The sequence below is a fragment of the Dicentrarchus labrax genome, unplaced genomic scaffold, assembly GCF_905237075.1.
Source record: "Dicentrarchus labrax unplaced genomic scaffold, dlabrax2021, whole genome shotgun sequence".
NCBI classification, from domain to species: Eukaryota; Metazoa; Chordata; class Actinopteri; family Moronidae; genus Dicentrarchus; species Dicentrarchus labrax.
The window spans coordinates 22,437,091-22,579,333 of record NW_026136719.1 but is presented as its reverse complement, the minus strand read 5'-3'; the positions used below and the strand labels follow the sequence as shown (position 1 = coordinate 22,579,333).

At 39.4% G+C, this 142,243-nt stretch overlaps 11 protein-coding genes and 1 long non-coding RNA gene across 30 annotated transcripts; 6 read left to right on the top strand and 6 right to left on the bottom strand.

Annotated features, from left to right (window-relative positions):
- Positions 1-23,655: 23,655 nt before the first annotated feature.
- LOC127351653 (AN1-type zinc finger protein 3) lies at positions 23,656-40,055 on the bottom strand. Of its 2 annotated transcripts, none has more exons than XM_051379398.1 (6): positions 39,685-40,055; positions 33,477-33,517; positions 32,600-32,788; positions 30,833-30,895; positions 28,494-28,706; positions 23,656-25,793 (listed from the first exon to the last, which is right to left on the bottom strand). In XM_051379398.1, the coding sequence occupies exons 1-6, from the start codon at positions 39,765-39,767 to the stop codon at positions 25,639-25,641; spliced, it is 744 nt and encodes a 247-aa protein (XP_051235358.1). In that variant the 5' UTR covers positions 39,768-40,055; the 3' UTR covers positions 23,656-25,638. The 2 variants fall into 2 exon arrangements, with proteins under 2 accessions (XP_051235358.1, XP_051235357.1); XM_051379397.1 differs by having other exon boundaries at positions 30,833-30,898; positions 39,685-40,052.
- Positions 40,056-49,799: 9,744 nt separating this feature from the next.
- On the bottom strand, positions 49,800-60,299 carry slc7a9 (solute carrier family 7 member 9). 3 transcript variants are annotated; one of them, XM_051380356.1, is made up of 13 exons: positions 60,200-60,299; positions 59,032-59,154; positions 57,228-57,375; positions 54,687-54,929; positions 53,712-53,837; positions 53,525-53,624; positions 52,739-52,783; positions 52,391-52,514; positions 52,071-52,174; positions 51,715-51,811; positions 51,353-51,502; positions 50,749-50,923; positions 49,800-50,634 (listed from the first exon to the last, which is right to left on the bottom strand). In XM_051380356.1, the coding sequence occupies exons 2-13, from the start codon at positions 59,146-59,148 to the stop codon at positions 50,573-50,575; spliced, it is 1,491 nt and encodes a 496-aa protein (XP_051236316.1). In that variant the 5' UTR covers positions 59,149-59,154; positions 60,200-60,299; the 3' UTR covers positions 49,800-50,572. The 3 variants fall into 3 exon arrangements, with proteins under 3 accessions (XP_051236316.1, XP_051236315.1, XP_051236317.1); XM_051380355.1 differs by having other exon boundaries at positions 59,032-59,157; positions 60,200-60,292; XM_051380357.1 differs by lacking the exons at positions 57,228-57,375; positions 60,200-60,299 and having other exon boundaries at positions 59,032-59,099.
- A 2,623-nt stretch (positions 60,300-62,922) lies between these two features.
- Positions 62,923-67,562, top strand: nudt19 (nudix (nucleoside diphosphate linked moiety X)-type motif 19). The gene is made up of 3 exons (XM_051379584.1): positions 62,923-63,806; positions 65,255-65,459; positions 66,115-67,562. The coding sequence occupies exons 1-3, from the start codon at positions 63,015-63,017 to the stop codon at positions 66,315-66,317; spliced, it is 1,200 nt and encodes a 399-aa protein (XP_051235544.1). The 5' UTR covers positions 62,923-63,014; the 3' UTR covers positions 66,318-67,562.
- Positions 67,563-69,791: 2,229 nt separating this feature from the next.
- On the bottom strand, positions 69,792-73,558 carry si:ch73-167i17.6 (regulator of G-protein signaling 9-binding protein). The gene has a single exon (XM_051379585.1). It carries the CDS (start codon positions 72,531-72,533, stop codon positions 71,790-71,792), a length of 744 nt encoding a protein of 247 aa, XP_051235545.1. The 5' UTR covers positions 72,534-73,558; the 3' UTR covers positions 69,792-71,789.
- Positions 73,559-83,051: 9,493 nt separating this feature from the next.
- On the top strand, positions 83,052-97,233 carry zdhhc7 (zinc finger DHHC-type palmitoyltransferase 7). Of its 2 annotated transcripts, none has more exons than XM_051379522.1 (8): positions 83,052-83,208; positions 84,535-84,633; positions 90,321-90,671; positions 91,682-91,806; positions 91,983-92,079; positions 92,741-92,822; positions 93,446-93,576; positions 93,844-97,233. In XM_051379522.1, exons 3-8 carry the CDS (start codon positions 90,327-90,329, stop codon positions 94,024-94,026), a joined length of 963 nt encoding a protein of 320 aa, XP_051235482.1. In that variant the 5' UTR covers positions 83,052-83,208; positions 84,535-84,633; positions 90,321-90,326; the 3' UTR covers positions 94,027-97,233. The 2 variants fall into 2 exon arrangements, with proteins under 2 accessions (XP_051235482.1, XP_051235481.1); XM_051379521.1 differs by having other exon boundaries at positions 93,823-97,233.
- A 596-nt stretch (positions 97,234-97,829) lies between these two features.
- terfa (telomeric repeat binding factor a) lies at positions 97,830-104,653 on the top strand. Its single transcript, XM_051380563.1, has 13 exons — positions 97,830-98,266; positions 98,678-98,776; positions 99,134-99,264; positions 99,532-99,618; positions 100,375-100,515; positions 100,843-100,955; positions 101,333-101,839; positions 102,312-102,431; positions 102,870-103,058; positions 103,148-103,291; positions 103,647-103,729; positions 103,814-103,860; positions 104,267-104,653. Exons 1-13 carry the CDS (start codon positions 98,116-98,118, stop codon positions 104,423-104,425), a joined length of 1,971 nt encoding a protein of 656 aa, XP_051236523.1. The 5' UTR covers positions 97,830-98,115; the 3' UTR covers positions 104,426-104,653.
- Positions 104,654-104,706: 53 nt separating this feature from the next.
- nip7 (NIP7 nucleolar pre-rRNA processing protein) lies at positions 104,707-106,827 on the bottom strand. The gene is made up of 5 exons (XM_051380583.1): positions 106,680-106,827; positions 106,475-106,561; positions 106,247-106,385; positions 105,473-105,613; positions 104,707-105,220 (listed from the first exon to the last, which is right to left on the bottom strand). Exons 1-5 carry the CDS (start codon positions 106,733-106,735, stop codon positions 105,101-105,103), a joined length of 543 nt encoding a protein of 180 aa, XP_051236543.1. The 5' UTR covers positions 106,736-106,827; the 3' UTR covers positions 104,707-105,100.
- Positions 106,828-106,837: 10 nt separating this feature from the next.
- Positions 106,838-113,505, top strand: cdc42se2 (CDC42 small effector 2). The gene is made up of 5 exons (XM_051380584.1): positions 106,838-106,943; positions 108,922-109,170; positions 109,802-109,903; positions 109,993-110,071; positions 111,134-113,505. Exons 2-4 carry the CDS (start codon positions 109,117-109,119, stop codon positions 110,065-110,067), a joined length of 231 nt encoding a protein of 76 aa, XP_051236544.1. The 5' UTR covers positions 106,838-106,943; positions 108,922-109,116; the 3' UTR covers positions 110,068-110,071; positions 111,134-113,505.
- Positions 113,506-114,831: 1,326 nt separating this feature from the next.
- irf1a (interferon regulatory factor 1a) lies at positions 114,832-121,870 on the bottom strand. Its single transcript, XM_051380577.1, has 7 exons — positions 120,729-121,870; positions 120,451-120,550; positions 117,578-117,757; positions 117,330-117,491; positions 117,194-117,246; positions 116,139-116,229; positions 114,832-115,533 (listed from the first exon to the last, which is right to left on the bottom strand). The coding sequence occupies exons 1-7, from the start codon at positions 120,816-120,818 to the stop codon at positions 115,415-115,417; spliced, it is 795 nt and encodes a 264-aa protein (XP_051236537.1). The 5' UTR covers positions 120,819-121,870; the 3' UTR covers positions 114,832-115,414.
- Positions 117,664-118,970, top strand: LOC127352303 (uncharacterized). Its single transcript, XR_007881068.1, has 2 exons — positions 117,664-117,881; positions 118,765-118,970. It is a non-coding gene; the product is annotated as an uncharacterized LOC127352303 (long non-coding RNA).
- A 403-nt stretch (positions 121,871-122,273) lies between the features above and the next one.
- Positions 122,274-135,932, bottom strand: LOC127352297 (uncharacterized). Of its 12 annotated transcripts, none has more exons than XM_051380571.1 (10): positions 135,530-135,932; positions 135,372-135,439; positions 135,151-135,277; positions 134,797-134,945; positions 127,465-127,607; positions 127,171-127,333; positions 126,153-126,243; positions 125,937-126,009; positions 124,712-124,785; positions 122,274-124,613 (listed from the first exon to the last, which is right to left on the bottom strand). In XM_051380571.1, the coding sequence occupies exons 1-10, from the start codon at positions 135,541-135,543 to the stop codon at positions 123,611-123,613; spliced, it is 1,905 nt and encodes a 634-aa protein (XP_051236531.1). In that variant the 5' UTR covers positions 135,544-135,932; the 3' UTR covers positions 122,274-123,610. The 12 variants fall into 12 exon arrangements, with proteins under 12 accessions (XP_051236531.1, XP_051236530.1, XP_051236526.1 ...); XM_051380570.1 differs by lacking the exon at positions 127,465-127,607 and adding an exon at positions 134,512-134,654 and having other exon boundaries at positions 135,530-135,930; XM_051380566.1 differs by lacking the exons at positions 127,171-127,333; positions 127,465-127,607 and adding exons at positions 134,218-134,380; positions 134,512-134,654 and having other exon boundaries at positions 135,530-135,921.
- Positions 129,914-141,945, top strand: si:zfos-1056e6.1 (uncharacterized protein LOC107988029 homolog). Of its 4 annotated transcripts, XM_051380578.1 has the most exons (10): positions 129,914-130,386; positions 136,364-136,533; positions 137,527-137,594; positions 137,898-137,945; positions 138,112-138,176; positions 138,274-138,311; positions 139,058-139,137; positions 139,477-139,539; positions 139,724-139,774; positions 140,027-141,945. In XM_051380578.1, exons 1-10 carry the CDS (start codon positions 130,334-130,336, stop codon positions 140,078-140,080), a joined length of 690 nt encoding a protein of 229 aa, XP_051236538.1. In that variant the 5' UTR covers positions 129,914-130,333; the 3' UTR covers positions 140,081-141,945. The 4 variants fall into 4 exon arrangements, with proteins under 4 accessions (XP_051236538.1, XP_051236540.1, XP_051236541.1 ...); XM_051380580.1 differs by lacking the exon at positions 136,364-136,533 and having other exon boundaries at positions 129,915-130,386; XM_051380581.1 differs by lacking the exon at positions 136,364-136,533 and having other exon boundaries at positions 129,919-131,707.
- Positions 141,946-142,243: the final 298 nt, after the last annotated feature.

The following is a 142,243-nucleotide window of genomic DNA, read 5'->3' as shown; positions in this document are numbered from 1 at the left end:
CGATATCGGATAGTGGGTAGAAATGGGCTGAGACAAGGGATGGTGTACGCAGAGGGTAGAGGAGGGGGAGGCGGCATCATTAGAGAGGAGAGGTAATGGCTCTTATTGATTCCGCCCCGCCGGGCCCCCTCACCATTTCATGTTTAAAACAACACTGATCCTCATTACCCAGGCAGCCGCCACCGCCCTGATAAGGAAGAGAGGAAAGAGACAGAACGATGACGTGAGAGGAGAGGGAAGGGGTAAAGACAGCATTAGGGGAAAACAGAGGAAGGGAAGGAAAGGAGAAAGGTGGGTACAGAGGAGTAAGAGTATGTAGGAAAGACAGGAACAGAAGGTGAAAAGTAGGAAATAATCAGGGGGAGGAAAGGAAAGAAAAAGGAAGAAAGTGGGAGCACAGCTTGTGTTTTGCTGTCTTAGTGCCTCAGTTTGAGTTGTATAAGTAATTACTGTCACCCTTTAATGCGTGTAATGCAGTATTACTTGTTTAAATCTCTATACCTCCTATACCCCCCCCTCCCCCCGCAGTGTGTAATAAGGCTAAAGAATTGACTCAAACACAGACTGCAAGTATCTGTCTAATAATTCTCTGTGCTATTATCCTCTCTTTGCTGCTAACACACAGCCCTCTCTCTGTGCCTTTGGCCACAGGCAAACACTATCATTACTGCAACAGTGGTATAAGCTCTAATGTGTCTCTCTCTCTCTCTCTCTCCCTCCCTCCCTCTCTCCTTACTCTCTCCTTGACTCTTTCCAAATTTTTGTTTTTATTAGAAGGAGGTAATTTGCCTTCTCAAATTGCTCCAAACTCACAACTGGGAGATTGAATATTTTATTTATTTCCTAGCCTATTTGCTGGTACTCAAGGACCAATTCCACTTTCCTCTCTCTTTTCCCCCCTCTTTTTCTTAGTAGTCAACCCTGTGTCCATGCTTTCTCATGAATCCAGTGGTCGTTTGTTTATGTGTGTGTCTGTGGTTGTTTAGTGGGAAGGGGGTCTGAAGTTGAAAGTCTTAATCAAATTTTAAGACAAAGTAATTTCCTTTCTTTTATATGTATCCTGTTCAAAAAGGCTTCTGGGCCAAGAATTAACATAGATATGAAGCTTTTCAGCCACATGAAGCTTAAAATAGCTAAGCGGAGGTGTTAGCTGCTTGCTACCAACATATCAGTCCTACTGTGTGTGAGATGGATAAGATAAAACGATATCAAAATGCTATTCATGCTCGTCATAGAACAGCTAGTACATTGTTAATATCATGCCACACTTATGAAATCTGGTGTGGCTGCATTGTTGGTACCTAGAAATGCACGTTTAGATTTGCATTAATTCATATACCAGAACTAACAGAGGTAATTTGCTTTATTTTGAATATGCAATAGGCATTGCAATAATATACCAAATATATGGTACATTTATTTACCATTTATTTTGACAGTGGTGTTGTTTTTTGTTCACAAAGTTGCATATTTTCAAGCCACCTGTAAAGCCCAGTTCAGACCAAAGATCTGAGACGAAAGCAGTTGCATTCGGAAAACCTGCTAGTTTACACCCAGGCAACTAGACAGTGTATCATCTCCATAGCAACAACACTCTTTACTTCTATTCTAACTGCCCACTTTTAAGGATTTCTTTGTAGCTGAAAATAATTCGTAGCATCTTAAAATATGTATGATGATAGTGATAGTGTAGTCATATAGTTCCATCCACACCTTCAGCTTGGTAAGAAAAAAGAGACAGGTTAGGTAAGTAGCCAAGCTGAGCTGTTGGATAGAGTGTGTTTGCGTTTCTGATTCAATTGTTGAGTACATGAGTTCAGTCTTTTATAGTTGGAATCAAATCTTATGTGCACCAAGACCATTGTTAGTGTGTAAGCAGAAGCCCTCAGTGCCAGTAGCCTCAACCAGCTACCACTGCCAAACCCTGTATAATCCCCTCTATTCTTGTTGAAATGTCAGTTGTTTTTTTTGTCTAATATGTGTTTACATTTTGGCAAATTAGCCATCATTTAAGGTAAGCCAAATAAGCTATTAGCCATTCAAGTTTGCAATGAACCCCCAAATGACAGCTATTACTGGAATACTTTGATACTCTTTGAAACTAAACCGAAATTCTTCAGAGATGAGGCTCCCCTAATTTATTGTCTATCTCGCTCTCACTGAAAGGTTGCTTGTAACACAGCACACTACTCTCATGCCCTGTGACAGTCTCCTACTACTAGGTAAGACCCACTTTCTTGAAGCTTGGCAACCAATCGAAAATGGCAAACCTGACACTTTGACAGTACGCTCTATGTGTATAAATGAACTATCTGGTCATATCAACATGTCAAAAATATCTGATCGTTTTTGTCAAGAGACCAAGAGATTTCATTGATTGTGTATCCATGTCTTTCTGTGTGCACTTTTCAAGATGAATGCATCCTTTCAGTGGAATCTGTACTAGGATCATGAGTGTCCTTCAGGCTTTTTTTTACATTTTCCTAACTCATCATCCACATAATACTTACTAGCATTTATTGTGGAAGGCTCCCTTTTTCCATGAGATCATTCATTCTACATTAGCTGTGTAACCATGACAAGCACACTGAACACACTCGCATCTCTTAGCAGCTGAATGTCGTAACTTCCATTGTGATTCTTAATGGCAGGTGAAAAGAGTGAATTAAAGCTATGCAATTAGATCACCTTTCCTGTAAGGGAGTAGTGCAACTGTTAAGTGCAGAATAGAGGATCTTTACATCTTTACTCTCACATATCAAGCATGTCCCCTTTTGTCTGGATAAAAGTCCATCCTAGAGAAAACCACATCAGCTTCAGCGCCACAAATCGCTTTTCTGCTTTTTCTCCCCACACTGACAGCAGAGGAGTCCGGGCTACCAAAACAGTCAGTTGTCTCCACACCCATGCCCTCAACCTGCCTTCGCTCTGATGCCCTTTCACTCTGCCCTTGTTCCCTGACAACAAACAAGCAGCCGACACTCTCCACTCCCTTTCAATTACGGGTCTTTTCTGACGCCCACTATCCCCATACAGGCCTGTTAGCAGGGCAGAGGAGGAGAAAAGGCAGTAAATTGGAGAGGTCGACCCCTGAGGGGATAATCCTTGTTCTGTGGCATGTTGAGGGTCAGCTCTTTGCATCCTGCATAGTAACGAGCAGAGCATAAGAAATAGAGAGAAGAGAGACTGATTATTCTGATTAGCTATGCATTCTTCCATCCGTCTAACACTGCCATACACACACACTCACACAAAGCCTGACCAGCCAGCCACCAGATCCTGAGATAAGCTAGCTAAAGGGCAAAGTGTCCACAAAGCAAAATGCACACAGAAAAAATCATCAGCAGACTGACATGTCGGTCCTCATCTTCTGACCTCACAGATAAACCACTAGCTGTATCAACTCAGCCACGGCCTGAAAAGCCATCATGGCCCCAAAGCGGCACGGCTGCTTCTACAGCAAGTGTGGTGTGTGAATCAAAGTCGGGCATTAATAAATAATGATTTACCACTAAGAGTCTGTCTAGGTCTCTGCATTCCCATCTCTTGGATGTGCAGTCGCCATTCTCTCTGTGTGCATGCATGTGTGTATGGTTACTAGTGGAGACATACTTTCCGCAAAATGCCTCTATTGATGGTAGTCAAGTCAATGGCATCCTTGCAATAGTCATCCACACAGTCAATTACCTCACAGAAAGGCGGGTTATCTCCCAGATAGTCTGTGCTGGAGCTGGCAGTGTGCCCAGAGTGTCTGTTAGGCATGAATGTCTTTCTTGAAACAGCTCCTTTTTTAGGAAATAATAGGAATTCAAGTGTTGGGCCTATCTGCAATTGACACTTGAATGTGCAGAGAAACTGAGGTCAAGGCAGGAGAACAGTTTTCATTTTGCAAGGACCAGATCGAATCCAAAACCTACCTTCTCAGTTTGGGTTATGTTTAGGTTTGTTTCCCATTAATTATCCCATTGGTGATGATTTTAAATATTGGTTAACTATATTTGGCCATACATGTAGTTGTGAGGCCGGTTAGAGACATTGGCTTTAATCTCACCACGTCCAGTTGATATTATAACCCAGGGGTTGCCGCACTTCTGCTGCTCCAAATGAGTTTTTTAATCTCTGGCTCATTGAGTATTCTAGTAGTCTTTTGATGAGGGAATGAGGCAGCAACTGGACTGCTATATTGCCTGAAGTTTCTACTTGTTCCTTTTATCACACACAATAGGGATTTTTATCTGCTACATTTTATGTGTTACTGAAGAATGTGTTACTTTAGTAATTACTCATCAGCAGATGAGATGCCCACATAGCAGACACATTGCATGTTCAGTAGGCATTATGGTTTGTAAGCAGCCAGCTCGGGGGTATTTACTGACCTTCAACATGTAGCTTAGCATTGGTGATTCAGTGCTCCAGAAGTCTTGTCCTCACAATGAAGCTGTAGCGCTTTCGAGCTAAAGGCTATAATGCTGACAATGCTAACATGCTAATGGCTGGTAACTATAATGTTCCATGTTCACCTTCTTAATTTAGCATTTTAGCATGCTAACATTTGCAAATTAACACAAATTACAGGTGAGGCTGATGGTAATGTGATTAGTTTTGGACAAATTGAAATTTTGACCTGATGATGGCACTAAATTAAAAGTTAAAGGATCACCACAGTGATTACAGTTAATCCTGAGGGGGACATACTTGTTTGTACCAAATTGCAATTTATCCAATAGTTGTTGAGGCATTTTGCAGGGGGCAAAGGGGGATCATCGAAGTCATTAGGACACATCATCTGGGAACTATAAAAGTCTGTCCAAAATGTATGCCAATCCATCCAGTAGATGCTGAGATATTTCACTGGATAAAATTAAAACTTTGCCCTGCTGGTGGCACAAGAGGAAAAGTCAGGAAGCAGACAGTATGATTTATCCTTTGAGTGACATGAATGTCTGTACAAAAATTCAGGGCAATCCATCAAATAGTTGCTGCAATATGGACCAACTGACCAACCTAGAGCCATGCTGCTAGCATGGGTAGACAGCCTGAGACAGCCTCAGAATTCATATTAATAAAAATGCTATTTATGACCTTTTAAAAAATCCAAAGATCACTGTTTAGTGTCTGGCATATGTTTGGCATGCTTAATAATCAGTTTTTCTTCATATGAGCTATTATCTCATTTGGTGATCCTGTGTTGTTAAGTGTGCTAGTGTGTGTGCAAAACCAAAAAAAGCAGTCCGCTAGGAGAATATAACACTGTGGATTAAAAACACTTTGACCAAATGTTGTTCCTTAAGAAATTATTTGAAACAAAACAAAACAGACATACCTCAAAGAGGGTAACTAGCTAGACAGAAGAGAGAGGTAAAGAGCAAATATGAATACAACTCATCTAAAACCACCCAGGAGTTTGTAGCTAGGGTGTGTTAATTGAGTGCTACAAGAAATAAGCACGCATCAGATGAGACCTTCCCATTCAGGCGTTGATCAGCTATGGGAGAGTGATGAGAATTGACTGAGAGTCTCAATTTCCAATAGCAATCACAGTGTGACATCTCTTTCTCTAATTAGGACTGGAGAGAAGGAGAGATGAATCCAGTGGGAGCTAGTGTTGCTTTGAATAAGTTGTTGTCTACTTTAATAGTCTCTCTCTTTCTCTCCCTGACCTGTAAATGATGTGGACCCTGTTGAGCCCACGAATATATTCTGCCAGCAACTGTTGTCTACTGCTGGGTGAATTACATACCACATATAGTGTTACTTTCAAACAACTCTTTCATTTGCCTCATTTGCACAGTAAACAATTTGGCTTCACGAGAAGTAAGTAAGCAAGTCATCCATGAAGACTCAATTTGTTCAGACAGGAAGCAGGTCTGTGTTTAAAAATGATCATGTGAAATATGCATTCATATGCAGCCCTGGCATCAGTGTGTGCAGTTAAATTTATTTTAGTTTATCTTGTTGACAATATTTTTAATGAAGGGCAACGCAGTTACAAGTGGTTAGTGGTCTCTAACTACATGAAAGCATGACAGACATAGTCCACAAACATATATGTTCATGGTGACCACAGAGACTGTATATGTCACCAAGACATATGAGAAAATCAGTGGCAAAACTGTCTCCTGTTTACACAAAGCACACCAATGCAAAAGGGAACAAAGTGTATAAATAAATCCATAAGAATGAATTTTGAGTCTTACATATTATTCCTGACAAAATTCATAGTGTTTGAAAAGTTATTTTTTATTTTGCTTGATACAAACATGAATGCAAGCAATTATTTATACTATAATAACTGTAAGCTGATCCACCAAAAGAGAAAAAGCTAAAATAATTGCTGAAAATAAATGTACCCAATTAGTAAGAATGAAAGCCTGGTGACAAAGCTGTATCAGCTGTCACCTGCTCTACCATGTCATCGTACCATATAACTAATTAGCACATAACAGCAAGTGTTTAAACACGCACTGTTAAGAGCCTTATGTGTCTTCGTGATTAAATAACATTTCCCATTGGACAGTTGTTATAGAAAATGTATGGCAAAGAAATACACCTGGGCATCCTGGTGGTCACAATGTTCTGCAGCCCCATACACAACAAACTGTGATGCACTGTGTGTTCTAACACCTTTCTATCAGAACCAGCATTACCTGTTTCAGCAGTTTGAGCTACAGTAGCTCGTCTGTTGGATTGGACCCCACGGGCCAGCCTTCGCTCCCCACTTGGATCTAGGAGCCATCACTTTTCCCTCCTTGGACCACTTTTGATAGGTACTGACCACTACAGACCGGGAACACCCCACAAGAGCTGCAGTTTTGGAGATGCTCTGACCCAGTCGTCTAGCCATCACAATTTGGTCCTTATCAAAATCCCTTAGATCAGATCCTCACGCATTATTCCTGCTTCTAACACATCAACTTGAGGACAAAATGTTCACTTGCTGCCTAATATATCCCACCCACTGACAGGTACCGTGATAACCACATAATCAGTGTTATCCACTTCACCTGTTAGTGGTCAGAATGTTATGGCTGTTATCGGTGTATGTAATTTTCTTATCTGCTTTATCTGCTTTTTCTGTGTGTTTAGCTGCACAGTTACGAAATGCAAAGCAATACTGTATGATAAAATTCATTTCAATGGATCACAATATGGTGGGAAAAAGATGCAGTAATGTCTTAATTCCTGGCAATACTATTTGGGTAAATAATGTCAGAAAGTAAGTGAGAAGTGTGTTTATGCATAATGTTTTTACAATTTTTTTGATTTTTTTGTAGTTATTTTGCCTCTAGGGATGGCAATATATCGTTCCACCACTTTGGTCCCGACTTGAATATGTCAACAATTATTAAATGGATTGTCATGAAATTTTGCACAAACATTAATTGTACAAAGAAGATAAATCCTACAGACGTTGGGAACCCCTGACTTCCCTCTATTGCCACCAAAGCTTGACATTTGTGGCTCAAAGTGAAATATGAGCCATGAAATCCCCAGAGGATGAATTCTAATGTCTTTGGTTAGCTTTTTCTCTAGCAACATCTCAGTATCTACTTGATGGATTGGCATCAAATCTTGGACAGACATTCAAGGTTTGCAGAGGATAAAAACTTTGATCCCCTGACCTTTCATTTAGCGCCATCATCAGGTCAAAATTTCAGTTTTACAATATTGGTTTATGACCAAATACCTGCAGAACAAATCGCATTCCAATCAGCTTCACACTAATGTAAGATGGCCAACAACATACTAGCTAAACATCAACATGCTTGCATTATCACTGTGACCAGCATATATCATATACATAGCACATATTTTATTGTTTTAAGAAAAATAATGACTGGTCCTCAGTGTGAGGCTGTATACAGCACACTGCACACTTTCTCTAATTATTCTATTCTGCAGTACTGTGAATTCAAGCACAGCATACAGCAACTTCTATTTCCCACTCTCCTGACTCCTACCTGAAAGATCTATTAAAAACGGACGAAGGCTAGACTGTCCACTCCACTCCTCTATCTGGTAAAAGGCAGCATAGAGGGTTGTCAGGTGTTCTCTATTAGTGGTTAAAAAGCAGCCTCTCACTCCCTGCTGACTGAACACTCACATAACAACATGGTGCCTCCATGTATAAGCGTGTGCAAGTGTGTGTGCGTGTGTGCACTGCTGAAAAAGACATACACTGTCTGAGAGGAGAGAACAGCTGTAACGGAGACAGAAATACAGGTCACAGCAGCAGGTAGAAATCCTGTTTTCCATTCTTGGGCAGTCATTTAGTTTCCAAGGTAACTTTAATAATGTTGTCTCTAAAAAGCTAGTAGACGTCACCCAACAGTGCCTCAGTGGGCAGTGAAGGTGACTAGTCCATCCAAATTGCATAACCAGCTTATGGGATCTACAGAAAATGTACCAAATGTGCAGCTCCTTAGACACAGGTTCATTTTTTTTATTGGTATGCAGCACTTCTCTATTAAACAATAAAGTGTGTCACAATTAAAACCTCCACAAGATGGAAAACAGGATATTCTGGAATTTAAATAAAGTCAGTTCATGTAGTTCAGTGTTGTCACTAATGTTGTCTAGGTGCTCAATTGTCTGTGAGGAGTTTTGGCAAAAACAAGGACAAAAGCAGTTTGTCTTGACCTCGGTGATGTGAGACAGATTTAAGTTAAGGCTTCCCAAAATGCAATATGCCACAAAGAAAATAATTTAAGCAATCCTATCTCTTGTGTTTATAAACAACTAATTTGTAACAGCGATTACGTGTGAGAGGAAATAATGTGTGGACCAGATTATGTTACATAATGAGGATAATGAGGAAATGGTATTAATTTACTTATCTAGCAAGTCAATGTAAGTTGATACTGAACACCTCAGTAAAATGTTCACTGACAAAATTGTTTTTGTCAGTTTGTTTTCCACCTAAATATATACGATACACTTGCAATACACTATCGCTAGTAACAATTACAGCATTGTTAAATCTTTTTAGGATTATTTAGGCACTGGCAGAACTTGGTTAACTACATTCCAGTTTTTTTTTTTAGATTTTTTAATTTTTTTTATTTTGATGGCCAATATTAATATTCCAGAATGCCTGCCACATAAAACTACCAGACATATTATTTTAAATAGCCATATAATAGCCTACATTTAAACAGCAATAAAACACAAACTCTAAATATATAGCTGTGACAACGACCTACACACATAACTGCTTGAAAGAAACAGGAGGAAAAGAGAGAGACGATGGAAACGGGGGATGGCACAATGCAGAGCGGCTGTTTTTTTGACTCTGGCGTTCTCAGCTCTGGTGTTTTACAGTAAATGCAGCAAAGTCGGTTAAGTCCTGTTTAAACAGACCTGTAACAACATCTCTACATCTCCTTTACCATGCTGCCTCATCAGCTCTTCAGCTGACAGTGCTATCAGCAGCCGGCAGGAGAGACTCTCCATGTTGCACTGAAACCCCTCCCCGCTGTAGCAGCACAGATCAATGTTTGCTTATTATTCAAAGCTTAATAATACTGAAGGTGTTGCGTGCCCAAATTGCACCAAATTGAACTCTGCACTTCTTTGGGTCCTCAGAAATACAACCAAATATAGTGTGACGTCAATGAGCGGAAGCAAGTTTCTTTTTAAGTTGTATTGGCAACATATATTATAGGTCACACAATGCTATATTCAACATGCTATTATTAAATATATGTTTTTTTTATTTATTTGGCATATTTCCCACCAGACACTTTGGTCGTTGCAGTTTTCATCTGACGGACAACAAAGGCATATACCGGCTAATGTAAACCCTGGACATATTACATATTAACATATTAATTAACATTTAACCAAAACCATACTCTAGACGGACAGTGCTCTAAATCTAACACATTGGACTCAGGACGCTAACCCCTGACTGTTCGGGACTGAACAGACAAACAGACAAGAAAAGAAGGGAACAGAAAGACAAACAAGACGAAAGACAAAGACATGTCAACAGTGGCCCGTCTTTAAAGGGGAATTTATGAAAGACACTGGTTTAGTTCAGCCAGCCAGAGCTCTAAAATGTTCTTTTGTTGCTGTTCAGGGATCAAAAGTTACACACAGACATCTGAGGGTTATTATGTGAGAGACACAACTGAGAACAAAAACTTCAGTCACTGTGGTAAAAGTAACTGTCAACCCAAAACCAGGAGCTAATACCTATTCAGTTCTAGCTGTAGTAAAGCCTAAGCAGTAATGTTACTTCCTTGTTCACACAGAATTCCTCCACTGCAAAATGATGTGAAAGTACCTGTAACAGCTGCATTATTTGAAAGCACCTTGTGGGTACTGCATCATCTCTTTGCCTGAAATTAGCTTTTAAATTGCTGTACCTTTTGGTGTAGTTTTGTGTCCCATGAGCGAAGACTATCGGAGGGTAGTGCTGCAGTGAAAAACAACAGAAACAGAAGGCTGTGGTTTGACTGAACACTTCCCAATTTTTTTTTTAAATGCATGGACTAGCAGGAATGTGTGTACAGTAATCAGTAGTGGTCTTTTCCCAGGATCGATAAAGCTTTATGAAACTTTGAAAGTGTATAGTTTATTTGATTACACACATAAACACTGTTTGGTTTCCTGATAATTTGGTTTTCACTGTGTTTTCAGTTCCAGAGTACTAAAAGTAAGGATATTTTTTAGACTGCAGTTTATGGTTTATTTTGGAAAAATGTCTCTCTATCTCTCTCACTCTCTCTCTCTCATGCACACGCACACACACACACACACACACACACACACACACACACACACACACACACACACACACACACACACACACACAGCTTCTTCTCTGAAATCCAACCTGGATTGGGTTGTCCAATATCATGGATCACTCTGGATAAATAAATTTGCTTGCCCACTTCCTCTCCACTCAATCCTATCTCTACACACACACCACAGGCCTCTGTAAATTGTTAGCACCCGCTGCCTGTAATGTGATATTACAACAATTAGCAATTAGACACTATACACTACTGGTACATTGAATTTATGTTTCTGTCTGCGTCTTTTGCAGATGTGATGGTGTTGGGTGTCATTGGGAAATTTTATCGCTGCTTGGGTAATGGAATTGGGGAGGGAGGTGGGAGGGGTCTGAGAGATTGTGTTGTCAGGGTTTCCTGACAGACGAGCTAAGCTTTTCTTTGCAGATCCTTCCCACCCTCATCCCGCCCCCATACTCGTGCTTCTTCAATTCACTTTCAATTTAATGAGCTTTATTAGTATGAACGTTCACAAACAATATTGCCAATGTAATTACATACAAATGACATATGATTTAGATAATGATTAGACCTTCTATGAGTTTGTGGGTTTCTGTGTGTGTGTGTGTGTGTGTGTGTGTGTGTGTGTGTGTGTGTGTGTGTGTGAGAGAGAGAGAGAGAGAGAGAGAGAGATTAAATAAAAGAATAATAAAGTAACTGCATTTAAGAAAACAGAACAATAAAAGAATTACAGCAATGCAACAACTCATGTATGAGAAAAACAAATGGGCAGATGATGAGGAAAGTAACAGTTTCATGTGTTGACCAGATGGTTTCATCTCTGGCTCTGGCATGAACTGAAATATCTTTCTTCCTCCAGGGCACTGGAAGTTTTTTTCTCTAAGGATGTTTTGAATTATGAATTGGTCAGAGGATGTATCACATTCTTTGCATTTATATATTATCTTAGTAAAGAACTGACATGTCTTTCACAGAAGCAGACATTTTCCTCTGTATCTAGAATCTATAATAAGGTTGTGGTATATGAGTCTACATAGTTCATATTTTTCTCAGTTTAAACTGATTTCACTGGTAAAGTAGTCTAGATTAGTGCTAGATTGTACTAATAGCAATGAAGTGTGTGTGAGTCACTGTTCATTGATAGTGTTTTTCTTTGGTTATAATTTAGTTGAGAAAGGTCGTCTGAGGGCTTTAAGTGGAGGGACTCTTCTCTATACTGTAATCTATAAGAGTGTCAACAACTGTCCAGTCAGTACAGGGAACTCAATAATGTCAATGGAAAACCAATACTTAAAAGCACAGAAAATTGACTTTTGTATTGTCTTTCAATCAAAGCATTTGTTGAAGGCCTGTACAGAAAATGATCTGACCTTAGTCTGACTAATAAATGATTCAAATTTGTATCTTCTTTTCCTTTTTTTCTTCCTGTAAAGCTAGGGTAGGCAGAATGAACATAGTGCAAAACATTCTGCTTCTCCCTGCCAGTGAAACCTCATGCCTAGTATTACTCGCTCTCCACAGTGTGAGCTTCACCAAGACCTTGACCCCAACCCCTCTGACTGCGACTTGTTTCTCAAAGGCTAGGCTTCTCTGTTGCCCCAGGGCAGAGCACCCCAGGTTTGAGAGGATGAGTGGATGGTCCAGACATTCTTTTCGACAGCCTCAGCAATATTCTGCTCCGGCGGTGAGGAAGACGGAACGTGTTCACACATGTTTTGTACTATATGCTGTTGTAGGCAAAGATGGTATTGGAAATTTGTCATAAGTTGCAGGATTTTTTGAATGGTTTTCCAACAATGATTCAGGCTTTCACTTTCATTCCTGGCACAGTGCTGAAACGAAGCCTGGAGATAGGTCTGCCTATGTGAGACTAGGCTTTCACCATCTGATAGGATGTGCACGAGCATCTGCTGGAACGCCTTTTCTCTGAAATAACCAGTGATTGACAAAAGTGTAAAGGCTGGAAACAGAGCCGAGAGGAAGTGTAAAACTCAAGTCTTCTCTCAGATCACTTGAATCATAATATTCTGAAAGGTTAAACTGCTTACCCCAGCTTTAAAGCAACATTATGTAAGATTTGGTTGTCTTGCATTTTGCCAGCAATTACAGCTAGTCTGAGATTTTCCTCTTGTCCGGCGGCCCTCCCTGTGTGCCTGGAAATGACAGAGCCATCATTCACCTTATTACAACTCAGTGTAGCATGAAAATGCTTTTGAAGCTCTAATTTTAAAAGTTACATAATGTACACAATATTTGTATAACAATGCATCAAATGTGAAAACAACATGAAAGAAGTTGCAGAGAATTATTACCTGAATCTGCAGCTCCATTTGGCCTTACAGAGCTGTATAGTGAGTTTCAGCTTTACTGAAATAACTCAAAATAATAATGTTTTAGTTCACTGTAACCACTCTTGTGGTGTTATTTTAGACAGCTATTTTCAGTGAAGAAGCTCTAAAAACTTACTTTACACTACCTGCTTAGCACCAAACAGACAGACACATTTAAAGACTAGCTGGTGAAATCATGGAGCCTTTAGCAGCTAAAGAGCCAGCTATTTCCCTCAGGAGTTGGTGGAGATCAAAAACAGAGAGTGAATTTTGGACTTACATTCAGTGGCGGAAAAAGGCAAATTTCATGGGTGCCTCTTAATTAGAAAATAAGGGGCTATTTCAGGCACCTACAACACATAACTTTACATTATTTAGAGTTCAGGCAGTGGTGGAATATATATAATATATCATATTGTTCTTATTCCATCAGATGAAGTAAGAAAGAAGCTTACTATACACTGTACAAAGTACAAAGTGCCCCAAGCTTTCCCAAACAAAACCAAATAAACTAGTAGACAATGTCATAGAAGGTAACAACGCTGTGTGTATGAGAGTTGGTATAGAGTTGGTATATAGAGTTGGTATACCTGGAGGTCCACTGGGGCCAGTGATCAGTAGGGGCTCCTCTCTCTCGCTGTCTGGGTCTGTTCACCTTGCTGGGGTCTTTTTGAAACACCTAAAAAAATAAAAAATCTGTGTCAGACTTTAAGGTGCTGACACTGTTTTCCAAAAGGTTTTAAAATGCATTTTCTACATTATCTGCTTAGCGTATATATACACAACACAATAGTGCACAATATGAGAGAAGCAGAGAAGCTAGCACTGGAAAGTGTATGTGTGAGAGAGTTGGTACTCCTGGAGGTCCACTTTGGCCAGAGCTCACTGGGGGCTGTCACTCTCGCTCTTTGAGTCTGTCTGTCACTCTCCTGTGCTTCAGCTGGCTTCTTCTTGCTACTCCTATTGAAGGATGCTATATCTGCTGTCTTTCTATTCATTTTTTATTCCACTGACAAAGCACACACCTTTGCAAAATGCAGACTACATCAAACTTACCAGCATTATAACAAAGCAAAGTTAACTTAATTATTTTGTTTATGAAATTGCCTGCACAATTTCTCAAGCAATGGCTGATGTCTCTCTGTAGTAAAAACAAGCTAATTGTGATTAAATTCAGTGTAGCTATTGGCTAATCTAATAAAGTTCATCTAAAATAGGTTAAATCTTTCAGAAAATGAATATATCTTTTAGCAGGGGATGTTGTGTGTTTAACCTTTTTATTATTATCTACAAACAAGGCCCTATTAGGAAGCCAGGGAGATAGGAAACTGGTGAATTAGCCTATAAAAAACTAAATGTACTTACATACACAGATGAGCAGTGAGTAAACGCTACACTAACACTTGCCTGTGCAAAAAATATTGTCTCCCATTTCCCTGAAAATAATTCAAAATATAATTTGACCTGAACTGGTATGACTCATCATATTTTATGTGTCCTCTTAAGGGTTTTACTTAAGGAGATAACTCCACGTTTGTTTTTTGTATGATGCAAAAAAAGGTAAAGGTTTGCCGTTTTTAAATGTCACTAAGTAGATACAATCACGGATGGAATAATTAAAAACGTGGAAAGGCAAGCTTCCCGTTGATGTTGTGTGATTTATCTAATCATTCCTTGGTTTACAAGTTAAGTCACCAAAGGCACTCATGGGTGCACACCTAAAATACATCAGATGTACATACATAGTTCCGTCTCATCTGCCCCTAAAAAAAAAAAAAAGGAAAATCCACAGCTTACATTTGCCAGGTGGCCAGAAACTCCAAATAAATGATAATGTTTGTGCATAACTGCTGAATTTCTCAGCAGAAACGTTGCTGAAAAATTCACCATTCACCCCTCTCTATCTCTCTTTCATTTTCCTCACTTGGGCCATGTCCACACCAGAAACAATAACCAAATGGGCTTCCATGCTGAAGTGTAATCTGCAGTGAAAACAATAGACGTATTACCAAAGCACATTATTGTGCTTTAATAATCAAGGGTTACCTGCTCAGTAAGGCTGAGTAATTCCTGGGATGATTACTGGGTTGTTGTTTTTTTATTTTTGACCCTCAATCATTCTTGAATACTTGTGCAAGCAGCTGATAAAAGAAAAATATGTCAGGGACAACACTGTGTCATCAATAGGGAAACAACAAAAACAACATCACAGAGTGTCAGAGGCTACAGAAAGATTGCTTCTTACCATCAGCAGTATGTGAGCCATGTCTGTTATTATTTCTGGAAATGGTGCATCATCTTTTCAAAAAGAGTCTACATAGGAGTTTTTGAAAAGGCTGATTTTTGGTGGTCAAAACAACTAACATAGTGTGGATGAAAAGCCAGAAAAATGTAGTTGTGTTGATCTTACACACACGCACACACATTAGCTGTCTCTCCAACCTATAAAGTTGCTTCATCAGCAGCAGATAAGGAAGGCAGTGTGTGAAAGAGATTATGGTGAATATTTAAGTCCAACAAGGGTAAAGAGAGAGGGAGGAAGACAGCAATAGAAACAGCAGAAGAGTGTGTGTGCATTTGTGAAAGCTTTGAGAAAATCAGTGAATTTGCAAGATAATTAGTGGCCAACTTTCCCTAAGCACTGGGTGTTGAGTTTTATAAGATGTGTTTGCATCAGAGAAATGGGATAGGCAAAGAGGTATAAGATGAGTGCTTCTGTCTGTGTGCATGAGTGTGGAAAACCTCTGAGGTGTAGTTTAAAGGCTATTTAACATTTAACAGCTAACACTATTAACTAATGCAGTACCTGCAGAGAAAAAGTTGAAGAAAACCTCACCCAGACTGACATTTACCACATCAATACACACTTTAGAGGCACACATATACAGACAAAGGGCAGCTGCACTTACATATATGGAGACATATAGGCACACATACAGTACATGAACACACACTCCTTGGGGTTTATCCTGGGTCATCTAAGATCCCATTTCAGGAGATGGGCCTTTGCTTGGATTGGTTTCCCACTTGGGACAGAGAGAAGGAAATGGATTGTAAGGCCTTCCTCTGATTGATGAACCATGTATTTGGTTTCCTTGGCTAACTCTGTGTGTGTGTGTGTGTGTGTGTGTGTGTGTGTGTGTGCGTGCGTGCGTGCGTGCGTGCGTGCATAAGGGTGATGGTGATGGTGGCAAATGGAAGTCTTTTAGATCGAGCTGATACTGAAGGACTCTTGACGGGATGTAGCAGTGTGTATGTATGTGTGTGTGTGCATAATTGTACGAGTTTATATGCTTCTTTCGTGCAGCTCTTGAGGAGCTTCTTCTGTCTAGAGAGGCAGTTAAAAGTAGGAATGCCACTTTACTGTGTCTTGCATGTCAAACAAGGACATCAAGTCACTTTAATGCTTGTGACTTCACATGAACCAATGAAATGCCAGTGGAGCAATAATTGGTACTGATCTCTTGGTGTTATTATTTTATTTTAAAATGTCTGCTGAAACGTAACCACGCACATTAAAGAAAACAGAAAGAAAGAAGTTGTGGCCTTGAGGGAACAGTGAGTTTTGGATCTTGATATTCTTGACATTTTTGGGAATGGATCACAAGCTCAGTCTCAGAAAGGACTATATAGACATGCCAAGATACAAAGGATTTTTTTTGGCATGGACACACTGATTGAAGCCAAGTGTATCCCCAAGGCAATACTCCCACATTCCTACATCAATCAAGAAATGTATTTTTTTTGTATAGCCACATTAGAATAGCAGGACATACAGTGCCTAAGCTGCAGGTATTTTGCAGCAAATGTTATAACACACACCAGTGAAAACAATGCATCAAACTCCAGTGTTTTCCTACTAGACAATACAACATCAGAGCTAGATTTAGAATGTGTAAATCCAGCAGGTACATTTTAGAAAGTGTCTATGTATTGTCTAAATCACAATCAGCATTTTTCCCAAGTGGGTCTTTATTATTATTAATTATGTTTTTATTTAACAGCTTATTGAGTACATTTAGCAGGTGAAACTTTCAACAGATCACATTGGGGTTTGCCTACAATCGCTATTCACGTTATTCATATCGAATGGGTCCGGGAAAACACTTTGAGAGATTTGAATGCGACTAAATATAAATTATTGTGTAACTAATTTCACTTAAATGGTTTAGCACATTCAAGTTCTTGCATTAACATCAAACCTCTATGGTCCTGCAAAAGGAACATTTTCCTTTAGTTGCATCACATTGGTGTCTCTGGCACAAAAAAGCAATGATCGTTTCAAGTGTTATTTACCAGCAGCATTCAATAACTGTGAACTGCAGTGAATTGCAGCATTTAGAAAGACATCACCTAAAGCATGCACTGTGTGTGTACCTGAGCATGTGGAGGGTGATACACACAAGTTAGAAGCAGCCCAGTGAGCCTTAGACATTAGCTTTGATTGTTTTGTTGAGTTTCTGACAATGAATCAACGGGAAGTTGAGGGGGACACGTGTAGACTGAATATGCAATATCAAATGACCCAAAACTGTCGCCCAGTGCTGATACCAGGACAAAATGGATGGCAGTTCAGAATAGCTTTAAGTATGTCTGTACCATCTTGAGTTGTGTTTTTAGCACATTTAAAGTTAAAAAATGTATGTAGCATCAAAGGCCATGGGATTGTACCCTCCACTGGGAATGTAACTGAGAAACACTATCTGTTCTTTCAGCATTCCCCAGCTACTGCACTCAGGTGCTAACAGTGGAGGATTGTGACTCAGCTGAATAGAAACAGCACCCATTTGTGAATGGGTGCAGGTTGGCATGGTAAAACAGCATGCATTCTTAAAAAAAAAAACTGACAAAAGGAATATGAGAAATATATCAAAATCTTTTTCTTGTCATATGTAACTGGCCACAGCAATTCTTTAATCATTGAATTATCCAAAAAGTAATGGTAAGAAATCATTATTTTAAGTTCACTGTTGCACTGGCACCTTTTGATTTTCCGTAAATCACAGATGGGAGCTCACACCCACTATGGAGTACCTCCATAAATAAATGAACTCGTTATTGGCAACTAATTAAATGTAAAAAATGCCTTCTATCAACAAAGTGCAATTTTAGTATTCATCTTCATTAACAAAGTACACGTTTGTAAGTCTCTTAATAGGAATGTAAAAACAGAATGTGTAGGTGTAGTTCACCGGATGGCAACACTTTCATTCTACTCACTACTTAAAGGAAGTGAAACTTAGTTTTATTATTAAGATTAAAAGCAAAAGTTGGCCAAATTTTCTATGAAGCACATATTATAATGTACTTCAGACACATGCATAATACATTATAATGCATGCATATATATCAAGAATTGATATAAAGCCAGCATGAAGTTATGATATCTGATTAAAAGCAGTCTTATAGAATTGCAAATATCATCATTAATAACAAATAATTGCCCTCTATTTGCTTTATTGTTTTCATAAAAGTTAGTCTACTTGATGTATTAAAAAACTGCTATGCAAGATTTGAGACGTATATACTTAACTCCATCAGTTAGTAGAGTGCTGCATTAATTTTGTATTTTACAGAGCCGTGCTTAAATGTCCAGTGTGTAGGATTTAGTGACATTTAGTGTTGTTGTTGCAGATTGCAACTCATTCGCTTCACCTTCCCTTTGCAAGTGCAAGTGGGAAACTACGGTGGCTTCGAAGTGCACAAAAAACCACAAGCCAGTGTTTTGTTTGTCCGTTCTAGGCTACAGTACAAACATGACCGCTCAGTGTGGCAGCCTCCACACACCCGTTTTGTCTGTAGATAAAAACTGCTCATTCTAAAGTAACGAAAACACAACAATTCTTATTTTCAGGTGGTTATACACTAATGAAAACATTCTTATGAATATTATATTCCATTTCTGCCAACAGATCCTCCTAAATGTTACACACTTGACCTTTAGGCACATGTACTATTTACTGGACAACAAAGTGTCATATTGCAGTACATACTAACAGCAGAGAAGCAGTATAATTACCAATCTTCTCATCAGATGTCAGAAAGTCAATAAAAGGGGGAATTTGCCAAACAAAAAATGCCAATGTGGTCTTTTAAATCCACTGAAGCATGAAGTGGGCAGTATGTTTTGCTGCTTATTATGCTGCAGCTGTCAAAACTGCTTCACCAGTCCAAACTTGATTTAACTTTTTTTTAACCTCTGGGTCTTGGAAACAGACCAAGCATACCAGCAGGCAGAAGTAGAGCAGAACATTACACCAATGAGTAAGAAAGAGGGGACAGCTAAGAGGGGACAGTTTAGAGATAAAGGTTAGGAAGACGAAGGATGGGTGAGAAAGACGGGGGGAGAGAAAGAAAGAGAGTACAGAGAGAGGAGAGATCCATACAAGCTGCCCAGTTTGGCTTCTGTTAAGAGAATTGAGAAACAGGAAATCAATAGTGGCGGCCACCCAGGCAGCCAAATAATGGGGGCTTTACAGAGGAACACAGTCGACGATGACTTCACATTAATCAGGAAAAAGTTGTTTGGTGGGAAAAATGAGACGTCATCGTATGCTGGTTGTGGAACGAGAAATGGACGGAAAATGGTCAATGCTCCTGTTAATGACGGTTACTTAGTGCCAGTAATTAAAACATGACAATGTGCTGTTTACCCTGTGGCGTTACCTCATAGAGGTCTAATGTGAAATCAATACTGCGATGTACAACACTGAACAGCAGGAAAAGGTTGCAAAGAAAGCAGGCTGGACTTAACGCTTTCAAAATATCTGCAACTAGTAAAGAGTTTTTCTCCAAAGTCCTGAACAGAGTTGGGCTAGTTACTCAAAAGAAGTAATTCATTACGCATTTCAAAAGTAATATTACTTTACTTAGAACTCACTGCCACCAGTAATTAGTAACACTACAAGTTAAATTACCTTTCTGCTACTTCGAACATTTTTTGGCTGACATCAAGTTAATGGGATATTTCCATCTGCTCTGTTTCCGTCTGCCAAGCCAGTTTCCTCCACGATTACAAAAATGAACCAGAGGAGATGTGATTGGATAATTGAATGTACAGGGAGTTGTTATGAATACATTAAGTGTTAAAATTGGCACATAATTAAAGCATAAAATTATACACACAGCAGGTAACTTTTAAGATTAATATATCTTTGTGAAACTGAGCTCGTCATTTTGAAATGTGAAACCTGAAACCCTCTCTCCATCGTCTTCATCCATCACAGGCCCTCTAAACTGTAATACAGACCTCCCAATTCAAATCACTAATTCTTCATTTAAGTCTCATCCTTTCCACTGGTTTATCTCACTCTGTTGAAGTCATCCAGCAACTGAAGAGAAGTGTGCAGTCAGCTCCTTCACTTAAAAGGTCACATGCAAAAAAAAAAAAAAAGAAAAAGGGGAAAAAATTGTCCAACTGACAGTAATGGCTACACTGAGATTGGATCTTCCACCGTCGCTGGTAATTTCCTCTTAAACCTGACCAAATGTCAGCAGCACGTCTGTTTGAGACTCAGGCACCATAGCGTCAGTTTGTGGTAGTTAATGATGGTTGGGATGGTAATGGCTGGTGCTGGAGTCATTAGCTATGGTCGGGGTGGAGGGGTTACACTCCAAGAATATTAAAGACTAGCACATATCTCAACTCATGATGCGTGCTAATAATACATTGTGTTAAATGCATTCAAATGTGACTATTTAATTATATAGTTTGAATATTTATTTTTTCTTCAAGACACTTGAACTTGAACACAATGAAAAGCACACAGGTCAAAAATAACCAATGAGCTAGGACAACGGTTTCCCCCAACTCGCTACCTTTGGAGGACGGATGGAGGATGTACAAACACGGTCTACCTATCTGATGACATTTTTGCATTTTGTGTTTTAGATGAGCTAAGACAAAACAGAAAATAACCAAAGTTTAATATGCTCTTTTTATGAAGCTTATTTATGTTTTGTAATGTTCAAAGCTACAATAACTGTTTGGGTTTTTTTTGCCACTTGAGGGCAGAAGAAACAAGCTGTGAACCTAACATTGATATATTATAAACCTTTTAGTTGATCTGGAGATACTCTGTTTTTGGTCTCTACAGAGTCTTGAGGGAAAATTTCTGGCACTTGAGCTGTTGCTATATGCTATACTACATATACCACTTAGTTGTTAACTATGTGTGGTGCTCGGCAGGTGTTGTACAGCAGGTTTTTAATCAGAGCTTAAAACAGCTGCCGCTTGCACCATGGGAACAATACTGATGAGAGCAGTGAGAGTGCACTGCTGGTTCTTGAACCAGAACGTAAAATATGTGGCTACGGGTTCATCACTATGCATGACCCCTTTCACATTACTCTCTAATCAGCCTCTGTAATGGTTGAGACAACTTTTGAGAGGTTTTCTGAAACTTCAGGTTGTGTCAAACTAAAGGGCAACTCACATCTAGGCGACGTATGGGAACTTATATGGTTTCACAACAGCTCATTATCTATTATAAAGAACAGAGGGAATGACTGCAAGAGACATTAACATAAGAACTTTTCAGTGTAACCTGGCGTTCCACCAAAGCTAGCTGGTTTTGATATAATTTAAGCAGGAATTTCAACCTGCATGTTTCCTTATAATTGCATGACTCATTTTCTCTGCAGCTGCATTATAACTGGAATTCTCTCTACTTCCCCAGTCTGCAATAATACACTTGAATAAATTCAATGAAATTCAACCAAAGTGATGCAGCCTTTTTTACGTATTCAGTATATTCATAGCTAAATTAATATTTTTGACAGGTCTGAAGCATATACTCTTATTAAAAATCTTTTACTGAAGTACATATGCTAGCCATCGTCTCCATGTCTGATGTAATGAATCCGACGTAATTACATACTTTCATTCTGATGTGCTCAACAGATTTAATAAGACTAATAAGTGACTCTCTCATAATAATGGGTAACACCAGAGCTGCCATGACAGTGAAACTGATCCTTGATTACTTTGGGCATTGGTACCTTGCATCGCATTTACTGTATATCTGAAATCATTCTTTCTCTAATGTCTGATTCAAACCGGTGCCTGGGCTTTCCTTACCTGTGCTCACTCACACTACAGTCCAAACTGATGGCTTTGAGAGTGGGTGTGAGGAGAGAAAGTAATAACAATGGAGACGTGAAAGCACATATAGGGTAGCAAGAGAGACAGAGTATTTAACAAAGCCAAATCCAATACAAGGATGGTGTATATAACTGATGTTAGCCAATCAAGACGTTGAGAATGGCAGGCTTCCTTGTTTGTTGAGCTGTAAGGAGATTACTTACCACCGGCCACAACATCTTATCCCCCAAATCCCTCTCTAACACTAGGCAGCCTCCAGCAAATACAGATCTCTTGTTGCCACCCAGTCCTGGCACTGTGCTTCATCCTGTGCGTCAGGATATAATCAAGACAACATAAAACACAATATACTACAGACACTGACAAACAAAACAAAGAGAGGGCTCTAAAAAGCCTGAGGGGGATTTAAAAGATTATTTATAAAAAATAAATAAATAAAAAAAATAAACCATTATAGATTGTACTCCAGCCAAATTCATAAGAAGGAAAAGCAGGAAGATTTGTACTGGTAAATGGGAGTCACTGTCAGAAATCTGTTATTATACTGTACGTCAACTTATGGCCTGCTTTTGTACAGATAAGAGCATAACATAGGGAACTCCAAATGGATTAAATAGAAATGATATATTCAAAGTATATATTTTTTTTAATCAAACAAATATCAATTTGTCTGTGTTGGAGATCTCCTACGATACAGTCTGCATGTCAGACGACCCATTGTGCTGTCCACCGTCAAAGCTGAGAAACTGAATCAAAGATCAACAAGGGATGTAAAATGAGAATTACACAAGGACAGATGGGACACGTTTTAAGAGAGCTGAACGCTGTCTGTAACCCAGCAGGGTTGTTCAAAGTTTCAACCACCTTGACAAAGGAGAAACTTCTATTACAACTACTTTACATTTAGGTGCTAACCTCCCTAGTTTTGGCTCAGTTCGGGTGAGGTAGATTACACTCAGGCTGGCGGCCGGCCAACTTCAACGTTTGAAGATGCCTTTTGATCATGGCTACATATGTTTTCTTTTTTCACAACATTAATTAGTGCAGCCAGCCCACAAGACTCTTCGCTGCCATCAGAAGGCTCTTTAGTTAAAATTCTCCATTAGCGAGCAAACATGTTCACACACAACCACGCACACATACAAACACACTCAGACAGATCTGTTAAGTAAATGAGAGTAGCTTTATAGCAGCCCTCTGTGAGCAGTAAACAGACAGTTATATCACCATAAAAAAAAATGGCAGGATGTTAGGACATGGCGGAGAGCCAGCAACATGTTGCAAGAAGGTACCGGCTCTTAACAAACCTCACACATGTATTCATTAAAAGAGACACATAATGCATAATATGTATACAAGTTCATCTCAATCAAACCAGACCGGGGGTAAACATAAAACAGCTAAACTTAGTCCTTCACCTTGTCATTCATCTTGTCAATAAGTACACTACAGTTGTTCACACTTTGTCTAATCCAGTTTATTCTTTCTCAGTAAAAGAAAAGGTTGGAGAGGGGAAGCAAAAAGTAAAGCAATGGAAACAGAAATATTGAATTTTCCATGACCATCTTCCCATTTTATAACCACATTACAACCAAAAAAAGCAGCTCTACACTAGAGTGTAAGTGAAACGCAAAAAGGGGTTAAATAAGGTTTTCTTAAAGATACTGAATATTCATTCATTATGCATGTTCACTTCATTCCTTCCACAGTACACCAGGAAAATGTTTGGAAAGCAATTATTTGCTGATTTTAAACTTTCAGCACCCTGCTCACCCCAACCCCCACCTCTCTCATCTACAGAAAGACAGAGGGAGGAGGGGAGGGGGGCAGAACGGGTGAAACGAGGAAAAAATAGAGCAATCAATAAGGGGAAAGATGAGAAAAGGAAAGTGAAAGGATGAAGGAGGAGAATGCATGTGCACTCATCATGCTAGCTGGAAAGGGAAACATGGGGCATTGATGGAAGGAGGGACATTAAAGTACTGGTTAAAAGGAGTGAAAACCAAACATTATGAAGTCTTATATCAAAGCTGGCACCAAAACATTTACCTTAAAAATGTAGATAGTTGAAATGAAGGCCTAAGACATTATGAGAAACCTGAACTATAACAACCACCACCAATCTTAAACAGGAACCCCCTCAGAGACAAGCTTCCATCCCAGCTTCAGTCCAAACTCAACGTGTACAGCAATGTTTGAGTTTTGCCCGCTTGTACTCAATGTAACCAACAGCTGAGCACATAAAACACAAAAGTGTGAGAGTCTGTGTATTTGCAAAAGCATAGTGAGTCCAGTCATAAATCCTATGCACACTTTAGTGTACGCCATGTCCCGTAAAATGTTGTCTTCCTGAAGTTTGTACACATTCAGCACATGTAATCCACCCGTTGCTGAAAGGAGATTTACGGGTGTGAAGAGGAGGACATATCCTCATGTGGGAGGGCTGTGGAGAATAAGGAGATAAAGACTGAGACTAGAAGAGGAAGACAGAGAAAATCCGCAAACAAATTAAGTCTTGATCAATCACATCCCAACATTGAGGACGTATCTGTGCGCAATCCAAGGACAACTAGCTCACTCCCACCAGCATAACCCCAGTTCCATCGTCCACAACGGCCTCATCGACACAGCAGAAACCCTTTTGGGACAATCTTAAAACAAATACAGGAGCAAAAAGGTGTCCTGTGGAGGAAAAGAGAAGGATGCAAGTTGGTGGGAGGAGGGGGTGAAGATTGGGCTTTGATGTCCTGATAACCTGAGGTGGATGATCAACAACAGGTGTTTATGTTTTTAGGATTAAGGGTAGTGGACGGCCAGGGGCTTAAGACACTGACTAAAACTGAGGCTGGCTCGCTTGGTTTGCTTCACAAAGTCCATGCTCGGCGCAGAGTACAAAGCAGTCTGTCTGATTTTGAGGTAAAGAGCACAGTCTATAAACAGCGCCAAAGCAGAAGTGTACACAACGGGTTACCAAATCCTTCCTCTTCCTTCTCGTCCTCCTCGTCATTCTTTGTTTTTTCTTTTTTTCTTTTTTGAGGTAAAGAGTATAGTCTTAAACTGGCTTCCGGGACAAACATTTGTATAAAGCGTTGTATTACTTCTCTTCATCCTTTTATTCGTTCTTACTCTGCTCACACGTGTGTACTCAGGAGCTTGCAAAAAAAGTGAACCAATTTTATATTTCCTTTGCTCTTTATTGTTCTGTCATTCCTGGGTTTGGATTTTTCCAAAAGGCATCTTAGCAGCAGGGATATGATCAAGCAGAAAACAATCGGGGACATGGTTAACAGTGGGATTTAAAAAAGAGAGCATAATTTAAAAGAGAAGGGTGGAGGTTTGTATCCAAAAACCTGCAAAAATCTTGAGAATCAAAATGAGAAGAGAAAAAACAAATCAAATCCCTGTTGGTGCTAAGACACCGAGATTCATCGGAGGGGAAAGCCGCTCAGGAGCACTCCTCACCGATGCGCTGGCATGAGCGGCCCACCTTGCGGTCGAGCTTGACCATCTTTAGGACAGCCTCCTGGCGACCACGGCCCAGGTGGTCAAACAGACACTCGTGTTGCTCTGGGAGCCGGTGGAGCATACAGAAGACATAACCTGGGGGGGGGGCAAGAGAGGGAGAGCGGTGAATCAGCCAAGTTCAGCAAATGTAGATATATAAACAATACATTAAGCCTGCATCTCTACATGCAGGCTAACATTAACATGAAACCACTACAGTTTTTACAAAAAGGGCAGATAAAAAGCCTTGGAAACCCCTTGCACGTCTTCTTTTTAAATGGCCACAGGCAGATAATATTTACTGCTGTGCAGGCATTCATTGTGAAAGGTCTTGTTACCAGAGAAGACATTCTAGTTGATAGCTTCCTCTTTTGACTCAATTCAGCAAAGGCAGACAACCCTCATCTCTCTCATTGACTCTCTGTCCCTACTGTAGCACTTTCAACAAAAGGCCCTGCCACTGTAGGAGGGACGATAAGCTCAGAGAAGCTCGTTAGCTCTCATCGTCTTCAATTCATTCATTAATACACATAATAACACTGCTGGCATTCAATGAGCGGTGATTAAAAGCCCAGTTTGACAGCTGGTTGCTATGCAATTAAAACCTATGTGATTACAGCACACAAGAATGGAGTGGAAGAGAGAACGATGTGTAACATTTAAATCTTAATAACCAAAAGGGGAGGGGCAACTACTTCCGGTTGCTTATTGGAATAAAAGCACAGGAAACTGTCTTGATGACACGGTACAAGTGTACAGGACTGAAGAAAGATAGTTTAAACCATGTACAACAGCATGTATACATCACTCTATCAAATAAAAATGATGATCCCTGCATTCATTTATTTGCTGAAAAGTAAAAGAATCTGTGTGGGTTACTACAGATTTCCATTCCACCATTTCTCCCAAATTTAACCGCACCCACTGATAATAAGGGAGTCTTTTGCTACACTAGTTTAAAAGGTTATGTATAACAAGCTGTGTTTTTGTTATGCCGCCATTAAAAACCCAAAATCAAACAATGTCCACTGCTGATGTTTTGTAACTTAACTTTGAAGCAGGTTTTAAAATATAAATGAGCTGGAAACACAGTTGGCTGTGTTTCCAAGTGATTTCCGAATGCAGTCCAGTATGTTACAAGTTTTCAAAGTTTTTAATGCATAAAATTCAAGCTGTCCTAAATATTTATTCTACCTATTTATTCTAAAAATGAATAATAAACATTTCATTAGAGCAGGGTGAGCTGAAATATTCACACACGCACAAATAGTGAGAGATCCTTTAAACAAAAGCAGTTATTATGGTGAGGACAGTAATTATTTAAGTGGTTTTCTCCATTCTTGCTGCTGCATGAAATGCAGCATGCTGGCAAGGCCGAATGGATTGCAGCCATTATGTGATTATAATGTCCATATGACTGAATAATTATTTACTCAACCTACAGTAATTTGTGAATACAACAGCTTATTTTCACATTCTGGAGCCTGATCAGCTCAGAGATGTCCAAAGCCGAAATCTCAAGAATCTTATCAATTTAACTTAGAAACCCTCAATTATAAACATTTACAATGTTACAGTTACGCTTCTAATGTACATGGCCTATGTGTCTATGGGCCTAAGTTAATTTGACCAAATTCTTAGCATTCAGTAAATATTGTAATACATCAATATTCAGATAATGCTGATTTATTTAGAGCAATTTGAATTTTGGTCTTATCCACTGGTTAATACTTCGGATTTGGAACAAACCACAATATAGCCACACAGGTAGGCTGATTTATTAAACAATAAATTACCTTTTTAAGTGAAAAGAAAGGGGAAGTGCCAGGCAAGAATAAAGTCCTGATTCTGTTGGATCTCCACATCAGAGCAGAACCTGTATGATTTAATTAGCTTTTTTAAGTTCCACTACTTTTACTCTGTCACTGACAACTAGTCAGATGAATATTATAGTCTCAGTGTAACAGCAGAAGTCTACTGAGTGTGACAACATTGGATCAGATACTCCGCTGGAGCTATCTTTTCTCCCCCATTTACAAACTGAAAAGCCTTCGTGCTTTCAGCTCATTATCAGACCTTCTTGGCTTACACTGCGAGACATTCTGCAGAACCATTAGCAAAGTAATCTGCAATTACTGCAATAGTCAGAAATCACTATAATTGCCACCATTTCCCCTTCAGTCTGTAAAAAGCATGTTTTCATAGTAAGCATTGGACTATTAAGGATGGATGGCCCATGCATTAAACGGCGCCTGGTGGAAAAAAAGGAAAGTCAATTTCCAATTTAGAAATGATTGCGTGGGTTTAAGCAGATGGTCTTTAAGCAGTGAAGAGCTGTGACTTTTTAAGTACTTTAATTTGTATGCAAACAAGTTGATTAGCAGGCCAAGTATTGGTTTAAACTGCATTAGTGTTCGTGGTAATTGGCTTATGTTTTATGTGCAATGTGAAACATTGAGGTTTTCTGTAATGGTCCCCTGAGGCTAGCAAAAGCACTCTGGTCATCGACATTTCCGTCAACACACAAACACATGCAAAGGTAGTAGATGCATTTCACTACACTGGATGTAAAATTCACAGAACTGTGGCCAAGTTAACCGACACGTATGTATGTATTTATAAAGCCAAAAAAAGTCATTTATCACCTCATGCACATGTGAGACACACAACTGACGTCTTTAATAATAGCTACCACTGCCTATTGCGTATGCTCTTGCGTGTGAGTGGGCCTGTGCATGTGTTAGAATAACACGTTCTAATGTTGCTTTATGCATATATAAAGTTGAATGGTCATACCACAGCGACAGGAACCCAGCTCTTGCTGTACCAGCTCCAGTTTGGTTTGGCAGCGATGGCAACGTTTGCGGCTCCGCTGTTTAGAGCCGCTGCGAGATGAGGATGATGATGATGCGGAGAAAGATGATGATGACGATGAAGACTCCTCGCCCTCTGGTACCTCACCCACTCTTGCTCGCTTCTCAGGGGAAACATCGCTTTCTGACTCTGAGGCTGGACACACAAATAAGCACACGCACACAGGAGAAAAAAAGGTTATTAGCTATGTTCACTATGCTCCAAAACGTAACTCTGTATAAACATTTATATTAAAATCTTTGGTCTTTTCACAAAAGTAAGAGTTCCTGGATGTGCTGTTAGCGGCTGACAAACAGTTGGTATTAGACATATTTGCCCTAAAACTTGTCAATACAATGTAATTACATACCTCTATCCTATCTGTCTATAATCTGCTGTTCAACAAAAGGTAATTTCTTGAAAATCAGTTGACCAATGGTATAATAGCAATGTGAAATTTTTATGCTAGGCAGAATGTCTGCTGTAGAGTATTCAAAAATGCCCCATGTGAGGTTGTATGATCCAAAATGTTCATTCTATAATACTATACTAATAATTGCAAAAAAGGCAAATACATAGCTGCGAAGAAATCTGTTTTCTGTTGTGGTCAGATACAAAAGCATGTGAAGGTTAATCGACCTGCTAGAAATGCTTTTAAATAATTAATCTACCAATATACTTGCAGCCAGACCTTCTCCACTTTTTATTACTCCCATACCCACATAATAATCCAAAAAGCATTACTTTTCCAGTGTGTCCAGGGCAGCAGCTTCAACTAGAATTTCAAGAGAAAACTTAGGACCTCCAATAATAAGCTCCATAACAACTTTCATTTAACACATAAAGACATCATCTCTGATTTAGTGTGGCCTGCAACTGGGAGAGAACAGATGATGGCACACTGGAACAAAATGCCTCTTAAATATAATAGGCGCTTTGGAGATTAATGGTTCTACTGCATTAGATTACAGTCAACCCAGCACCTGAGACAGGAAGAGCATGTAGTGAGTTCCACTGGTTGGCTGGAATTTCAACTCAGCTTTTCTCATCAATCCTGCAGGCTTTTTCTCTGGTCTGGCCGAATGCTGATCGGTGCTCAATAAATCTCTGAGAACTAGGCCAAGCTGAGCAGCCAGATCCCCCTAGCCTGCGACATCGATCCCTATATCTGCGAGAGTATGTGTGTCTGTACATGTGCAATAGCACACTGTGAAAAAGAAAAAAACTAAACGTTTCCTCCTTGTGTGCCTTTTGTTATCCTGGTAAAATCTCTGTGGCTGATTTACATCGGCTGATGCGTCAAATTTATATATATTTATATATGATTTAACAACAAAGAAAAAGACATTTTGAAGGCAAGACATCTGCACTATGAACTGATATGAGAGCTTGATAGGTTGCGTGAAAGACTACTCAAGCCAAAGTGTATCCAGGGTTTAAACTAGAATGCACAAGGCCCTATTAAGAGAGACTGTAAAAAGTGCAAACGTTAACTCAGACACAGCACAAGGTTTAAATGATGCTGTGTGTGTATGTGTGTGCTCACATGATCCTGCTGCATTAGACAAGAGATCAACATGTTCACACACCAGTGCTGAGCCTTGCCTACTCTGCAGTTGTCTCAAGTCATGTGCGAGTGTTCACATGTGTGAGTGCAGCAGGTTGTGGCACCTAAGGGTGAAAGCACAATGAGGCTAAATCTACACTAGAAGAAAGTCTGCAGCGTTTTAGACATCTGCCTTGATTAATTTATTTTAATAAATAAATCTAATAACGCTATAGTGAGCAACAGCTCCATGCATGCACATGTTTCAGCTCTGTAAGAAATGTTTCATTGTGACCCATTTCATCTTTAAGTAATTTAAGTCTATTTCTCTGACTCGTGGCAACACAAGACCTTATTGTTGTGATGTGACGGTGCTAACCCACTGAGCTACAACACTCCCTTCTGTGTGACCTTTACAATTTTTAATCTTTATCTAATGTCTAGTTTATTATTCTGTGTACCTACTTCATATGTATATATATTCGTATCCTGCATTCACTCTAGTAACCGCTTGATTGGCTTTATATTTGCACGCTCTGGCAGATACACTCTATTACCTCCCCAATATCCTTCCTTCTGTTGTTTCCACTGGAAGAACAATTAACCTGGCCATTTTGGAATCAATCCAGTGCCATTGATGCTACTGGGTTCTCCACTCCAATGCCTTAAGTGGACATGACAAGCACACAGTGCAAAATACAATAATGGACATTGTAATGGTAGAGCTGAGGCATACCTAACTCAAAGGAGCGTTTGGTGGGAGTGGAGAGAGAACTGAAGACTGCGTCTGTGCTGGATACTTCTGAAAGTAGAAAAAGAGAGAGAAGATGAAAAAGGTATATCCAATAACAGAGAGGAAATAAGGACATTAGTTACTCACTTGTAAGACTTTATTGTAATTGTAAAAAACAATAAAATGTCTCCTGGATATATTGATTTAGAATCGACCAATAAATGATTTAAGAAAGAGAATACAATTGCCATCAAACTAAAATAAATACTTAAACTCATACACATACACAATCATGCACAGGCACACCCCTTTACACGTACACACTATAAAAATAGGCAGAGCAAATATAGAAGCCAAACAACCGTGTAAAAAATTGGAAAAATGCAACTGATTGACAGATTAGGTCATGTGTTAGGTTGCCCTGAAAAGAACAGTTTATAATCGTAACAGCCTAAGGAGCTGAGAGAGAGTTGTCTGATGGTTGCCCGGATACCACGGTACTGTTTTCCCCACAGTAGCAGGATGAAAAGACAGTGACTGGGGCGTGTGGAATCCTTTATTATACTGTGAGCTTTATTTTATTTATTTATTTACAGAGACTATGATAGATATCTGTGAAGGAGAGACTGCGGTGTGCATGTGTGCAGACTGAAGCCAGCCAAGAGGCAGCTGACTGTGGGTGGAAAAAGAAAAAGACATATCACCTGATCCTGTTGTAAAAGTTGTTAAAAAAATGTAACACTCGAAGTGCAACAGAGTCAACTGTACAGACTTCACCTTGTGAACTATGTATAGCAACTACTATTGCACGTTAATTACAACTTAAATATCATGCCTGGGATTTCCCTACATTAAACATTTCCTTAGGTAATAAAGTGGTATTAATTACTCACTCTTAGTGCTATTAATGCATAGAAGTTCCAGATCGGAGTCCTGTAATGATTTTTAGCTCTAGTAATACGTTAGATGTAATATTTTAGCATCAGTCTCAAAGTACAGCTTATAGGTATTCAGTCTTTCATTTTATACTGTTCCTAACAGAGCTTAGATGTTGGACAAGTGGAACTGCATAAATGAGCCAACATGAAGAAATTAGTTTGTGGGTGAATTACAAGCCAGTTCTATAAGAGGCTTTTTTTTTTTTTTTTAAATCTAAAAATCCACAACAATAATCATGTACTACTTAAAACCTCCTGCTTTACCAGAGGACCAGGTTAGTGTGAGGAAATGTTTTCACAAGTTCCACACATTTATTTGGTAGCCACTTTATTGTCCTGTCCTGGATTGGCCTCCGCAAATAACCTTGTCACTGTATAGCGATGACCGATGCTTGCGCAATTGTCGGTGTCCTCTTAAAACCTTCACTTCTGAATGGATACCCTTTCCTATCATTCTCTCTATCTGTGCCATGAGGACAAATATAGCCAGGGCAGGGGCACTGCAGCTGCTGCTTCGGTTGGCAGAAAGAAGACTTTTACCAAAAGATGCCCTGGACTAAAATCTACAATACTCTGTAGTGGTTTTGACCACTAATATTAGCACTTGTGCATTAAAACTCATTACATAGCCTTTACGTTCTTCACCTTAGAGTGGGAGTGCTCCACTCTTTGAAGGCTCAAAGTAAAATGGGGCCATGGTTCATTTGCCAACAAACTATGGCTCAAAGCAAGTCACTAATCTAAAATAATAAAGTGGTCCTAACCCAATACCATTGGAGCTGAAAAGAAAACCTGATAATATTAGTTTCTGACTGATTAACTGCTGCCTTACCATCCTGAGCAGGTAGAGATGACACTCCCGTCTCCCCTGGCGAAGTGTCCTCTGATGTATTAGGCATCGAAATCAGTGACTGACTAATGCTGCTGTTTGTTTCATTACAGAAGATGTCTGCTTGGCTGCTGCTGGAGCTTGAGGAGGCCTTTGGGGCACAATCATCGTCTGGCTGTTTCTTCTGAATGTCTGTGAAGTCAAATGGTGAGAGGTATCATCTTTGGAGTAAGAACTGGTTGTTAACTTGGGCAACAGGCCAAGCATCTGTGGCATAGGGTGAAGTTGCATGCATCTGTGGATAATACTCCATTTCACTTAGAAACGGTGGAACCCTGACACAGTTCTGATGAAAGCTTACATAAACTGACATTTTTCTCATCATATCTCCGGCACTGATTTTCTCAGAGGATGAATTATAGCCTGAGTGAGAAGGGACAAAGTAGTCTGATGAGATGAGACTTAAACAAAAGTCCCACACTTGAAGGTTTCTAGTATTGAATTAGGAAGGACAAATGTCTCACCTTCCTGGTGACAAAAGGCAGCAAATATAGTTACTGCTTCGTGGTTGTCAAGCAAATGAGCAAATCTTTCATGGAAGCTGGCTGCCATGTTTCTACGGTAGACCAGAATGGACAAACCAAACACTGAGTCTAGACAGGGCCTTTCCACAGCCCACTATAGTTCCTCCTACATGCTTGGAACAGGTAGGTGGGACAAGAGGGTTGTTATCTGCAACTACACCACAACGTGCTGCTAAATCCTACTCATTGGACCTTTAAAACTATTTCAAAACAATGTGTAGAGTAAATTCACACAGTTCTATGTTATACACAATATCACTGGACCAAACACGCACACATAGAGGAAAAAAACGTACCTGCAAAACATTTTGAGCAGAGATTCATCGTTTTGCTCGACCTGAGGAAAAGGGCAGAGAGGGATGCAAATGTGTTAATCAAATAGCTTGTAAAGAGTTCAGAAAAAAATGCATGTGCCATTCACTGGTGGATATCCACACAGAGAGAGAGTAACACAATGTTTCCATGACGCCAAGTCCCAGGCTGAGACTTTATTTTTCATATGGGAAGCCTTGTAGAGAAAATATTGTGTAATCCAGGATACATTATAAAATGATTCATTGACTCCAAAGCTGCCATGCTATGAGGCCGTCAAGGTAGCAGCAGACTAGCTACTACATCATCAATTGACTATTGACTATTGTTAAGATTTGTCTGTACATCTTGCAACTCATACAGGAATATCAAATATTAAACTTCCAAGTAGAAATTACAAATTGTACACCTATTTTATGAATTTCAGACATCCAAGGTAACTGTGAAGCAATGAAAGTCATTATAAACCGGTGGAGCTAAACCCAGATATTGCTCACATCCATTTGGAGTTGTGTTGTCCTGATGAATATAAGTACAGTATTGACTTGCTTTTATTTCTACTATGGTCAACCAACTCCCTGGTTGTCATGACGTAATTCAAAAAATTAAGGACATGTTGAGCCATGTTCAACACACATTGTTCCCTTTTTCTTTTTGTAAATTTCTACATAGATCTGTCAGGAATTCTATTTTATTTTATTCTACAGTGTAATTATTGGTACCAGTGAATATATAACATGGTGGTCAATGGTGGCTAGGTATCTTTAACTAACAAACATTGATTCTGTACAATGTGCTAGCATTGGAGTAGAAAATGCCAGTATGGTGGAACAGGTTGTCTTGTCTTTGTATGTGTTGGCAGTGTACACAACTGACATGATAACCACTCAACTGGTCTGAGAGGCATGAATGGAGAAAATTACAAACCTCATTAATTTGCTGCCTTTACCAGTTACTTCTATTAGCTGAATCATTCATGTGTCTCAAAGGAAAAAAAAATGTTTCTGTTTCCTACAACTACAACTCTTCCCTTCCTAATCACAGATAAAGGTCTTTGATATAAAATAGCTGTTGTTACGGAGTTGATCGCTGAAGCCTTGCTGATTTCAGTGGCACAACTCTTTCACAACAGATGGCTCTGGCTTTCCTCTGAGAGGGCTCCTCTCATTTCCTCTCCAGTCCTCGTCCTTACTGTCTGCGCATTGAGCGTGACGGTCGCTGCTATCAGTCCCATTCTATTTATTTTGGGTGCTTCGTTGCACACCTTTGTCCTCATTTCTAAATGTAGGGTCAGTTGCAGTCAACCTGAGGGCTGTCTGTCAGTCTGCTGGTGTGTGCGGTCTTGGGTATAAAAGAGAGGAGGAGGAGGAGGAGGAGGAGGAGGAGGAGGAGGAGGAGGAAAACAAGAAGTAAGGATAGAGGAGAAACCTCATCATGGGACACCGGCAGGGAGAGGGAGGAAGCGGATGCAGAGTAAACAACAAGTCATATCCTGTTGTCAACCTTACAAATCAGAGGTAATCAAATCACAGATTAATTAAGGAACTAAAAGAGGTAAGAAAGGGTGAGAAAAAAAACAGGCAGGAAACAAGCCTTTGCATGCTTGTTAAGCTGGTGGAAGTTTGAATAGAGTGCACACAATCAGTCTGTTTCATAGTTGGCCCACTGCTGTTACTAATGAGAACATCTGATTGGAAGAGACAGGAAGATGGGCTCTGTCACCTTTGTGCTGCAGTTTGAGTGACATGAGCAGTCAAATTAAAAATGACTTCCTAAATACAGACCAAAGTCTGTTAATAGAGAGTATTCATAGACATTTTGTCACCCATGGGCTCACCTGTGTTTTAAGGATTTAAAATGGCAACTTGTGTGTTGAAAACCCACATAGCCAATTTTTAATTGAATATGCTTTGAAAGAGGCATTGGGTGGCACAATGCTGTTTTTACCATATTTTCCAACCTGTAAGAAAAATGCCTGACAACATTGATCTGAATAGTTTTATAGCAACTAGTTTATTGAGACTTCCTAATAGGCAACGCAGCATTAACTTTATGACTTATACAGCTGTGCAGTTTCCTGGAACATACACACATAAGTAGACAAGGGCCTCTTTTACACAGCAAGATCAATTAAACAGTAAACTACCTTTAGGGCTGAAATGTAGATATTTTTAGAACTGTCATTATTTTGCAGAACCAGACAATGACACATGGCTTGTGTCATGTGAAAAGCCAAACTACAGTAGCATGAATTATTTAAAGCCTTGAATTTAAATAACTGTGAGCCAAAAGTAGACCTCCATGTTATTTTGTCATCATTTTAGTTCTGCTATGTAACCTCTGACAGCCTTGCATTCAGTACTGCTATTGATCTAAAACACTTTTGTTATGAATAGCAATACGGGGCTAATTAGTAAACTAATGGATTAAGCAATTACTTGACTAATCCAGTTATTCTCTAAAGAAATCTTTAGTGCTTTTCAGCATTATACATCTTTTGTGCTAATACAATAAGTTGGTATTGTAATAGATTTGAAAAATCAATTTCTTTCCTCATGTATCCTACACAGTTTACCCAAAATAGGAAACACAGCTCATGATTTTATGATTTCCAGAAAACATAACTTTACCAACATAATACATACTGTGTGTACTAGAACAGATCATTTTACTTCCCTATCTGACACTGTAAATGAATCTTAAGATAGATTCACAATTGAACCTTATAACAAGGGGGTTACATTAACAGGAAACCTCCAACGAAAACCTATTAGAATATCAAAACCTAGCAGCCAACCATGGAAGCAAAAAAACAGAAGTTGTGTCTTACGCCATTTGTTTTTAGAAAACAGTGTTGTGAAATGATGGAGAAACAGGACTATGTTCAGATTACTATATGATATAAGTCCCAGTAATGCTGCACATGCCAACCTTGACAACATACAAACACAACTGATAAAAGGAAACTTGCACAAGCAGGTTGTAAATAAAAAGGCTTATATCTGTTAGGCAGAGACACCACTGACACCAGATTTGAGTAAAAAGTAAATCAAGCCTTCGGATCACAGGGGAAATAAAAGGAAGTGCAAGCATTAAACTCTTGCTAAAATGTCAGACGCAATTATGGGTTTATGAGCCACCGCGCACCAATCACAGGCAACCGTGTTGCACCTGAATGTGCATCTTCAAAAACTTGAAAAGAGACATGCGGAAGTTTAAACCGTATGAAAAAGACACACGAGAAGTGAGTGCCCTGATGTTATGCAGCAACTTGAAGGAACTTGTTTCAAATGCTGTCATACATCATGTTGACAAGTCTGCAGTGTACAAAACAACTTACAGGTTATTCCTACCAATTTCCATTTTTTCCTTTCAACACCCAGAGACATGGAACAGTTCTCCTATCCTGTGGGTGATCCAAGGACCCACACTTTTCTCAACAAAGTCTACCAGAAAGAGAATCTAATTCAGGAGTGATTCCTTCACCAAAACCACCATAACCAGGCAAAAAGCACAAATTCTGCAAGGACACTATTAGTGCAGCCTCAATATCCCAGGATGCATTGTGTTCGGGTCAATTGTGCAGTGAGGCTGGCAACCCTTGTCAACAAATAATGTAGGAAGATATCACACAGCATATTTATTAGGAATGTGTTCAGGTGCTCATTAATTACTGATTTTTCAGCCGATACGATAATCAATAATTTCACATTTTAAAAAAGTAAAGTTCATTCATTTACATAACCCGGTAATTTATGAAATTTAGAAATTTCCCATTATCAGCCGATAATTATTGTGCATCCCTCCTGGTAAATGTACCTTGTAAGGAGCATGCGCTTGTACCCTGGGGCATTACAGATGAATCAAAGTTTTCATTCAATCATTTCATTATCCTAGTACACTGTCTAGGAATTGTCCAATTTTGTGAAACATCAAAACTTGCACTGAACACTCTGGTGTCTTCAAACTTCCCCCCACACATTGACAGGCTGCTGGACTGCACCACTGGTTCTGGTCCCTTAAATTTGGGGAGACACCAGATAAAATGAGGATTAATGTGCTTAAAATAACTTAAAAAAAACACACTATGGCAATGTGTGCCCATTTTGGAGCAAGTCTGTGCATTAATTATCTGGTCTACAAAATGTCAGCAAATTGAAAAAAAAGCAAGTTATCTTATTAAATATCTTATTTTCTTATCTTATTGTCTGACCAAAAGATATTAATTTTACTATCATATAAAAGAAAGAAAACCAGAAAATGTTCACGTTTGAGAAGTTGGAACCAGTGAACTTCTGCTGCTGTAAGCCTAGCCTACAGTAGTAATAAAGCGGCTCATGTTTTGTGTTTTGTTGCTATAGAGGAAATAAATTCTTACTGACTGGAAAGCACCTCCAATTAACTTTTACCACAGACGCTGACCAGACATGGGAAGCAGCTAAGACGTATGATGTCACAGAATGCCATGTTAGAAGACGGCGAGCCCAAAAAGAAAGAAAAACATATTCAGGCAATACTGTAACTGACAGCAGTTCTGATTCATCTTAAAAAATAAAGATTTACAAAAAGACTTGGGTCACAATGTCTGAACATCAGCTAAAATGTCATGAGTGACAGGATAAATGCTGGGTAAAAGCATCACAATGGACAGGTAGTTGGATATTACAAAGAGAACAGTAGTGATAGGAAATTAAATAATCTGTGTCCATGTCACAGCTGCGACTCGGCCTAAAATGGGCTTACTCAAAAGAGTGGAAAAATTGGGGCAGATCCTCACAGTGTTATACTAGACGGTTGTAAATGTGAAGGACATTTAATGCGGAAAACAAAATCCCTATGTGAGCAAATGGGAAACTTTTACTGCTTAGTTTTGATACTGTGACAAAACTCAGAGAGGCCATGATTTTGGCACAAACTCCACAGATATCTGGAACCCCAGTGAACTCTGATCAAGTTTGTCATCACCTCCTTAAGAGTATTCAGAAATATGTTGCAAAACACTGCCTCTGGTATCTGGTGACTGACAATGCCATGGTTTTTGTTTCACATCATTTCCATGCTTATCCACTCAGGCAGTGGGTGAGCTGTCACCTCCAAACAGATCACTCCCTAAAATATGCAAATACTGAATTAGGTACTAGTTTACTAAGGCAGCTCTCATAGGTTATACGAATAATAACAGGAAAAGAAAAGAAACTTTAATACTCATAATCTCAAAAAATATAGCATGTAGTCTTCACTGGCCTGCATGGGTGTCACATAGCTTCCACTCATATACAGTATTTAATACGTAATTTACTATAGTCCAACAAAATCAACCACATTATGCCCCCAATGTTTAGAAACACAGTTTCACAAGTACAGCAAACCCTATATAAAGTGGGACCTTTGTACCAAACTTAACTCATGATAACCTAAGTTAGCCCACCAATGGAAAGTAGTACATTTATGTGTGTGTGTGTGTGTGTGTGTGTGTACATATACATACACAGATGTATACATATATACACATAAACATAAACATACACAGATGTATTACATACACAAATCTATATACATATACATATGTACATATACATCTACATCATGTGAAGTTAATGTTAAAAAAAGGTCATAAAACCTCACAGTATCTTAGGTTCATGACTGTGTTCACTTCACACGATAAGATGTACTCATGAGGATTAATGTGCTTAAGAAGACTCACACACAGTGTGTCAATGTGTGTCTATTTAGTAGCCAGTCTGTGTATCTGTGTGTCACTATAGTAGCACATATCCTGCTTTTCAGCTCATTTGAACTGACAAAAACAACCATCCGTGCTAGTTTCCACCCAAGTCCAGTTTATGGTCTACCAACTGCTCTGTGTGTTATCTCTAACCAACTGCTTCATTTATGAACTTAAATACTTTAAAACTAGCCAGTTTATTAGCACTGTCACACCTGTCACATTACCTGGAGGTGCTAATCCCATACTCCTACCCTGCTCTCTACCTCCACAGGAGAAGGTTACCGAGGCCAGCTGGTGTTAGCTAGCAGCTAATGCTACAAAACAATGGGGAGGGGGGGTAATAACAAGAAAAGCAGCTCATCTCTGTTTGAGCTGCTAACGCTAGTGGCTAGCGACTCTGCTAGCTGTTGGCAGAGAAGAATAACCATCTGCAAGCAAGACATTTGAGAGATATTTGGCCTTACCCCCAGAAACCACAGGGGCAGCGCGGGGGTACAACGTTAACGTTAGTCGGAGGCTTGCTGCCCTCGCTCCCCGTGTCCCCCATGTCGGTCTTCCGTGTGAGGCTCTCCGCGTAGCAGGTGAATCCGGGGATGGAGTAAGGGCCTCGTTATTTGCGTTCAGATCCCCTGGCTTTGACAAGTACAGAGTCAGTACCCCGGCCAGATTATCCTTCACAGTTTCACTAGACGAGGAACGACTTGCCGACACGAGCGGCCACTGACTCCGTAAACTTAAGACAGCTTAAATCGACGTGAGACAGCGGAGCCGTCAAAGCCAACGACAGACAGAGCCACCGGGGAATCCTGGGCCGATCAGCTGGAGTGAGGAGCAAACCACTGCCAGAGAGGGGAGCTGTGTGGGTAACTGGGTGGCCAAAAGTTAAACTGACGTGTTTGTGCTGAATAGAAAGTGACAAAAAAAAATACTGCTATGATTATTTTAAACGTTATGCAAGATGAGATGGTCTTTGAACTCGGTGAATGGTTCATTTTAAAGGTTTGATTTTGAGGAGTTAACATAGTATGATCCATACAAAACTATCCTCCTACAACTAAAAAGCTCCTAGCACCGTGGTACAGTGTTTTCAGGGCTGGTAGTAGGCATATTTTAAGTAGGAAAATATTGAATTGAATCTATATCTACACAGTAAAATCTGCTTTTGTTGAATTAGACCCACATTTAGTTATAATGATACACCGTCCTTGTCATTGTGGATGTCTGTTGCTATGAGAAACATGAATCTTTGAGAAGCATGTTTTTTTTCTGCTTCCAAACAGCATAATAATGGCGAAAATATGTCACCCCACTTGCATAACATTATTTCTTGATATGGTTTACCTAGCTAAAAGGTTATCAAGTCTATATGAATCCCAACAAGCAGGTTATCAAGTCTACATGTCTTGAAGAACTTATTTTGTAAGTGATGTATGGAATGCTGTTTTCACCTTAAATTATCATTAACTCAATCTATTTGTTTATCCTGGTTGGCTTTAGGATGTAGGCCAGTTGTGGCCAGCATGACCTGCAGTCTGTTTGTCGAACACTGTACTACACTGATAGTAAAATATCTTGACGACTATCACCCGAATGGCTATTCATCCATTCATCCAATGTTATCGTCCCAAGAGGATGAATCCCAACAAGCAGTGGTGACTCTTGAGATCTAACTGTGCACCACCATCAGCAGATCAGAATTTCCACTTGTCCAACACATTGCATGACAGGAAACATAATGATAAAATTCCTCTCAGCCTTGGGCCAAGTTGTGAGTTGAACAGTTGTATCAGAATTCATGTGGGTCAGTACAGGGCCATCACCTGTTCACACTGGAATCTGATGTGGGTCACATTTTAAAACTAATCTAAACAGCCAAACAAAAAAAAATCTTATCTGAGCAATAAAACAGAATTGAGTGCTGAGGCTTGCAGTGTGAATGTAGCCTTGATTGTAATCTGAGATTAATGCCAACAACCAAGATGTTAAACATTAACATGCAATGTCCATTAGGCGTCTCTCATCAAGCCAAGGTCTAACCAATAACTTCTGATAAACCTAAATAGAGCACAGCCATTATCGTTTTTATTAGCTACACCTGTGCTTTTTCTGTTTTGACAAGTCAAAATGCCTGCTGTTAGTTGTCGTCATAAATGTTAACATGCTAACTATAGGTATGTTAATCTGCATGCGGATGTAAGCAGCAAAATAAAATCACCTCAATAAAATGAATAGTTTATGCTCACGAGTGCTAGAGCTGGTGATACTATTTTTAGGTTATTGGAAGAGGATGCTTATTTTACTGTGGTTTACGCCTGTTACAGTCAGCCAGGCCCCGGATGCCCACCTCTATGGTATTTATTACCAGTTCCTCCACTTCTGTTGTAAAAACATTGCTACTTCCAGACATGTTAGTCTAGATAGATAGATAGATAGATACTTTATTTATCCCGAGGAAAATTCAAGTATCCAGTAGCATACAAAATACAAAAAACAAAACATACATTAAACATACATTAGACTAAAATTAAAATCCCTAACCTTAAGAATAGAGTTAAAAATAAAATAGAAGATAAAATATAAAGTATGTTAAACATACATTAGACTAAAATTAAAATCCCTAACCTTAAGAATATAATTAAAAATAAAATAGAAGATAAAATATAAAGTATACATTAAACATACATTAGACTAAAATTAAATCTGACACTTAACCTGCCTATAAGATACACTTTGTCATGTGTATCTCTATATTATGAATGAAATGTGTTTCCTTTGACAGACTAATTATTAACTGTCAGTTTTGCAAAGAGCAGTTTCCATACATTTTGTCACTGACCATATAGCTTGTTGTATAGCAATCATTTACTCCACAAAGCCAGTGTGCAGCTTGTTATGACTATTTACTATTTTGCTGACGTCATGTGATTACAGCTGTCTGGTTTCTACCTGGGGAATGGGGTTGTTTCATGTTCACAAATATTGATGATGCTGTCTACAACAACAGAAATAGCATCACTGGATTCTGTTTATCACCTCAAAATGACTTTCAGAAGAATGCAACACTTAACTTTGGAGCCAGGAGGTTTGGATTCCCTTCAGCAAGACCTGCCAAGAAGTAGCTTCTGTCTGCAGGGAAGGACAAGTGGGCCCTGGGTGGAATGAAGATAGATAGCTGATAGTTCATTAGCTAGTTAGGCACGGGGAGGGGTGTACCGCAGAGGATTGCCGAATCTCGTTTTTCAGTGTTGCTAAGAGCCCATATTCCAGAGCAGGGCCAAACAATGCTAGGATAAGCTTAGTTGTTATTTGCCTCTCAGTCTCAATCAAAGCAAGCTTCTGTGTTGACCTTAGGACATTATTTTTCTGATGGGATATATTGTTTCACACAAACAGATAACATAATTCAGTGGAGCTAACGTGGCAATGGCGAGCCCCAATTTTTGGCCCTGCAGTGGAAAAGTGGTTGTTGCTTCTCTCCCCACAGCCTCAGTCCAGCCTCAGGCTTGGTTGTCCTCTAGAGATTTGCAGAACAGGACTTCAAAGACAGATCCCCTCTCCTTACATACCGTATACCCTCTCTCCCCTCCCCTGCTATAAACACAAGAACTTAAGGAATTAATTAGACACTGGATCAAACACGGGTTAGTAAATTCAGCTCACTGAAGATACCAGGAATAGTGTAATCACATGTTGAGTGTTCATGTGCAGTATCTTTGATATGTATGTAGACACCCGTATTTAATTTCAGATACAGCAAGACAACTTACATTGGCGGTCTCTTGACCCCTCTCTTATTCACTGAGGGACATGGTTAGGGATATTTTGCAGTCTTTGCTCCTCACACTGAGGGACACCATCACAGCCCTGTAGGAAACGCAAAGAAGAATTTTCTTGATACAGCGAACTGCTCCTTGAAGGCTTGTTCTTTAAAGAGCGTTACTGTCACAAGGGCTGTTCCCAAATTCATTTCCCCATGGTTCACATCAAAGACGCAGAAGTTCTGATAATCTGTGAAATGTCACATAGTCCTGTTTATGTTATAGGTGAAAAGGTGGAGTAGTTTTGCAGTACATTTTATCTATGTTTGGGCTTATCAATATCCAAGGTGTTATTTCACCATCCTGCAATCTCACAGCCCCCGTGGAACCAATGTAATATCTTTATTTATAGGTACAGTAACAAATCACAGCCTGTACTGAACATGCTGATTACCCAGCTACACTTGCATTACTCCATGTGTCAATAAAGAGGGTTGATTCATGGCTGCTAATATGAGAGGTAAGCTCTCTACAACACACTATAGATGGATTGTATGGGAAATCTATATGAACACATTTGTCCATAAATGAGAGTCTTTCTTATCTTTTAATGCCATCCCCAGATAGGCAGGCTGGCTGTTATTGACTGGGCAACAGGCAACATGTCACAGCCAGTAGATTTGCTCTGAAGGGGTATATCAGAAAACAGGATTACCTAGTTTTGTCCGATAACTGTGAAAAAAGCATTATTGATTTGAATAACAAGGCTATTTGGACGGTATTTAAGGATATTTACTGATATTTATAAAATTACATAAGAATCCTGCTAGTTGGAGAAAAAAATCTGGAGTGGGAGACAGCTGATGCAGTCTGCCTTAAATTGTTATTTCATTTTCGGTGTCTCATGTCATTCGTCTCATTCATCTGCGTTTTTGCAAAACATTTGGCAACGCAGAGTAATATGTTGCACTTGCTGTGTGCTGTTTGAACTCAGTGAAATGATGCTAAGTGCAAGTGCTTTTTTTATCAATATGGTGTTTTCTGCTGCACAAATGCTCACTGACAGATGAGGAAAACCACCTTTGACAAGGAGGCTGAGAGATCATAACTTGGCTGTGAAGCAGCAGTGGCTGGTGGTAATGTTTAGAAGTACACACAGGCAGGATAAACATCAGAAAGGACCCTGCCAGGCAGCCAGTAAAAACTGTTTGCACTCCTTTGTTCAAGGCAAAACTAATTATTATGTCTCTCTCTTTCCCTTTGTCTCGCCTTTTCTCTCTTTCACCAAAAACTCTTTTTTTTACCAACATATTTCTGCCTATGTACTGCTATCCTCTTTTTATTTTTCTTACCACACACACCAACAGTCCAGCCTCCCACTGTGTACAGAATGTGTAGTGAAGCCACCCGTGCATCAGGCGGGGAAGCCAGCATAACCAGCCTCCCTACCATCTCACTATCTGCTGATCAAAGAGCTGCTAAACAGCCAGAAACTACAGCGGGTGGAAGAGCGGAGTATGCACAGCAACACAATTAGCAAGCACCACTTTTTTTACATTTTTTAAATTCCACTCCTGATCCCTGACATTTTCACACACAAACAAAGTTGTGCATTATGTCCATACAAATTTGGGAAGTATAAACATAAACATGCAAATATCTCAATTTATATTAACACAAACACACAGACATACACATACATACACATATCTATGCAAAGTAAGATGAGCTGTGGTTTCACCTGTGAGTGATTCTTCACGATGGCATCAGCCGCTGATCTCTAAGTTGCTCAATTGAAGTTAGTGAAGAGCCTCAACAGGGTGAGGAGCGGGGAGGAAGAGGAGGAGGAAGATCAAAGGGAATACAGAGAAAATCCTGGCAGGAGAAAGGGAGAGAGAGAGAGAGGGGAAAAGCGTGTGAGAGAGTGTACAGAGAGAGAGAGAGAGAGGGTGTGATTGAGAGAAAGGAAGGGAAGAGGTGAACAAGAGAAAGATAGTGAAAAAAAAAGAGAGACAGAATGCACACTAAAAGAGAAAGAGAAGGGATGGCAGTATAGCCAAAAAAAAAGTCACCCTGATATTCAGGTTGCTGTTGTAATTAACTGTCTCTCATTGCTCACATTGCTGAAGTCAAGAGTTTGTGAGAAAACAGGGGTCAACTCATGGGCAATTTGTCAGCAGCCGTATCCACCACCTTGGGTGCAGCTCATTTTTAAGATTAGTGAGCAACTCTGTTTTGTGTGTGGCAGAGAGAGAGAGAGAGAGAGAGAGAGAGAGAGAGAGAGAGAGAGAGAGAGAGAGAGAGAGAGAAGGCAACTCAAGATGCCAAATGGTTTGGATTTATGAATTGTGTGAATGAGTGTTTGGTGCCAAACAGTTTAGACAATCACAGAAAAGGTATTTCAAATCAAATCTAGTGCTTACCTTATTTTGCTACTAATGTCTTACTTTGTGTGTCATAACATCATAACATCATAATAGAAATAGTTTCAAACTTAGAATACAATGCTTGAGCATTAAAGTGAGACAATAAGTTTTGCAATAGGAAGGAACACTTTCACCTTCTCACAAACGAAAAGTTTAAATCATAAGCAATGAAACCGGCCATGCTTAATTCAATCCATTGCTACAGCCTGACTTGGTTTGGTAAGGCCAGTAGCTTATGGTGGCTAATGGTAGCTAACGTTAGCTAACTTTAACTAGGTATTGCTGCGTAATGAACATCACTGAGTCGATCCTCTGCCTTTAAGACTCATTTGTGTTTGGCTGGAAAATAGAATGACGAACAGCATTGAGAAAGGCTGTCAAACAAAGTTATTAATGAGTCATTTGTGAAGAACAGTCATTTGAAACATAATAGTTCATATAAAGAGCATTTTTTCATAATGTTCTTAACACTAAAGGCAATGCCAGGACATTTCTGGGAGCAGTGCCAGGTGGGGGTGAGCCACAAATCTGGGGAATGTGTCAGGGAAAAATTGATGTGGATCCCCTACTGTAAAAGGATCACAGTGTACATGAAATGGCTCTGGCTCACTTCACTGCCACTGCTTATTCAAGTGTGCCCTCCAATGGAGGAAAGCAGGTCATGTTGTCAAAATAGACCCTTCTGCTGGATATTATTAGTGATACTTGGTTCTTTTTCCCACCTGTGTTTGGGTTAATTTTCTCTGCCATCAGGTGCCAAAATCATTGCGCTTAGTGCATTTACAGACACTTCTAACCATAAAGTCTAATTTAAGATCAGTACTTGGTGGAGCAAACAGTGAATAAGTTAAGTCAAATGTCAAGGATGTTGGATACACCCTGTGCTAGCCCAGGAAATTACAAACCAAAACTTTTGCACATTTAAATCAGCACCAAATACTATTCCCTGTCTGAGGTCTAGAAGCATCTTTTCTGATAATCCAAAAACAATCAGAACAAGCACAGACTTCATTTGTAGCATATGTTCATTAGTGACACATTATAATACAGTTTTTGGAAAGGTCGCCGAATGATTGCGAGGTTCTAATCCAAATGCTAATTCAGTAACTGATTGAAAAAGTGCAGTAATGTGATAATAATCATATGCAGATGAGTTCTCATCAGAGCTGTCTATCCATTAATGAGATGATATTTGAGTGTACTGTACATGTGTATGCGCGCGTGTGTGTGTGTGTGTGTGTCACACACACACACACACACACACAAGGCAAGGCTGTATGCATATGTACAGAACGTGTGTGCATGTTAGAGCGTGCATTCACTTTCATCAGAATATTTAGCATATTAATGTTCAATCAATCTGCCACTGCACTAATGCAAAGTTTGATTAAGACATTTCGATAGTTGGTAATAAACAGACAGAAGCAACTGCACTTGATGATAGCAGAGCCAGCTTACATGACCAGCTTATCTCCTTTTAGGAAAGCTTTGAAATGAAGATACGGCCTGAAAAACAGCATGGGTATCAGACCTTTGTTTTTTTCTTCTTTCATCTCCCATTAATCATCTCATGACCCCTCAGATTTTCCTGGTGAACCTTAGAAGGGGCCTGACACCTAGGTTTGAATCCACTGGATAAGGCTGCATCTAAAGTAGATAAAACTACCTCCACCTTGACCAGCTACAACAGTAAAATGACGCTTACACATTGTTGCATCAGTATAAAATCTAATGTCATCTATAATATGGGTCAGTCACAGGGGACAATTTACTGCAGTAACATGTACTTTGACTTTTGATACTTTAAATAAATATTATATATTAAAATGCTAGACCTATGTTATATTTTATTGTGTCGTGTACAAAAATTATCCCAAATGTTTCCAACAATGTTCAAACCCAGAGAAATCAGTAATTTTATTCAGGTAATGGTGCATTTCAGTGGCGTCATATGCCCTTTGAGCATGCTTTAGCATTGTGGTTTAGGCCACATTGTCATTTTTAACTTTATATTTTAATGATGAAGGATTGATGATTGAAGTTGTCAGAGAAACAAGCCAAGCTTAGGTTAGGAGCAGCTCAGCCTCCGGGAGGTTTGTCGGCCATACAGCGTCAGAGAAACACTGATTTTTAAGGTGAAACTGGGACCATTTGTTTTGGAGAGATGATTGAAGATAATTTGGCTCCCGGTAAAAAGCTCTTGAACAATGAACACTCAAGAAATCCTAACCAAGAGAAGCTGTAATGTCAACAACAATTCCCATGATCCACGCTACATCGCTGCATCGCTACATCACCAAACTTTTGTACTGTTATAATTGTTTTGATGTGTGGGATCCCCTAGCGGCAGAAATGACATATTATACATTTAAGTACATTGCTGATTATACTTCTGTGCCGTCGCTTACAATTTAGAAGCCATGACAAAATGTCAAGAAAGGTCTGAGCGCTTTGAACAAGTGACAAAGTCAAAGCAGTAGGACACTATTTGTATGCAGCTGATCAGTTAGTTTAGCAGGCTTATTCATGACGTGGAACTGAACTGGAAGTATCAGCAGCAGAATAAATCATGCCTCATATTGTCAAGCACGTTGAGTCAGTCATGAAAACACACACACACATACAACAGAACCACACTTTCCATGTGATCTGAGGGAGTTTAGAGTGGATCTCTGAAGATCTATTATTACACTTTAAAAGTAGGCATTATTCACCGGTCTCATCCGGTAATGCCATCGGATCTCTGAATTCCACTGAAACTGAATGGAGAATTGTCTTGCATCATCTCTAAAGCACCAACACCACAGGAAGACAAAACTTTTTTTTTGAAAATTCAGAGTGGTTTTACTTTTTCTTCTCAGGACCCAAATGAAAAATGCTGGTCTTTCATCCTGGGACCCACTGCCCATTAAAGAGTGATGAAACAGAATGTAACTGCTAGTTTCTACTCTAAATTTCAAAAAGCCAAAAAATTTAGGAGGAGAAGATATGATGTAAGCCAGGGCATTTATGTTATGTGCGTTGAATCACAACTCCATCTTTGGACTGGCCATTGCCATTTTGTCAACATGTCTTTATGTGGGACCAGCTGAGTTGATTCTGCAGGACAACAACATCCTTTGACTAAAGTGCCATGCACATTTCAACAGAGAGAAAAGGGAAAGGCTACACAAGCAACACGCTGCTTCTCTGGACAGTTCCAACCTAATATGGCAGAAGTCACTAAGCAGCTTCTCTGCAAATGTCCTCTCATTCAGCACACCCAGTGCAAATTTACTGGCACGTCCTGTAGAAAATCCTTGCTTTTACGCCAGCAGATCACAAATGGTTTGACTCTGTGTGGAGAGACTGCCACTAGAGGGCAACAAAGACCAAATGTAGTTTCTACATAGGCCTTAGTTCTTTATATATACGTTAGTGTTGAATCACAATGCGTATTTGGCAAGAGACATATTCATTTTACTTAGATTTCCTCATACAAATATAATTATGACATAACAACTGTAACTATATATTTTAATGATGAAGGTGAAGGTGATGAATGATTTCAGAAAGTTGTCTTTTGTAATTGTATTGATGTGTGAGATCCCCTAGTGGCAGAAATGACATATTATACATTTAAGTACATTGCTGAAAAGACTTTTGTACTGGTGCTTATGATTTAGAATGCATGACCTTACTTAGAATGGAGTATTTTTTACATTGCTGTATTGGCGCTTCTGCCTCTGATCCAAAGTAACAAAATGTCAAGAAAGGACACATGATAAGGACAGCACAGATGATCCATGTCTTTACAGTTCTGTTTAACAGTGCAGTGCTGACATCTGGTGGACAATTGGGACTTTGAGAGTGTTATATCACTCATTTTATTGTTCTTACTAATAACTGTGGCTACAAACAATCACCCAGTCACCCGGACCTTTGAAACAAAGGTCTGGAAGTAAAGAACACACATAGCACACATTTGGTTTAGACTATTAGAGAGTCAAATCTTTTTAAGGCTGCAGTTTGTAGTGTTGTTAAAGACATGGTCTGTAAACAATTTGAGTTGAGACTGATGAATCAGTGTTTGTCAGATCTCTTTTGAATCTGACATAGACTGCAGATTGTGACTTACAGTCATTGCCTGAATTGGTGGCGCCATCAGATGAGAGTGCATGATGTGAAATGTGATCAGTTTGGCACGTACCTCCATCAGGGTGTGTTAAGTCATACAAATCACATGTAGGCCTACCTTTCCAGTCATCTCATATTATTTTGATAATCACACACCACTAGCCACACTTGATTGTATTGTTTGTGAGTTTACACCCTATAATAGACAGAATGCACACATTTATTTTACAAAAGATACCTAACTAAAGCAGCAGTCAGATCAGTGGGGACACATTTTGGAATCACAAATTGTTTATTTCTTATGACCACTTTATGCTCAACTAGATTGATACATTTAATAACCACCAGCTAATACAATACAGCACTGTTCCAGTAAATTCCAGCATTAAAGACAAGAGTGAGAGCATAATATTAAACAACGTGCAAACATCATTAAAGAAACTCTGATGTTTCAGTTCACATCCTCAGGAGCAACATAAATAAACACGTTTCTTGTTGCATGATCTGCTGAGCCTTCATGTTGTTTTCCACAATCCATTTGCGTTTGTGTAGTTCTATGCAAATCCTCCAGCAGCTCTACATCACATGGTCTTTGGCCCAGTAAAAACATTGTTGCACATTAACTACACAAAGAAAGGTTTAATATGATTGCCGGTTAAATTCATTTAAAAAAGTTGTGTATCTTAAAGTAATATCCTACCTAACATCAGGTTTTTGTAAGTAATTTATTTCTTCATGACAAAATGGTTAATCCAGCTCTCCTACGCCTTAATTTTAACATTACTGTAACTATTCTTATAGGACACACACCAAAAATGGATTCTCTTTTTTCATCCCTGAACCCAAATGACAAATGATTTCATCTTGTACACAGGTTTGTGAACACAGTGAATCCCCCTTTTACTTTTGTCATGCAGCTAAAACTGAGGTGAGCTCTGATGTTTGTCTCAGATTCACTCTGGCAACAAATTTCGAGCCCATTGTTTCCAAAACTGGGCTTGGTGTGTTTCACATCAAGTGGCAGGAGTGGACCTGACCAGATTTCTCTCCTCTCATTCAGTTTTCTCAGGAGGCACTACTTCCATCAGCAGCTGGAGATGCATGGTGATGGGTCCTACATGAAGGTCAAAGTTCACATCAACGCCATTCAAGTCGGATTTCCCATTTTATTCTAGACTGATGGGCAAGAAGCCTCCTGAATTTCAGTAAAAAATAAGTTTAAACTTACTCATGAGTTTGCGTGCCCAGTTGACCCTCCGGTAGATGAAAGGGTAGTAGAAGAGAAGTCCACTGAAGATGAAGATAGTACAGTAGAGGTACTCCAGATCTGGCTTATCAATGATGGGAGCCAGGACTAAGTAGCAGGACACCAGGACCATTAGGCCTGCTATGACAATCGGCACCTTTGAGTACCAAATCACACAATTACACAAGGTCCACTGTTTAGAATTTACTACTTATGCCCTATGACTACAACCCCAACTGAATTCCCTCATATGGTATCCTATATTATTGTTGGATAATCACAGGGTTATTTTATATGTAGGTATATTTCCTTCAAAACAAAATATAGCTTGAAATATGCACTTTCATACGCACTTGCTGTGAGTCAAACGTGATGTATATTTAATGTACAACCAATAAAAACTGAAGTGAAAATAAGACCAAAATATGCTCTACTGCATAGGGGTGAGACAAAAATATCAATATCTTTGTAGTTTGAATATATGTAAGTTATGTGTGCCAAGTTGACAAAGTATGAGATGCATTACTGTTGAGTCAAAACTCGACAGAAGAGGAGGCTGCCTCCAAAAAGACAACTGGAAACTCACCTTTACTGGTCTATGGAGCTCCTTCCTGGTGAAGCGCATGACTATGAGAGACAGCGCTGTCAGACCGTAAAACACCCACTGAGCAAAGCTAAAGTAGTTAATGAGGGTGTTGATGTCTGCTGGGATGATGTAGAAAATAGACAAAACACCCTAGAGAAACCAAACAGTGAGATAACTTTTTTTACTTGAAGGGAAACAACATAGTGGCTAGATTATATATTATATTATATTATATTTATATATTTAGGTTAATGTACTGTTGAAATTACGCAGGTTTTTTAATGGTCACAAACTGTATTCACAGTGAACGGACCATGCATGCAAAGCTTTAAACATTGAAACAAAAGTATAGAAGGACTCACATTGAATATGAGAGCAGGGGATGGAGTGTATCGCTTCAGACTAATATAGGAAAGGATTTTCACCATGTGACCCTCTCTACCTGACACGTAGGCCAATCTGTGAAAACAGAAAGATGGAAATGTATTTTGAGTATTCTACTACTGTACTTTCTTGAGTTCTTTCTATTTCTATCTCGTTCCTCTTGTCAGTAAGTCTCTCCACCTCTAACGCACATCAGTATTCTCACTTTCAGGCTTTTTTTGTGCCTCCCTTCTCAAACACACAAATATGCACACCATGCAGTTTAACACAGACAGAGAAGTGTATTCTATCGTTTTCTGTGTTTCATACATAATGTGACAGCTGCCTCTTTTACCTGCCAGCGGTGAAGCAGCTTCCATTGGCAGAGCCGAATGTAGAGAAGACAACAAAGAGGGGAACAATCCACGACAGAGGGTAAAGGACTCTGTCTCCAAATGTCTAAGGAGGCACAAACAAATTCTTCAGAAAAGACGAGGGAGCAGAGTAAATGAAAACCGAGCTGTTACTGATGCTTAATCTAAAATAATCTGGAATGAACAAAAAATACACACATACTGTATAAAATGATCTCATGGCTGTATATTCATCTTTAATTTAACACCACACTTACGAATTATTACATTCACTACTTCACTATAACCATAAACTTCTTACCACGGCAACAGCTGGAGACAGCAGCAGTTCAGTGGTGGTCATAACAGTGAAGTAAGCAACGTTGACCAACACATAGCACACAGATACCAAAGGGATCCCAATGAGGATGGCCAGTGGCAAGTTCCTGAGATTGACAGGAAAACACACTGTATATAGTCCACATTTTAACAGAATACTAGACAGAACTATATGCTCTGCTTCATATATAAATAATCTGTTCCAAGATTTAAAAAGTGCAGTGCTCTTGTTTGCTCAGTGTACCTGTATGAAGTGCACTTCAAGGGTGCACAGATTACCTAGTCGGACATGCTACTCTGATTTTGTAGAGGATCTATTAAAAATGATTACCTGAATGGGTCTTTCAGCTCTTCTGTGATGAAATTCAGTTGATTCCTGATGAAAACAATAGAATGAGAAAACAAGAAACATGTGTACTCTCTAAATGTGGCATACTTCCATAAAATAAGGCAAACAATCATCAATCACAGGCATTTGTCCTGTGAAGAATCTAAAAGCTTGATCACTCTCCTCAGCAGGACACTGTGACATGGTATTTTGTTATTTTATGTGATATTTTAATCTCTTTTCACTCTAATTGACCTTATTTTTTTTAACTAATACCTCATGCTTTGATCCTAGCATGACATAAAAATTCAATTGTATCAGTCACATGCTATCTTGAAGCTGTCTTTAGAAAAGGTGACTAGAAGGGAGAATTTACCCCTCCAAATTGACCTTACAAGTTACAAAGAAAGGGACCACAGTCAGGCGACAGTGCTCTGTCGCACCATTATTGTGGAAACCCAATGTTACAGTGCAGACACAGACAAAGGAAGAACCTGCAGAAATGGTCTGTCGCTGCCACAGAATCTGACTCTGTAAGGCACGAACACCATCTAAATCTTATAAAATCTCTTGTAATAGCGTGCTTTTACATTGTGATGTTGATACTTTTACTCAAGCGAAAGATCAAAATACTTCTTCCACCACTAACAAAAAGTGGGAAGACTGTGACCTGATGGCTGACCAATGTAGGAATGGTCAAATGCTGCCGATCATGTTTCACACAAACCACATCCACATGCACAAGATCATACACATCCTGTTAAAAATAAAGTGAAGTATAACTGTTACCATCCATCATAAGCCCAAAGCCCATTATAAAATGCAAGTCCGATTGCTCCAACAGACGATGGTGTGCCATCAAATGCATTTGACAAAGTCTCAGTTTTTCCTGGAAAACAAATACACAACAATACATGAGTAAATATTAATAGTTATTGATAGATGTTTCATCAAAGGACAGTGTCAGTAGGCCCACCTTGTGCCAGCATTACGATGCCAGCTCCCACTATGACAAGAATGATGAACAGTTTGGCTGCAGTGAAGAAGTTCTGCACGTAACTTGCCAGTTTGACACTCAAACAGTTGACACCTACGATCAACACTGAAAAGACACAAGAAATTCAACAACATTCTTACTTGAATTTAATTACATCTCTCAATGAAAAGTTGAATTCTTTTATTACCTTTTATCATAGCCTAAGCCGTCAGTGAACTAAGTGGCCTCTGGTGTCCCCGAGCAAGCAATTGTTCTGAACATAGTATAGTATAAAGTATATCACCAGGTTAACTCTCTTTCTTTTCATTTTAATTGGAGAAACATTTTTTTTCTCTGTTTTGTTTTGTTTTTTTGCTGCTGGAAATAAACTGTAAACACAACACTGACATATTATTACATCAAGTTGCTTCTTTATACATCGGGCAGATATGGAGCAACAGTAGAATTTATATGGAGTTGTGTTTCTGGCCACCTTACACAGTAAGTCCACCTTTCACTCTCCTTTTAGTTGTTTTGGTCTACACCATTTCCTGAGAGAAATATGGCTCCTTATCTGCAAAATTATCCACTGTCTTTGGCCCACTAACATAAAAAACATTCATTACAGTGGCTTTAAATGATTAACTGGCTTTAAAGCCATGTATCCTGTAGGTTCTTCTTCTTTTCAGAACAATATAGTCATAATGTCACTAGTTACGTTTTACTATTCTTTCAACAATCTCAGAGCTCACGCTTACTCTTAACCAGGTGATTCAGAAGCACGTTTTTTGATGATTAACAGAAACTTATTGTATTCCTGCTCACACGCACAGATGAAAAGGAAACAATTCAGCGGCCTGTCCAATTTAATGTAAGAGATGTGATCAATAACTTCTACCACAGCTACTATTATAGGCCCTGTATGTAATTTACTGCTCTTAAACATTAACTCACAAGGATTAAAGTAAAGCTTACATATAGCTGCTGCTGACAGACACTTGGTAACAACAATAGGAGGAGTACAGCCGGGGTAGAAAGGTGTAGAGGCATATTCTGCAAAGCTCAGTGTGATGATGGCAAAGGAGGAAGGCTTCAGCACCATGACAGTGGTCCAGGAATAAAGGTAGGCTACAAGGGAGCCAAAAGCCTCCATTAAATATGAATACTCTCCTCCAGATTTGGTGATCATGGTTCCAAGCTCAGCGTAGCACAGTGCTCCTGTGTAGCCACACATACAAACACATACACAGAGACAGAGACAAGAGAAGAGATAAAACAAAAAAATAATTGGATAATTGCTTCTGGTAGAAAATTCAAGGAAAGTTCAGTACTTTCTCCTACCAAGAAACAATGGGTCTAAACAAACCCTCTGACAAACACCCTCAAAGTTAAAGCCAGTCATGTTTTAAATCTTAAATCCGTTAATAACTTTATCCCAAAGCATAATAATGCAACCCCAATGACAGAGAGTAGACTATAGGACTACAGATTGCTAAAGGTAATCTGAAATATTATTCAACATATTCCATGCTATTCCATGTGTTGTGATTTTATGGAAAAGCAAATAATAAACATAATTAAAAATAATTAATTAAAAGGAAATCATTAAAAGGAAACCAATATAATAATGGACTACAGAATACTGTAGATCAAATTTTGTAGGAGAGACACTTTTTTAGGATGATATCAGCTCCAGTGTTTTCCCTGAGTTTTGACCTAAAAACTATGGCGACATAAAATTTCTCATAAAGTTTTATAGGACAAACTTTAGCTGATAATTCTGAATTACAAAGAACTTTTCAGTGCGTTAGAGATGATTACACTTGCAAGTGTGCCAACCAACCCTTTATGCTGCCGATAAACATTAACATTTACTCAAGCCAAAAGGACAAAATCCAGTGTATTTAAACATAATACACTAACCCAGAAGTTTGAACAAAGCCTTGAAAAAGCAGCATTCCTATGTGGAAACAACAACAGCATGACCAATACATCTATTGTTGTTCAATATGAAAACAAACTGACAACAGATCAACAGTTATTGCAGCAGCTATCACACTCTCCTTACCAAGCAATTCATTTTGCTGTTGACAGTTTATTGTATCACTTTCTCTCTGTGTACTTTCAGTGATGCAATTCTGCCCATTGGCACTTCAGTCAAAGCAATAAAAGGACAAACAGCTGCAACAATATTTTACAATGTCTCATCTTGAGTCCAGTTTCGTCCACCACCTTGAAAAGATTTGAATGAGCCGGTGTTTCCATCCAGTAACACAACAATCCTGCTAATATGGTTGATAAAGGCTATCCACATCTCATATGAATGACCTTGGATACCAGAGTGATACAGTACTCATGCTGCTTGTTACAGTTATTCCATTGGCTTCTCCAGGGTCAGGCTTCAGTCGTGACCTTTTTTGTTTGTAGCACAAAAAGATGCTAGATGTCAAGAGCCGCTAGCTCACTCACAGAGACACTAACAGAGGGTCCTCTTTGCCCTCCTGGACTTTTTGGTTAAAGCACAAGGGGAAATTTGCCCTTTCAGGCCTTCTGAGGGGTATTTTCTAATCTTGTCACCTCTGGGGCAGCTGGGGCCTCTTGGAGACACACTGATTTAGATCAAACATGTTTTGTATAATCAGTTCTTTGTGCCCTGTATGTCCACATCATTGAGTGAATCTCGACATCCTAATTAGCTAAGTTAGCTAATTAGCTGAGAGCCAAGGCTTACAACTAATTGACATTAACGACTAACTTAAGATTTAATTGATTCCAAACATCAACTGATTGAATGTTAAACAGGGATTTTAACTTTCTCAAGAACAATGCTTACATATCTAACAACAGTTCTACATGAGACTGACATACTGCAGTGCTGATCACCTCTCTACACAAAAACAAACCTCCCATGCTGTAGCAGCTTTTTCCAGCCAAGGCTTTATCCACGTGTTATAATTGCCCTGTATGTGCAGTGTGCACAACACAAACACCTAGTAAAAAAAAAAACTGGTTGAAAAAAAAGCTTGAAAGCTTGCTGGTGGTTTGAACCTGATAATGTGTGATGTGATCCATGTGCTTTCAAAACATGTAATGGGTTAAATAACCAGTGAAAACACCCATTATGTTGGGGTCTTTCACAGTGGAAAAAAATCATGTTCCTGGCCATGGTTTCTCCACCGTCACGTACATACACAAGGGGGAGGTTAACTTAACCTATTGTTGGTGTTATTTTTGGATTCCTGTATCAAAACAACCCTTCTGTTTGGGTGGTTTTCTACGCATTGGTAAAATCCTCCCTGAAATCCATTTGTGTTATATTGACCACACACTGGGTCAAACTTTAACCCAGTGTTTTTTCTAGTGTGCTGACCTCAAAGGATGCAAAGATTCATCATAAGACCGATTGTTATTTTTGTGTCCTTGTTCTCTGTGTTTTGTAGTATGTAAAGTGCTTTGTGAATCTCAGAGCCAGTCTGTGTACAGAGACAGATATCAAAGTTTGGATGCCATTCTCACCCAGAGTGGATAACACACCACAGGCAGCCCAGATGAGGAGACAGGGTCCCACAGCTCCAGAGTACAGCAGAACAGCCTTAGGGGAAATGAAGATGCCCGAGCCAATCATTGTCCCCACAATCAGACAGATGCCACTTAACAGACCAACCTGAGCACACACATGATGAAAAAAATGATATTGGATATTACTTTCTTGAATGCTATCTTCAGTGAAATTCAGCAAGAAATTGCTGAAAGGGGGTGCCCGGTTAGCTCAGTGGGTAGAGCTGGCAACCCATGTACCAAGGCCAAGTCCTTGCTGCAGCGGCCCAGGGTTCAAATCCGACCTACAGCCCTTTGCTGCATGTCATCCCCTCTCTCTGTCCCCCTTTCCTGTCTATCTTCAGCTGTTACTATAATAAAAGCAATAAAAGCCCCAAAAAATATACTTTAAAAAAAGAAATTGCTGAAAGAAATCTTTTATCTTTGCATATGCTTTTAGATGTCTATCATGTGTAGGATTTAGTGGCATCTAGCAGCGAAGTTGCAGATTGCAACTAACTGAACAGCACTCACATCAGTATTTGATGACCTGGGAATGAGAATGGGCTGTTGTAAGAGAAACAGTGGGCAAGAAACACGCGAAAAGCAGGAAAGGCCCTATCTACAGCCAGTGTTTGGTTATTCAATTCTGGGCTACTGTAGAAACATGGCAGTTCTACATGGTAGACTCCATGGAAGCCCCAGCGCCGGTAGATAAAAATGGCTTTTTTTAAAAAAACATAGCGATTCTTATATTCAGGTGATTTCAGGTGCCACCATACGTATCGAAACCACCATAGTTTCTCCTTCACACTTGCAAGGGAGGGTTAAGGGATGTAGTTGCAATCTGCAATAATACTGCCAGATGCCACTGAATCCACACTGGACCTTTAAATAAAATATAATAAAATGTAAATGTCCTAGGTTTGTTTCTTATTATTCTTACACAATTTATACACTCCACATGCTCAACTTTTTCATATTTAATTTTACAATTACTGACACTGGGTTTACTGTTTAGCCACGTTAGTATGGCTCTTAGGATGGGGATGTTAATCAGTATTTAATAAAGTACTGAAAGGATAATCAGGATTTATTTGTTTTTCTTACAGTCATTCATGGTCCCCAGCAGAGGACGAAGCCCCTGGATTTTTCCTCTGGAGCCACTATGAGGTTTGGTGGGGTTTTTTTTTGTTAAAAGTCTCAACAACTGGATTCCTGTGACCTTTACACATATTGTGCCCTTATGACATATCCTAATGACTTTAGTGACCCACTGACTTTTCATGTGGCACTACCAGCAGGTTGCATGGCTGTAGAGTCCTAGTCTTGTCTGAGCACACAAAAACTTAATTACCACTATCATGTGATTCTTACCCATTTTTAATTGGAATGGATCCATTTTTTTTATTCCATCTCAAATGTTCAGATAAGTCAGCTCATGTACTTCTTTAGTAGAGTGAGGCAAAATAAGATAGTGCTACTTATTCATTGTTTAGAAAAAGGGTCATAATAATCCTAAATCCCCCTAAATTCACTTTAGGGCTTAGGTAGCTTAGGGGGCCTGGACAGCAATACTGAGTGGATCATATTGGAGTTAATATGTGGAGACGGTTGTTGTGGTACTGCCTGGTACTCACTTCTAGTCCCCATTACTTTAAAAAGGCACAGATGGTGGGATCCTACGGTGTGAACATCTAATGAGACTTGTTCTCAGGAACACACACACACACACACACACACACACACACACACACACACACACACACACACACACACTCACATCTTTTTGAAGCACAGTAGCCTTCACAGGCTGCTTATCTTTAGCCTGACAGTCCATGCTGTGGCCAGTGGAACCATTCTGTGACTCCTTCCTCTTCCTGATGTTGCCTTCATCCATTTCAGTCTGCTGATGCAACAACAAAAATGCAGTTACCAGTTACACTAACCTTTACAAGACAAGTTGCATTGGTTTATATTGCATAGCTTAGTTATCTAAACCACTATCTAAGGTCATCACACAGTGCACAAGGCATGATAAGGTTTACAGGCAAACACTGTATGCTGGGCTACCAGCAGTATATTTGCTCTCATCTAGCTAAACAATGAGGCTCACACAAGCAAAACAACTCAGTGAAAATCCACCCAAAACCAAATGTATTTTCATTGTTAATCCTGTGATCTTACTGATTGTATTACTGTAAAAGGCCATGATCTGGATCTACCACACATATTTTGACTTTGAGTTTGGTACAGTGTTTGTTTAGGTTTGTAGGTTATAACTCTTAGACTGTGGCACAGTGATCCACAAATGATATTTAGTGATATTTCACAGTGCTGACTGTCAGTGATTGACAGGTTAAGTTTTAGTGAAAAACAACTTTTTTCTGGTTTAGGGTGGATTTCACTTTGCTCAAAGAGGACCACCATAAATCCCAAGAAGTCACGCAACTTGTGTAAAACGATTGTTTGTGTGGCGAGTTTAAGTCAAATCACTGCAAATCTCTGTACCATGGGGCTATTTTTCTTTATTTGTGTCAGCCTGTGCACCTTTTGTGCAGTAAGTGTAATAATTTTCTTAGTATTTAAAGATGAAGACTAATGGTGTGTTTTAAGGACTAGAGTGGTTGAAAATTAGTTTTTATCACACTAATGATGAGCTTAAAATCATCTAATCATCTATTTTTCTATGCCATTCATCATTATATCCAGTCAAATGACTACTGTTTTTGTTCTGGGACAAGATAAATACATTTACCTTATTTACAGGGTTTCAACACACATTCAGTCCATATTATAATGTTTAACTTTGATACAAACTGTTGTGTTAATGTGTAACAAACATGACAGGACATTCTGTCTTGTTCCCTAAATATTTTTAAAGACAATGTCTCTTGAATGACTCATACATGATAATACATAATTAAATAATATATATACTTTTCACTTACATTTGACTTGGCCAAAAAACCACCTCAGTGATGCTCCATGAACCTTGAATGTAGCTGTGATATGGACCCACAAGTGATACTGAGACAAGTTAAATGAAGCAGAGCAGGAATGTCTGATGCAAATGCAAACCTGGGACTCCCTGCCACTGAGCACACTCCTCCTGTGGGACGTTCCCAGATCTGATTGGACATCCTAGATAACCCTGGAACCCTGGATTAAAGGGAGTGCAACCAAGATAGTTTAGCTTCTGAGTTAATGAAATCCATTGATACAAGCTCAAAGGGGACGTGTCTGCCTGCTACTACAAGAATAAGGAATTTTCATCTCGTTATTTTAGATTAGGGTGTTTTGAACTATAGTACATTCTAATTTTCTTATTTTCTGCATATAATTTCAACAAAATATAAAATATATTGTCTGACAAACACTAATTGAGAGTATGAATTAAGTGAGAATATGGCATTTTACCAGGTGTACAGTAAAGCACATGATAATGCCATTACATGTTGTATTCTTATATTCTTAATACCAACTTTGTGTGAAAAGAAAAAAACTTCATCTGTTGCTCAGATTAACAATCCAGTTATCCCATGAAGATGCTACAACGGCTCACAAAGTTAGATGTGACTGATCCAGTATGAAACATTTCATCAGTTTTTATTAGTCTTTGTTTTTTGTTTTTCTTTACACGGTTGACACTTTCAGGACAGTTTCAGTTTTCAGCAGAAAAGTCTGAAACACTTCTTCCTCTCTGAGCTTACCTAGGCTGACTTCCTTCACAATGCCTCTTTGATAAGGATATATGACACCCCTGCATGTGTGCGTGCACATTTGTGTTGCATTCCCTCTCTACTCTGCCTCTCCTTCTCCTCCCTTCTCTTCAAACGTTTCTCTCTGTCAGAGAACTTGGATTTTACGCAGTAATGTTCTACTTTCTGTTTATATATCATTACAATTTATACATATGTCTCCATTTTGTTGTGTTGAAAAGTCAAGCTTCTGGTTCATTGACCCAAGCATCCCCCTGTGTATGCATGTGTGTAGGCTCCAGCTGAAGTTGCAGACTATCATAGGCCTTTAAAATGAGGAGGGTTGAACTAAATATAAGAACAGTTTGTCCATATGGTCTATAAAGAAAAGAGATGTACACATAATGTGCAGATCTGTGGATATTTTGGCTCATGTATGGCATTTGAGCACAACCAGTGATGTAGGAATGTGTGCTGTTGAGTTTCTTAACATTAAAATCAAAAGTAGGAATAACTTCCATAATTCAGCCTTTGATGAATGTGCAGTACACTATTTATAATGCTGTAAAAGTAAATATGAATCTAACTGGACCAAAAGTTAGGATTCAATGTTACTTAATCTCAAAGAAGACATCCTCACTAACAGTGAAATGACAACAGTCTGGAGGTTTTACTGTCTAATCCACTACTGAATTGTAACATGCTCTTGAGGCGCTTGCTGAAATACAAAGGACGTGTTTTTATGAAGTTGGTAAGAGAATTTGAACAGTTGCCGCAGACAGACAGCCTTGCCTGCTCATGGTAATCTGCTAACACAAGAACACATTGGTATATGAACTCAGTAACCCTGAGAACAAGAACTTCTGACCAATAACAGAGTGCAAGTTTCAGACACGTTCACGGGGGCTTAGGATCTGACTAAGTGCATTTACTGCAACAAATTCAGTCTTGGCGAGCTTGTGTACTTTCCCTGCTGCAAATATTCCCCTAAACAGTAAGATTTAAACAGTAATCTGTGAGAAAGCGAGAATAAGTCATAAACTGTACTTATTTTTTAACAGGTTAACAGATCTGTAGACAGCTGATATTGTGTACACTGTATAAAACATAGTCTGGTCTTGTTTTAACACAGAGACTCACAAACTTGGGTTGACCTGCCATAAATGTTTTATTTATCAGTTATAACAACATAGTTTGGAGGGGTTATACAGTGCAGAATGAGAAAATAACATCGTGTTGAATTTTACAAGGCATATGAGCATGATAAAAAGATTGTAATCATTAAAAGATTAAAAATGTCCATTAATACATACACTTAAAATATAGGCATTCGTTTTTGTATTATTGTCGCTCTGTGTGTGAAAGAACTTTACCCAGTACTTTTGTAAATAATAGCACAGGCAATGGATAGGAAGGCATGGTTTTTCAACATAGGTTTACACCAATGTAAAAGTGCCTCTCAGTAGATTGCAGACCAATTATTAGGCATACATCAGAAGCAGCGTGGGGAGGAAATAAATGGTACTTTGACACAAAGTTGCACAAATATAACCATAATAGAAAATGGAACACAGTTTTAATCAGGGTTTATCAAAATTGAGCAATGCTAAAATGTAGGATAATAGTTGTTGGGTTGTGTGGGCAATGACATTTAATTGTATTCAGGTGTTTACAAGTAGTTAACCAGGAGTTAAGAAGTTTTATTGATCAGTGTCACTTCTCTCTTGATTCAATAGGGCTTCACTTCAGTTCAGTTTCTGGACTTCCAGGTTTTTCCAACAGGCTGAGCAAAATACAATGATTAGATTTGGAAAATTTTTTATGAAACACACTAAAATGCACATCCACAGTGAAATGAGGGGTTCAGCTGTATCTCTGCAGCGGTGGACGTCATTCAGCCTCTAGGTGGCGATAGCAGCTCGAGGCAGATGTGCTCGTGTCCTTCCCGAATCACGTCACTTCCACCAAAACAAATGACGAGAGGACGCACAGGACCGAGCGACCTGGGACTGTCACTTTCAGAAGTACTGAGTGACATTTTAGAAAATACGCTGGTAGTTTTAGGATGAACACCAATCTGAAGCACTGGAAGGAGGCGGCCACTCTTATTTTAGCCGCAGGGTACCGGCTCGGTGCGGACGGACCGGCGCTGAGGGCACCGCTGACCGCCGCTCCAGGCTCACCGCTGGGCAGCAGCCATGGAGGCTCGCACCTGCCGCACAAGTCGTGCTTCGATTACGGCGTTTTACTGCTTAAACGCAGCAGTAAAAGTGGATTCATGCCCAATGCGTATGTGTTTCCCGGCGGCATGGCGGACCCCTCGGACTTTTCGAGTGAATGGTTGGACATTTTCAAATCTTTTACGAACTATCACAATTTTGGTTTGAGAAGCGTCCGACAGCCGGCGGAGACTAGACCTCCAATCTTCGCCACAGACCGACTGAAACTGGGCTCTCCCATCCCGGGGGAGGTCGCCTTCCGGATCTGCGCCTTGAGGGAGACTTTTGAGGAGTCTGGTGTGCTCCTTGTTGTATCGAAACAGAAAGAAAAAAGTTTGTTAAAAAGCGTAGAGGACAGGTGTGCTACTGACCAGGTGCTACACAGCAAGGTAAACGAGCTGTGCGGTAGTGAACTCAGCAAGTGGAGGACTCTGGTAAACCAGAACCCGTCCAACTTCATCAGGATGTGCAGGGAGCTGGAGGTGCTGCCCAACATCTGGGCTTTACATGAGTGGGGCAACTGGCTGACCCCCACGGGCCGGTACGGTGTGACGAGGTTTGACACGGCTTTCTTCATCTGCTGCCTGCAGGAGATCCCACACACACTTCATGATGAAAGGGAAATAGTGCGCTTTCAGGTGATGTATACACTTAAAAACATCAACTGTTCACCAAAGTGCTTTACAGTGAAAGTACGGATTTGATTTTAAAAAATGGCTATGTAAGTGTACAGACAAACATATTTATTTACTAATCAATGACAGAAATTGTTTTTTTTTCTTACTGATGTGCAAACAAGTCCTAGTTCTAAACAATCTCTCGTTCCAGGTTTTCAATTGTGTTGATTTAGTGCTGTCCAACTACCTTATGTGATAATAAACCTAATATTGGAGCTAGAGCAATAAACTGTCCAGAACAAATAACAGCCAATATTAGCTTGTTTCAGCTATATCTGTGTCTGAGGGAGGTCTGGGGTCATTTATAAACAGTGTCTCCATTACACTGTTTGTCTACAAGAAAGCACTAACACGTTACTTAACTTTACTTTATCAGCTTCATAACTCCAGTATGGGTCAGGCTTTACTGAATGTCTTTGGGTGTTGGACAATGTTCCACTCTGGACAAGAGAAGTTGTGAAAGACATTTTCCTCAGTTTTTATATGTAGTTTTCTAACATTTTATAGACCAAACAAAGGTTTGGTTAATCGATAAAATAATTGGCAGATTAATCAATAATGGACATAATCATTGGTTGCAGGCCTAGTCGTCATGTTAATGAAAATCTTTGGTGAATTGAACCGAATGTGTTGCTAAGGTTACCAGTTTCCAGCTGCCCAGTGTAAATAGGAACGGCATGCTGAGACAACTTAATCAATAATGAATATAATCATTGGTTACAGGCCTAGTAGTCATGATTAAGGCTTTTTTATCCTTCATTTGTTTTTTCAGTTAAAGTTTAAAAGTGGTCAAAGGGTGAATTGAACCAAATGTGTTCTTGCTAAGGTTGCCAGTGTCCAATTGTCCAATGTAAAGAGGACAGAATGTGCTGAGACAACTGGTGTTATAGCTAACCCAAGGGAATAATAGTTCAAAACATAATTTAGCAAGTTCATGAAAGGAACATTACTCAATCATTCTTCATTGATATTCAGTTAGGATGTATTATAATGTAATAATACTGCTGAGCACATTAAATATCACTAGCTCTTGGCTCTATAATAACTCAAGACTGGAGTTGGCCAGCCTGTACTTTGGCCTACAGAAAAGTTATATGACTGTGTGTTCTAATGTTGGATGGGCACAACGCTGTCCTGTTTTAATTGTCAATATAGACAGTACGTGACTGCTTTAAAAAGAACAGTTCAGTGACTATAAAAGAAGATGTACAAGACTGTAAGCACGGTGGTTTTCACTTTGGGTCAGTTACACAAATATTGTGCAGTGATTGTCCCTCATTACAACCGTGGCTCTGGCTCTCCATAACAGTAAGTGTATGATTACTACAGTATTTAACACCATTTGATTTGCCAAACTAAAGTGGAAAAAACCCACTTGTTAAAACCTATCTCCCTCACTGTGTTTTCAGTGGTCCACACCCTCAGAGGTCCTGCAGAGCTACCAGGCACAGGAGTTGTGGATCGCCCCTCCACAGTTCTATGAGCTCAGTCGCATGTGCCGCTTCCCTTTGCTGAAGGATCTCCACAACTTCTCCAGCCAGCGTGCAACAGAGGGCTGCGAACAGTGGCTGCCCGTTCTCATAAAGGATGAACACTACACATCACTGCTGCCAGGTGCTCATCGTCTGACTCATCTAATCAATATCCAAACTAGTAGGAGAGCATGCCGAATAGATGTTCAGCTTTAAATGATCACTGAATGTGAAGCGATATTCTATACATACACATTTTTATACGCTTTTAATATAGAGCAGGCCTTGACCTTACTGACCTTATTAAAAACACCTAAACGAGCAACACTGTTGCACTGGCTGACATATTCCCTCATTACAGTAAACACGAGCACTACTCACTTAGGCCGAGAGCCACAGACAGGGTGAGGAAGTTGGAAGATATTAAGAAAGTGGCTAATGTGTCGGTTTTGGTCTTTTCCTGGGCATTGGTGAAAGCAACAAAATACAGAAAATCATTAATGGTGGTGATAAACAGTTTTAGGAGGTTTAGTGGTAGTGACTGGGTTCTAACAGCTGCGACCGCTATTATTTAGCTGTTGTGTCAGTTAGCAGTTCTCGCTGTCTTTGTGGGAGGAAGCTGCTAACACAACACTGCTCCACAGCTGACAGGACATCTGCTTCCCAGCCCTTTATCAGACACTGTTACCCACTCATTTTCTAGCTTATGAGGATAATGTTAGTGATCAAATAGTAGCATGAATGTTTACGATAGATTAACTGTACCTGTCTGCTATTTTCTCTTGCTCTCTTTCCAGGTGACAAACTGTATCCATTGGACACTTCAGGAGAGGCTAAGACCGATACGAGTACAGACCCTCAGCTGGAGGACCCTCAGGACTCTGGACTGCACCGAATTTTGATCTTCGATCCGTACACTACAACTTTACAAATCACCATCACGCCCAAATACAATCATCTGCTCCCTGTTGTAGCGCAAGCCTCCCCACATGACTCATGACTCAACAGTCAGATTTGACTTACAGCGACAAGCCCCACAACTCCTCTGTTTATGACCAGAGAGGCCTTTTTCACAGCACACGTTTTTGACTTTCCCCTCAAAGGTCAGCACCACTTGCTGATTAACAAAGTTCACCAAAGTTGAACTCAGAACAGAACATTCATGTAGATTCATCCAGGTGTGTCCAGGCCGTAAGCCATGACAGTGTGATAGGGAGCCAGCAGGCACATTACCAGCTCCCTGTAACTGATGCACCTAAATGGAATTCAGCCATCATTCGTTTCATTTATTTATACCTTTGTTCTTCCCACTATGTCAAAATGTTATTCTGTGGAAGAGGCTTATTGTTTTATTGACTCAACCTTGTCAATTATAAGCCTAGAATTACTTCTTGACAGGACTGTATTAATGACTGTTAAAGTTTTTTTTCTTCCATTGGACCGTTATGTCACAGTCATTGCCATCAGATCTACAGAGATCTCTCCCTCCACCAGCTTACACCTTTTCTTAATGTAACAAATTACAAATTTGCAACGAACTAATCTGAAGTGATTGCTATTTGCCTTATTGTACACAGGTTTTACCCAGGTACTAATTTATGTTTGCATTACATGTGAGGTGAGAGGGCCGCATTAAAAGGGTGATCAGGACAAATTTGTTTTAGTGTAAGCTAGTGTAAGTGTGGTTTGGTTAATCAAGCGCATTCCTTAAAAAAATAATTAAATCTGACTTTGTTATTAAGTGCCCACTCGTGGTAAAATATTAAGAATCAAGTTATACAGGGAAATAAATCCTAAATCGTTTTGTACTTCCTGTCTGGACTTTTTCTATACATTTTAGTTTGCTCCATACTGTTTTATTTTGACCAAATTTAGCTTGTAACCATGGTAGCAGGCTGAGTATGAAATACATTGAACGGGTTTAGAGACAACACCTGCAGCTAATAGGTTGTGTGTGTGTGTGTGTGTGTGTGTGTGTGTGTGTGTGTGTGTGTGTGTGTGTGTGTGTGTGTTATGACGGTCCCTCTCAGTAGGAGTGCATATGTCAGTGGTGGAGGCACTGCAGGACTTCCACCCTTTCTCCTTTGGGTGTCTTCCTTGCTCGCAGCAGTGTCCTTCATGGCAAACTGAAAACTCATAAGAAATAATCTCTGTCAAATGGTTTGTACCCTGTGTCTGACATTTATGAAGTAATTCATTATTAAACAGATCAATTTATTAATTATTAATTTGATCTTTTCACTGATGCTGTCTCAGACTTTGCTTTGCTGATTTGGGCTTTTGATGGTTTGTGAGCACATAGTGAAAGTAGGTCCAATGGGTGCTTGATAATTGTTCAAATCTACTATCACAGTGCAGTTTGCTCTAAAAAAAAAAAAGACAAATCATGTCAAGTAACAGTGTGGATGCAGTCACAATATCTATAAAACCATCACTCTAGCCAGTATAGTTCAATAGTGCTCATAAACAGGCTTCTGTTTATTTTTTTCTGTTTTTCTATCTACCTTTTAAACAATCTAGGTGATATAATGCACTGGGAACTTGATTGTGTTGATCTTGCACTGTTATATATAATGTGTTACATAATACATCTTTAAAACAAAATATAGAATATATATTTAAGGAGCACAGTTTCTGGCCCTAATACCTCATCTTTTGCACCTTAGATGTGAAAGAGCAATGGGCTGCTTTGATGAACAAAATTAGCATGAAGAGAGCTGAATAAACAACATCAAAGATAAAGAAAAATATATGCAGGAAGAGAGGGGAATATCTATATGTTATATTGATTAAATATATTAGTTTTGGATTTGTCTCTATATCTTTGTATTATAATGTCGGAACAGGTCAGCACCGCTCCGTCTGATTTCCATGTTTTTGTCACATTTCATCTGCCAGCATGAGGGAGGAGGCTGAGGTTTTGTCCCCTGTACAGAGCTCCCCCCCACCACCACCTCCCCCTCCCCTTCTGTCCTCACCCCACACATCTCCCTGTGCCTCAGAGTGCTGTGTTTGTGTAGGATGGCGGTGGCAGAAAAGGGGTGAGTTGGAATAACACCGCTCAACCTTCTGTGCTGTTTGTGCTGGAGAGTCCGTTGAGGGTTTCTATGGCAACTCACAGCCTTGGAAACCCACCATCTTCATCCAGATGAGGTGATGATGCAGTGGTCTGTCTCTGCCAAGTGTGTAGCTCTCCTCTCTGTGAACAGTCTGCGTAGTTTATTTGTTTCCAGGCGAGTTCAAATTAATTCCCTCAAACCAGCTGTAGAGAAAGTACGCACCTGTAAAGGTTTTTTACTCACCTGTAAAAATGTTATACCAAATGAAGCACATATTCTAAAATGTTGATGACGTGGCTATTTTGAGAAGCTGGTTGCGTAACGGAGATTGCAAAAGAAGCATTTAAACATGCCTAAAATAGTTATAAAGTTGTCCCAAAGTAGACTTTGCATGAACATTTCCCCCTCCTCTTGAAACATGAGGGACACATTTTAAAGTGCAGTGTTTCGGGAGGCTTTATCTGGTCCACGTTTTAAATCCCCTCCCTTTCCTCCCCATGTTTAATTAATCGCCTTTATATTTTTGGATCTCCAGATGACAATGTAAGTCTGGTGAATTTCAAGAGGCTTCATGACTCACTGTTAGCAGAGCTTAGTGCCTCTGTGAGACGACAACAAGGATAGGCAAGATGTCAGAAAGCCTGCTGTGAATCGGGTGTGAGCGTAGCATGCCACTGATTTTCATGCATCAAAGTCCTGCCAAAAAATACTGTCGGCTCGGTGGCCTCGGTGCTTTTTGGAGGCGAGTTATCTTGCTTTTCAGCTTTTTTTCACGATGTTCTATTAATGTGTCTCCACAGGTTTCTAACCTCGAGAGGCTGAGAAGACACTGGCAGCCTGGAGTAAGAGATAAAACACAGTGGGAAAACAGGAAAAGGCATTTAAGTAGTTTGCTGAATAAACATTTAATGTCCCACATGATTGCTGTCTTAATCTGCAACTTGAATATTTGACACTTTCCAGGTTTCTTTTAACATAAGAAAAATATAATTTAGTTGCGTGTAAATCCATTACTCTCACAAGGAGTCAGGCTTCTGCTTAGGAGAGATGGGTTGCTAATTAAATTTGATTATTACATACTTTCACATGCTGCAACTGAAGAAGTCTTTAAATGCCAGGGGTCTATTTATTGGAGAACCTCCTCGAGGATGGGGGAGGTGATCGTTAAGGTCAATTTAGAGCTTGTTGGATCTTGAACGGCAACTAATTACACCAGACTTTTCCTCAGAATTCCCACTGGAGCAATAATTCAACAAATGTATTTGATGATGACGAGTAGGAATCGCTGACTGTACTGTAGACATGGATGTATTTATCCTGAGGTCACTTTGTTTTGCTGTCTGAAAGCACAAACTATGTGATCTTTGTGCAACAGAGGAGAGACAGAATCCTTACAGTGCAGTGAAGCCTCTGCATTGATAATTAAATACTTCTCTTTAATAATATTTCACTTTATACCCTTTTGATATACTGCCTAAAGCATTAAAACTCACTCTAACATATTTACCTGAAATTGTGAGGAAGAAAAAAAGTCATAAAGACATTTTGAACATCCACAATAAGTTTGACTAAAACAATTCACATAATGTTGTATATGTATGTATGAGCTTCAACTGATTACTGTAAAAAAAAAAAATAACATGTTACAAAAGAAGAGTTCATTTGCAAAAACAGATGAATGCCATTCTTAAAATGAATAAACCAACACCGCTTTGATTGCTATTTCCTGGCCTGAACAAAAACAAACAAACATGATTTAGGAAAATAAAATCTGAGATATCTTTTTGAAAATTAACCCTCCTCAAAACTGTCATCAGATGAAAGGAACTGGGTAGGAGTGAAATAAAGTGAAACAAAGTGAATCTGAAAAACGTATCTGCCCACTGAAATTATGTCTTTGCAGTTCAACCCTAACAAAGACGGGAACGTTGTGTTCTTCCACAAAATTATAAAATATTCTGCTGCCAATCTTTGGTCTTTGATAGAATCTGATTAAGGTTTCTGACCTCACAGTGTTCTTTATGAAATCTTGTAAAGAGCTCATGCGTGGCCCAAGACAACTGTCCCACACATATAAAGGCTTTGGCACTAACAGCCATCAGCTTTCAATTCACCATCCCAGGAATACCTTCAAAGACTCTTACAACTAAAACCATTAGGTAGTTTAAGGATCTGTGCTAGTCCCCTGTTTATTTTAAACTGTGCTCTATTTTAACACCAAGGTGCTTACGTGGACGATAATAATCCTCTGCTTAAAATACCTCTGTGTACATATAATGTATGTATGTCAAGCTTTGCAGTGATTACAAACTGGGCTCATCTAAAGCCACTGGCTTTAACTCAAAAGCCTCACACATAATAGAAATGTGACATTCAATCCATGCATCGCTCCTTGTAACAACTAACTGCTCGTAAAACACCTGGGAGCTATTTCTGCAAACTACAACCACGTCTTCAAGTGTGCTTTTAAAAATTTTATTATAATAAATATACTTATGTATGTACATCATCTGACGCAGCCGTCTGTATGCACAAACCCCCTCTATGCACATGTTGCGACTTATACATTCAACACTGTTTGCAAGAAAAACTTTGAAAAGGAACATGAACAGGCTTACAGTGAACGGGTGCATTGTTAAAAGACTGTGAACAGTCTCTGAGGTCCAAAGGCTCTCATGAAGCACAGTGTGATTCAATGCAAGATGCAGGCCTACTACAATCTGGCTGTACAGATTTGTATAATGTATTAAAAGTGTGCTAACGGGAGTGTGGAACAGTGCAGATTTTTATCACATCCGACCTGTGTGATGTGAGGACCTTAACTGTAACACTGACTCTATCAAGTTTCACACAACACAACCCTAAACTTCTCTGACTAGATGGTCCCCTCCTCACTCGAACACATACATCTGACACTGCTGGATTGCGATTCATAAAGTGAAAGCATCAATCAGCAGTAACATCAAGGGGAATACTTAACAGTAGGCTACATTTACGCTTGAGCTTTTCCACTAATCCACTTGGATTACGTGTTGTTTGTATCATCCTGATGGCCAGACATTGTCACGTAATTTCATGACTCCCCCCCCTTTTAAAAAAATAACACGACCCCTTGGCCCTTCAAAATACTTAACCTCAAATTGTGCCAGACGTCCATTCTCTCCACACACTGGCCTACATTGGTCTACATTTTATCTAGTGCCTCAACTCCAACATTCACGAATCCGAGAAAAGATTAATAACTTTGTGTGTCCGCAAATTTCCCTCCCCTCATGCCCACTTAAAAAAAAAGGAAAAAAAAAAAAAGCTCTTTCTCTCTCATGTGGAGCTGCTGGCTCTGTGAACCACGCGTAACGCTCCTGTGTGCGTCCGCGCAGGGTGTCCGTCAGGGTGGGCTGTGTGGGTCAGACAGTTCAGGACATATTGACGACCAAATATCCCAGAACCACAGCGACTGTGACTATGACAAAGAACACAAGCACGGCGCAGATGGAGGCGAAGCCAGGATCCCTGCTGCCGCCTCCTCCTTCTTCTTCTTTGGGCTCCTCTTCGCAGATGGAGATGACGCCCACGGAGGAATTCCCGACGCTCATGTTGGACTTGAGCTCCGCGCCCGCCTCCTGCTTCGCCTCCACGGCCCACGGCGCAACCTGCACCTTCATCTCCATCTCCTCCATCATCTGGGTGACCTGGGAGATCTCGGACTGCAGGTCCCGGAGGTCGGCTGTGTCGATGTTGCTGTCCGCCTCGTACTTCATGTTCTGCACGCTCATGGCCCGGGCCGCCACGGTGGTGGTGCTGCCGGTCATCCCCGTCTGGATGAGGTGTCTCGTCGGCACCTTGAGGGGGAAATCCTGCCCTATCTCCAGGGACCTTTTCATGTCCACCTCCAGGAGCTCCATGCTGCTGGAGAACAGCACCCACAGGCGCTCGTACTCGGCTCGGTCCTCTTTGGTGATGGTCTTGTCTTTGAGCAGAGAGGTCAGTTTAGTCCTGTTGGCCACAGCCAGCTCCTGGGCCTTTTTGCGGGTCCTCTTCAGCTCCTCTCGCAGGTTCTGCGAGTCCGAGGTGCTTCCCAGGGCGATGACCAGATGCCTGTAGCAAGCGGTCACTTTGTTCAAAGCGTCCAGCATTGTTTTGCACTCCTCTTTCCCCATGATGAAAAAAAAATGATATTCTCCTCGCCAAAGAATATAAAATATTAAACAAAAAAGAAGCTTGAAGAGAAATGGCGAGCTGTTAGTGACGGTGCCTCAGCCCACTGTCCCTACTTTAGTTTCCACAGGAGCACACCCCCAGCACTACAAATCCCCTCAACGCACCAGTTAGAGCAAATTCCTGTCTATCCATGCTCCTTCCTGTCTGCAAGCAGACACAGAGAGCAGCTTAGAAATTAATGCGTCCGTTAAATGGCTTTAGGCTACCTTTGCTTCACCCACTAGAGATCAAACAGCGCCGCGGAGCACCTCTCCTGCAGGGTGCGGATGGTGACTGGATGTGAAACAATCCAACCTGCCCCCCCACCTTTTTTTTTTTTCTTTTATGAGAATGAGATCCAGATTCAGCTACAGGTGTCATCCGTGGAGAGAGAACACGACGCCTCCTCCGTCAGCAGCTTAACCATAAGTCCGTTAATGTTATAAAAAAAGATGATGCGCGTCAGAAAAAGGGGGTCAAAGCGTCCGTCACGGGGAGTCAAAGGGAGCCATTGAGGGTTTTTTTTTTTTTGGTTTTGGTTTGCTTATCTGTTCGGGGGGTAGCCGTCCACTTCTGAGCCCAATCGATGATGTTTAAATACCAGCAAGCGCCTTCTGTGGTCACATGTGCGCACTAAACAGAGTCATGCAGGCAGGGAAACAAAGCAGATCCGCTCCCATTGGCTCGCTCACACGGGCGTCTGGGTTTAAATGCATCCCGTCATTGGCTGCTCTGGTCCTGATGTGGGCAGGGCTGCGACATCCATTAGTGTTGTGATGTCAAATCACAACCGCCCTAACCTGTGTGCCACTCACTACCTGCCGTTTGTCATCAGGAAGCCCCTGCGCATGATGTCAACTACATTAGCGGAGAGAACTGAAGCAGTGGCAGATGACTGACAGGATATTCATTGTTATTTAAGTTTATCTATAATGCAAGTGCTGTAAGAGCAAAAGGTGAGGTCCATTGGTTGAACCTGTCTGCTTACTGAGGAGACACATCACTCACACAATGGATAATAACTGTGTTAACTGTGTGCATAAGTGGCGGCCCACATATTTATTTCTTCTCTGCTTGTTTGCATAGTTGCATGCCTTGCAGTCAATTAGACACACACCCGCCTGCACACAGTTTATCATACCAGTCCCCGCACACAGTATTAGTTTGATAATGTGTTGTTTACCTCAGTAGGATCCTGCTGTGTTCAGAGGTGAGAGGCACATAGGGCATTGTGGTGTTGCTTGGTTTGCTCTTTTTGCATTATTGAAGCGGATGGGGCCTAATGATCCGTTGACTGCAGTGTAAAGCTAATGGACTCAAGTGCAGAGGAACTCAGGGAGAGGCTCGCTGTTTGCTTTACATAAGATGACATCTGATGTGGCACGGGGGATTTCTTTTTTCTGTTCCATTTATATCTAGTTTGCAAAAGAAAATCTTTATTTTTGGTCACATCAGATTCACTCACTCACTAAAATGCCATGCATATCCCTCATATTTGATGAATTATTATCCATGCACTAACATCTGTGCCTCCCTATCATGGTAAGATTATTTTACAGTAATCTTACTGTATGTGCCTCTGCTTTGTCTGTACTGTAAACTGTACTGTTCGATATATTTCAGCTGCTGGTAGCCATGCTAGTGATGTCTGACTAACAAATATCTTGGCTGAGTCAGATGTTTTGTTAAGATCTTGGCAAACGGATCTTCTTCCTTTTGAATATGTTTCCATGGCAACCTCTCACCTCTTGGCAAGCTCTCTTCAGTTATTTTTCCACAAGGTATTCAATTACTGACAGTGCAGTAAATTGTCAACAGCCATTTTCTCATTGTCTCTCATGCTGTATTTAGAATTGCAGTTTTCTTAAGAAAGATTCTAAATCATATGATTTTCATGTTTCTATCACACAAAAATTTAATTTTTGAACTGATTCTGTAATGTGGTATATTATTACTGATAAAGAAGGTACAATGTAATCCTAGAATTGCACTCTTTAAACTCAATTATTTAAATCCTGAATTCACATATATATGTAAGACAAACATGACCTATAGCCTGTTGACAACTACAAACCTGGTAATCTGTCCAATCTCTGCTTTATCACCTTTATTTGGATCTGCTGATGGCACAGAATTGAGGGATTACATTGTAAAATTGGCTATAGTGTCTGTCTGTCTGTCTGCCTGCATTCCTATAATAAGATTTCTGATAAGCTGGTCTGTTAGATTCAAGTGTTAGGATGAGTGTGGATGAGTCACACATGCTGTAGCCTGATTGCTCTCAGAGCAAACACATCATGGAAAACTCAATATGATTTCCTGTGCAGAGGCTCTTTGTGGTTTGCTGTTACACAGAGAAGAGTAACAAGATAGGGAGGAGCTCCAGGTGTTAATACTGTTTTTACACTGATTTGTGAAAAGAATCCTCAAAAAATTGTTTTTATGATTGTTACTTTTTGCCCTGTCATTAAGAATAAATGCAACATCTTTCAGACAGTGAAGGTATTTAAGTTTTATTAGGATTTTGCTTCGTTTTTGTGCTTTAACTGGAAGAGCAATACTTCCATCTTGACTGAGATCAAAAAATGAATGACCCATCCATTTTAAATTCTTGGTCCATTTTTAACTTGTGTAATTGTGTGTTATTAGCAGTGTTATGATCAAGAGGCAACATGGCTGAACACAAGTATTCAAGACTAAACAATAATAATGGGAAAATGATTTTTGTAATGCTAATACAAGGTAGCATTATCATTATCTATAAGTGCTAGAGCCTATCCCAGCTGACACTGGGTAAGAGGCGGGGTGCACGCTGGACAGTTCATCACAGGGCTGACAGAGACAAATAACCATTCATGCTCAAATTCACACCTACAGGCAATTTAGAGTCACAAATGAACTGTGGGACTATGGGAGGAAGTTGGAACACCAGGAGGATACCCACGCAGTCAGTGCAAACTCCATTCAGAAAGGCCCCCAAATTCAGTCGGTGGGTTCAAACCCAGAACCTTCTTGCTGTGAGGCAACAGTGCAAAGCTCTGCAGCACCGTGCCGTTGTGCTTGTCTTAGTTTTACATGTGCAATGTAAAATAGTTTTTCCTCAGTAAACTTTTGAATGTGTCAACAAAAGATTAATTTAATTGCAAGCAAAAGCAAAAAAATACTAAATTTTTTCCATGGAATTTGGACTGTAGTGTAATGATCTAATTTCAGATTGAATGCAGGTTAAATTGCTACATTGACATGGCTGCAATAACTACTGTTTGACATCAGTCTGTTGCATAAACCCATCTCGTCCACTGTTCTGCTATTTGAAAACAGGGATCTTTGTGTTCATAACACTTGTTTACATACATAGCCCCAGCTCACTGAGAAGATCTGGCCATTAACCTTTAACCCTGCAGACGCAAACTGCGTCAAAATACCTTTTCCAGAAAAAAGGATCCTAGATTATAGTAGTGATACCCCACACATGCCAAATGACAATATTTTAAAGAGCCTAACTGTCATTTAAACCATCATCCTGATACAATCTAGTTCAATTCAATTCAATTCAATTCAATTTTATTTGTATAGCGCTAATTCATAACAGAAGTTATCTCAGGACACTTTCCAAATAGAGAAGGTGTTGCATATGCATAATATATAATTCTGACTAAGTACTGTATGTATAAAATGCTTCTATCTGATATTTTACCTACGATACTGCATCACACTCTGACCCCTCCTCCAGCTTTTGCTTTTGGTGTACTACCCCAAGATTTGTAGGGGCCCCAGGCCACCCCTATGGAAAATTATTGGGTTGTCAATAGCTGTGGCAATACCAAATTAAAAGATAAGCAAAAACATCCACCAGGCTCAAGAGGTTCAGATGATGAGGGAATCAAAGGAGACAGAAATAATTTAATATAGGGTGGCTGACAAATGATGCTATGAAATGATCTACAAACGCTATAATCCAGATTACCAACTTCCTAAAGGTCCCGGATTAGCAATATAATGCCCACTAATGTATCTTTTAATGGAGGCTGTCGTCTCTCTTGAGCATTTTCATCATATGGAATCAATGGTTTAGGCAGGAAATAGAGCCTGCTTTGCTTCATGTCAGATAATGGTCAACAGAGGACAGACATAGAGATGTTTTCCCACAAAGTGCAATAATTCCCTAAGCAAACACATCAGAAAACTCTTGAATAACCTCTGTCAGCACTCTTGATAATCCCAGTAAAAAGCTCCTGAAATGACTGCCCTTTCCTCTAATATTAAAGTATGCTTTCTAGATGAGTCCCACAGAAGCCTTTGCATGGCGCAACCACCATAATGTGTTGCTTCTACTAAATGTCTGAACACAATTGTATCTGTTTTGTTCTTTAATAAAAGGCATGTTGGATTTGTACCACCTGTAAGACAGTTTTCAGTGGAAAAAGAGCACATACTGAACAAATTCCTACATTGGTTCTGATGTTGCATTAAGATATCATGCTAGTCTATTTGCATGTTTAGCCCATTTACCAGAATCATTTCCACTTTTTAGCAAACCATCATCCCAGGTATTTTCCTACCTTCCAGGCAGCTGTCATTTTCTGTTTATTTTTAAGAGCATGAGATCATCAAATTGAACATTTTACTGGTTCCAATAATGTAATAAGACTGATATGAAGTTGGTCATTTCAATCAAACCAACAATGTTAATTTGACAAAAATGAATCCAAACTTGATGTTCACTAATGGAAGTGTCAAGTCATCAATGGCAGCCTAGAAAGATGGCAGAATCACATAAAAAGGGAAATAAAGAACTGGCCACTATATGCTTTTGGAAAAATAGTGTAAAACAAAGAAACTACTCATATAAAGGCCTCAGTCAGTGAGGTTTTGTACCTTCTCTTCTCGTAACCGCTAACCACTGAGCCACTGTGTGGTCAAAATATGATCTCCTAAAATCCTCTTAAACACTCCTCCTTTGACTTCTCCAAGTTTGACATCTTACTTAGTGATTCTCACATCTGATATAAAGTGTCCAGAACAGGATTAGCACTCTGTGTAGCCCTAATCTTACATGATCACAGAACGCTAACTTGATGTCTTGTTACTAGTGTAGAAAAAATCTCTTAAAAGCCAAAGATTACCTGGGTGGGCCTCAGATTTAGATTTGAAAGAACCCTTCAGCTTGTAGTAAGTGGTTTGGGAAGGCTAGCAGAGAGACAGGCGTGTGAGGGAGCCCAGAGATGGAGGCTGTTTGTGGAAGTATGAGAATGATTCAGTCAGTTAGAAACAGAGGCAGAACTCAGAGGGGAGAGGGGGAGAGAGAGGAAGTCTGTCTTTGTTGAATTATTGATGGACCTCATCCACTATGTGGTCTCTTACACAGCGCGGCATGCAGCAGTGGGGTAAACCGTGAGTCACGCCTCAACTCCACCAAGGTCCAGACTTAGGAGGATCTCCACTGAACCGTCACTAACGCACCCACACACACACACACACACACACACACACACACCTATATACAGACACAATATTGCTCCTCTCTCGAGTCCCTATGAAAAGGAAAGCTAAGCTTACCTTAAAAGCCCTCATATAAACTTTGCATTGATCTTGGCAAATGTGATGCAGCACTCAGGAAGGGTGGGATTTGTGTGTGTGTGTGTTTGGGTGTGCATGTGTGTGCACAAAAATCTATAGCCTGCAGCCTGTTAGCTTAACTTAGTCTACAAACTGGAGATAGGGGGAAACAGGTAGCTTGGCTGTGTCAAACCGATTATATCTCGCTAGTTTATTCTGGATAAAAACCACAGAGTAAAAACGACACTTTTCTGTGCAGGCTACCTGTTTTGCATTGTTTTCGATCTTTGTGCTAAGCTAACTGGCTACTGGCTGTAGCCTTATATTTAATGGGCAGACATAGAAATAGTAAATATCTCCTCTGCCAATAAGCAGATTTCCCAAAATGCCAAACTTTTACTTGTCTTTCAGGCAGAGAGGTGGCAAGGACTAGCTACCAGTTTTAAGAAGGATAGATTTCCTTTACCAGGAGTTGTAATAAATGGGTTGCCACTAAAGGATGAACATAATTTTTTTAAAGTAGAGTGGAGTAAGGCTTCCGGCGTGCCACAGTATGTAGTACTTTTTCCATGCTAAACTGAGATGATCCAAAAGGATCCATGGCATCTGCTGGGTCAAAGCTTAGCTCTAATCCTATCACATCAAGGCAAACTCTGGAGAACCCAAGGGAGATTTGGCAAGAGTGAAAAGCAATATGTTTAGGGAATAATGTCAGCCTAACAAGCTATGATGCATAAACTACAATTTATTTATTGAATGTTGCAGGTTCAACCATCAACCATTTTCTGTCGCTCACCTTTCCCATCACTCTCCACTTTGTAATCTTTAATAAAAACATGTTAAATTAAAACAAATATAGTCTGCTGCTTGTCATCCTCTAATGTGTGTGTGTGTGTGTGTGTGTGTGCGTGTGTGTTAAGGAGGTACTTGTTTGTCCATTGGATCCTCTCACCAAAGCCTCAATGTAATCCATTGTACCTTTCAGTGAAAGGAGGAATCACCGAGTGAAAAAGATGTCCATCACCATGCTTTCAAAAGACATTCAACTCCACCATGACAACACACTGTAGGAGCTTTCTATAGATAATGAGAAAGGTGCATTAGTAACCTTTAATGCTCTTGAGCTGTTATTTGAACAACAACATCTTTGTGTGCGCACTGCAACCAAACACACAAGGAGAGCTGATAGCCTGGAGGGCAAAAGGTCTTGGCCCTCGTCTGTTTTATTCTTGCAGTTTCGAAAAAGCCAACGGATTTCCCTTCTCAGAAAATCCCCTCTAAAAGGCTTGGATTTGTGTGGGCGAGGCGAAGGTGGATGCAGCAGAGATAAGCCCTGTGCTAGGTTAGAGGCCACTCCATCACGGTCTGTGTCATCTGACACTCTTTTGCCATTTCCTTGTCACGTTTGTCTGTCTGACAGTTTGCATGCACACAATTTCCGTGGATATTTACAGAAAGATTGTAATGTATAGCCCCCCTGTCAGGTGGAATATGAATTGGCAGAATTAGTCCTTAAAAGCTACCTGATCATGTGATGTTTACACTCAATGCCACTGGCATTTGCATTTATACAGATTTTAAAATATTGTACAGTAATGCCTTTACAAAGAGAGAAAAGAGGAACACAAATAATCATCTTGACCCTAATTTGAATTTGTTTTTTTCTAAATGTATCTTGATTAAATAGAACATATTAATGGATTCAACTAAAACATCACCAAAGGAAGGACTAAAGGAAATGGCAAAAATATTGTGATGTATATATATATCCAGCACACTTGTGAGTTCTAATTTTATGGAAGTGTTTTTAGATTAGTTAAATCAATTTATATATTTTATATAATACAGTAAATAATTCCATGTAGCATCCTATGATTGACATAAATTGGATCCAACTGCAATTATTTTACTTCTTCTCTCTCTTTTTACCACAGATAAATCAATGCCAGGCCGTGGTGTTTAATTTAAAAACACAAAGGCAATTTCTCTCAAGGTGCTTATTCTTATTATTAAGAATGCATGAAGACTCTTCTGCTTTCTCTCTTTTTCTTTTTAACAAGACATTTCCCTCAGATTTTAAGTCTCAAAAGGCCACACTCTGGCATCTAGTACTGCAGCTCAGTCCTTGTGCTTTGTCTCATAGCATGAAATACAATTGGTCTTATCAAGTGTGAGGAGTTAGTTAAATTATTCTTTCAAAGGAATAGTATTACATGTTGGGAAATATGCTTATTCGGTTTCTTGCTGCGAGTTAGATAAGATCATCTGTAAGATAAATATAAAGCTAATAAAAGACATAAAGACTGGAAACAGCAAGCCTGGCTCTGTCCAAAAGTAGGTACCTACCAGCACCTCTAAAGCTAAGCTAACCGGCTGTGGGAGGTATTTTATTATTATATATTTATTTAATAAAAAAATATAAGTGATATCGATCTTTCTATTGTATATGTGTATATGTATATTTGATATGTGCTACTTCGTCAACTGTGTTCTCTAATGCCCAGTGTCTCCTAAGGGAGACAATACAGGCTAATCTAATCTAATAACATTATTTTAATAGTGTCTTAACTGCCTGTATTGCTCCCAAACATTACATACGTTCATACCATCTTCAAGTTCAAATAAACAACTAATTGATCGTCTCTGTGTGACTATCTCAAATGAATCTGACATGAGTGTTACACAATAGACAATACCTGAGGTTTAGATTAGATTTGATTTGATTATAATGCATCATATGAAAATGAAGTGGTTTGTTGAGGTGTTACATTGTCAATGGGTTATGCTAAAACATTCTTTAAAAACCCATAACATCTTCATCTATCTCAATTCTGGTGTATCTGGGAGACAGCCAACATGTGAGACTCAGCTGTGGCTTTGTTCCCAGGCCAAATGAAAATAAGGCAGTCTCTGCTGACAGACAAATTTCTGTGCTAATGATGCTAACATTAGTCTGGAGTTGTGCTATCCTGTCATGAACTATTCTCCAAATGTATTGTCTCTCTCCTCTTCTCATCCCCTCTGATGTAAGCAAAGCCCATGTCTTCTTTTCCCCTTTTATTACACACACAACCACGCACACACACACACACACACACACACACACACTGAGCTACAGTCACATCACACACTTGCTCCAAACCACTCTGCTCTCCACTCCACTTTGCTTCACTTCATTTCACTCCAAAAGCCAGCATGTCAACAAAGGGTGGGAGGGAATGCACCAAAATAATAATGCACATGGGAACCCAAGGCCCCTGCCAGGAGATTTTATTTGTTACATGAGCACTTAGCATTCATTATTTAATCGGATACAAGACTCCTGATTACATCAAGAGTTAAAATCAAATACCCCTGCTTGTCTCAGTTGCTATTCAGAGTCTCTAATGTCTACTCTAGTAAATCTACACAGGAGATATTTTGGGGATGTATATCATGTGGGGAGAGCCCTTAGGAGGATAGCAGTAGAAAGTTTACATGTAGCCACTGGGGCTGCTCTTTTGGCAGTCAGTCAGATGCTTATAATGGAGAGAGAGAGAGAGAGAGAGAGAGAGAGAGAGAGAGAAGCAGTTCTGGAAATGGAAAGGGCTTCAGTCCCCTGATTCAGCCTTTAAGCTGCTTTAGAGGATTGCTGGGTATTTTTTCTCTCCCTCCCTCTAAAACAGACAGCTGATATCGGCTCTGAACCAGAATGGGACAGGGCAGAAGCCCTGAGCTTTCACTGCGCAGCTGCAGACATGGGGCAGAGAAGGTACAAGCTGCTTTGTCTTGGCTTTATAATCCACTCTTGGGAAACACGTGACCTCAGAGACTGCTGCCAGGAAAGGTTATTCTGCTCCCTACTGGAGACATGCTGCCACAAGTGGGCATCTGTCCCCAGCTGACCACAAGAGACCTCAATCAGGACACGCTAAATATTTCACTTAGTCATACCATGTGTTTTTCGTCAGCTGTCAATCCCAAAAATGCCTGACGTGATATCACAGACTGGTCCAGCAGTGTCACATGCATGGAAGTTTAAGGCTCAACAGCAGGACAGTTTTATGCTTTGCAGAACTTGGGTTTTGGTGAAGTTCAAGGTTATGGTCACTGTATGTCAAGACGATTCAGCGAGTTTGAGCTTTTGAGAGAGACTGTTCAGATAGGGAAAGCCAGAGCACTGTAAAATATTCATCCTTTATCTGGTTCACCTTATCAGGGTTGGAGTGCTGGAGCAGTTCAATAGCAGATTGATTTAAAAAGTTTCCATGCAACCTTAACAGTGACAGAAATTAATGCAGACCTGATGTTCACTGTGAAGGGTGAAGTCAGTGTTTGATGATACCGTATGGAAATAAATGAGCATCAGAAAATACATCCAGAAACCTACAACTAAAAGTCATTGAAGTATATTTAAAAACACTGCAGGGCCCTTAATTCAATACGTTGGGATACATAATTCAAAAGATGAAAATACTTTGAGACGACGAGTTACTATTCTATAGTTGATAACAAGGTTGAGACTTGTTAGACTACATGGAAGAGAGTGGAAAATACATCCATGCACACATACATAGGCCACAGTGTCTGCATAGGCATATACATATATTAAGCCAACACACATACATAAACTGACCCACCTTATGGCATGCATCGAATGCATTCTCAGGAACATTTAACAACTGCTCAACTACAAACTGTAGATTATCTTAATAAAGACAGTTATACTTTAAACCTGCTGTATTTCACTTTCTCAACGTTTATTCGGAGAGGACCGTGCATTGCATTTAGCCAATAGCACCCGCGAGTGGAGAACTGAGATTATCACAGTTTTGCAGTTGCAATTCTGTCAACATCCACAAGGTGACACTATTTAAGCAAATATCCGTCTCCGGACATTCACGAACGGTGACGGAGAAACCCGAGGCGAACCCCGGAAGCTCCGTCGTTACTGGTCACTAGTCACTGTCAGCCCGTTGTTAGAGATGTGTTGCTGCTGCTGCGGGCACGGCTGTGTTGGGGCTGGAGTTTAGCTGAAACGGGACATCAAAATGTATTAAGAAGGCGTTCCCAACAACGGAACTTAGGAATAGTAAGGTATGTAATATAGCTGTCACTCGGGAGGCTCTGCCTTTGCACTCGTCGCTCGAATACAGTGTTAGCATGCTAGCTGTTAGCTTCTGTAAGTGGCTAGTTAGCAAGCGAGATCTGCCATCCGGATACATGTGAAGTGTCAGGCTAGCAGTGTAGCTGTGTGTGTGTGTGTGTGTGTGTGTGTGTGTGTGTGTGTGTGTGTGTGTGTGTGTGTGTGTGTGTGAGAGAGAGAGAGAGAGAGAGAGAGAGAGATAGTGTACAGTTTCAGTCACGACCTTTACTGTTATTGCAGCATGGATGTGAAGATGGACTCTAATCTCAGTCTCAGTACTGTTATTAATCTGTTGAGTTGGGGGTTTGTCTGGTTAAGTCAGGGTATTATCTGACTGTATTCAGGGTTGGACAGCCTTTAAACTGACGCTATGCTCTCCCACTGTTTCCAAATGTGTAATTGTTCAGTACATTTCAGTGTAGTAACTGAACACAGACTACAAGTGTATGCAAAAGTGTGGGCACCCCTTTACAAATAACAGCATTTGGTGATTTTTTTTTTAATTGAAACGGTGTAAACACAGCCTCTCTATGATATGGAACATAAAACACAATATTGTCAACAAGCATTAATGTGTAGTTACATTTGCCTACAGGCAGTTCTCTCCAAGAGTTTTCTTGGTCTTTCAGATCTCGTCTTGTCGTCCAGAGTGTCCCTAAAACTGCCATCTCTTAATTATACTTCACACTGTGGAAACTGCATTAATGTTTGCTGAAAAAACTGTATACTAGAAAAGGTTGTGTTAACATCTTTTGTTAGTTTGGAATCAGCTATATTGAGGTAGTCAAAATACTGTGGATGTGATTGATTCACCGCCTCACAGTTCAATCAGTAGAGAAGAAAAATCTGCAGCAGACTATTAGCAGAAAGTACTTGCAGTGTCACCACATTGCTATGAATAGCCATCATGATGGGTGTGTTGTGTTTTCCTGGGAGTAAAAAAGGGGAACACTTGCAAACTGGTAGACATCACACAGTCATTCAGCTGGGGGGGGGGTGTATCAATGTGTTTCAGTCAGTTGCCAATCCACTAATGCAGTCTAATACAACAGACCTGCAGTAAATCATCTCTTCATGAAGGTTATAATGTTGAAATGCTTTTAGAGTGGTCTTGATTCAACTGTAGTTTGTGATGATAACCTAAATAATGTAATAATAATAATAATAATAATAATAATGTATCATAAATGTATTATACTGCATTGGGAGTGTTTGTATATTGATAATACGTTTTGATCCCTAAACACAGTTGTTTGTGTATGTGTGTTTTTTTTCAGGTGTCAGTCTACTTGCTAGTCTACCTATGTACTTCATCCTGAATGCTGGTCCAGGAGGTACACACCACAGCATGTTATTGTGAAGAGAGAACATATTAGGTAGGTTGTCCCACATTTTTTGTTTCACAGAGGATGTGTGACAAGGACGAACAGCTCACCCTATGTCTGCTGTTTATCTCTTATGCAAAAGCTGGAAGAGTTGCATTCCTCATTTTGGCTTTCACTACCGAAAAGGAGGCAGTGAGTTGTACACTATGACTAAACTGTTTGTACCAGAGAGCATTTACTTGAGAAGTCATTTGCCACCTGGCTAAATGTTTTGTAATTACTTGCCAGAATTTTTTATTTTTTTATTTTTTGAAGACAAGCCTGCAACATTGAATTCTAATATATACACACAAGTATAATGACGAGAAATGTAAAACAAGCCTTCAAAGATAGTTTGGGTGGTTTGTTAAAACAAGCTGTGGAATAACACAACATTAATTACTAAAATAGCATAATTGTGACTGTTCACTTCAGTTTTGTGTCAAATAGTGTACTGAGTTTAGAGCTGGGAGAATCAACCTTGTGGTGTTTTTATGTTGTTGTGGATATTGTAGGTTGAGTGTTTACTTTGTACAGAGTAAGCCATAAAAATGAAAATAATAAGGCATGTATTGGTTGTTTTTGTAATATAATTGGCCATTAGGATTTTTGTGATTTATTCAGTTTTGTCAACATTCCCACCCAGGAGTGGTTTTATTTTTGTTTACTCACTGTTTTCAGTTCGACTTGTGGTTGACCATTAAGTTGTTTGGCCCATTCTGGAGATGTGACAGTGAAACATAAAATCACTTAGTAAATCGAAACCCATTTCTTTCAGGAATATTTTTGGCTTGGTTTTATCAAATTTTCCTTTACTGTAGATGCCAGCCCATGCTGTGACTTAATATGTGATGACCCTGCAAAGTGATCTGAGCAGGATGACACTGAGGGGACTGCTGGTTATGTACGTCAGCGAGGAGACAAGAAGAGAGATAAGGAGAGGAGGGGGAGAGAGAGAGATTGAGAGGGACCAGTGGCTCTTGTGTTGTGCCCTTTGACTGGGAAGGGCAGACAGCTGGACAAGCAGCTGGTGTGGCTTTAATGGACCTCCCTTTCATTGAGCACAGTAAAATCAATACGCCTTAAATTAGCCAAGAGTGTTTGCTACCCTCTTACAGATGATATTAACTCTGTTTTTTAATTCAACAGAAGTATGCCATTCAGTTCTGCTGTTGTGTGGTAAACAAGGCTGTTTGTTATTGAATACACTTGTTAAAGTCAAATTGACAAAGGCAGGTACGCATAAGCCTTCTACAAATGGCATTGTCGACCTGTGTTCACTTGTCAGGTCACATTTCTCTGCATCACTGTAATATTTCTTGACCTTTTTTATCGACAAGATTCATAATATGGAGAGACAGCTGTGTACTAGAACTTTACATTTTTCTTCAGCTTCTGTTTCTTTTGCGATCAGTTAATATACTAGGTGATGCTATTAACAGTAGCCTCAGTCATTTTTATGTGTGTAGTGCTATCAGTTGAGGCAGTGTTTTCCTCCAGCCTTGATCTTTGTGATGTAGAAAAATGGCATTTTTTCCAAGGCAATTCAGCTGTGCTCGCATCATTTAGCATGCTGTCCTGTCAGTAAGAGTGGTGGGTGTTTATTTTGTTCACTCCATGGTTCACACTCTGCTTACTTGCTGACAAATGTCTATATTTCCAGTGTTTTCATGGTGTTTTTTGAGGTATTATTGACAGCTGGCATAGCCAGAGTAAAAAATAAAAGATTGAGAAAAAAATCCTGCTTTGTAAAACCATGAACATGCCTGGATCGGCCCTGATCCCAATCAGATGGAGACCTCCCTTGTCATGTTGTTATGCACAATGGAGAACAAACCTGCTGTTGTTTATTTATGAGGAGCTGTACTCATGATGTGTGTTTCATATTAAAAGAACAATCTGTAATTCCTGGCCACATGCTCCAAAGAAATAGGGGGCATAATTTCACCTCCTTACACCCTCGACGCAATGACGGTGACCAAGATTGTGCACAGTTGGACATGTAATAAACCATGCAAATTCTCCTCAGCTCCTCCAGAGGATGGATGTCAGTGGATTTGTCTCCATTCAGTACAGTTCAAGCTGATGTACTATTGAGGCTGGGTCTTTCTGGCAGCAGGGTCAAGTTGACCATATACACTGATCTATAGACCCCTAAAAATGTGCATAGATTTAAAGTCAGTACCTTTTCCCCAGCAACCATTTTCACATGACGTAGGAGTGTGAACACAGGCGTTACCAGTGATACTACTTACTAATTATTCAAAAGAGAACTTCTTACTCTTGGAGAACTTACATTGGTCTGTTGCCAGCCATGACCAACCTTATCCAACTGAATCAAAACTGCTGCTTTAAAATTAAATACAGTGTAATGTATGATCAAAATCAGGTCCTAAAGCCAGTTGTGTGCACAAACCTGCTGCATAGCCAACCTCTTATTAGCTTGCCTGGCTTAGAGCATAAAAAGATTTTAATAGAAATAATTTATACTGTAAGATAATGTAGATTTTTTTTAGCATTTAGCTTTAGGTTTAGCTTTTTAACTGGATTTCTGTTTTTCTGGCTGTCAGGAAGATATCTTTGCTTGTTTGGAGTTTCAGCTCTGCGGGCCTAAAATGTCTCGTCCCCTTTGACATTTCCATTTTGCAAGCAATTTCAATGACACCCACTGGCATGGACAGTTTTTGGATGCAAGTAGAAACAAACAGCAGCGTGGTGTTTGGAAGGGCGCCTGGTTGGCTAGTCAGCTAAAGACTGAAAGCTTAGCTCTGCACCACCCATCTCACTGGAAATGTCTCATTTGATTTAAATGCTTAGTAAAAAGGAAGCAGTCGTTTGGCTCAAGGCATTATCTCAGGGTTTACCGGAACATCACACCCACGGATGCAATAAGTACCGCTACCTAACAAATCTAGTTAATTGTGTGGCTTAAGAATGAGAAAATAATTGGCGGCTGGTAAGGTTTTAAAAAAAACTACAAGGTTGTTCTTTCAGCTGTGTCTCTGTCTTTCATTTCAATGAGGAATTTTACTGCTATGTCAGTACATTCTCAATTTAGCTACACCTTTTTTCAGTTGAATATGAAATGCATCCCATATCTTCTATCACATAAGAATTGTGTGAAATTCTTCTGGGTGGTTTGCTCTCTTATCTAGATAAGATGGCAAGTCCTGCCTGCTCAGTAGTAAGGTAAATAATGATCATTCATCTGGTCTAAATACTTAATGAATTTCACACTAAGTCTACTGCTATAAATTAACTGTAGATATCTTATGTGTTTCATTGTATTAAAGGGGTAACTCATGGTGGTATCTAGTCTTTAAAATAAAAAAGGAATGTTTAGATCTTTTGTGTAATATGGAAACAAAGAATCGATAACAAACTTACAGATATGACATTCAATTTTTCTAGATATCTGATATGCAAATAATTTCCAGCTCATTTTGGCTGTTGCTTAAACTCTATGATATATAATAACAGAAGAAATTAGATCAAAAATAGGATAACAGCTTGCAACTCAGGTAAAGTCACAGCTTAGAAATACCTGCGACCGGGCATCATGTAGCACTAAGTACTAGAGAAGGGGCTGCTGACAGGTGTTTTTCACTGGTGCCTGTTTCTCTTTGTTTTTCACAAATGAAAGGGGTGACAGCTATTAAGGATATTAAATTTATAATGTTGAAGGAATGGCCGACACTGAGGAACCATTGCAAATAGCAGCTGCGCTATCCGTTTCAGAAACTTTTAACACCGCAGACATACTTGTCCCTCTTTTACACTCACAGAAGTGGTAATGTCACCTTATTATCGCGCACCCTGGCACTGGGTGACACAGCGTCAAGATTCAGCCTAGTTAACGTTATAATTCAAGCATCATCTTATCAGCTGTATTGGAAGAAATTGCAGATGTTCCATTTTAAAGCATATATCGGCCGATACCAATCTTCATGCGTCCCTAAAAAAATGTGTTTTCGACTGTGGCTTGGGAGGTAGAGCGGATCGTCCACTAAGTGTCCTTGAGCAAGTAACTGAACCCCAGATGGCTGCCGACATTGTGTGAATCTATGTAAATGGAATTAGTTCCTGTTTCTGATGAACAGTTGGCACTTTGCATTGCAGTCTCAGCCGTCACTGTGCAATGTGTGTGAATGAGTGAATGTGACTGCAATGTAAAGACCTTTGAGTGGTTGGAAGGCTAGAAAAGTGCTACATACACTGATCAGCCATAACATTATGACCTCTGACAAGTAAAGTGAATAACAGTGATTATCTGGTTATCATGGCACCTGTCAGTGGGGGGGATATATTAGGCAAAATGGGCAGCGTGATGATTTGAGTGACTTTGACATTGGCCAAATTGGGATGGCTAGACGACTGGGTCAGAGCATCTCCAAACCTGCAGCTCTTGTGGGGTGTTCCCGGTCTGTAGTGGTCAGTACCTATCAAAAGTGGTCCAAGGAAGGAAAAGCTGTGAACTGGAGACAGGGTCATGAGTGGCCAAGGCTCATTGATGCACGTGGGGAGTGAAGGCTGGCCCATGTGGTCCGATCCAACCGATGAGCTACTGTAGCTCAAACTGCTGAAAAAGTTAATGCTGGTTCGGTGTATTTACCATTAACCATAGACAGATGGCCGTTTTGGATCAGACCTCTAGCTAATCTAACAGTAAATATTAGTTAAAGAAACCTAAAATCACAGATTATTACCGTGGTTAAGTGGTTTACTTTGTCTCTGTGAGTCACAGTGAAGTCTGCCAGCAGGAGATAACTGGGCCTACAGATTATTATTAGCCCGCAATCCTCACATGTACCTCAGCTGTAGGATCAGTTTCCAAAAGGGATCATGGCAGCCATTGATTTGTCTTCGAGCTGTGGATGGTCCTGAATGTTCTCTTGTGACCTTGACGTGAATAAAAAGGAAGACGGTCCAATGACTCATGTCTCTTGTAGTAACAGCTGTGTGGCTCAAAAGCCCCTGAGCTTGAAGTGTCCAAGAGTCCAAGGTTGACTTACCCTTGCTCATACATTTTCTTTGACCCATTAGTGGTGTGGTGTAAGGATGGTTATATCTTGGTTGGTTGTCCATTCAGCTCTTTGGTTTAAGCTGAGCAAGTACTGCCCAGATTGCCATAAAACAAAATAAAAAAAGATATTCAGTGTCTGATGTTCCTGATGATTTTCTGACCATGTGACCTCTCCTTACTTATAGTACAGGTAGGACAAAATATTCATGCGATCAATACTGTTTTAACTGGGCTCTCTCTGATATTGTGACTGACTTGCACAAACTTGCTGCACAGCCAGGCTCTTAATAGCTTGCATGTCTTAGGGCATAAAAAGATTTGAGTAGCCATCAATTATACTCTGATGTAATGTAGATTTTTAATAGAATGACTGTAAATCAGTTCCATTGAAATCAACCCCTGGCTGCTTCGGTGACTCATTTGTGTCATGAAAGAAAAGTCAACGTCTCACTTAGCTTGCTCTTTGTACTGTATGTACACTTGATAAACGTATTTGCCTACTTGTGCAGTTTGCATATCATATGTATGTTATTTTACCTAACATACTGTACATTATAACAGTTGTTGTAAAAAATGCTGTGTACTTAAGGAAATAACTACTGTATATGTCCTTTTTTTTATTGTGAGAAGACAGAGACAAGTTTAGTCTTGCTTTGAATATTTCCCATCTCTCCAGGGCAGGATGCAGTCTTCAAACCACCGACTGCGAGATATGGAGCAGCACCACCCACTGCTGTCGGCAGGGGCAGACGTCGAGACAGGGAGCCTAGCAGCCGGAGTGATGGTCGGGGGTCCCCACGCAAGCCACACAGCTGGAAACCGCACACTGTGGTTCATTCAGGACAGCTGTGGGATGGTGTGTGCGGGCATGACCTGGTTCCTGGTGCTCTACGCTGAATTCGTAGTGAACTTTGTCATGCTGCTGCCCAGCAAGAGCTTCTGGTACTCTCTGCTGAACGGGGCCACCTTCAACTCCTTGGCTGTGCTTGCATTGGCCTCGCATCTGCGCACCATGTTGACTGACCCGGTAAGGATGTTGGGAAGAGTAAGAGTGGGCAAGGTTGAGGATTTAAGGTGGAGGAAAGGAAGGGGGGCAAGGAATCATCTTCTGATTCTGATTTAGCAAAAAAATTGGGACAGAACGTCTTCTTTTTTAAATTAATTTGCTAATCTGAGAACAAAATGTTTTTGTTTTACCAAATACTAAAGGTGCTGGAACAAATTAAGGATTTTAGTGCACATCTGAATAGCTTTGAATGATTTCCAGTTTAAGTGTAGTCACAAACATCTCGTCTTATGTGAAGCCTTTTGATCATTTCATATGATCAATAAATTGGTATGCCTTAACCTACTGTAGTGTGTGATGCCACAGGGATTCTTCAGCACTTTGTTACTGATACTTTGTGACTACGCTTTGTGAATTCAGACAATTCATGCTTCAGGGGGTTGTAGGTCAAATATTGTTAGTGCTGCTGCTGCAACGTTGACTCATTGAAAGTAGATGTGTGATGACAGCTCCACTGGTGCTTTCTAGCCCAACAGCCCAGCCTTAACAATTGCTCTACTTAAAAGCCTAAAATAGTACACAGAAGGCTGTGCAGTAGTGTGTCAAACTGGGGTTTCAACTGAGCTTCAAAGGTGTATTTGTGTATTTCACTTTAAGGGGTAGTTACACCCAATTGTGATTCACTCAGGTATGGGCTTTATTTGTAGGCTCCCAGACCAGAGAGATGGCTTTATTATGTACCATACCCTACATTTTCTCAGGCAAAAAAATAACCAGCAGAATCAATGTATATTGCAAATTCATTTAAAATCAAACATCCAATATTACTTAACTCCCAAAGATGAGTTATTATTGGAACAGTGTGTACAAGTAGGTTCTTTTTAAGCCTATTTCACATGCCTGGAAACATAAAAACAATTGTTAAATTGCTGCATACAAAAGACACACAGTTTGACTTCTGAGCCGTAATGGCATAATGCATTTATTTTGACATTTATGACTTTTGTCTTTGTCTGTCTTCCATCTCTTAGGGTGCAGTTCCTAAGGGCAATGCAACCAAGGAGTACATGGAGAGCTTACAGCTGAAGCCTGGTGAAGTCATCTACAAGTGCCCAAAGTGCTGCAGCATCAAGCCAGAGAGGGCACACCACTGCAGGTCAGTCTAAATGTTGTCAGTTTTACACAGATTTAAATTGTGACACGCTCCTTTACCCCAGCTGTGCTTTTGAAAACATCTGTGTATGTTTATTTTGTCTAAACTGGACCGGTATAGTTAATGACATTAGCAGAGTCAGTGTGCCTGCATTAATGTCTTCTTCCTCCTGCCTGCAGTATTTGTAAAAGATGCATCCGGAAGATGGATCACCATTGTCCCTGGGTCAATAACTGCGTGGGAGAAAAGAATCAGAGATTCTTTGTACTTTTCACTGTAAGTACACACACAAGTGCTCATGGAGTAGTCCATTTAATTTTAATAAGGGGCTTGGTAAGGATTAGAAATGTATAATTTTTTATTATAATAAATGAATAAACAAGTTTACATTATCTCACTAAAGTGGCATCTCAACTCTTTTGTACTTTCTTTACACTTTTTTTCCATTAACATGATTTAAATTTTATAATTACTTAAATTATATGGCTTTATATCATGTATAGGAGGATAAACGGACAAAATTCCCATCTTTTGTTGAAAACTGTCCCTGTAGTAATTTATAATGAAATAACCAGCTGAGGTTCACAGCTCGGCAGCAATGTTGTGCACACTGGACACAGACCTGAATGACATACTGTCACAGTAATTTATGAGTCTCATGACAACATCAGCATTTTTTCATGGCTTCATGTGCTGACTGGAACTTTTTTGATTACAGAAACATAAAGCTGTCATTTATGCCTGAACAGCACATGGCCACCTATGTGATAAAATGTTTAGTCTGCTCTCTTTACAGATGTATGCTCTTTGAAGAATTTAACAGTAAAAAAAAGAGTTTTATGACAACCTTGTGGGATAAAAGTGGAATGGCTTTCTCTTTTTTTTGTCACCTCTTCTCATTATCCATGTCCTCTCTTTTCTGTTCTTCTTTCTGCAGATGTACATAGCATTGATTTCTGCCCATGCCCTGGGCCTCAGTGGTATGCACTTCTTCACCTGTATTAAAGTCCAGTGGAATGGTAAGGCCCCTCTCTTGTCTATTGACTATGACATGTGTTTGAGTCAAAAATACAAACACAGAATGTCAGAGAATTGATTTGTGAGTCAGAAATACAGCTATTTATACAAGAGATTGAAACCGCCACGAGAGACGAAGATAGATAGACAAGCAGAAAGGAAAAAGGAAAAAGAACTGTTGTGTTGTAAGAACAGCTGCTCTGCACAGGTACTCACAGACCTGCATTGATCTTTTCCAGCTCCCTTGTGGGTCTCTCTGTAGGAATGAACCAGAAAATGAAGATAATATTTTATCCTTAGAGCTGCAGCTTCCACCGCTCTCTACAAGATGATACTCTGACTTAGCAAGGAAATATTTTATAGCAGTTTGTTTTCCATGCTAACCAGTGTTACCAGGCTACTGTGACGGGTGCAAAACAGCATTCAAGTTTACACCAGGGCTCGTCCTTAGCTGTAAACCTTTTATTTAGTTTTTCAGGTAACAGAACAGAATCAGGTTCCCTTAAAGGGAAGAAATATTAACCTTGGCATCTCGCCTCTTTAAAATGCATTGTTAATTAAGTTGGAATTTCAGTTGTTTTGTGCAAAATAAACACCACCTTGCTTCCTCTTTTGCTTTGACTAGAGTGCAGCGACTTCTCTCCAGGGGTATCTGTGCTGCTGCTGATCTTCCTCTGTCTCGAAGCCATCCTCTTCCTCACTTTCACAGCTGTAATGTTTGGTACGCAGATCCACTCCATCTGCAATGATGAGACGGTCAGTATCCACTGCAAACTTTGTTCCTCTCAACAAGTTGTGTGTGTGTGTGTGTGTGTGTGTGTGTGGCAGGGAGGGTCACTGTAAGATGAATAGTTTAATACATTGTTTTCTCAGATTAGGAAACAAAGTATCAGTATGAGACCCCATGTTTTTTATTCCTCTGGTTTTAATTTAATTGTGTATCTTAGCATGCTAGTGAGCCAAAGCAAACAGACAACTTAATGGGGAATCTTTTATTCACAGAGGGGTTTGAATGTCTTGCAGGAGATTGAACGTCTAAAGAACGAGAAGCCGACATGGGAGCGTCGCATGAGGTGGGATGGAATGAAAACGGTGTTCGGGGGTCCGCCCTCCCTGCTGTGGTGCAATCCATTCACAGGCCTGCGTCTGCGGCGCTTACTGCTGTTGACCCACGGTCGGCGTGGCGGTTCTGAGTTTTCTGTCTGAGAGAAGGGCAGGCTGATGCAGTTCACCAACACTTGACTGTCTCTAAAGCAAGATTTCTTATATGCCCACTGGCCGGGGCTTAGATAGACCTCTGCTCCTCGAGGCTGTCCTTCATTTGTGGGTGACAGGGGGAGACGAGCTGCTCCAGTGGGACCCCAGTGCATCACAACCCCCACTGAACGTTTGTATTCTCACATGCTGATGTAGACCCAACACCTTTGGTCAGCACAAGTATGCTGAACAACTGGAATATTGTTTTTTTAACATGAGCAGCTTTTTGGTTTGTTTGTGTGTTTTTAGGTAAAGCATGCAGTATGTAACTCAAGTGAGTCTTTTATTCCTTGTGAGACCGTCCAAGGTGCCGTTTGACCTCAACTCATGCACCTTCAGTACACAACTTCAACAGTTTGTTCTCTTTGCTGCACACATGAGATTCAAGATTAGTGGTTGAATTTTTTGGAGGGGTGGATCAGCAACATATCTCTCATAATCACTGGACCCAGACAACTGGATCTCAATGGGGAAATGCTTGAAACTGCTCGGTTGGACACAGACAGGGGAATCACAGTCAAGGACATGCACTACTTACATGGCCCTTGAGTAAAGGACTGGGTATGGAGCACAGTGGACATCAGACATGGAACTGTGCGGCCTTGATTTGCATGTATAACAGCTCAATCAGTCCACATCTCAGCCAGAAAATCAGGCTTTCACTATCCTCAAATGAATGGACAGGCTACAGTGAACACAAGCCTCATTCTTATTCAAGAGGACTGAGTGGCTTTTCCCGTTCATCTGTTCCTCTCATTTGTTATGTTTGGTCCCTCCTTGAGCTGAAATTGTTGATTGTTTAGGTTACTCGGGCCAGTAGAAATTCATTTTCTGTTGAACTGCTGAAGCTTCTCTACCTTTCATCAGAGTGACCGCTCCTCAACAGCTGGCCGTTATCACTCTCTGGAGATGACTGCTGTAAATCCGACTTTTTTTTTGGATAATTACAAATCACTGTTTGAATTAGTTTTATGTATGTGTACATAAATTTGCCATTCCGCCACTCCTACATGCTGCTCCACATATCATTCTCGACAAACAATCAGTGACCCCGCAGACCACGGATATGCCTCCCAGTGTTTTCATAACAAAGTGATTCAGGTGGAACAACTTTGGCTGCTGAAAAGGCAGAATGTTATTAAGTTTGAATTGTTTTACTCATACATATTTGTCCTCTGTGGAAAATCAGAGGCTACTTACTGGACAGCTGGATAAGACTTCATAGCATTTAAACTCTGAAAAACAAGCTTACAAACCCCCCCTCGAGACGCAGCCAAGTCTCAGACATGGTGGCTTTGTATTCTCCTTGGCCACCGTGTGGTGCCACATTTTGAAAAAGAGAACTTAAAACACTAGCACAACCTCTTTTGGCTCATTGTGAGCTCATTCTGATCCACAGAGCCAAGCTCCATTGTGCAGTTGGCCTGTAGAATTGAAAAGAAACTGCTTAGCCGAGGTACCAGGCTCATTATACAAGCTTTAATACTGAACAAAGTCTCGGGGACCTCGGCAGATGCTTGCGAGGCCTTTCCTACTTCACTCCAGAAATGTCAGGCCTGTAACATCTTGTGGCAGGGCAGTAGCAAATACTATCTCCGTGTTATTAGAACATGTGTCCACGCCTTTTAAAATCATTGAGTCAAGTAAATTTATCAGTTTCAAAGGTTCGTGTCATCATTGCCATATCTATGTGTTTTCTCATTTTGTGACAACTCGTCTCCTATTTTTACATAATCAGTGGGCCGGTTTGCACTGGATGAATGTGGCTTTTTGAATCTAGAGTTCAGTTTGACTGGCGGGCTGGTATTATCAAAGTATTTTCAAATCTAGATTCTCAAAGTCTCATTTTATCGCTTGTTGGACAATATACTACTGTTTGTTCTCATCTGTGGTTGTCAGGAGAATCTCCACTGTTTACACTAAATGATGATACCTGATGCTCTATGGCTATAAAGTTTAAGGAACAAGCTATCATTAGAATGTAAAATATATCTATTTTGGGACTAAGGGACACAGCACTAAAAGCTAACTGATATCAGGGGATTTTATTAATGCTGGCCTCTCATTTCTCATTTTATTCTGCTGGACTGCATCACCTCAGCAACAGTTATCTGAATAAATGTAGGGGGACTATGATTTTTCCTTGAATTCCATTATCCTAACATGCTCAGTGTACTTTTTAATTTATGGAGATGCAAAATGTCAAAGTCAAGTTTAGCCAAACACACAGTGTGTTCATTAAGATTATATACAAGCTGTCTTTCATTTATACACGTGCATAAGACTAATCAGAAAACAGGAACACCCATGCTGTGTAGTTTGGCAGATGCATAAAATAGGTTGCTATTTAAGCAACAATTACTAAAAATAATTGCAGGTATTGGTGGCAAAATTACACCCAGAGCCAATGAGAGGCCTAGAGTCTAAAAAACACAAAATGCCATTAGAGTAGAAGCAAATATCTGAAGCAAGACTTGAGGTAAGAGTGCCAGGACTACAGTGCTAAACCTTTACTTGTATGTGTATGAAGTAGAAGAACAACAGAGCTAATTATGGATTGACAAATATTGCTGTGTTGACTGAGTATAAGCGTTTGATGTTGACTGGTATAATTGCGTTGGGTTGATGTATTTCACAATAGGTAAGTCCTGTTTCATGACCAAACTCGGATGCTGTGGATCATAATGTCTTAAATTAGGATTCTGTTACAGGGTGTATAGTTTTACATTCATACTTAACAATAGAATCAGTAAATAGTGGGAGAAGATTGTTTGACAATGTGCACAATTGAGTAAACCAAGTCTATCAAAGGTTTTTCTCATAGTTGGCAGTTAAAGAGGATTTATGTAGAAAATATAGGACAAAGAACAGTTTGTGAAATATAGTAATGATTCTTAACAGGACGGATGTTTGATCATAGATTTACCATTAACATTGTCATGAACAGCTGAGAGGTTTTGTTTCCTGCTCTCCTGGGAGAATGTTTCCTCAAGAACAAAAGTCCTTCAGCTTTATAAACAAAGTATACAGGTTACTATTAACAATATATAAATGGAATGTTTTATTACTTTTTTTTTTTTATTAATGTGTCAATCTTATAATGTCATATCTTTAATGTCATTCTTTTACATAATAAACTTGATTAAATTAAAGCTATACATTGTGATTGACTGACCATCATATACAACTACCTTTCTCTGTTCCTGGCTATGTTCCTGGATAACATGGAAAGTGTTTCCACAGAACATGCTGCAGATCTGCTAGATGCAAAAAAGAAGTCAGAGTCAGAGCAGTTCGCCTCAGTGGTTGGATAGAAATTATGATTCAACTGAAATTGGGAACTAAGTATTTCAGCAGCATCAAAGAAAAAAAGATCCAGTAAAGACACATGTGCCCTCCTCAGTAACAAATTACAGGCATGCTACTGAGTAGGCACACAAATGTAAACAAAGGCAACAATTTCAACACTGGAACATTAAAAACATGAAGTGTGTATGAGGATATTACAGCAATGTGAGGGTGGCAGTGCTAACTAAACACAGCTTATTTAAAACGTGCCGGATATGTGTAATGATGAAATAATGTAAACGTAAGGTAACAGGAAATGCACAACCACAACTTTTGAAAAGAAGGAACTTTTTAAAAAGCCAAAGTGCTGTAACGATACGTCCTTCAGTCCTGTGGGTGGCAGTATAATGTTTTCTGGTGGTGTGAGATCGACCTGTGAAATCAGAGAAGAAGTCTGGTAAATTACCACTGCACTAGGACTCCCAGGCAGCACTCTTTTCAAAGCCTTGATCAAATTTTGTCTCATTCAGTTGGACTTGGAAACTTTTGTTATGTTTCATTTCAATTCTGACCCTTAACCTAACGCTATTTCTGTATAGTTAATCTACGTGTTTAAACAGAACTGGAATGAAGCGCTGCCTGAAAAGCTGAACTGAGGGAATTAAAATCCCTGGTTGAGCCTTTTCCCCGCTGTTGGGCCTCACTGAGGAGAAATCAACTCCCTCCTGCTTCCGTTGACATGGTGTGAATATGGCGGCAAAGGAAATTGTAAACAGCAACCAAACTGATGTCGAATATGTGGTTAACCGCTGGGTAGTGGATTATTATTTGTGTCTTGCGCTGGAGTTGTTTCAAAAGCAGCAATACGAGGACTTCCGCGGCATTAGAGATGTCCTTAACAGTGAGTAACAAACTGTCTCTTCACTTCTTGTCCATTTAAGCTAGTTTAGACTTTGTTTAGCTAGCTCATTGTGTCCGACCAAGTTTGGTTACTAAACTGTTTTGTTTACTGCATGTTTACTATCTTCAAATGTCAGTTTTGAATTGTAGCTGACAGCTAGCTAGCGTTTGCTTAGCCTTTCAAAACTGTCTGAATAAAGTCACAGTGCGGCGGACGGTCCCGGACGGTCCCATAGAAAAGCTCCGTACGGAGGTGGGTTGAAGGCAGTATTCGGCAGGAAGACCACAGTGTAAAGTCGGCTAACGACTCAGTGTATTACTCTAGCAACTACTCTCTGACTACTGTGTTTGTTTTGTTTGTTTGTTTGTTTTTTCAGAGGAAATGTCAAGCTCATCCATTGTCTCGTTACAGGTGTCATCATGGTTCGTCCTTTCGAGGCCACCGATTCCATGACAACAAAGTTGGGAGTATTGAAGTTTCTCTCCCGGATAAATGAGGGTGAAAGTCTTGGTGAGATCAACATTAATACATTAAGAGTCTTTCATTTAACCTGTTGAAACCTGCAGAAATCCTAAATAAACAAACAAACAAACAAGAAATCATGGCAGGTACTCTCTGTAACTTTGTTAATAATGTGTATTGTTAGGGATTTAATTTAGATGCATTAATGTGTACAATGTTCTGTCTGCATATTAGAAAACGTTAAGATAAGCTCTGTGAGAGAGAGATTTTAAACTAATGCCTGATGTGAAATGATGTTCAACCCAACTGTAAAACTCATTTAATCAGTCTGGAGCATACATCCAGTCTTACTGTCGTATTCTGACCCACACACTACAATGAACACTGCTTTGTCTCTGCTTACAGAACTGTTATTTGAGTCCGACCAAGCATTAAGTCCTCTGGAATCAGCCTTAATTTTGCTGGAAGTAATCAACCAGGAATGCACAATTCCACAGCAGGAGTTAGAGGATGTATGCACTTCACTTAAAGAGATGGTAAGTGTTTTTTGTTTTTCTTCTTCTTATTATTATTATTTACATTCATGTTTTAACATTGGTTCAACTCTCAACTTTTGCCGACACAAGCAAAGAAAATAATTGTTAGTTGCAGGCGTAGTGTCCATCTCACCCTCTCTGGCCTAAGATAAACCAGCTCACACCACCCAAGTGCCTAACAAAGGAAGAAGCTAGACTTGTTTAAAGATACTTTCATGTTTCATCAAGTTTTGACTTAACAAATTGTTTTTTAATCTCTGTCTTTAGATTGTGGCGATTTTCATCAAGAACAATAACTTTGCAAAAGCAAAAAAGGTGCTGAACAAATACTTTCCCAAAACAATGGTTGGCAAGGTGAGTTCAGTAACTAAAGCAGTATGTTTACTCAGTAACTCCATCATTTCCATGAGTCAAATCAGCATTTAAAGGACCAGTGTAGGATTGTGTATAACATGGCGATGCAACTCCGTGGACCATAGATAAAAACAGCTAACAAAAACAATTCTTATTTTAAGGAGATTATACACTAATGAAAACATAATTATTGATATTATTACATTTCTACCATATTCTGCCAATAGATAGATTCAAATAGAAATTTAAAGTTGTATCCACATGTGTCTCACTTTGAGAAGTTGTTTCGAACCAGTCTGCTTCCAAGCTGACGTTGGAGCAGTTCGTTTGTGGTGTGAAAGAAAAAAAATCAACCACAGAATTTTATGATAGCAAATATGTGATTTTAGCACAATTTCAAAAGCTTGACTACTAATAAATCCATCAACTGATCATGAAATCTGATTTGATCTGCCTAAGCCATGTATATTTATGCAAATCATTTAGTGACAATTGGCAGAACTGTCCAATCAATGAGTTACCTGACTTTTTGTGTAACTTCATGTTTACTCTTCATATGGTCATTGGTCTTGCTAATTGTTATAGAAAGATTGCAACATCCATTGTGAGCAAAAGTGTGGTGTATTGAATCATAATCATCCACATAGCAATATTAAAATTAATAAAAGTGTTAATACATTATGAGCATACTTTGACTAGTGCTTTAATTGTCTGCATCCCATGTGTTTCACATTACTGAATGTCTGTTCTCTGTAGAAAGCTATATTCATGGAACTCATCAATCGGAAGAGTAAAGCACATGAAGTCATCGAGCAAATTGACTTCCAACGGTTCAAAGTGGAGATGTTTGCCTTTTGCCAGAAGCTCTGCTCAGTCAGTGTTCCCTTTCTTCACAAGGTGTGTTGCTTGTTGCTATTAAGGCTTTCTTTATGTTGAGGTATTTCAGCTGCAACTGAGCATGGATGGTTGGATATTAAAAGTCTGGGTTTGAGATTTTATTCCCCTTTGGAGCTGATTTGTCAACAGCACTAATTGTCTGATTACAACAAAAGGTTTTTATAAGTGTATTCAATTATTACTTAATCATGAGTAAGAGATTAAGACTTTGAAAGCCTCCCCTGTGAGGACCTTAACATTTGTTCAGCCAATCCACAGATCCACTGTTAATTTGTTGGTATGTGTCGTTATACTTGTTTGTGTTTTTGGTTTGTGTATGTGTAACAGGCTGCAGAACAGCTTATTGATAAAAGACTTGCGGAGCCAGACGACAATGCAGCTGGACCTGGCAGGCAAGACAAAGCTGGCCCGTCCACGAGTCCACAAATCAACATCATCCAGTTTGTACCTCTGTTCATTTCAAACATGATCGTCATTACAAAATTGTCATAGCAGCATGGTCTGATAAGTCACGTAACATTGTATCCCCTACCCTCTCATCGAGGGACTGCAAACGGGCCACTTTGTCTCCAAATCATCATCATTCTTCCATTATTGGAAGCATCTGATACCCACCATAAGCAGCTACTGTTAACTTCATTTAGCACCCATATAACCACATATTTACTTTGCTCACAATATCCAAGAACAGTATTTTTTTTTTTAGGTCTCCAGGCTAGAATTGTTTCGGTTTGGATCTGAACCTTTCCTATCCTAAGCTCTTAGTCTCTGGCCTAAAAGCCTGATCTCCTCTTCTTGTTTCTACTTTATCTTCCAGTAAACATACAACAAGAAGCAGGCTGGAGGCAACCTACAAGGCTTTGGCTGCAGGTTCAGATCAGAGAACATTTGATCAGCTGGAGGAAGAAGTGGGGAGAGAGGAGCCGACAAAAAAAGATGATCTCTCCCTGCGCCTCTCACCTTCTCCCGTTAAGGGCACCAATCAGGACTCAGAGCAGGATGGGTTATTTCAGAGAAACTCAGGCAGCCCCATGGAGGCTTCCCCAGCTGACCAAGCACCACAAACAGATGCTGTCCCTCAAATACAGGAAGGTTCACTCTCAAAGACCCCCTCAGTGCCGAGGAACAGGCGGCTTTACACTGTGGCACAACTGGTGGTTGAGCCGGACAGCCAGGGAAGCTCACAGTGCACAGCAGCTTCTCAGGAACTGGAGGCTGAGGTCAGAGCAGAAGAACCACAACAGTCACCAGCTATACCCAATAAAAATGACCTACAGAACCCAGTAACAGACAGTGAGGTTGCCATACCCACACGGAAACGCAGGTACAGTTTAGGACATAGTTTTTAGTCACTCTTTACAAAACAAAAAAGGTTATTAAACAGGGCCTGTTACTGTATAGCTTCACAATTAGTCGGGATAATGGTTTTGACTGTAGTGGTGTTTCAAGATGTTGGCAGACAAGCACAATTTTTAAGCTACTATCACATGAGGGCCAGAGGCTTATCTGAGCATGCTACAAGCTAGCAGTGTTTATGTGAAAGGTGTAACAGAGTACATCTACATGCAGTACAGAGCAAAAACAGTGAATTTTACAGGCACTATTCAGAAATGTTTGAAAACAGGAATTAGTTAGATTGTCAGTCTCAGATCACTTGAATGTAATTACATTTTCTGTATATTTTACTAACATTTTGATATAGTGGAATATATAGACATGTTTTACACCTCGTCTAGTTGTGGTCCTGTATTGTTCAGTGAGTATATGGCACTGAAACTGCTTGTTTTGTCGCACAGAGCCACAGCTAGTTTTGAGTTGTCTACTACAGACAGCGAGGAGGACTCCCATGACTCTGTGGCTAATGGGGAAACTTCTGTGACAGAACTCCATAACCAGTCCAACAGATCTGTCACCAGGTAAGTCTGAATGTACAATATCACCGCACATAGGACTACAATATATGTATTAATACCATACTATTTGGGCCGCCATGCTGAATTTGAAACATCTGGCAAAATAAAAAGTTCCAGAAAGAGGAATCCAACTAGGCACAAACTTAAACCCTTTAGCATCAAGTAGACATTTGTTAGCAGACCTGACAGACCTTAACTGCTATATGGACACAACACTTCAAAGAACTAAGAGGTGTTGTGCCTGATTGGTAATATCAAAATGTTCATGGCTCATTACTGATAGACAGTGAAGTTTCTCTTTAATTTTTACTCACTGTAAGGTAAGTTTAAAATAGGTAGCTCAAATCATCAGTTTAAAACATGAATTTGACATGATTTTAGTCAAAAACAGATGTCTCCTTTTCTGGATGATCTTTGACTGACTCAACTCTCGTCATGCAGGAAACTGGCAAGGCAGTTATCATCAGACAGTGAGGAAAACCCACAGGAATCAGTGGCTCCCCACAAAACCCCAGTGCAGAAAACTCTGAAACAACGGGCCAGCACTGGGGCCAGCACTGGGGCCAGCACTGGGGCCAGCACTGGGGCCAGCACTGGGGCCAGCACTGGGGCCAGCACTGGGGCCAGCAAGCAAGTCCAAATCCAACATTGATTTTATGCCACTATATTAGTTTATGATTCAAGGACTGACATTTAATAACCATCATATATTTATGCAGGGATACAGGTAATACAGATGTCTGTATCACAGATTCTTCATTGGACAGCTCGCCTGAGCTGTTCCCTCAGCACCCCATCCCTCAAACGAGCTCCACCCCTCATAGGAGCTGTGCTCAAGGCAAAACTCCTTCTACTTCCAAATGGTGAGTGAAGATCTACAGCTCTAGCTAAGAATGGATTAAGTTACCTGTTGTTGTATTGTAGCAGAACATGCAACAATTGAATTAAAATAATTAATTACAATTCTGACATTTTGATTAATTTGCTTTTTCAAAGTCACAAATTTGACGTGTCTAAGTCACACAGAAAGTACACATATATGTAATAACTGGAAAGAGATTTAATATTAGCATCACCACAAACCACACAAACACTCACCAAAATACCTTTATAGCATATTTAAACAACAGTTTTAGAATTATTTAAGATTGTTGTTTGATTCATAACGGTAATTGATAAACAGCTGTGAAAAACAGGAAACTCTGCTCCTGTTTACAGGAAACAGCTGTACAAGAATGCAAAAGAGAGTAAGGAAACCTGGAGCGATGAAGAGTCGTGTGTCCACCCCAAAAAGAATAGCGGTAACATTGCAACATCTGCTTCTTATTAACAATGTGTAAATCTAGTTGTACAACTCTTGTTCATGCCATTTGTTTTTCCAAAAGATTCGCACAACGAGAGCACTATGTCAACTTCAGGCAACAGAAGGAAAGTAAGTATAACAAGACTTGTTTGCAATTCTAAAAAGTAAAAAATTATGTAATGAATTAAAAGAAAATAAATAAAAATCAGTTGGCTACATTCACAAGTTATATTGTGAGAGAATATCAAACAATGACAAACAGTGCCATGGTTAGCTAATGGTAAAGCTTGATGTGAAAAGGATAACGTTGATTTGGTTGCTTCTTGCACTCACAAAAAGGTTGATGCTTTGCTGCCAGCCTGCAACTTCCATGTGTGATTGTTCTAGCAGCCAGAACACAAGCAGACTTCTCAATTTATCAGTTTGTCGTATTACCGGGCAAACAACACTTACAAAACAAAGCATTGTCTGTTTTTGGGTTGGCGTGTCACTGCATTAGAAAGCTGAATAACTTTATGTTCCTGTTGTGTTGCAGAAGTGGTCTGAGAGTGAGACGCAAAAGTTGAAAGAAGGGGTCAAAAAGTTTGGAGAGGGCAACTGGAGTAAGATAAAGGCATATTACTCCTTCAAGGATCGAACAAATGTCAACCTTAAGGACAGATGGAGAACGCTGAAGAAGTCAAACGTGGTGTGAGTAGAGGACATCACACAAAGAACTTTTCCACCTCCATAATAATTCCCTCATTCCTCAAAGGAATTTTATTTTCAGAGTTGAACCTTGTTCAGTCTTTTTCCTGTTTTGTCACTAAATAATGTTTTAAGCTATTTTATAGTTCATGATACTTTCCAGTTCAATAAATGTTCATGGTTCAATTTGAAGATTATTGGTATGTATTAATATTAAAAGAAACCTACAATGGTGTGTGTGATGCATCTCTGCAGCCCTATATACAGTAACAATCCTACAAAGACTCATACAAAGACATTGTGGATTTATTTGAAAGATGACATTTACAAAAGAAAAACACAGAAAAGCATTCCCCTTCATTTGAATAAGATTTGACTCAAAGCCAGAGTGAAGGGGGTATCAGGAGTCTGTGACAAGGGAATCATACAGATGGCAGATTAGCTGTATCCCAAGGTGAGTCAATAGAGAGGTCTCTGTTTGAATCCCAAGACTGTGCACTGGAAATATGGGCCTGTTGTGACATCTGCTATTTAAAAGGTGCCCTTGAACCAGACACTTAGATCCAACCACTTCTCTGTTGAGAGAGAACAGCAGCTGTTCTGGGTCTGAATTTTGAGTGGATGTTGCTGGGTATGAAAAGGATTAAATGGGGCATTTGACAGTCCAGTTGCGGATGCATCTTTATGTTAACGTGTCTTCATTTCTAATGAACTCTCCCACATCGGCCTGGTGGAATACTACAATGGACATGGGATCCACTCGCCGACATTCCTGGGTGGACTTGGCTGCCACACCGAAACCCTGAGAAATGAGACACACAAGTGGTTCAGTGAACGAGGACGGAGAAGAAACTTCTTATGAAGAAAAACAACTAAAGGCCACAAGAACAATTGTACCATCTCAGTGCAGAATAAGCATTTGTGTGAAGCATATCAACAATTACATATGCATTATTTGGCACAAGTGGCCCCAGTGGGAATACAAGCAATTGATGGTACACTGAGTATGTCCTAAACCACGTCAGCAACACTGCATCATAATTACAAAACTTACCAGGGGCACATCAGCCATGGAGTAGACCACAACTCCCTGGTACTGCTCGGTGTTCTCAGTGATTCTCCCGAGTCCAGATTTTAACACATGGTTCCCATATAGGAAGGACTGCTCTGCTCCAGGTTTCACCCACACCTTAAACTGAAGGCGTAACAGAAACGTTTCAAGTTATTTATACATGCAAGAATGAGTAGATAGATACTTTATTTATCCTGAGGGGACATTCAAGAGTACACCTGATATTACTGGCAGAGATCAAATGTTTTAAAACTAGGATATTAGTTGTTTTCCTATTATTGTTCACATATGGTACTTATTACATTTATCTAGTTGCTTAGTAAAGCCTGAACCAGCTTTTTAGCTTCTGTCAGTCAATGTTAAATATTTCAAGGGTTTATGGGTTTTAGTTGAAATTACACCAAGCTGATTCTGGCTTACTGATTACACTCGAATTAAAGAGAACCATCATTTATGTTGCGACTTCTTCATGTGGCACACAGCAGAGACCAGCTGTCAATAATGATCTATACAGGAGTGCAGAGTGGTATTCTGCCAACAAGGGTCACATCCCTTTAGGTCAATAAGCCCACTTTGATAAATGTGTCGCAGCAGAGTACACTGCTCTTCCTGTGAGTGTTTCAGAGACTGGCAGATGATCCTGTGGTGCAGCTGTCATTTCACACTGAGTTGTCACTAAATATTTGTATTGCCTCACTTCCTCTATGTCAGCATTGCCTCTCCCACTACCTTTAAAAGGGATGCACCCAGACTCACCTTGGCGTACGGGGCCAGGAAATCCAGAGCTGTGATGTGCAGACGGAACTTTGTGGTCTTTGTGAACTTTCCAAAACATGTCCCCACGGACACGAGCTTGTCCCGGGAAATGTTTGTCGCCAGCTTAAGAATTTTCTCACTGTGGGACGAAACCCGATATCACATGAATTTCTAGATGTTAAGTATGGAAAGACAGCAAAACATGCATGTTGATATATCCTGGATTACCTCATGTAGTACACACGGTCATTGTGTAGCCTGAAACAGTAGGTACCGTCCGGTCGGTCCACTAGGAGCTTTATGTTTTCACCGATGCTGTTGAAAGAGAGAGAGAAGACATGCATCACACACACACAGGCTAACACGGATGCTAACGGGCTAGGTATCATTTGAATCGTAACATGCGCACACAGTCTGCTTTAAGTCCTCTTACTATTTCGACAACTTCTCAAACATCGTTTTCGTCTCTTCCTCCGTTAGTGGTCTCATCCTGAGTGCTTAAAATCAACTTTTTTTTTCCTCCACGTACACTCGTGTCTTCTGAGAGGAACGTGAAAACGTGGGTCAACACGGAAGTAGTCACACTCTGTAGCGGAAGTTTGGTGACGTAACCAGCGAGCTGAGTTCCGGGTTTTTTTGCATTCTTTAGCTTTCAGTCGATCGCTCGCTTTTACTCCGACAAACCGGCCCCCATCTGGTAAGTTTATTCACTTTAAATTATATTAACTGTTGGAAATAGGTTTACTATAACGTTGGCGAGCAGTTCCGTGGACATTCATTCGTTTAACATTTCCTTATTGTTGAACATTAAAGTCACACTTTCGAAAACGGGCTCAGTTAGCCTGGTTAGCTAGCTGTCAGTGGAAAAAAACACTGACCTGCTGCTATTAGCCAGCTAGTGAACGTTAGCTTGTGAGCTAGCGCTGTTAGCAGCTGATAGCGCTGTTAGCAGCTGATAGCGCTAACGCTGGTTGGCTGCAGGCGACGACCCCGCTCTACAAATGCACTTCAATTGAAATCAGTTCAGAACCGCCGGGACGCCATCAGTGACTCCGTTAAATCTCATCCAGTTGATTTCTAGCTCCGACTCGCCGTGTGAGAACGAGACTGTTTTTGCCGCAGCGGTGGGAAGTTACATAAGGTTCACTTGTTTGTAAATACCGATTACCTTCGCGTGATCAGAGGCAGAGTAACTAATCCCTTTCCACTGTCATTAAGATCAACATGTAGCACCTATCTCTCTCAACCACTTTCTGGCAGCTGGTGCTATGAGTCATCTGCATGTAGTGCACAGTAACAGTTCAATGTCGCCGATGTGTAATGTCAGCCTGAGGTACAAATTAGGAAATCTACCTCGTCAGCGAGCTCGGTTTATTTGGCAGATCATTTGATCCTCCTGTCACCTCCTGTCTGACAGCAATAATGACTGGGGGGGGGATCCAGTTTTTTTTCTTCTGATGCTGCCAAGTAAAGCTGTACACAGCAAATCAATTATATTCACTTACATGACACATTTCTGAAATGTCTGATCCTGCTCCTGCTCACTTACACTTTAAAAATTTTGATTGGTTCATTAAAAAAAAAAGAACTGCAATGCTGTTTTCCTGATAAAAGTTGGCGCTGAAGTTTGGGAAAATTCAGTGAATTCCCTCTTTGTCGTGTACATTTCTCCTGGTGTTCTTATTGTGCCTTATTTTCCCATTAGCGTGTGTACGTACATTCCTTGAAAAGCATTTCAAGATCCTGTACTCTTATAGGCAATCGTTTCTCACATATGATATAGGATATGAAGCAGTCACGCAATGTCAAATTCTAGGTACTAACAGCATAGCTATTTTCAGTCATGTAGTCAAATGATGCTCCGAACTGATTTAAATACATTCACTTGTCTTCCTCCTTAATGGAATAAGCCTCTAGATTATTTCAGCTCCAGGGAGATATTAATTAAAATGGATACCTTATCAAGGCTGCTGTATTAATAACAGCATGATGAACACTGAAACATCTGCCGATCGGTGAACCATGAAAGCCCAAGGTTATAATCAAAGGCTTTTTGTTTATCTCAAGAGATGACCTACAAAAGGAAAAGTGAAACCTATTATTGATCACTTGGGCAAACCTGTGTGTTAAAGTAGGTGGCAGCTCAGGATCCCACACACTGAAACACAGTACACGCTGACCCAATTTCTTTCATTTTGAGAATTCAGTTGAAGATTTGTACAATACTCCACAACAAATAAAATGCTTGCAATTTATTTCTCTCTTTCAGTTTCTCACATTGTACAGTTTAGTACTGAAAGTGGACATACAGTCAGTGTCTTTTATTTTATTAAATTGTAAACGGGAGTATTTTTCATTAGAAGAGTTATACAAGAATTTCTCAGCGTTGAGGTTTGACCTCATTATCTGTGGGTCTTGTGCTATATACGTACTGTCATTAGTCTTGCCTGAGGAGAGACCTGCTTAAGTGAAGGTATGCTAATCACAATACTGGCTACTAAACTATACAACTGTAATAATACTTTTCACTTCGAGAAGTTGCTAATCCAAGTCTACGATTATTTCATACAAAAACAAAGTCTAGCCATGATGGCTAACCTTGACATTAATCCCTAATTTGTCATTGTATGTCAACAGTGAAATAAATAGTGATTTGTTTTTTTTTCTGTTGACAGGAGTGTGCTGCGCTGTGTTGGGAGAACAGTTCTCGTGCCAACGGTTTACCCAGGATAAGCCACAGGTCTGCGCCTGTCATCAGTTTCCGGCGTGTGTTGTGTGTGTGGCTCTGGTAACACTGAACAGGAAGACGCACGCAGAGAGACGTCTGAACTGAGAGAGGAAACTGTTGTGGCTTCTTCATCAGCCTCAGAATGACTGAGTTCTGGGTTTGTTTCAGCTGCTGCATTGCAGAGCAGCCACAACCTGTGAGTATAAAATTAAAAGGCAAATTGATTGACTCAATGTTTTAACGTCGCCGCCTTGTTTAAAGTGGAAGCTGGTATGAAATGTGTTTTAGATAGACTATAAGTTAATAAACAGAGCAGTACTCTCTGGTGTAATGCAGTGTGCTGGCGCATATATCTTAAACTTCACTCAAGCCCTGAAAATAGTGAATATTCCCTGTTCTTTGATAAAGTTTCGTTAAAAACACAGTGGTTGTATCATGCCTGAGAAAGTATACATTACATCCTCTTTCTTATAAATTTAAAAAAGAAAGTGGCAGGGCCTCCTCCAGCTAACCACATCCCACTGTTTGACACGACAATTGCTTAGATTCAGCTTGGGTTTATTACTGTGGCAGTGAACAACCAGCTGCTGTGCCTCATGGTAGTCAGCCAGTCTGCCTATTTAACAGATAAGATAAAAGGAATCATGGATGTCGACCTCTGTCTCAGTTTTAGCTCCACAGGGCAGGTTTCAGCAGATAAACAGGAGAGGAATGAGTAGGCTCTGTTTTGGTTGGTGTTTACCTGTTCACCACCCCCACTGATTAATAATATCATGTCATCTTTAGGTTTTTTAAAAAAAAATTATGTTTATGCTACTCTTTCTTAGAAACGACGGCGACGGATCGATCGCTCCATGATCGGGGAGCCAACAAACTTTGTTCACACCACACATGTAGGCTCGGGGGACATGGGCATTGGATTGGCATCCGTAAGTTTTATCTCCTCTTAATCAACCGACAGAGTAAAGCAAACATATACGTCTTCAGTCTACTAACATTTACCCCTTGATATTTACAGGTGGACCTTGTTCAGGCTCAGATGAAATCTAAAGGGGGCTACGCGCACGGAGGGTCTGAAGGTTCCCAGTTGTAACGAGGTGAGAGATTATTTCATTCCTGAGCGGAACTGATATTCAGCCACTGAATTTTCACTACCTCAAAGCCGTACGAGCCGGGCTTAGATGCGTTTTATGCAAATTGCTGTTTCATACTGCTAAAGGTCAGGTTTGTTTTTTGAGGGGAATTTTAATTGCTTACAGATTTATGTAAAACTGTGATCTAAACATGCAAAAATATTCTTTAGCAACATTCAACAGAGCACTGCAGCATTCGTGGTAAACACTGATGAGTAACCTGCAGTATGTGAGAAGGTCATTTGCCATGCAAACAAGTAGTTCCTCTGTCTTGCGTGCTGTAACCAGAAATATAGTTGTAGCCTTTAGCCTTTACACTTTTGATATTGCTCAAAAAGAAAAAACACCCTTATGGAAATTTAAAGACTTGCCAGCTATCTACAAATAAGTCCCCTACTTGACTCCACCCATCCTCTGTCATAACTAATTATGGCAAATCATGCTTCATGCTTACACACAACAAGCGTGTCTTGTGTGGCTTTAAAAGGAAACTATTAAAATACCACACGGCACATATTTATTCTGTGCTCGATATAGTCATGTTTTATTGGGGGAATTTAGCCCTCCCTCCATGAAGGAATGAATGCCCTTTTCCCTCTTGATTAGCTTTGTTGTGCTGATAACCACTTCTATTTCCTTGTGACAGTGACTCAGCTGCCAGTGAAATGATGATGTTTTTTCATTTGTTACTTACAATACACTGGCCTGATGTGGTCAGTGGAGTTGCTTTCTACCGGCCTCAGGCAGCTGGTTAACTGTTAATGTTGCACCCTGCCTTATATTTAAACTCCCACTGGATGTTGCCATGGTCACTTGCACTTTTTTTATTTTTGGAACCAGTCACCCTTCAGGTGCCTAAACAGATTCAACCCAACAATATCAAACAGTGGGTGGAACAAAAATGACAGACTTTGACCAAAAGAGTCTCAGATTTGATGGTAAAATTGTGTGATGAGGGCTTAAGCCACACCCCTGCTATCAGTCGCAGTTAAGATCCTAACATCTGTTCCACTTTTTCCCCCGCAGCCCTTCACAGTCTTGTGGAAACTACTGTTGTTGATATGAGGAAGCATTTTCAAAAAGCAGTTCTGTCTGTAATGGACGCAGGACCAAAAGATGAAACTACTGCTTTTCCATGATGTTGTATATATTTTTTATTTTCCATTCCTTTTTTTTTTTTTATTATGAAAGCACTGCTATCCATTTGCTGCCATACTGTTGCACTGTAAAGAGTAACTGTTAAAGAGTAGATAAGAGGGTTTAGAAAGCTCATAATCTCAGTCAGACGTATGCTTGAGTGTATGCATGAGGAAAATAGTTTCAAAAATATTTTGCTGTTGTAGCCCAATTGGATGCCTGTATTTATTATCTGATTCGTTAACGGACCTCATGGTGGCTGGGCCACGCTGGAGATTTGGAACATTCAGTTTCCTTCTTTATTCTCAGAGGTTTATCAAAGGACAGGTAGAGGCGGCAAGGCAAAAATCGATACGTTTATTGTTTTATTCTGAGAAATACTCATGATTCTCTGAGTTGCTTTCAGGGTTGAAGATTGCTGTCTTGTAATAAACTTGAAATGAGTAGAGTACACTGGATCATACATTGTACACTCACTTACACTTGCTTAGGAATTACGCATTGATTTCAACTGTTTTTTTTATACTCATTTAGATTGAACCATATAGAATTTTAATAAACTATGAACTTCCTAATCTGCCTTCTGAAGTCATTCGTTATTTGTTTTATAAGTATCATATGGCAGCTTGAAGCTGCAAATACTGAGCTTAGTGGTTTCAAGATGATTAATGTTTTTAAATTTTTTTTCAAGGCTTGTATACCAACAGTAGATCAAGAATCAAACTTTGGAAGAAATCCCCACCACTGCAAACACTGCCATGAATGTGGGTCAAGTTTGATACAGTTAGCAGTATTCTCAAACCTGTAGTTTACCTACGGTAGTTAGTTGTAGCTACGGTCCATTTTTTCCAGCACAGTTTGTTTTGCATATTGTGTCTTTTCATGACTTCTAGAGTATTTCTCGCTCTTTGGCCGAAACACAATTTGAGACAATTTTGTCCCTCCGGAGGTCTCAGTAGTCTCAAATGCTGCACTTCTTAAAGCTGACAAATGCTATTAAATCACATTGACCCAGATTGTGACCCTCATTTGTAGCAGTGTTTGGGATTCAGTTGCTTTATTGTTAAAAGATGTTCCCATGTGATGTTCAAATTATTCTGTCAACAAAATTATAAAAGGTATTAACTCTCCATTTGAGCCCCTGTGTTGATTTACACCCAGTTTGTCAGTTTGTGCAAACCCCTACCCTCCCTTTTCAAGGAGATCTAATTTTCCTATCTTAAGGAAAAGTAAATAAGTGCAGCTCTTATTGCCTGATCTGGTTGTCGGTTGTCTTAGTAATCAGACTAGAGTCATTGTTGTCGTTTGTGGTCCAAATTTCTGATCCAGGCTCCACTGAAAATACCTTGATGAAATCAGCAGATAGTGACCGAGCAGGTGCAGTATGAATATTAAACGCACGACCCCTTCTACTTGGGGTTCTGTAGTGTTCATCATGTACACACTGCTCATCACTACTAACAGTGATTATAAATCACCAGCAGGCCTGGATCTATTAATACATATGTGATTATTTGTCTTCCATGTACATCATATGATTTACTATTCCAACAGCAGAACGTGGTTGTATTATAAAGTCAAGCAAAAGTCTGTGTTTACCGGTGTTAAATGAGTGCTATTGTCATATTTATGATACAAGAATGAAATATTCGGTGTATGTACAAGGCGACGTAAATACCTGATTGATATTGGTCGCATTTCTCATATAATTTACAGCCTTAAAACTGCTGGTAGCCATTTTCCAGACATTCACAGATTTAATAATGTGTTTCACCAGACTAAAATATTGTCACATCTGTTCCTCTTTAAATGTTTCTGTAGTAATTCCTGTGTGAAAAGAGATCCACATATATGTAGACTAGTTTGTTTTTTTCCAGCTCTGGGCTACATGCTGTAGTATGTGCAGACATACTGGGATTGCAGTATATTATGTGACCAGCAGGCTGTGCTAGTGGACTGGTTGAATGTGACTTGTTGTCAAAATGTTTCCTTATGGGATTCCTGTCATAGGACTTATTTTATGATGAAACTGTAAATACATAGCATAAAAGTATTGGATCCATGGTTTATATGTATTTAGGGTCATACATATTTTCTGTATACCAATGAGAAGGACGAGTCGGAGCATTGTTTCTTTGTTTTGTTTTTTCCTCAGGAACTGCCTGATAATGTAGTACCTACTTTAAGGGAAATTCATCTGTCTCTTTTCTGCATTTTTCAGAATAAAAAATGAGAAATAAATGTTCAATGTTGATGTTTGACCAGCTGTGTGTTCCATGTTTTCACTTCAGGCCCAAACTCCACATCTATTCTGTGAGGGATTGATGGATTGAGGAAAGCACAAACAAACACTGAAAATATAAAAGTATTCTTGTAAATCGCCTTTACTTATTGTATTAATACTCCACTACAAGTCATGATTTCAAAGTCCTATTTAGGTATTATATTGTTAACAACATATAAATTGTATTTTTAGTCCAGTGGTTCTCAAACTGGGGGTCGGGCCTCCTCCTAAGGTTCACCAGATCAATCTGGGGTATCTGTTTTAACCTTCTTTTAATCTTTAACTTTATCTTTTGTTTTTGTGAAATAATGAAAAATTCCTCATTAGGACTTGAAGGCTTATTTAAAACAAACTGTGGCTTAATCTTTAACGATGTTTTGTATTGTGAAAATCCGGTCTTTGTTATTAGACATTTAGTTGTGCCTAGCAGGAAAAGCACAGGTGTAATTATAGGCTGTGTTACATTCAGACATGTCACTCATAGTGCACGGTGACACACTGGAATGGAATTACTTCAAAGAGAGCCGAAATGTGTGTTCTTATTTGCTCCTGTGCTTCTCCTGCTATGACAAGTCAAACTATCATGGAAAAAGGCCTGTAAAGTATAGGTGACTGGTGTGAAGATATATGGCCCATTTAGTTAATGAATAAAGTATGACTGTATTTATATGAAACTGTACTATATTCACTTCCATTAAGTGTAGTTTCATATGAAATGAAATATCCTCATTTATATTAACCTCATACCTCATATATGTATATCATTCCCCATATGTTGAGCTGTCAGCAGCCTTTAAAAGCAGTGTTTTTGCAGTCAAACTAAAGAGAATAGATTTCACAGGGCGAGTCTTACCAGACTGGGTGATTAGTGGAGCACTCAGGACAAATGTTATCTAATATTTTATCTAATTACTTCTCTCCAGGCGCTGCCACAGTGGGTACAGTGCAGGCTTTATGAAGGTACACACAAGCACAGTCTGAAGCCATCTCCTTCAGTTTATGCAAAGGTTTTTTAGCTTTTTGTAAAGTCAAATGAACTGGGAGTCACTCATCTCTCACTGCCAATTACCATAATAATTTTACAATATGTGGATTCATGTGCAAGAAGTGTCTGAGACAATAAAAAAAACCACGCCAAACAAATACATACACACTGGTTGTAAGGTAATGTGCTTAAGTTGCTTTTGCATACTGTAAATGCAAGATGAATTTAAAAATACAAAACAAACACAAAACAGGTTGTATAATAATCACAACAAAACAAACTGCACCATCTGTGGTCTCAAAAATGAAAATATACATGTTTTTCTTTGTCATGAGCATCTCTTGGAGAAATCTTTATTTATAAAAGTGGTAAAATCAAAGGCATAAAGGGAAATGAATCAAACACATATATACAGACAAAAATATATGTATTGCAATTTAAGTAAACATGGGAGTTTTAAACTCCACTCACATAAACACAAACCTACAAACTGTTAAAGCCAAATGTCCTGAACTTCATTCCCTGTATGTTGGCTAAACTCAAAGACACAGAGCAATCACTGATCCTGCACGGAAGCGAAATGAGATCTGTTTACTCTGTATGCTGGGGTGTGAGCTTGGTGTCGTTTCAGGGAGTTTGAGGCACTGAACCATAGTGAACCTAAGTGATGATGACAGAGGTAAAGCTTGGCTTGGAACAGGATCTTCATCTCAGCATGCTCAGCAGAGAGAATGACCGCAACTGACTGACAGAGCAATATTCTCTGTCCGATCCCTCCTCTCTTGTTTCTACTTTTCAGTGGTCAGCTCAGCAGACAGCAGGAGGGAAAGACAGTCGAAGGTTATCTAGAAAGCAAGAAACAGATAGAAAGCAAGAAACATATAACACCGTTGGTGCACAGCTACAGCGCCAGTGTTTGCTGATGTGCGGACCAATCTGAGAGCTCCTTTATGTAGTTTGGACCAAGCAGATCGTTGTAGTTGTCTGTGTGCAGAGAGTACGGGTTATCATCACCAGAACCTGAGGAGCACAAAACAATATGTAAACTCATATGCAAAGACACAAACAAATGGGAATAAGATATTATCAAAACATTACTGGATTTTAATTTTATATTATTTTACAACAGGGGCCATGTGATTATTCACACACACACACACACACACACACACACATTCAAGCAAGCATTTGGCAAAACAGTTTTTTGTGGTCTTGAGAAACAAACTTTATTTGATGTAATCATGGTCTTTCCCATAATAATTGTTCCCACAATAATTGTTCCTGCTGTGCATATTTGTCTCTATCTCTGTCTTTCTCTCTTTACCACCCAACCCCCTCCCCATCTGTACCTCCCTCCCTTCCTCTCTCACTGTCTTTTTTCAGCCAAGTGCTTGCTCATTGTGGGAACTGTTTTATAAGCAGTACAGTCTAGATCTGCACTATTTGAAAAGTGTCCTGAGATAAATTTTGTTATTATTTTGTGCTATACAAATGAAATTTAATACTAGGTACTGATGCAGATCTTTCTCAATTAATCAATTATTTAAAGAAATCCTGAAACTGTCAGCCAAATATGAGCCCTAATACACACAGACAATATATACTGTATGTGTAAAGTGTCTTACAGTGCCAGTGGTCCCACAGTGTGTGTGTTCTCCATCCTCGCGGCTCCCCAGTCTGGTTCCAAAGGTCAGCATTGCTTAAGTGGTCCATAAGCTACGGGAGACAAAATACTCACAGTCAGTCAGACAGCTACAGCAGTGGTTCCCAACCTGGGCTTTGGGACCTCCACCGGGGGTCGCTAAAGTTTCAAAGGGGGCTGTGAGAGCTTCTTGATTTTAAGGGGTGTAAAAAAAACTTCGATAAATCAATATCTAAGCATTTTGTTCATTTCTGTGAGGAAAACTAAATGAAATTGTTATTTTTAAAGTTTAGATTAATATTTAAGATCTAAACTAAAGACCTAAACACAAGCTATATTGACAGCGCCTTCACTGTCTGCTAAACATTCTTGTTGCTTTAGAAACGTATGCAGTTAAAACAACAAAAGAGCTAACAGAATAATGGCCAAGTTACAGGTAAAAGAAAACACTACACATCTGTACAAAAAAAAGTCTATTAAGTATGTATGATTCTTAAAAAGCATACAGACAGAGAACTGTACAAAAATTCCTAAACATATCAGGAAAACTCATCTCGGATTGCTCACAGGAAATAATCTGCTCAAAATTCATCCATAATGCTCATTTTACACAAACTTCCTGCAGTTATTGCATTCACTGTTTGGTTTCACTGTACAGTGTATCAGTTATTATTGTAATGCATTGGATGTAACATGAAATGTCATATAAAATATGTCAGTCAGGGGCCATCAGTTTACTCATGATATTAAAGGGGTTCCATAAGGAAAAGGTCTGGAAAACACTGTGCCACCTACAGAACCCAAACTGCACCCATCAATATTTAACTGATCTGGGGCAGCGCAACCACATGAAATTCAAAAGAAATGGAGGAACTAACTTTTGGGATTAAAAAGTGGATTCATCTTCACTCTCCCTTCTCAACCTGTCTGCTGCAAGCCACAGCGGTTGCCATGACAGGAAAAAACACTCAATATTCGGTCAGGAAACTAGTATTCATTGCATTTAGTCAGTCAGTCAGTAAATGAAAGGTCTGATACCTTAAACACAGCCTCATTCTGCTCCTGGTCTTCGGGTTTGGCTTCCCACATCCCTGCACAACAACATTAACAGTCATTCTCACAGGGCCAACAGTGAGAGCAACAACAAAATACTTTGTAACAACAAGCGACTCACCGTGTGTTTGAGTGTTGCCAAATGTGTCTTCTGTATGGGTCTCCACCTTCTGTGGTGTGTCTGAAATGGGTCTCACTGTGGTGGGTTGCCAAGTGTGCGTGGGGTATGCATCATCACCTAAACTCGCCTGTCTTTCTCGAGCCCTGCTGAACAACCGGAGCCCTGAGAGTGGAGAGGACAGTGCTGTCACACCAGGGCTGTTGAGGATATGTTCGAAGTACTAAATACATTTTAAAGGAATGTCTTACCTCTCCTGCGTCTGTGTGTTTGTGTGCTGGGCATCATCCTGTAGACTCTGTAGGCATTGCTGCCTCTCTTCCTGCTGTGCTCCTGCAGCTCACAGATGTCAGGCAGAGAATTTAAGGCACAGCGGAAATTCGCCTTCCATGTCTTGGGATCTGGTTTGTCTTTACCCGGACAATAGCGTCCTGAAGTGAACAAGTGTACAGATTTTGGGTCAGGGCCCTCATTAACCATCCCTGATGTTTTCTTCTCTCTGTGCTGTTTATATAGGTTTCTATGCAGATATACCTGGCCCAGGTGTGCTATGTGGTGAGTTGATTAATAATTAATAGGAATATGCAACTTGTAAGCACAAAACTAAAGAAAAAACCTTTATACAGACATTATCTTCAAGACGTGGCCTCAAGATTAGTTAATTAAGCAGGACCCACCTTACGGCCTTTATTATTGTAATGGATAGTTAATATTGTGTTTCAGTGGTGCATAGTTGTCGATTAAATTAGCACAAACACAGCTTTTGGTGTGTATATCATTGAAAGTTCAGCCTACCTGAAAACACTTTTTGCCCACTCATAGTCAGTTTAAAGAGGAACTTACTGTAGCACCAGGCTGCGAAGCAGGAATGATTGTGCATCACTGCAGCGAAATGAGAAGTTAACCAACTGGAGGTCAACAAAAACGATTTCCAGTGCATATTTCCTGGCCTATTTCTATCCGTTGTAGAGATACACAAAACAAGGTGCATCAGAACAAGCTGTATGACTATGAATCAACGCTTGTCTGTGAGTCTGACAGAAAGAAAACACAAATAGAAGCACCTCAGGGTAGGATTTCTCACTGTAACAGCTATTGTTGCTCCTTACTCATATTTAGTGTGATTTGAATCTCAACCAGTCCTGAATATAATTGCCGGTCTCAGTGATAAAATCATTGGAGCTTAAAAACATCTACTGTGGTTCATTTACAGCACACATGCTGCAACCTCCCACTGTCATTAATGACAGAGCCTGGGTGTTGTGTCAAAGAGCAGCTGATTATTATCTTTTTTACTCAATTGATGATTCAGTTGTACACCCTGTGTATTTATATTATTAATTATATATTTTTTAAATGTCTTCAATACTGAGTTATAGCATAGCCATTCTACATAGAACCTATTTTTTACTTCAGCTGTTCAATATGTTTTTTTTAGATCTTGTGAAGAGCTATCCTGTTGTACTTTGACAGCAATACGATCACCGTGCACATTCACGGCAACTGAACTGGAGCTTTCCCATGATGTGATGCAGTCACAAAGCGTAACTTTCCCAAGGCTGCTGTGTGTGTGTGTGTGTGTGTGTGTGTGTGTGTGTGTGTGTGTGTGTGTGTGTGTGTGTGTGTGTGTGTGTGTGTGTGTGTGTGTGTACACAATGACTTTACTCAACTTGTTCCTCAGAAAGAGGTTCTAGAACATATAGAAACAAGATCTAGTTATGAGATTATGGAGAGAATGATTAATTATTATTAGATTATATCCTAATAATTGGAATTATGGGCATTTGTTTCATGTTCTTTGTATTCTGGACACAAAGTAATCCACAAAAAGAGCAAAACAAAGATGTCATTTGTCATTTGTACTTGATTATGAGATGTCTTCTGAACTTTGCATGTAAAAACATAAATAGAAATCTAGGCAGCAACAGGCACTGGTGCTGTAAATAGTGGCACTGAGGGGACTGCAGCACCCCCTAAAGCTGACATAATGAAAACCATTATTTCATAAAAATGTTTAAACTTATAATGATTATATCCTTTTTTACTGGGATTTACATTTGTACCCTGGAATTTTCTGGCAAGAAAGAGGTTTTTATTAGTTTTATCTGCTAAAAAGTTATACAATCTGTGTATTGAATTGTATTTAGTATTGAACTGTCATTAAAGGGACTTGTCTGTATTGAACTGAAAACCCTAAAAATGATAACAGTTTAAGTCTGCTGCTGAGATTACCTGGAAGAATAGTGCCTTGGTAGCAGCTAATGTGGATGTAAATAAACACATTTGTACATTTAATTGGCACACACTGGTGTTATTAAATGTTGCTATGCAATCTTCATCACATATCAAGAACCTTGGAATGTGGTAGATCTAGAAAAACATTAACAATACACCCATGGCAGCTCTTCTCTGGAAAAACTTCCACTATGCAGGAAACAGGTTTGCAGACAGAGCTCATCAGGATACTTGGAATACATTTCCAAAATGCAGTGAAAATGGCCAAATGCTAGTTAGCATTAAATAATTTATAACTGCTGGGCAGGCACATTTTTAACTTTAGATGACACTTAGAAATGTATCTTTTTTTCTTCTTATTAAGGATAATGAAGCCATACAGTAAAACTAATATTCAATTAGAGATGTTAACAAATGATATGCGTCTTAGCCAGCAAGCTGCCAGTGCAAATGACAAATGACTGGCAAATACAAACAAAGACAAGAGGGCTTAACGGCTCTTAACAGGGAGTAAAGAGGTGGTCGTTTGTGGTATGTATTAATTATTCATTAGTTAATTGGAATTATATATATATATATATATATATATATATATATATATATAGGGAATATTGATTAATACATTTGGCACATTGTATATTTTGAATTAGAATAATCATTAAAGTTATTCTCATTAATATCATGATATTGCTTCCGACGATATAGCTCAGCTGTAGTGCTGCGGCTCTGACCTAAACAGTTAATTCTGTTAGTTGTTTATAAATAGAAACCACAAATATAAATATTTTTCCTGTGGTTTTAGTCCACAAAGTATTAGTAAAGATAGAATAAGCCGTCAATCCTAATAAGAGGTAGGTATAAAACACATGCATGTCTGTGCGGCTCCTACCAGTGTGCATGGCCCAACTCCTGAAGAGTGTAGCATCTCTGTCAATACTCCAGCCATGACGAGCGGCATGCTTCCACGGGATTTGAAAAATTTGTGCTGACTGTAGAATAAAATAAAAGAATAAAAGCATTGAATAGTATAGGTTACAAGAGTATTTCATGATTCATGCTTTATTCTGCATACACTTTCCAAACTGATTTGATCTGCCACAAAATGTTTTGCACCCAGGTGTGTGTGCGTGTGTGTGTGTGGGATGAGATTGAGATGGAGGGGTCTACCTGGTCCAGCCAACTGACTCCTGGATACCTCCCAGACTGAATCTGCTCCTCCAGCCATGGCCTCAGCCTCAGCCGGCCTGGTTGTTGCATGCTTCAGGTGTCCAGAAAGGTGTATAGATGCGTCACTGGCTAGCAATAACATACAACTTCTCAGGAGCTCAGATTAAATCAGGTTACTCTGGGACAGCCTTCCTCCTTCACTGCATTCTTCCAATCAACGACTTTCCCAGTTATGACAATCCCCTCCTCCTCCCAAACTGGCTCCTCCAATTACAGGAAATACTGTATATATTGTATACTTTAGGTTGTTCTCTTCATAAATGAATCTGAGGTGGATTATGATAGCGTAAAGAGTTGTGAACCTCCTTGTACAGGTTTTTAATGTTTTGCCTACAGTTCTACTGAGGACAGCAAGTTCAGCAAAATTCAAAATCTTAAGTATGGTTATGTGTTGCATTTAATTATTGGAATTGGAATTTAATTCTGGCATGCAGGGGTCACCTGTCGTGTCAAAGTTAGAGCTAAAACATGTTGGTGACCATGCAGTTTTTCATGTGGTTCCACTAGAGGTTACTGTGGCAGCAGTGAGACAGTATTCATGTAAGACCATCAGGTGGAAGCAGAGTTAACACTGTATGTGATACTTCTGCTGTAGCCTACTTGTTGCAACAGGTTTCTTTACTTTTGAAATTCAAATGAAAAAAGGATTATTCTGTTTAATGAATCAAAAACGCCCTTTTATACGTGTGTGCCATCTTGTTAACACTGTTCACATCCACATTTTTGGAACAACATGCAATTTGATACCATATCATATATTGTTTGTCATATATATTGTTACTGATGGTGCTATGGTTCTTAGTGTGTTGTTGTTTGTGTTGTTTTTACCTCTAAAAGCACTTTGTAAACTTATTTTTAAAAGTTGCTCAATAAAGTTTGATTATGTAGCTTCAGTCACATTAAAGTATATTATTTGTAGATAACTCACTATATATGAATGCCAGCCAAAATACTGTCTTCATTTTAGTGGCACTGAAACAGTATTCCGCAACAGTCATTCTCATGGTACAGTTTTGAGAACATATGATAACAATTAGACATTTCTGCTATTTTACATTATTATAAGATCAATTGATTGATTTATTATGTCACATTATTATACAATTGTGTAATTATATTAAAAGGATATATTAATATATTTTATGTTACAGTAGTGTATAAAGTTATATAATATAATCTTTATATTATTATATATTATATTATGCCATTTTATAATTATGTTATTTTTGTTTATATTAATATTAAGAAAATATTTAGTGGTCAATTAATTTGCACTTTTAACTGACAGCTGACATATCTAATTCTAAAAAGTCCCACCTCTCTGCCCTCCCCAATTTTTCTATGCCACTTTTTAAATATTTCTCCCCAAATGATGTCCTCCCCCATAAAACAGCTTCAACAGGAAATATGTCTAATTAAGGAAAGATTGTACTTAAATACAACTTAATACAACGTGGGACACAATAACGAGATAAGTTAAACTGCTTGAGGTCACAAAAACACATTTTCTCTTTTTTTAATGTTCTCTGCTGAGACATCAAAAATCTCCTCGGTCACAACAATACAACTGCTTGTTGTGTATTTGAAACATTAAAACTCAGAAACAACATCTCTTTGAAACAAACACAACTCAGGATAATCCGCAAGCCACAAAATGTACAACTTATTTGAACTATTCAGAACCAAAGAAATGTGCCTTACTAGTCATTTGTATAACTGTTTGTATTAGTATATATTTGTTTTACTTCTTCCTAGAGTACCACCGTTTTACAACACATGTGCATATTAATTCCTTTGAGTTACACGTCTCTGCTCCAACACTGTATAAGTGTGTTTCTGTAGAAGTGCCGTTGTGTTTGCTGCGATACTGTTTGAGGGTGACGTGTGTTTCTGTGGAAGTGGCTCACCAATTCCAGAGAAGAATGAGAAGGAAGTAATTTCACAACCCAGAATAACAAAAGCGCCACATGACAGATCTTTGTCGTGGCTTGTTTCAGACAAAGCTTTTTTTGTCAGCTGTGAAGCAAATTTTGTGATTAAAGATGATTTCCCTAGTCAAATGTAGCTCAGAGATGGCTTGTCTGTTAACTAATAAGCCTTACTAATACTAAAAAGTGAATACATAATTGTAATAATAATAAAAATGATAAACTAAACTGAAAGGTTAGACACGAGTCTTCCTCTCAGCTATATACAACACACAAGAAATACATTTTCCATGAGCTATGTCAATTTAAATGTGATGAAAAATGACCTTAGTTGAATATGACATGTGAGATAGATGAGCTGAGCATGAGCATTTTCTTAACACATTTAAAATAAGTGCATTCTGTTTTTCACAAAAGCTTTACATAATTGTTGTACAAAACCGTATGGATGTTTCACATCAAAGGCAGCCATATACAGTTGCAAAGTGCTTAAAGCTCAAACAAATATTATATGTTCTTAAGGTTCAAAGATGTGACTTCTTTGAATGCAAACCAAAAAATATCTACAACACGCTTTAGAACAGTCATATCCCATGTCAAAACACCAATTGAATTTGATCATATCACATGATCTTCATTGTGACTTGCACGGGCAATGTCATTGAAATAAAATTCCATAAAAACAAACATCTGTTGATAAATATCATGTGGTATGATTGAATGATTGATTAGGAACAGCTATGGACCTTGAGTTAAGAGCGTTACTGATTTGAACACCATTTAGTCTGTTCTATCATCCTCTTCCTCCCTCTCATTTTCGACTTTTCCCAACAATATTTATAATTTAAAGAAGCACTCACATAAAACAATGAATGCATTCATTCAAATTCAATGCTACACACTCTGATAGCCGCCGTCTGTGATCACTGGCATGGACTGGTCGGCAGAGATCAAAGAGATAAAAGGTCTTTGGAGCTCAGACAGACACTGGCCTGCCTGGACGTTATTAATAGAACTCGGAACCACTGGGCTAAAGAAGCTTTGAGGCATCTTGACAAAGGATTCCTCTGGATATTTGCTCAAATGTTCCTCTTCCTCACCACCTCTCTTCTCTGGAAACAAAATATCAGGCTGATCCACAAGATTTTGAAATGACTGGTAGTCGTCTTCCACTGGAGGAAACCTGTGTGAGCCTGGAGGCACACAGCCGTAGCAGGGATTTTCCTCAGTTTTTCCATTTAGCTTTGCGGCACCACCAACCGCCTCATCAGAGCTCTCACACCCACCCTCAACTTTGGACACAGGGTCACATGACGCAATTGTGTTGGTGCCACCGGAGATGGAGGACGAACTGGAGTCTTCTGCATATGAAAATCTCCCAGAGTCTGCAGTGCACTGCTGATAGGACATGTCTGTTGGCATAAGAGCTGAAACCGCTGGTGATAAAGAAACAAGCGGGCAAGCTGGTACCTTTTGGTCCGCACTGATCACAATGTCACCCTCACTAGGATGGTATCCAGAGTCACAAGGCATTTTAGCTTGCGGCTGGTCTTCAGAGCTGTCTGTCGTAATCTGCTGTAGGAAGCTGGGAATGAGGATGGAATAGGTTTTATTTTCAAATACAGATGATCCAGAGCTCATGTCATCAGCTCTGACACCACAAAGGTTGTAGGGAGCCGAGAATAAATCACTGTCTTTGTTTGATTCTGGAATAGGGATGGTGGTCAAAGGCGATATTGGGCTTATATTGGGAAAGGCTTTGCCAAGGGCATCCTGAACACGGGCTATAATGTCAGCAGGTTCTGTGTTAGCATAACTGAGACAAGAGGAGCCAGTGCTGATTCCACTGCTTTGCTGAGGGCTCCCAGTGCTGATGTCTCTCAGTGACCCCTTCCACCTGAATACAGAGGACCTGGTTACTTAAACTACCTAATCAAAATCACATATAAATGGAAATGTATCGTATTGTTGATGTACCAGTGCAGCCATACTGACCATGCTTTGGTGTCATCTGGATCAGGGAGCTCAACATATACAGTGGAGATGACCGTTTCCACAGGCTTCAAGACCTGCGACAAAAGGGACAAAAATGATTTGAACTACCAATGTGAAACATTACAGTTACAGGAGTGAATTTAGAAATGTCCTTTTCACAATAGATTCTACATGAACTATTTAACAGTACAGATGTTCAAGTTTCTGAATGTATAAGGAGAGGTTTAAAGTTATAAGCACTACCTCTCTCTCTAGCAAAAGGCAGGAAGCAGCAAAAAATCACACTCAAATAATAGACAGTGAATTAACAGTTTTATGAGTCGTGATCAATTTGGCGTGTATCCAGTCCACCAACCAGCACTTATTTTATTGAGAAATCTTAATGTTTGAAACAGTCAGACTCTAATTCCCATGCTCTTTCTCACTGAAAGAGTGCAGCTGCCACGGAGGCTGAGCGAGCTGAGCTGAGTGTAAATTATAATGTTTGTTCAGTATACAGTTTCTCGTTATTGTAGTTTGGTGTAGGGGGCTTTTAAGCTTAAGTTATTCAAACTGCCAATATGTACATTTTTAACATTTTGTCACCACAACAAAAACACTAGGTAACTGCTAAAGTATGATAAGGTTGTCTGACATTGACAGTTGTTGCTTAATTGTTTGGTTCATGGTTGAATAACAGATAGACACGGGTGTGTAATTGTAAAGTAATATAATTGTAGTGTGTCACGTAAGTCATGTAGTGTGACCAGACAAGATGTCAGTCCTAGTTGATTTGGTGAAACCCATAGTTACTAGTGGTAGGACAGCAAGTGTGGTTTATTACTACAGCTATTCCCATTGAGCAGTCAGAAATGCAACACAAGTGTATTTGTTTATAGTGCTGCCAAACAAACTCAAATTTTTTGGAAAAGAGATTACAGCCATGTTTTGATTTCATGCTGCACAAAAAAATTCCTGTGGATCCCTCATGCATGTGAAAGCAGTCTGAATCCAGTGCAGGAATGGCGGATCCCGCCACTATCAATGAAAACCACTATAGAGAAGTAAATACTGATTAGATGCAATGAATAGCTATTGCTGAAAAATAACACTAAACAATAAATTGTATGATTTTGTGAAAAACTTAAGAATTGTGACTCCATGTCCACACTTAATGTGTCATTAAAAAACAGATGCAACAACTGAAGCTTTTTGGCCAACAAGTTTACATCAATAGGTGCCTTACCTCTTGCTCACTTCGTTGCAGATTAAAAAGATTTGGATATTTGCCAACGTTGTCCTGCCACTTTGCTTTTAATCTAAAATCAAATTTACAAATAAATCCACAAAATTACACGACACATACAACAAACACAAACACAATAGAGGAGTTACAGGATTTAAGCCTTTTACGTAATTCACTTACAGAGAAACAAGACAATCTTTTATCTGCATGACTTACTTTGCATAACAGCCATACATGGCAACAGTGATGATGACTGCAGCAATACTGAGGCTGGAAATGACAACGGTGAGGTTGGGAGGGGAGGCAGCTGTGAAGGAAGAAGAATTCATCTTTATTTCTACTGTACAGTGGAGAGATGAACAGCAAATTAGTGCTTGGTATATAGCTTTAAATCTTGAACCAAAAGTGTTTTAGATTAAAGCCCACAAATGATTTGCCCAAGAGCGGGCCATCAGAGGACACAGCTGTGAAGTAACACGTATGAAGTAAGTTTGGTAATGACGTGAGAGATAAACAGTAGAGAGATAAACTAGAGAGAAGTGCAGTATCCACAATTACAGCTGGTGGGACTATTCAACATCTGTAAATACCGTCTAATGCATCAGTAATTGATATTATCAATTCTTTAAAGTGTCCCTTGATTTAATATTTATTTTGATACGAGTGGCCATGTCTCATTACAAATGTCGATTGTACCTTACGTGCACCAGTAATGCCCACACACTCTAGTTTACAGACAAATTAGATTCAAATATGGATTAGGTTTCTACATCCTGTATTCCAGAAGCATGAATACGACGTTTTGTTCACCTGAAAAAAGAGCTAGGCTTTACGGTGACTTGTGGTTATTTTACATATTTAATAGGTTTCTTTTTTGACAAATTTTGTGTATTCCTCTCCCATTTGGTCATTGTTTTAACTGCGTACTTCTCTAATGCAGTATGAGGCTGTTTAGCAGAAAGTGAAGGCATGAATATAGCTTGTGTTTTTATCTTAAATAAAAATCTAAACTTCAAAAATAACAATTGAATGATAGGCCCTACTCTGGTTAGCTTTTCTCTGGTGATTAGGTGAAGAAGGGCTCTTTTATAACACACAGTGCAAGGTTTACACTATCTTTCTCTATGAATATCCACCTGAGGTTAAATATGAACACTAATATTATGTTACTGTATAGCTTAGATATATCCTGTCTAAGAAAAAGTGTCAAAAAGACTGTAAAGACGACACTTACGGGTTGTGAATTCCATCTCATTACTACTGTCACTGAAGCGGTTGCTCCAGTTTGTGAAGCTTTTCACGCTAACCACATATGTTGTACTTGGCTCCAAGTGTCGACCAAGTATTTCATGGTAGTTCAAACCATCAACTATAGTTGGTGTGACCTTTTCAGATACCTGGAAAGTAGAAACAATAGTTATACAGGAGGGTTTGGCAATCAACCTCACGTGATCAAATGCACACATCTGTCTACATCTGCAGGACAAATGAGCTCAGTGTTAAACAGTGCCTATGATGTTGCTCTTACCATTTCTGTGTCTCCTTTCTTACGATAAGTCACATTGGCAGTCAATGTTTCACTGAAATAGCCATCCATGTTTTTCTTCCACATGACTTGAAAATTCCCATTGGATTCTTTCACTGACGTGATTGTCGGGGGTTTGGGCTTTACTATAGAAGAAAGAAAGAAAGAAGTAAGGGGAGTGTTTCTCTGCCTCCCTCCTGTCCCGTCACAGGGTTATTCTGGGTCTGGATCAGTCTATTTCTGGCAGCTGCTGATTTAAATACTTTCATTCAGAAGAAGTCAACTTACTGCCGTCCATGATGCTGATGATTTTGGACCCCATGCTTTCACCTCCTTTCCAAAGTGTTGCCATATGAGACCGTTCATAAATAATTAACATTTGGAGAGAGCAACAACACTGGCCACTGTCACACTGCTTGAAAGTGCAATTCACCTCCCTGTTATATACAAGATAATACACAAGATAATACACAGCTTACTCTCAATAAATTAAAAATGTACAATTGTGGCTTCTCAGACTGATTTAGTAGACTTTTTAAATATTACTAAATCTACACTATTTTGGGGAAATTCATCATTTTATAACTCTATTTAATTCCTCATCCAAAACATATAAACAAACAATATAAACAACAAACAATAAAAACAACTCACTTGTTGTCGGTGTCCAGGACAGTTAAATGGTACTCAGTGCAGTTTTGTGCTTCAAACTGGCAAAACATCAAATTCTCGAAGTCGTTGGTACAGTCAAGATTTTGGCTTATTGTATTGTTAGAACCTGCTTGAAACAAACACATACACAAGGATAGTTGTTATGAGAATGAGATATTGCCTGGTTAGACTGTTTAAAAGTCTACATGTCCATCACGTACCAGAGAGTGTTACTGCAGTCGCAATATGTCCTAGAATAAGCAGCAAACACACCCTATCGCCAACTCGCCTGGAAAAAAACACATTCCAGATATTTACTTTACTTTAAAGCCACAAGTTGGATGATTTATGCGATACAGGAACAGAAAGAAAGATTACCTCTTTAACTCCATCCTGAAACGATGTATTCCACTTACTTTCTTGGAAAACAACTACTCAACTCAGCTACGTGCCATTCTGTGGGAAAGTGAACGCGCACTTCCTGATATGGAAAGCTCTTAATGGATATGTTGCGAAACTCCTTCAGAGGAAGTGCGTCCCACTCCTATTTCCTCAAAGAGAGATTGCAACATACGCACTTCTGGTGACAACACATTGTGTAAAATACTGTGGAGCAAATACCAACAAAATTAGAACGAATTATGAATTTATGGTAATGGGGCCAATATATGGATTAAAAGTGGTGGATTAATCCATATGTAAATGTGCACTTACCTAACTGAACGCTATCTGTTGCCATTGGCACTACTGTGCAGTGGGAATGTACCTTTCGTAAATGACACACTGGCTTTCCTCTGCAGCTTTACAACATATAGGGAAGATTATTTTGAAATTCCCTGACCGGATGTACACAAGACTGTACTCAGTACAAATGAAAATGAAGGTTCCAATAAAGAGCATTTTTGAGACTGGCAGTCAGATTTTTTAAAAGTATATTTTATATTTTTATTATCATTCTCTAGTTCAAACAATCTCATGGGCCAGATGTTTTTGCTTGCGGGCCACATCTGGCCCGCGGGCCGCCTATTGCCGACCACTGCATGTCTGACCAGTGCAGCTTTTTAGTTCTGATCCACAAAGCACATTTTTAACTTTTATTATATTTTGCATGTATTTTCGTTTATATTCAGGTGTGATTTATCCAGTGAATGTCTAAGTGTACCGGTATGTTTGCTTATTCGTTGTTTTTGTGTGAGTCATGTGGTTCCTCGTTTTCTTGTGGGACAGGAAAAGAGAACAATTAACAATTAATAGATTCAAAAAATAAACATCTTTATCATGATATTATGTTATCAACTGAAACATAAAATAAACTTGGAAAACGGGGGCAGTTTTCAGGGGAACTTTCAGAAGTTCAGAATTGGTAGTACAAAACAAACACATATAATAGTCATGTAGACATCTCAGTGTCTCAATAAACATGTGCAATAATAATGTTTGTTTTGTTGACAAATTTCACAAAAATTGAGAAAGACTAAAACTGAAGACATTTCCTCTATATTTTGTTATTTCATTTTAGTAATATTGCTTCAGTTATACATTATTTTACTTTTAATTTATTTTAATTTTAATTTATTTCAGTAAATTAAAGGGTTTTTAACTAGTTTTAGTTTTTAGTTTAGTTTGAGTAAACTATAATAACTTTAGTTCACATGGAACAATTATGAGTGAACTTCATTATGCAAGAACATCTTTATGTGTGTGTGTGCCTCCTGTTAACTGGAACAAGTCAAATGCAGAAGAGTTGAATTTCACAACACGTCTCTGTGTTGCAAAGCTGCCCTTCTGCTGACACATACCTATTCAACAGAGACACAGAGATACACATGTAACCCTGGTTAGTTTTAAAGTACTGTAGTTTACAGAACCTTTGAATGCATCTTAGTTGTTTCTCGTCTGGTAGTGGAACTTCTGAGCTTACCTGAATGCATCACTTGCAGCTCTCGGTGTGTGGGAAGGTGAGCGACAAAAAAAAAGAGAGAAACCTCATGCAGCCGGGGAGCAAAGTGTCCTCATTCGGCGGCCAAACGATGATATTTTGTGAATGTTGTGATAGAACTGTTGTTAGAAAGTGAGTGTGAAGAGATACTTACCTGGTGGAAGTGCAGTCGATCACGGGAGCGACTCCGACGGAGTGTTTCCTCAAACTTTTCTGAACTATTCTGGCTGTTTTTTTTGAGGGACGAGTTCTTCAATTCAACTGTGATCCATATCACCCGCCATGCTGCATGGAGGCTCTTGGTTCATCGGGACCGCAGTGTGGACATCAGTGTGGTAGGACAAGGCTCAGTCCTGAGGAGTGACACATTTTAGTTGCACTTTTCGTTCTGAGATCTCAGTGTTTTCGGTTTATTTTTTTTTTATCTGTTGCTAAAAACAAACAAAGGAACCTAAAGAACAATTTCTCCTTGGAGGACCCTGGAAGACAATAAATAAACTGAAACAAACAACGGAAACCAGGGAAAAAATAAGGACAATTGAACCCATTAAAGGGGGGAAAGAAACATTTTAAATTTGTTTTCTATATCGGTACTTACCTGGGTCAGCTAATTTTATTTCATACTGTGAATTTAATTTATGTGGAAAGAACTGCATTTCATTTAATGAGTGTAAGGCTGAACATTTTATGTTGGGGAAAAAATTGAATATTTGAATATATACATTTATACCACATTCTGTGTTGTGTGTTATGTGGGCTGGAGATCAATTGCTCTCTTCTTCAGTGCTACTGCCAATCTCCTTACCCAAACCTAGTTGATCAGACAGAACCCAAGGAGACTGAGGAAAAGGTTACACACAGAAGAAATTACTACTAATAATAATCATGATGATGACAACGATGACAGTAACAGCCATAATGATGATGAATGATGAGTCAATGCTGTATATACTGTGAAAATGACATTAAAAAGACTTTATCTCTATCTTTTTCTAAGGGATGGTTCAGGACTCACTTGATCCAGCCCTAACTATAAGCTTTATCAAAGAGGAATGTCTTAAGCCTACTCTTAAATGTGGAGAGGCTGTCTGCCTCCTGAACCACAACTGGAAGCTGGTTCCACAGGAGAGGAGCTTGGTAACTGAAGGGCTCCTGTTCTACTTTTAGAGACTAGAGGAACCACAAGTAGCCCAGCATTCAGAGAACGTAGTGTTCTAGTGGGGTAATAGGGTACTATGAGCTCTTTAAGATATGAAGGGGCCTGACCATGAAGAGCTTTGTAGATAAGGAGGAGGATTTTAAATTCTATTCTTATATTTACAGAGCGCCAGTGCAGAGAAGCGAATACAGGAGAAATATGATCTCTTGTCCTAGTTCCTTTCAGAACTCGTGCTGTAGCGTTCTGCATCAATTGTAGCGTCTTAATGGTCTCATTAGGCCAGCCTGATAATAAGAAGTTGCAGTTATCCAACCTTGAAGTAAACAAATACATGGACTAGTGTTTCTGCATCTGTCTGTGACAGGATGTGCTGGATTTTTGCAATGTTATGTAAGGGAAAAAAGGCAGTCCTACAGGTTTGCTTTATGTGTGAGTTACAGGACATGTCCTGATCAAAGATAACTCCAAGATTCCTGACGGTAGTGCTGGAGGCCAAGGTAATACCATCTAGAGTACAAATATCTTTAGATAATGAGTTTGGGAGGTGTTTGAGGCCAAGTACAAGAACTTCAGTTTTGTCTGACTTTAACATCTGAAAGTTGCAGGACATCCAGGGTTTCATGTCCTTAAGGCATGCTTGTAATTTAGCTAACTGATTAATTTTATCAGGCTTGATCAATAGATATAATTGAGTATAATCTGCATAACAATTAAAGTTAATGGAGTGATTCCTATTAATGTTGCCTAAAGGAAGCATAAGGTGGATAGAATTAGTCCAAGCACACAACCTTGTTGAACTAACTTAAGTGTTTCATTGACATGTACAAACTGATACTGTTGATCTGATAAATAGGACTTAAACCAGTTTAGTGCGGTTCCTTTAATGCCAATGGAGTCAAATGCTGTACTTAGATCTAACAAGACGAGAACAGAGAAAAATCCATTTTCTGATGCAGTTAAAAGGTCATTAGTAACTTTCACCAGTTCTGTCTCTGTGCTGAGATGTACTCTAAATCCTTACTGAAAATCAGGACAATAGGAAAATAGAGTAGGCTTTTAAAGAAGAGGTTTAATTACAGCTATTTTAATAGAAGGTGGAACATATCCTGATAATTAAGACAGATTGATCATATCTAATAAAGAAGTGCTAACTAAGGGTGATACTTCTTAAGCAGCCTTGTGTCTCTAATAGTGATAATTTTATCATTAAAGAAGCTCATGAAGTTGTTGCTATTGAGGGATATAGGACTACATGGCTTAATAAAGCTTAGCGTAGGTTCCAAACCTTCTCATTAAGCCTCATCCATTCCACTCAGATAATAAAATGAAGGTGAATAGTATTAAGAAGTATTAGTAGCATTAAACACTCAGAAGATTGAATATCCTGGTTACTCAGACTAATCCATAAACATCAATGTGGACAATTTCCATTTTACACATTGGAACTGTTTAACTTTTTCCTAGAATACCACAGTTTATTCATATACACAGTAAAGTTCCTTTGAGTTGCACATGATTAGTGCAGTGCACGTCAATCTGGTGTTGACAGGGACGGTTAAAGTTGCTGTGTGTTTCTGTGGAAGCCATGCAGTTCCAGAAAAGAGCTCAGTATCAAGAAGTTATTACACAACAATGACACGTGAATATCAGCTCCGCATGACAGCTGATTCTTGTGGCCTGTCTCGGACAAAAGATACACAGATACAATTTCTTCGTCCATTTTTTTCCGCTGGCTTTGCTACATATCTAGAGTCATTTGGTTATTACAAGCATTGGCATACATAATATTTAGTGGGTTATCCTGTTTTAATTAGATATTAAACAAATATACTATATAATTAAATAATCTACCACAAAGTATATGACTCATCCATTAACTCATAGATCACAAGTATCTAATGTCTTAGACCTAACGGTCTAATGCTAAAAGAATAAAACTATTACAATAATTATGCAGACAACATACAGATTTATATAACAATATCACCATCAGTAATTAGTCCATTAAAAATGGCAAAAAAAGCCCCCCAAAAAAAAAAGCCCTATATATATATATATATATATATATATATATATATATATATATATTTGTATTGGCGATCTTATCTTGATTTTATTTGATTAAAAAGTTGTTTTATTATAATTGATTTTAGCCTACATTACCGAATAGTTTATCTGTTTTTAGTGATTTTAATTTGCTGCCTTTCCTCTTTACAATAAACTGTTTCAATTCAGCAATATTCTTGGGATGTCTGATGCTAACCGCTCTCTTGAGGTCATGCCACAGCATCTCAATTGGGTTGAGGTCAGGACTCTGACTGGGCCACTGCAGGAGGCGTATTTTCTTCTGTTGAAGCCATTCTGTTGTTGATGTACTTCTGTGCTTTGGGTCGTTGTCCTGTTGCATCACCAATCTTCTGTTGAGCTTCAATTTGGTTTCATCTGGAACATCCAGGTGCTCTTTTGCAAACTTCAAACATGCAGCAATGTTTTTTTTGGACAGCAGTGGCTTCCTCTGGGGTGTCCTCCCATGAACTCCATTCTTGTTTAATGTTTTACGTATTGTAGATCCGTCAACAGAGATTTTAATAAGTCTTTAGCTACCACTCTAGGATTGTGCTCTTGCAGACATCTTTACAGGACGGCCACTCCTAGGGAGAGTAGCAACAGTGCTAGAACTAGAACATTTTCATATCCTACACATGCTATGCCCTTTTGAATTTTTATTGATTTTGTGTTTTTCAAATTTCAGGATAATGCTAGGAACAACCCCAAGACTACCCCCCAACAACATAAATATATATGATAGGCCCTACTCTGGTTAGCTTTTCTCTGGTGATTAGGTGAAGAAGGGCTCTTTTATAACACACAGTGCAAGGTTTACACTATCTTTCTCTATGAATATCCACCTGAGGTTAAATATGAACACTAATATTATGTTACTGTATAGCTTAGATATATCCTGTCTAAGAAAAAGTGTCAAAAAGACTGTAAAGACGACACTTACGGGTTGTGAATTCCATCTCATTACTACTGTCACTGAAGCGGTTGCTCCAGTTTGTGAAGCTTTTCACGCTAACCACATATGTTGTACTTGGCTCCAAGTGTCGACCAAGTATTTCATGGTAGTTCAAACCATCAACTATAGTTGGTGTGACCTTTTCAGATACCTGGAAAGTAGAAACAATAGTTATACAGGAGGGTTTGGCAATCAACCTCACGTGATCAAATGCACACATCTGTCTACATCTGCAGGACAAATGAGCTCAGTGTTAAACAGTGCCTATGATGTTGCTCTTACCATTTCTGTGTCTCCTTTCTTACGATAAGTCACATTGGCAGTCAATGTTTCACTGAAATAGCCATCCATGTTTGTCTTCCACATGACTTTAAAATTCCCATTGGATTCTTTCACTGACGTGATTGTCGGGGGTTTGGGCTTTACTATAGAAGAAAGAAAGAAAGAAGTAAGGGGAGTGTTTCTCTGCCTCCCTCCTGTCCCGTCACAGTGTTATTCTGGGTCTGGATCAGTCTATTTCTGGCAGCTGCTGATTTAAATACTTTCATTCAGAAGAAGTCAACTTACTGCCGTCTGTGATGTTGATGATTTTGGACCCCATGCTTTCACCTCCTTTCCAAAGTGTTGCCATATGAGACCGTTCATAAATAATTAACATTTGGAGAGAGCAACAACACTGGCCACTGTCACACTGCTTGAAAGTGCAATTCACCTCCCTGTTGAATACAAGATAATACACAGCTTACTCTCAATAAATTAAAAATGTACAATTGTGGCTTCTCAGGCTGATTTAGTAGACTTTTTAAATATTACTAAATCTACACTATTTTGGGGAAATTCATCATTTTATAACTCTATTTAATTCCTCATCCAAAACATATAAACAAACAATATAAACAACAAACAATAAAAACAACTCACTTGTTGTCGGTGTCCAGGACAGTTAAATGGTACTCAGTGCAGTTTTGTGCTTCAAACTGGCAAAACATCAAATTCTCGAAGTCGTTGGTACAGTCAAGATTTTGGCTTATTGTATTGTTAGAACCTGCTTGAAACAAACACATACACAAGGACAGTTGTTATGAGAATGAGATATTGCCTGGTTAGACTGTTTAAAAGCTGTCTACATGTCCATCACGTACCAGAGAGTGTTACTGCAGTCGCAATATGTCCTAGAATAAGCAGCAAACACACCCTATCGCCAACTGGCCTGGAAAAAAAACACATTCCAGATATTTACTTTACTTTAAAGCCACAAGTTGGATGATTTATGCGATACAGGAACAGAAAGAAAGATTACCTCTTTAACTCCATCCTGAAACGATGTATTCCACTTACTTTCTTCGAACGTCTTGATATGGAAAGCTCCTACTGGATATGTTGTGAAATTCATTCAGGGGAAGTGCGTCCCAAAAAATACGGGGGCAGTTATCAGGGGAACGCTCAGAAGTTCAGAACTGGTAGTACAAAACAAATACTCTGGCTCACAGTCACATAGACACCCCAGTGTCTCAATAAACATATGCAATAATGTTTGTTTTGTTGATGTAACCAAATTGAGAAAGAGTAAAACTGAAAAATGTCTTGTATATTTTTAATTTCATTTTAGTTAGTTTTGTAAGTAATATTGTTTCAGTTTTTGTTTGTTGTTTTTTGCTTTATCCATCATCCATGCTTTATCACCATCATCGGTAGTTATTCCATTGAAAATGTCAATAAAAGCCCTTGTAGCCTACTTACTTTGAGTATTTACTTGTTAGTCAAAATGTGTTTTATTATAATTTATTTTAGCCTACATTACTGAATAGTTGATCTGTTTTTAGTGATTTTAATTTGCTGCCTTGTGTGAAGCACATAAGGTTTTGGAAATTGCCCTATAAATAATTATAATTATTAAAACATTAACTGCAATAGCCAGTATAGATCTCAGATAAACTGAGACAGTGGCGTCCCTCTGAAATGTATAGCAGTAAAAGTATTAAGTAGCACAGAATGGAAATACTCAAGTGAAGTACAAATAATCTACCATAGAAGTGTAATTAGGTAGGCTACAGTAGTTGAGTAAATACCTTTATTGTGATTTTGCTCTGCTGCACATGGATTTCTACAGTTAATGCTGGATTTCCCTCTGTAGGCCGGATTTAGAGAGACTTATTGTGAAAGTCCCAGAGCGGATGTCGCGGGTAGCCTGGTGTGTGAGTGCTGCTGCTGTGCGGATGATGATTAAAATGTCTAACTTCAGTTCTGACAGTCCACCACGCGTAAACAAGGCCTGGATCGCTCTGAGACGACTTGACAAAAACGGTTCGTAGGTTTCTGTAAGTTTTTTTCGACTTTGCGAGCAGTGAAAGGATTTCTGAGACACTGCTGTGGCCTACTCGGTTTGTGCGTCTGTGTCCATGGCAACCTGTTTTACCCATTGAAGTGGAGATTATGCGCTCAGCTTCTCCTCAAACCATCATACAAATCCGCACTTTACAGTTTACATTAAGTTTTTGTTATTGTTGTTGTTGTTGTTGTTCTCAACTTCAACTTAAGTAGATGGTGAAGCTTATAACAATGAATGACCAAAGAGGAAAGGCTACAGCTGTATTTGACTGTCGAGTGTTATCAGCTCTCTGAATGGCCGCCCACATCTCAGATTAGTTAAGTGATTTAAAGAGGCTGTTTAATAAAACCAAATGATTCCTGCTCCCTGACCAACGTGTGTGTGTGTGTGTGTGTGTGTGTGTGTGTGTGTGTGTGTGTGTGTGTGTGTGTGTGTGTGTGTGTGTCTGGAACTAATAATTGTTTTTTATTATCATAAATTATTCATCAGCCTAATGCTTTTTCGAGTAGGCTAGTTTAAAGCATTAATAAGAACACACTTTTGGGTTGACACGTTGTGAAAATGAACGCATTAATAAATGCGCAGGTCTGCAGATGTAATTGTCATTAATAAAGGGTAGGCTAATAGACAATCGGTTGAGCACTTACACACGTTAATAAAGTCGTTTTCTAATTCAGACGCTTACATACAAACTTTAATAAAGGACTGATAACAGGTTTTTTGTAATAATCCAATTCTAGTGTCAAACTCTGCAAAATAAGCCACAATAAGCAAACCACATTTATAAGTGCAGGGGGACTTTAATGGGTCCAAATTCTCTGCATTCCCATGAATAATGGCTTATAACTTGCATATAAAGAATTAGAAAAATATTTGTTAATAACTGATAAAGCTACTACAGCACCTAAACACTTTTTAAAGGGTGGTCTGTTAGAAGGTGGCAGCCTCTCATGTTGTATCTGCTGCAGATGACAGAGTGGTTGCTCTTCGAGAAGTGTCCATTCCTGCGGCAGCTGAGGTCACCATGATCATACAGGTATGTTTCTTTTATTATTGTACCTGCAATCTTTTGGGAAGATTTTGTCTTTATTTGATTTAATTGATAACTTCATTACATGTACTAGTTACTGTGATTATTCTGCCAACTATCACTGTAAATGTGTTGTCTCATGCAGATTACATGAAACTATGGACCTGATCGGTTCCTGTTCATGTATTGAAAAATATCAACAAAGAGAATTTATGATAAATGAATAAATAATAACAAACAAACAAAAGAACCAACAGAAACTCTCTGGCTGTTTAATATTTTATCTTTTGGTATTGTATCTCTTTTCAGATTATCTCCACTACCTTTGGGCTGAACTCTTCTAATGTCATATTCAAGGTACAATGGCTCATTTTCTCTCATGTTAGTGATGCAGGCGTCTTTCTGAATGTTTGAAAGAAAGAAAAATCTGTTTTTGGTTGTAGCTGAAACCATCAGTATGGGGTTAAAATTCTTAAAAACACATTGATAATGATGGATCCCTTCTTCTTGTGTCTGTTTGCAGATAAGGAACCACTGTGGCTGTCTGATTCCTCTGAACAGCTCGATCCCTGCGAACAACAAACACATGTGAGAAGTCTTGATTATAGACATTTTGTTCTATATTTCTAAACATCTATTCACTACTGTACTGATGTCAACTGGTGAAATGTATTTTTCACCACAGGCCTTATGTACTTGAGGTAGCAAAGATCTTTCAGCATGGTAAGAGCGAACTCATCTTTTGTTCTCTTTTTTTATAAACTGCAGGTCAGGATGTGGGCAAGGGGCTGTCATTTGGGCTTCTACATTACACAACAGTGTTAATAGAATAGAGTGATATTTCGGAAAATACAATTATTCATTTTCTTGACAAAATGATGAGAAGAGTGATACAGCAAGCAGCTGGTTAGCTCAGCATAAGGACTGGAAACAGGAAAACAGCTAGCCTGGCTTTGTCTGAAGGTCACATAGTCTGCCTATCAGCACCTCTAAAGCTTATTATCTTGTTTTTTATCTGTTTTGTCCAGATTATACAAGCAAGCTATAAAAACCCTGAGCTTTAGAGGTGCTGATAGGTGGATTTTCATACTTTTGGACAGAGCCACGCTAGCTGTTTGGCTGAAACTTTTTATTTATTGTACATAAGACCTTAGAGTGGTTGTGATCTTTTCATCTAACTCTTGGCAAGAAGTCAAATAAGAGTATTTCCCAAAATGTCATATTATTCCATTAAACTACCTACGTTGATGGTGGCACCATCTCTGGCATCAGTGGCACCTTTGTATCCAAAACTGTTTTTTAAGTACACATAGTAGTTTCTGCAGAAATGTAATAGTGCTCCCTTAATTGTGCTTGAACACATTATCATACACATTTCTTACATTACTTAAGTGAAACACAAATTCAGCCTAAATAAAAGCCAAAGTTCTGATCTGTCTGTGTGGTGGTTGTGATTTTTCTGTTCGCAGTGCTTCCCAAACCCAGAACCATTCCCATGACTGTGATCAATAAGAGCATGAAGACCAGGCTACAGACCATCGACAGGAGGGTGAGGCACAATAACCACATAGTAGTAATACAGTAACGTGGTGGTTTGGCAATTGTACAGTGTGAGTGGTTCACAAGAACTAATACTGAAGCATTTACTCAGCAGTGCTGGTCCAAAATAAAACTATAACAATGTTTGGAGGAGAAAATGTTTAGCTCTTATTATCAACCACGTGTGCTTTGTAATAGCACTTTTATACTGTCAATTAGGAGATGATCTAATGTAGAATATGAATTGGGCAGTGGTGGCCTAAAGGTTAGAGAAGAAAAAATAAAACACACCAAATGAAACATCTGACCTCTGACCAGAAATGAATTTAGATTCCATGTTTTATTACAGATTCAGAGACTGGAGGAGCTTCTGCCTCAGATCAAACTCAGGCGCAGCGAAAAACTAAGCCAGGTATTTGAACTTTCCTTTAGGGCTTCTACACAGCCACTCTTGATAATGGTAGTAGAATTTTTTGTGAAAATGTGACAATATGAATGGGATAGTTTGTGTTATGATTAAACTGCTATAAAGACGTGTGTTACATGCATATGCATCCCTACATCCATCTGACTATGGCTTCTCTGTCCTGTCTCAGGACATTGAATGTCTCAACCAAAAGTTGAGGTTTCTTCATAAGAGGATGCAGGTGAGTCATTCTGATCAAACATAATAAGCATCCAACTTCTATTCAGATTATCTTAGATCAATGCACGATTTTAGGTACTTCAAAGTTCAAGGAACTTATAGTTTAGCTGCAATGTCTCAGAAACAACATTTCAAAGGAGTGTTTGCATGCATTTTCCAGGTCTCTGCATTGTTTGTGCAGTCTTTATGCTTCTTACTGAATGTCGTTGTTTTTCAGTCTCACATTTGCACACACTGTCCTACTCTATTGCAGGTGGCAGAATCTCGCAGCTGGAAGGGGATGCTGACCAGAGCCCCTCTGTGGTGAACAAGCACCCATATTTCTGGCTGGCTGGCTCATAGAAGACACCATCTGTGGGACCTAGAATCACACTCATCACCCTCGGAACAAGCCGCAACTTAACCCCGCACATGCATGCATGCACATGCATCATTGTTGGGCTCTGGTACTTAAACAAATTGCATAATACCCATCCAAAATTCCAATTAGCTAACTTTATGTTCTAAAAATCTGAAAATCATCTGGAAATCTGAAAACATTTTGGGTTATGTCACTGTTCAGAGAACACTCAGAAATGGTTATATCGTGAAGACAGTAGTAAAGAGGATTGGGTTAATAATGATTCTCACGCAAACTCTTAAGTTATCATTAAAAACACTGCACATATTGAGCCAAACTGACAGGGATTTTTCAAACCATTTGTAGTTGAGAACGAGTGTGGTTCACACAGGTAGTGTGGTTGCTCTCTGTGTGAACTGGGTTTAACTGGAACTCTTCAATCTCACCGCTAGATGTCACTAAAACCCTACACACAGAGCGCAATGTCATATTGGCCTGATTTATGATCACTGCTGGCTAACAGGATTGAGGTCACACTAATTCGCAGTAAACACACTGGAGAATTTAGGTGTTTTATCAAAGTGCTAGCGCTGTTTTTTATCTATTATTTTGACCTCTGATCTTCTGTTTTTACATGTTTTACATGAGCTGAAAATGAAAACATGGTACCTAAATTTAATAGCAGCTTTACTTTGAAAGTAGTGATATGTGAAGCTATTGTTCACTTTTTCATAAAAGCATGAAACTCAGTACACACAGAGCCATTGCAAAAACACCTTGTGGCAGCTATGACGGTCATTTTACTTTCCACCATAACTATGTTTTTTTGCATCATATCTGTTGAGCCAACCATGATGTTTTTATGTTCAATGATACCATTTACAATATCATAAACTGCTCAGGTGAAAAGGTAATGGTGAATTTAGAGACATACAAAGGAAATCAAATATCTGAGAACCTATAGGGTTGACTTTATAATACCATGAGTGCTCAATCCTTTTGTTCATTAACAAAGCAATAAAGTGACTGTAAAGAGTAGAATAATATTCAATATGATCTTAACAACTGAGCCTTAAAGGAATAAGTCAAACACAAAGATTCACTCAAAAAAATGATTTTGTTGTTGTTGTTGTTGTTGTTGTTGAACCTTTTTTCACCGTCTCCTGTGCAGTGACACAGAGTTGGTCACTTTAAGGAGCCACCTCTCCACCTGGTATAAACCTAGAGGGGATCATGTATTTGGTCACGTGTGTGTGTGTGTGTGTGTGTGTCTGTGCAACTGTCTGCATCTTCCATGCCACTGGGCTGATCAGCCTAATATTTTATTGTTTTTTTATTTATGACTGTGTGCTCAAGGACCTTTCGTAGTTGTGATTCACAATTAAGGTTGTTTTGTAATTCACAACCTTTTTTTGACTGGTCTGTTTAATACCATCATTGACTACTGAGTCATCACTCCTCAAAGGAATATGTGCCAAGGGGCCCAGGTGTTATGCTTCAGTGTACATATGCACTGAGTGGCCTGAGGATCCTAGTGATCAGCTCATGCTTTAAGCACAGTGGGACTCAGGGACCATCACTCAGTAGAAGCTGAGGGTCTTTAGTGGTCAGCTCACTCAGGGGCCCTCACACTGTAAGCACTGAGGAGTCCAAGGGCGCTAGTGGTCAGCTTACATTTTAAACACCACAGGTCTTGGGACCCTCACATTGTAAACACTGATGGGTCTGGGGGGCCCTAGTGGTGAGCACACATTTTAAACACTAAGGGACCCACATGCCATATAACAGAATAATCACATATCATGTTTTAATAAACAATTATCTTTACTTCATTCACATGTCTCTCCTGATTGAATTATTACTGTTATGTATCAATGTCTGTACATGTTTCTGAAGATACATTTATTTATTTAGTTATTTATTTGTAGTAGTAGACTAGTAGCAATTGAACTGTGTCCCTGAACAATGGTTAGCCTTATGCTAGGCTCATTAATGACATTGTTTAAATTCTACCATCTTAAAAGTAAAATTAGCATCATTGTGGCTTTGTGTTAAAAAGTCTGATATCCTAAACAACACAGCACACAGACGGCTGGTGTAATGAGCAGTACATTTAGACTTCAGACTGTA

Coding starts and splice junctions, on each gene's coding strand:
- zdhhc7 (XM_051379521.1), top strand. CDS start 90,327: ATGCAGTCTTCAAACCACCGACTGCGAGATATGGAGCAGCACCACCCA. Junction 92,080..92,740: donor GATTCTTTGTACTTTTCACT/GTAAGTACACAC, acceptor TTCTTTCTGCAG/ATGTACATAGCATTGATTTC. Junction 92,823..93,445: donor TATTAAAGTCCAGTGGAATG/GTAAGGCCCCTC, acceptor TGCTTTGACTAG/AGTGCAGCGACTTCTCTCCA.
- irf1a (XM_051380577.1), bottom strand. CDS start 120,818: ATGCAACAACCAGGCCGGCTGAGGCTGAGGCCATGGCTGGAGGAGCAG. Junction 120,551..120,728: donor GAGTCAGTTGGCTGGACCAG/GTAGACCCCTCC, acceptor TTTATTCTACAG/TCAGCACAAATTTTTCAAAT. Junction 115,534..116,138: donor ACTGTGGGACCACTGGCACT/GTAAGACACTTT, acceptor TGTGCTCCTCAG/GTTCTGGTGATGATAACCCG.
- LOC127351653 (XM_051379397.1), bottom strand. CDS start 39,767: ATGGGGGACACGGGGAGCGAGGGCAGCAAGCCTCCGACTAACGTTAAC. Junction 33,518..39,684: donor TGCCCCTGTGGTTTCTGGGG/GTAAGGCCAAAT, acceptor CCTTTTCCTCAG/GTCGAGCAAAACGATGAATC. Junction 30,899..32,599: donor ATCTCTACCTGCTCAGGATG/GTAAGGCAGCAG, acceptor TTCTACTTTCAG/AAGTATCCAGCACAGACGCA.
- nip7 (XM_051380583.1), bottom strand. CDS start 106,735: ATGAGACCACTAACGGAGGAAGAGACGAAAACGATGTTTGAGAAGTTG. Junction 106,386..106,474: donor GACCGTGTGTACTACATGAG/GTAATCCAGGAT, acceptor TTCGTCCCACAG/TGAGAAAATTCTTAAGCTGG. Junction 105,221..105,472: donor CCATGGCTGATGTGCCCCTG/GTAAGTTTTGTA, acceptor CTCATTTCTCAG/GGTTTCGGTGTGGCAGCCAA.
- LOC127352297 (XM_051380571.1), bottom strand. Junction 135,278..135,371: donor GACTGCAGTAACACTCTCTG/GTACGTGATGGA, acceptor GTTTGTTTCAAG/CAGGTTCTAACAATACAATA. Junction 126,244..127,170: donor TGAGATGGAATTCACAACCC/GTAAGTGTCGTC, acceptor CTTCCTTCACAG/CTGCCTCCCCTCCCAACCTC.
- terfa (XM_051380563.1), top strand. CDS start 98,116: ATGGCGGCAAAGGAAATTGTAAACAGCAACCAAACTGATGTCGAATAT. Junction 100,516..100,842: donor GTGTTCCCTTTCTTCACAAG/GTGTGTTGCTTG, acceptor TATGTGTAACAG/GCTGCAGAACAGCTTATTGA. Junction 103,292..103,646: donor ACTCCTTCTACTTCCAAATG/GTGAGTGAAGAT, acceptor TCCTGTTTACAG/GAAACAGCTGTACAAGAATG.
- slc7a9 (XM_051380356.1), bottom strand. CDS start 59,148: ATGGATGAAGGCAACATCAGGAAGAGGAAGGAGTCACAGAATGGTTCC. Junction 52,784..53,524: donor CTTTGGGCTTATGATGGATG/GTAACAGTTATA, acceptor TGTTTTCATCAG/GAATCAACTGAATTTCATCA. Junction 52,515..52,738: donor GAGCTGAAAGACCCATTCAG/GTAATCATTTTT, acceptor TGTCAATCTCAG/GAACTTGCCACTGGCCATCC.
- cdc42se2 (XM_051380584.1), top strand. CDS start 109,117: ATGACTGAGTTCTGGGTTTGTTTCAGCTGCTGCATTGCAGAGCAGCCA. Junction 109,171..109,801: donor TTGCAGAGCAGCCACAACCT/GTGAGTATAAAA, acceptor ACTCTTTCTTAG/AAACGACGGCGACGGATCGA. Junction 109,904..109,992: donor TGGGCATTGGATTGGCATCC/GTAAGTTTTATC, acceptor TGATATTTACAG/GTGGACCTTGTTCAGGCTCA.
- nudt19 (XM_051379584.1), top strand. CDS start 63,015: ATGAACACCAATCTGAAGCACTGGAAGGAGGCGGCCACTCTTATTTTA. Junction 63,807..65,254: donor GGGAAATAGTGCGCTTTCAG/GTGATGTATACA, acceptor CTGTGTTTTCAG/TGGTCCACACCCTCAGAGGT. Junction 65,460..66,114: donor CTACACATCACTGCTGCCAG/GTGCTCATCGTC, acceptor CTCTCTTTCCAG/GTGACAAACTGTATCCATTG.
- si:ch73-167i17.6 (XM_051379585.1), bottom strand. CDS start 72,533: ATGGGGAAAGAGGAGTGCAAAACAATGCTGGACGCTTTGAACAAAGTG.
- si:zfos-1056e6.1 (XM_051380578.1), top strand. CDS start 130,334: ATGCTGCATGGAGGCTCTTGGTTCATCGGGACCGCAGTGTGGACATCA. Junction 130,387..136,363: donor GCAGTGTGGACATCAGTGTG/GTAGGACAAGGC, acceptor TTCCCTCTGTAG/GCCGGATTTAGAGAGACTTA. Junction 139,540..139,723: donor GCAGCGAAAAACTAAGCCAG/GTATTTGAACTT, acceptor GTCCTGTCTCAG/GACATTGAATGTCTCAACCA.